The 115,755-nt window shown below is 40.1% G+C and overlaps 7 protein-coding genes across 10 annotated transcripts; 5 read left to right on the plus strand and 2 right to left on the minus strand.

The window, feature by feature from the left end:
• The first annotated feature begins 4,698 nt into the window (after nt 1–4,698).
• On the plus strand, nt 4,699–18,560 carry vaspa (vasodilator stimulated phosphoprotein a). Its single transcript, XM_062536440.1, has 13 exons — nt 4,699–4,976; nt 10,060–10,231; nt 10,875–11,055; nt 11,154–11,202; nt 11,381–11,678; nt 12,716–12,822; nt 12,958–13,006; nt 13,493–13,526; nt 15,463–15,502; nt 15,604–15,669; nt 17,508–17,577; nt 17,806–17,863; nt 18,085–18,560. Exons 1-13 carry the CDS (start codon nt 4,972–4,974, stop codon nt 18,132–18,134), a joined length of 1,179 nt encoding a protein of 392 aa, XP_062392424.1. The 5' UTR covers nt 4,699–4,971; the 3' UTR covers nt 18,135–18,560.
• A 1,678-nt stretch (nt 18,561–20,238) lies between these two features.
• Nucleotides 20,239–25,279, plus strand: LOC134080163 (NHL repeat-containing protein 3-like). Its single transcript, XM_062536441.1, has 7 exons — nt 20,239–20,413; nt 21,418–21,570; nt 21,667–21,817; nt 21,906–22,106; nt 22,187–22,278; nt 22,576–22,688; nt 24,179–25,279. Exons 1-7 carry the CDS (start codon nt 20,309–20,311, stop codon nt 24,444–24,446), a joined length of 1,083 nt encoding a protein of 360 aa, XP_062392425.1. The 5' UTR covers nt 20,239–20,308; the 3' UTR covers nt 24,447–25,279.
• Nucleotides 25,280–29,952: 4,673 nt separating this feature from the next.
• Nucleotides 29,953–42,108, plus strand: mpzl1l (myelin protein zero-like 1 like). The gene is made up of 6 exons (XM_062536442.1): nt 29,953–30,161; nt 32,083–32,252; nt 32,822–33,035; nt 33,256–33,385; nt 39,441–39,546; nt 39,924–42,108. The coding sequence occupies exons 1-6, from the start codon at nt 30,089–30,091 to the stop codon at nt 40,023–40,025; spliced, it is 795 nt and encodes a 264-aa protein (XP_062392426.1). The 5' UTR covers nt 29,953–30,088; the 3' UTR covers nt 40,026–42,108.
• A 1,625-nt stretch (nt 42,109–43,733) lies between these two features.
• Nucleotides 43,734–49,859, plus strand: lrrc32 (leucine rich repeat containing 32). The gene is made up of 3 exons (XM_062536443.1): nt 43,734–43,940; nt 44,635–44,725; nt 47,376–49,859. Exons 2-3 carry the CDS (start codon nt 44,639–44,641, stop codon nt 49,257–49,259), a joined length of 1,971 nt encoding a protein of 656 aa, XP_062392427.1. The 5' UTR covers nt 43,734–43,940; nt 44,635–44,638; the 3' UTR covers nt 49,260–49,859.
• A 17,399-nt stretch (nt 49,860–67,258) lies between these two features.
• Nucleotides 67,259–82,250, minus strand: emsy (EMSY transcriptional repressor, BRCA2 interacting). Of its 3 annotated transcripts, none has more exons than XM_062536446.1 (21): nt 82,113–82,250; nt 81,313–81,361; nt 79,304–79,412; nt 79,071–79,170; nt 78,886–78,960; nt 78,615–78,790; nt 78,090–78,245; nt 75,085–75,344; nt 74,207–74,441; nt 73,500–73,718; nt 73,268–73,417; nt 72,907–73,080; nt 72,651–72,787; nt 72,389–72,565; nt 71,914–72,118; nt 71,256–71,420; nt 70,484–70,639; nt 70,057–70,226; nt 69,478–69,963; nt 68,028–68,411; nt 67,259–67,611 (listed from the first exon to the last, which is right to left on the minus strand). In XM_062536446.1, the coding sequence occupies exons 3-21, from the start codon at nt 79,407–79,409 to the stop codon at nt 67,414–67,416; spliced, it is 3,729 nt and encodes a 1,242-aa protein (XP_062392430.1). In that variant the 5' UTR covers nt 79,410–79,412; nt 81,313–81,361; nt 82,113–82,250; the 3' UTR covers nt 67,259–67,413. The 3 variants fall into 3 exon arrangements, with proteins under 3 accessions (XP_062392430.1, XP_062392431.1, XP_062392428.1); XM_062536447.1 differs by having other exon boundaries at nt 73,533–73,718; nt 81,117–81,361; XM_062536444.1 differs by having other exon boundaries at nt 81,117–81,361.
• A 1,454-nt stretch (nt 82,251–83,704) lies between these two features.
• psmg1 (proteasome (prosome, macropain) assembly chaperone 1) lies at nt 83,705–91,716 on the plus strand. The gene is made up of 7 exons (XM_062535582.1): nt 83,705–83,939; nt 85,405–85,514; nt 85,612–85,769; nt 87,095–87,157; nt 90,240–90,438; nt 90,929–91,056; nt 91,282–91,716. Exons 1-7 carry the CDS (start codon nt 83,815–83,817, stop codon nt 91,357–91,359), a joined length of 861 nt encoding a protein of 286 aa, XP_062391566.1. The 5' UTR covers nt 83,705–83,814; the 3' UTR covers nt 91,360–91,716.
• A 5,176-nt stretch (nt 91,717–96,892) lies between these two features.
• Nucleotides 96,893–102,736, minus strand: ets2 (v-ets avian erythroblastosis virus E26 oncogene homolog 2). Of its 2 annotated transcripts, none has more exons than XM_062536449.1 (10): nt 102,511–102,736; nt 102,041–102,107; nt 101,319–101,436; nt 100,925–101,044; nt 100,588–100,788; nt 100,421–100,501; nt 100,066–100,278; nt 99,621–99,887; nt 99,295–99,413; nt 96,893–99,177 (listed from the first exon to the last, which is right to left on the minus strand). In XM_062536449.1, exons 2-10 carry the CDS (start codon nt 102,086–102,088, stop codon nt 98,962–98,964), a joined length of 1,383 nt encoding a protein of 460 aa, XP_062392433.1. In that variant the 5' UTR covers nt 102,089–102,107; nt 102,511–102,736; the 3' UTR covers nt 96,893–98,961. The 2 variants fall into 2 exon arrangements, with proteins under 2 accessions (XP_062392433.1, XP_062392432.1); XM_062536448.1 differs by having other exon boundaries at nt 100,066–100,281; nt 102,511–102,734.
• Nucleotides 102,737–115,755: the final 13,019 nt, after the last annotated feature.

A 115,755-nucleotide genomic window follows, 5' to 3' on the forward strand; every position in this document is an offset into this window, starting at 1 on the left:
GGACTCCATTCCTTTTCACTCTGAGCAACTTTAACAAATGACCAAGAGCCTCTTTTCCTCTTCCTCGTTCATAAGAATTTTAACATGTTCCCCACATGACTGAGTTATCAGATTTATGAACATCTTCCTCAAACCTTTTGGAGAGCTACTTAGAAACAGGTGGGGAGCTGTTGGAGACCCCTGCTCTTGAGGCACATGCACGTGTGGTGATAGCAAAAAGGAGAAGAAGGAGAAGAAGGAATATCATTTGCACTGATGTCTTGGGAGTGTCTGTCTGCACTTCCTAGGAATCTCCTGCATTTCAGCCTTATGAACACATTCATTTCTGTCAATCTGGTTTCGTATTCAACAAATTGATATATCATTTTTTTGTGAATGAGTTAAATCCTGTAATTGTTTTCATGTTTCAAATTAGCCTTACACAGCTAAGGCTTAGTGCTTTAGCCTACACAGTTTCTAAAATTGTTGTGGGCTATATAAAAATCACAATGAACAATGAATAGAAACCTAGACTCAATAATTGCTGTGAGAATTATGAAACTATACGACTCACATGATTTCAGTGTTGAAATGACCAAATGATTTTGTTCATTGGTAGATATATAGAGTGACATCTGAGATAAAAGGTATCTCAGACATGTAAGACAGAAATAAATAGTTCAACAGAGGTAGAAACAGTGGTTGTGTATATATTTTAGTGGCTATAAGTCAAATATTTTAATATTATAATATTTGAATATTTGAATTGTATTTTCGGTGGCAAACAAATAGTAGCAATTGTGATGTTCTGATGCTTCACCCATACCACCATTAGATGGAGCCATTGGTTTCACCTTTCTTTCAAGACAGCTTCCATGTCTAATCCATCCTGTACGCCTGGTCCAATATTGCCACCTTTTGTATATTGCATACTTCCCAACTCTGATCAGCTGCTTTGAGCTGGGTCTGCTTAATCCCTTATTTTGTCTGTTTTTGAGCAATGTTGCCAGGCAATGTTCCTCATCATTGTGGTTCTGGCATGATGTTCCTATTGATATTGGGCAACAATGTCTTTTCTGGCGAGAACTTTAATCATCATTGGCAAATCATCTTGATCATCCAATCAGAATAAAAGGAACTGGTAATGTGGTTGCCCAGCAACATTGCTCAGAAAGTTGCCTCGTGTACAGTATATCACCATGTCCTTGTCCCTTGTCTTGGCTCATATTGTTATTGCATAACGTTGCATACCTTGCAGCCCTTCATAACACATACATATAGCATAAGCATATACCCTGATGGTAGATGTGGCCGCATCTAATGAAGACTGCAAAGATGACAAAATATGTGAGATGAGACACATCATGCTATTTGGAGCCCTTTGGAGAGCAGCCCAACATGTTGCATATTGGGGACAATATGGACACTGCCCTGGCTCGTTGAACAGGTGCAATGACACCTGCTGAGAAACCACAATTTTTGTATTTAAAAAAACAATCAATCAAACAAACAAACAAACAAACAAAAAAACTCCTCTCAGGAGCCAGGCCTTTGGGGGCAGCCCTAGAACCAGAAGTGACCTGGGAAGAGGCCATTGCTATTGCAAGGCAAACCACCTCTGGAAATCAGATGGCATTGTGATGTCCAGACATCAATATCCCTGTCCAGCCCTCCACCTTGATCCAAAGTGGAGGGATTAATGGGACAGGAAGGAACTCCACCTCTGGACGCTGCCCTCTGTATCCTGGTTCTGTGAAAGGGGGTCTGACAGCCCAGACGTTACTCCTGATAACTGGTCCAGGCCCTCACCACCACTGATGCCTTGACCCAGTCCAAGGGAGGTCATCTTGAAAAAAAGCTGTTGAGAAGAACCTTCGTTGAATGAAAAAGGAGTTTCAGAGGAAACTGATAACTTGTAAACTTTTAAAACTGTGCAAAGGTTGGAGAAATATAATTTTCCCCTGGCAGGATTTGAACTCAGATCGCCCACATTGCAATCTTATCCATTATACTACCACCATGGTGCTATCATGCGCAGATCTCTGAGGAGGCTATGCCATAGAGTCTATTGGTCATCTGAATGTGATGGCAAGGAGCAAACAAATCAGGTTATAATGGTGGGGCAAAGCTTTTTGCCACATATGGAAACGAAAGTCGTTGGTATCGAAGAGCTGCATCATCCATTTTCATGATTTTTGTGATTAGCAAAGTGTGTACTACGTAGATGTGTACCACTGAAAAATTGATTAACCTGCCACGCCTGTGCAGGGTATGAAATGAACAGCAATAGAGGAGACTTTTGCAGGACTGTTACCTAAACTCCTGGAAGACAGGACTGATTAGAACAACGCAGATGGTGTTGAGGTGCAAGCCTTGGCGTCCGAGTTGCACCAGCGCTACTGGTAGTCATAATAACTGTCCTGGTAGACTAGTGCGTCTTTTTTATTACCAGCAATGCCAGGTCACTGCTTACAGATAATCGATTTGATGCTTGTGTCAACTCTGACATCACATTTTCAAAACAGTTGACACCCATGTCTGAACAAAAGCTCTTGCAGAAGTCTGTTACAAAACAATGAAAACTTGCAAGGAAAAAAAGATAAAAATTGTCTTCAAACAATACGTCCTATCACCAAATCACTGTGTGATTTCAATCAATCATTGCGCACAGGACAACAAAATGCAAATAGTTCTCAAAATGAGCATGTTTGCTGTTCCATTTCTTTTTCATTTTTCTGATATCAGAAAAAACTGCGAAAAGATTTACTGAATAAAAAAAACTGTATTCATTCTCCCAATATAACTGTCATTGACATGTAAGACCTTCTGTAAGCACCAGATGTCTCAGACAAGACACATTTATAGACAAAGACAAAGCTATCACCTTACTGACCAATCAGACTGCAGCCTGTCTACCAGCCTGATGACTATATGTCTACAAAGAGAGTGCACATGTCATTGAACTATAACTTGCATTTTTCATCAAAATAGATTTAGCCTATACAGTAAACACCTTCTGTAACTGTTTTCTTTGCTATATAGGCGATACTTTCTCTAAATGTGCCTTAGATCCATCGTACATAGCAACACAGAGATGTATTGTGTTGTGCAAAGAATATACTGCCCCCTACAGGTTACTTTATTTGAATCTGGGGCACTGAATACACTCAGTCACGCTCCATGTGAAACACAAGTCCCCTTGCTGCAGGCTATAGAAAAGGCACATCTATTGTACCATGGATTTTTCACAAAAGTTAACATTTAGGGGGAGAACAATAACTCCATAAATCTTCCTGATGTAAAGTGCTATGTGCTGAGTAATGAATCGTTTATTACTCAGCACTATAGGCCTACATATTATATTTGTGAATTTGAATATGACAATGCAGTCAGGACAGAACACAGGAATAAATGGGTTATATAAATTGGCAAAGGATTACACACAGAAAGTGCACACGTGCCGAATGGTAATAAATAACACAGTTCATCTCCATCACGAATTCAGTCATGAAAAGGTACGTCAGAAACATAACCACTTGTGCAAACACAGCCACACAAAATGACACCGCAAAGGCTACTTATATCACCCCCTATTCTCAGCCACAACAGTAGCTCGTATTAGGCTATTCAGAGTTTGTTTCTCCCCACTCTCCCACTCCACACACACATACAGATCTGAGTAGGCCCCAGAAAAGAAACAAAGAACACGGAGTGCGTATTAATGCATAATCATAACACAAATAGCTGCTGGCTCCACCACTGCTGCTGGACATGCATGGGGTTCATTGAAGAACAGACAGACTTGTGATTGCATTACAAGGGCACATGTTCCATGTTTAAAGATCACCGGCACGGTACGGCATGGCACGGCACGGCACGACACGACAACCATTGGTTCCAAACTTAGCAGTTTGCTGTCCCTCACTCCTGTTCACCCAAACATCACCCATGTATCCCATTCCTCATTAACAAATACAGCACAGGTGTGCTGCTGCATCTACCTTAGCACCCCAGGGGCCTTACAGGGGCCACGCCCACGTCCATCACCAACAGCAAACATGTCACCTGTGTTTAATGTCTATTCAGTAGTTGCCTCTAAATTGTAGAGTTGACTTCAAAATCCTTTTAATTGGCAAATTACTTCACAGAAAAGTGCCGGAACACCTGTTTACATATAGGCCTCCTCCCTTGATCCTCAAAAGCATTTTATAAATATAGCTACCCCTTGCCACTAGAACAACCTGCCACGGCTAACTCGAAGAGGATGGAATCTACAGAGGTTATTATGGTATGCTCTTTGCTCTTAGTCGCCTCTCTGTTTAAATGTTCATTCTAGGCTAATTTAATTCATTTCTTTGCTGTTTAAAACTACTTCATAGGCTGTTAAGTTGGACCATTTTTTCCATGGGAGAATGTTAGGCCTACTAGCCCTTAGCTCACATTTTCCTCTCATTTATGATATTGTTCTTATTTATTTGGGCATATTTAGCCTACTTATTTTATTATATTTCAGGATTCTAACCTTAATGATTTTTTATGTTCAGCATACATTTAGGTTAGTTGTTATTCAATCTCTATTCTGCCAGTTTCCCATTATGCTAAACACACGTGCATTTCTGATGTTTTTTTTTTTTTTTTTTTACTGTTTACTGCCTTCAAAGCGTCTTCATGCTGCAGAACACGGATGGAAGTTGAAGGTGGCTGCTAGTTGCTCTCTCGTGATTTGGTTAAGTCATTTCTATCGCCCTCTCAAGGCTGCAGAAAGTCTTCCTCACCACCAACCCAGGAAATGGGTTAACGATCGCCGTTGTGAACTTAAACACGGCGAAGAGAAGGCTACTTGTGTTTGGTGTGTTTGCTGTGTTAGCCTACTGTAACTTCTAATCCCCAAAGATATTTTGGTAGCCTAACCGTTTTTTTCAGTAGCATAGAATACTCGATCATCAATAATTGGCTACGTGCTCAGAAAGTCAGACTCGCCTCTTCGCCATAATGGGGTAAGTATCTAAAAGACGAGATTATTCTGATTCGAATGATACAAAAATACACATGGTTATAGTTTTTATTTCCGTCAATATGACACTTTTGATTTAGGGACGACGACAGGTTAGTGGCTTTCTCTCCCATTGAGATGAAAGCCAATCTTGATCTCTCTCTCAAAAAAAAAGAAAGAAAACTTTTGACAGGTCTATGACAGTTCATCTTCCGTTCACACAGACGATCATTTAATTCATCAGAATTCATCAGTAACATTTCATTATGAATGAATGAGAAATAAAAGTGGCACAAATTACAATTTAGGTTACAAATTGCAGTGTAAACCAAACGCCATCATCTCAAATATTTTCTCTTGGATTCTAAGTCAGTCTATATAGGTTATAAACCTATTATTGCACTGAGCTTAAATGCACTGCATCTGTTTTATCAGATTTTGAAATATATAAATTTACTGTCAAAGACTTGATGTAGGCCACTTTCTTCCAACCTATGGTGATTGCTTTGCCATACTATTTCAATAGAACTGAGATCAGCTAACTGTGTAAAGAAGTCTTGGTATATCATGCATTATAGCTAAACTTCATTTGGTTGTCTAGAAAAGCCTTGATGCTATACCTCCCCTCATAGGTATGTGTTCTAGGTTCGACAAGAATTCATGTTCCAAAAGCTAATAAGTTGTGATAATGTCAGAGTGCTTTGTTGTCAAGTTCCTTTTTAATTCCGCAAAAGGGAACTACTTACCATAGGCTCTTATTTAAACCTCACTGACTTCCACATATTAGAAGCACTTTCGATCCATATATCGTTTACAGTATACTTTACTTTCAAAGTACTGTCAAGTGCAGAGTATTGGAGTAAAGATTAATTGCATATGAGCATATGAGCAAGCATATAAATGAGAATTTGTGCAAGACATGAGCAATGAACATGAGAGATGGTTTTCTGTGCATGAGAGGTGAGAATGACAGACAGATCAGGGGTAATATTAGTGACGACTTTGGACATTAGTGGTTGGTGTGGGATGTGTGTACATGTACATGTACATGTACAGTAGGTGCACAATGAGGATGGGAACACGGCGACTTGCTATGCCACAGCAAACTGTTGCATGACCCTGAACATTATGAAGTGTGCAGCAATGGACCACAATTTCCTGTTTGCCCTGACATCTGCTCTACTGTGTTACAAAATCTTCTAAACCAACCATTCACCTGCATACATATCAGATTGCAAATTCACACCAAGTGCTGAGACTGTTGCGCGTCTCACAGGAACAACAAGCTGAAAGACAGTAGGTTTAGTCAACAGACTTGCCCGTCCTTATTTGGTAGCTGTGAGAAACATTGACTGAAACTGGTGGTCAGACTGTCAGTACTGTCACAGGAAGTATCACAGCAGATTCAGGGTTCACATTGCTGGGCTAAGAGGAAGCCACTTACACGCACATCCTGTCGTCAGCTCAGACAGTTAGATGAACTGTCTGCGTATTTTCACACAAGCCACTGCTATGCATTGAGCTTGAATATAGGTATTCTATTTCAGGAAGAGGCATTTCAGTTTGTGCTTCTCTGTTGCACTATATTATTGGTCAGGGTCATAAATTCAAAATTCTGTAACCCTGTAGGCATTTTTGTTAGTAGTTTGTAGTTGTTATACATCATATTTTGAAAGTTCAATATCTTCTGGATATGAATCCACTGTATAACATTGAAATAAGGGTCTTGGTTTTTAATCATTGTTGTGTTGGTCTTAGGCGAGACACTACAGGTGAACATTTTTAACTTATATATTTTATATTATCAATAAATTAATACATTTCATCTACATCTAGAGAGTTTGATGTAGGTAAGTGCTACTGAAGTGTTTCAGAATGAAACTAATTATAAGGAAACTGACTTTTACAATGGTGACATTTACTCATGACACCCCCTCTCCTCCTAAAAACCCTCTCTTAGCTCGATTGTAGCTTTGTCTACGTCAGTTTTGCCCCAGTTTTGCCTCAGTTGACCACACGTGCAGCTCACATAGCCCATTTTGATCTATTATTGCCTTTGCCTGCAGTCCTTGATGCTCTGACAAGCATACTGTACACCTTTGCACGCCCCCACACCTTGCTATACTCAACTCAGCACTTGGCGAACATGCTCAAACTCCACATAGGATCTTCACTCGATTGCGAAAGGCTACACACAACAGTTCATCCATCCTCCCCCTCATTTCACAAGAATTCTACCCACAATAGTGCCTTCTCATATTGTGCTCATGCAGTAATTATAACCGAGACACTAAATATGGAAACACACCATCCACCCAGTTCTTGCATAAGAAATCCCTCCTGTGGGATCTCTTGCAACATCACCTGAATCCTTTCCAGAAACCTAAAGTGTTTGTTGACCCCATGGCCCAAACCTAAGCGTCCCTCAGGAGCAGCCGTGGCTACACACTTTATGCCTGATGAGAACTGTTTGTCTGCTTCAGGGGCACACATAGTGGGCCATGCACTGCCAAAGTAGACTTTCACACTGACTTGTATAGGTTATCACTTCAGCATACAAGGCATCAGGTGTACCACCAACACTTCATGGGTGTGTTGCAGCATCCTGGAAGAGCGTCTCTATTGGACGTACAGTATCTGCTCTGCTTTCAGCTTCAAGCATGTTGCTGGTGCCCAGTGTGTGTGCGTCACGTCTGGTCTCAGTCTCTAATGTCAAGTGTGCTAAATGTGGACAACAGGGGCCTCCACTCACTCTGACCGCTCTATGTAGCCTAGTCTGCCTGACGCCAGCACCTACATAGCATGCTGCTGCAGTTATATGTTCCACGTCTAAGACAGCCTAGACACTAAGTCTAGTATAATCCTGCGTCTGTACCTGCACATGTAGCGCATGACAACAAGAATTGCATCATCAACGTGCCGTGTGTGTGTGTGTGGGGTGGGAGGGGAGGCATGTATGTCTTCGACGGGCACAAATGTGAATGTGAGGAGCACCTCCTTAAGAGCTCACCAGGACCCTGCCTGCTCTGTGGCGATGTTGACTCTCATCAAGTACGCCCACCTAAAAATATGTTAGTATGCAACTTGTGCTGGGTTGAGCTGATGCTCATGACTCTGATGACAGGTTAGTACAAGACAAGACATGGTTGTCCATGGTCACCGATGAGACACTGTAGGCTATACGTGTTGCCACTGGTTGAGGGAACTCATCTGAAAGAGAGCATACTTTAGCAGTTACGAATATATTGGTTCAGTTCATCATGATTGGAAAACTGCTCATGCTGTCCTTTACAGGGCTGAGGATATATTCATAAATGTTACACTTTCATCATTTAAACATGTTTGAAGAACCTGTAAATGTACAGTATTGTTTTACTCAACTTGAGATTTTAACTTTACCACCCACGGCTTGTTTCTTGCTTGACCTAGACTTCATAGTGGTTTTGGGCAGCCATTTTCTTCTTATTTCTCTCCAGGTCCAATATCCAATGACAAAATACAGCACTTATCATATGTAGCCTACTGTAAATCTGATTCACAATAAGTATACTCTGCACATTCTTGTTCTTTGAGACTCTTTTAGATTTGAGGGACTTTAGGTGCTGGTTTTATGGGGGCCTACAACGGTGTGTAGCTTTCTTAGTTCAGAAACGTGTTCTCTTTGTTGGGCTGGACGGAAAGCTTATTTACTCATTTACTTGTTATGACCGTTGCTATAATTAGTTGAAGTTGAAGCTGCGCACAGGCAGTAACCTCTTGGTCATTTGACCGCTGCACAAGCTGCATAGAACATCTCCACTAGACATAACAGCCCTGCAACGCAAAATCGTTACCCTTTGCACCCCATTCGATGAACCAAACTATGTGAATATAAATACAGTAGACCTGTGCTCAGTCAAAACCCCAAACAATTGAGGTGTTTTTAAAATCAACTGGCTACCATTGATGACCTCTACCATTTTAGCAACACAAGCATTGGTAAGGGTTCCAGATATGCGAGACAAGGGGCCCTATTTTCGCGGTTTAAAACACATGGTCACTGGTGAAAAGCTCATTTAAATTTAGTGAGATCCAGTCCACAGTGGGAGTGTTTTCATTATCAAACATCGGGTAGATGACGCATCAAGGCGTTCCTATGTTTCTTAATCATCATGGGTGTGTTTTGGGCATAACATCCTTTAAACTGAGAGTGGCATCTGCCAATGAGCTGTCACACTTCAAACAGCGCATTGGTATTTTGATGGTCACCGGCACATTTGAAGGAATCTACATGCACGTGAGACTGCATGGAACAGATATTCCACTAAACTGTGCTTTACTAAGACCTTGCAGAGTATAGCCTACAAGGCCATATAATATAATATATTATATACGTATATGACCATATTGTACATGCTTCTGCACTCGTCTATTATTTTAACTAACTTCACCATACAGGAATCAACCACAAAACAGTCATACACAGCTACTTTCTCTATTGACTGACCCCCTCCTTAGGTCATTCATTTCCACACCCATTGCCACGTTGTTCAATAAAAGGGACACGAAAACTCAAGTGTACAACAGGAATACGTGTTGCATCGTGATAATTATACGCTTCCCGCCCGCGGTTTCACTTCATGAAAATAGGGCCCAAGAAAGCACTACTAGCTAGTGAGGTTTTGTCTTGCCTTCATACACTTTTACACTGAAATTCACTCCATAAAAAACAGACACGGTTTCCTGGTCTGCTAAATCTAGATGTAGTTGGAAACTGATGAAGAAGTTCATTATGGTAAAACTGAAAGCAGTGGTTTAGCATTCAGTCAGTCAGTTAAATAGGTGATGTAGAATGTAGGCTATGCTGTCTACTCATGCATGACCCCGTGAAGGCAGAGGATTTGCCAGGTATAGAAACTTCTATCAGTGGAATTTGTTCTGATAAGTCAGCGCTGGTTTCACTGGTTATCCATTTCAGCATTATCAAGTATTATCATGTGTTATTATTTTATGTGTAAATATTCTGGTAAAGATATAGATAAACATGGTCATTCATGTATGTTTCTAAATCACATTTGCCCTTTTTCAATGTCTGTGTCTCATGACAGGGAGTCCAGTATTTGCCAGGCTCGAGCTACTGTTATGATGTATGATGATGCCAACAAACGATGGGTACCTGCAGGATCAGGTGCTCAAAGTGTTAGCCGGCTACAAATATACCACAATACCAGCAACAGCTCCTTCAGAGTCGTGGCTCGCAAATTACAAGCTGACCAACAGGTATGATAACAGTATGCTGTTATTGTGTACTGTATGTGTGATTGTAAAATGTAATCAATTTGTTTGGCGAGGACAAAATATATTGTGGTAGAAAGCCTTTCCAATCTACCTTAAGACCAGTATACACCAATAAGCAGTACTGATAAGCCAACTGATAATTGATAAGCCAACTGGTACTGTATGTGCATTATATATTCTACATCCATGTGAGGAAATGTTATTACCAGTATCAACTTTAGCCCTTCCCACCATGCTGAGACAGCCTGTGTAAAGTAAGTGCTATCACAATCTTTATTCAATCAGCAGACTAAGCCACTACTCTCTTTCCCTCTTACCACCATTAAAGCACATTCTAGATGATCAATACCACGTTAATGTCAAATTAATCAATACCTGAGTTTAACTTGATTTTGCACATTCAAGTCGTCGTAAAAGTCATCAAAGTCACCAGTCAACACCAAATAATATCGGCTCATTTACAAACATGTCAAAGGATAGAATGCAAATTTCAGTAAGACTGTACAGTACATTCATGATGATAAGGAAATATGCATAGTAGGCTATGTGAAATACTGTTGGCACTATATGATGCTATTGTATTGGATGTGCTATTTGTGTCGTTACATATTTTGCCTACTTTTAGGTGACCATGAATTGCCCAGTTATAAAAGGCCAGAAGTACAACCAGGCAACACCCAATTTCCACCAGTGGAGAGATGGTCGCCAAGTGTGGGGTCTCAACTTCAGCACTAAAGAAGATGCTGCCACTTTTGCTGAGAGCATGATGCAAGCCCTTGAGGGGATGAGTGGCGCGTCAAACACAAGTAGGAAATATTCCCGACAAGTACATTTACAGTATGTTATTTTCCTGTTTTTTTGTTTGTTTGTTTTTTGTAAAGTTGTTTATTGTTTATTCTTTCAGTGCCAACGCCGAATGAACCCTCATTTGAGGAGCAGGAGGAGCAGAAGAGGTGATCAGTACAAGCATATACTGTAGCACATAAACATATAAATATACAATCTTTTCCTTCTAGAGGACATGCTGACTAGTTTCTTCAAATTAAAAAAGGCAGCTGTGCACACTTGTTGGTCTCTTCTTTCATGAAGAGAATTGTAATAAGAATGGAATGTTTGCCTCTGTATGACTAGACAGGAGAGGCAAAGGCAAGAACAGCTGGAGCGAGAGAGACAGGCTGCTGCTGCACCAGCAGCACCTCCAGCCCCTCCACCTGCTCCTGCAGCACCTCCAGCACCTCCACCACCACCCGGACCTCCACCTCCACCATCAGGAGGAGCACCACCTACCCCGCCTGGCCCTCCACCACCTCCTGGAGGAGGCCCGCCTCCTCCTCCACCACCTCCACCTCCACCTCCCTCTGGTGGAGGTGGTGGTGGTGGTGGGCTTGCAGACGCCCTTGCTGGAGCTAAACTACGTAAAGCAGCTAGGGTGAGAAATAACTGGTATAGACCACATGCTCTTGTTTTCCTTGTAAAAACTGGTGCGTTCATTAGAGGTTCATGATCCGTTCAATTAAGAAGTAAGACACAAGTTAGAGTAAGGGTAGTACTGTACTTTCCTGACTATTAGCCGCAGCTTATACATTGATTTTGCAAAATATCTTCAGCTATGAGGTTAATACAGGGGGGAAGTTATTATGGTGTTAATATGTTTTTTTTTTCTTTTAACTTGCTCAAAACACTGTCCTGCGGCTTGTACACAATGCGGCTTAGATGCGGGAAATTACTGTAGGAGATATCCCCATGTAAATATCCTTATTCTCTATAGCAATAGTTCTTAAATTGATGTAGATTGAACAAACAACATTTTTCATTTTTAGGTCATGTGAAACTAAGTGTTTACCTTGATTGTGACACCACCCATTGGTCAAAGATTAGTCTAGACCTCTACATGGTGGCAATAGGATATCTTGTGTCAACACTGCACCTTTTATGGGAATGTATATTGAGTCTGAAACACAAAACGTGGGTTAACAAAGAACGTTGATAACCCCTGTTCTAGTATCAATGACCTCTGATTGTGTGTTTAGGGTTTGTCAAGCTAGTTTACTGGGTATATTAATTTTTCTTCGTTATACACTCCTCTGAAGCATTACCAATTAATATTTACAGGGGTTCTGGACTCAAACAGTTTGGGTGTTGCTCATTTGTGTCAAATGAAATACATCTTAATCTGGCTTCAGATCCTATATCAAGTCTCCAATGGCAATGTTCATTTTGTCAGTCGGAACAGCCCTACTTACCAACTTGGCCCATTTGCATATAGCCAACCGTAATCATATTTCATGTAATATAAAGTAATGTAATTTCAGTTTAATTGAAGTGAGGATGTAGACTATTGGCAGCTGAGAGCATTTATTTATTTATCTATTTTTTAAGTCTTAATCTAGTAGTGTACTGGCATGTTTTTGAAACATCATGCTGACAAATTGCAGTGCTAAACCTGATAATCATTTCATAATGTAGGCAGAGAGTGGAGACAAACCAGCGGAGAGCAAAAGTAGTGGAAGCTCAGGGGGCGGAGGCGGCGGCGGAGGCCTGATGGGAGAGATGAGTGCCATGCTTGCAAGACGGTTGGTTCCTTACAAATTCTTCTCACATTATTTACTTGTCTCTAAACAAACTGTTAGATGGGATGAATTGCTCTAACAAATCTCTCGTTTTTTCTTTCCTGTGTCACTGTTGTTCATTCACCTGTGTTTTTTAAGGAGAAAAGTGTCTGATGCTCCTGCTCCCCAAAAAGCGGATCCTCCAAGTGTAAGTTCCTGGGAGCTTTAATATGACCTTATCCCAATGGCCTTGTTTTCATCCTTAAAGCTGTGCTCAAATGAGAGAATTACAGATAGAAACTAAAAAAGCACTCAGAGAGTGCAGACCTCCGCCTGTATTTTTCAACCTAGGTTGTAATACATGAACCTAAATTATTCAGATCGCCACCACGTGGCCATACCATGACATTACACCGCTAAGCGAAAAACATACACGCCTCCGTAATCCCAACAGTGGTACGGATCACTCCCACTCCCTTCTTCCTTGGGTCATTTCTGACCTTCACTTTTTGAATTATCTTGCTAATAAACAGACAGACAGACAAACAGACAGATAGACAGACAGACAGACAAACGCCAGTCCCCGATGAAAACATAACCTCCTTGGCGGAGGTAAAAAAAGAATATATATATAAAAGTATACATATTCTCAAATAATAGAAATTAATATTGTTTTTTTGGCATTTGTACTCAGGAGTCATCAGCTTCAAAAGTGCCTGTCCAAACTGGTGAGTTCAGTGAGCATGGCTGTTTTCTAATTTATCTCTATATGTATCAATCTATTTGGTTGCCTTTCTGTGTAATAATATGTGACCAAAATGAAAAACAACAAGAATAATTTTGAACCAGTTCTTCTTGTCCAGTGTTGAAGGAGAATTCCAGTGATTTGCCACATAGATCTCTGTTTCTCAAGGTCACCAAGTACTGTCGGTACAAAAAACCCTGAAGAGAATCGGTTCTAGCTAGCTCAAGTTGCTGCAGCTACAGTGCTAACACTCCGGGAGCATGTTCATGAGTCCCCATGTTCATGCTCCCAGTGTTTAAGGTTTCTTTACTTGAAACATATGCACATTATTATTGCTGAACCATTTAGGTACCAATGTGTACCGAATGTACCAAATACCGGTAGTCTTTAATAGTAATCAGTAGGAATGTTTTTGCTTGTCTCTAATTCAAGTTCGCACACAAACATATTATGTGGCAGACCATATGTCGGGTTTTTTTTTTTTCCAAAATACTATACCTATTGCACATAACAATATTGTGAGGGAATTTTATGTTAGCAGTACCAAGATGTTTACTGCACTGAATATGAACCAAACAATGTCCTCCCTGTTCGCCTCCCATCTCGCGGTGAGGGGGGGGCACTGATCTATATAAAGAATATTCTTTATAGATCAGTGGGGGGGGGGGGGGGGGGCCTCACAGAGATCTCACCAAATGCGGCCAGCGCAGCCAGTCTGGTGCGATCCAACGGGGGAACTTCAGGACCCCGGCCAGCGACATTGCCCAACTTGCTACCTCTGCTTAATAATAATCATACTGTGTTCTGCCTCTTAAATTGTGTATTCTCATAGCTCAGGTCCAGTCTGGTGGTGGTCCCCTTATATGGTGCCGTAATTATCTGTTGTCTGGCATCTTGCCTGGCCCGCTAGGTCAGTCACGTTCTCACGCCAAGCTTTTCGGGTGCACGTGGCTGTCACACTGACTGTTCTCTTCCGGCGTGATCCCACGATGCACTTCGCGACCACAAGCAGCAACACCAGTGCAAAGCTGTGATGTTCATGAGAAGCTCGTCAGGCAAATTTAGGATTGTTGCCCGAAACTTGGTGGGCATGTAGCCCCACAAGGATGTTTTGATCCGTTGCCCATCTGCCTCACCAGGCCCAATGAAAGGAGGGTAGGCCAGACCTCTAGGAAGACCAATTTGTCCGTATGTTGATCTCAAGGGGAACCCATCCCATATCCACTCATTTGAACCAGAAGGCTCTCGGATGACAAAATTATTTTTGTATGTTGGTCTCCAGGGCCCATGTTAACACATCCTTTATCCACTCATTTGAGGTACAGCGCCACCTAGTGAAAAATGAAAAGGCAAAAATGAGGCATTGTAATCACAGATATCTTTGTCTGATGAAATTTGAAGTGTAGGATAATAATGACACCCTCTGAATGCATGCCAAGTTGTTCATTAGGGTCCATATCAGCTACACACACTCACACATTCGCACACACAAACACAAACACACACACATACACACACACACACACACACACACACACACACACACACACATACATGCACACAGACGCAAGTATGCACATACACACACATACTGTAAAGACACACATGCACACACACACACAGTACACATGCACACACACACAGGTACGTGAACCACCGCACACGCATGCACGCACGCACGCACGCACGCACACACATACACACACACACACACAGGCATCCACACACACACACACACACGCAGAAGCACACATATACACAAACAACCACACTATGCACAAACTACTGTAATTTACATACATACAGTTAGGGGATGGAGTACCAGATGGAGTACTGCTCTGGGGACGTACATCCTCCAGCTTTATTTATTCTTTAATTTCCACTTGTATTGTCTAATCTTTCTTCGTAATATATTTTAGATGTCAAAAAACCTTGGGAGAAGTCTTCTACTCTGCCAAGGTAAACATTTATTCTGTTCTAGCAAGGTGCTGTCTTGTAATCAGGTGGTCTGTGACTCTTCTGTGATCTAATTTACACTCCTTAATACTAATTTCAAACAGAGCTTCAGCTGTCCCTCGATCTCAGGAGAGCAGCCCCACCTCAGCCACCCCTTCTTCATTGTCAAGGTATTCTTTTCTGGCTTTCTGGGGACATAGAGCAGAGTCTGCTGTTCTCAACAACTAAGCTACAAAGTGTCTGTGCCTTGCCGTGTACTCCTGATTTTAGCATGCACATAGGCATATGTTTGCTACTGAATTATTAAACTTAAATCTATACATTTGTTTATGTTATATATCATGAGGGGACAGGGTATTGAGGTTTATGAACTATATATTACATATCAGGGGTCATTTATAGAATACAATTCTCTCAAATTCAAATGAGAGAAATCCATGTCCCTAGAAATATCGGAAAAACAGAGACAGGAATCCTGTCTTTGCTATGAAGGTAGTGATAATGTCTCTAGTGTATTTTGCTTGGAGTAAAGTATATGGTATTTTGTATGTGTTTGATTAGCATTTTCACAGGTTGCATTTTGTAAAAATAAATCCCTATGAGCGAATTACTGTAATGGGGTTTCGGGAATCATAAAAACTGCTCTCAAGTCCTGTATTTGCTTGCGACCGCCCCTATGGGACCTATGGGGGAACTACAACCAGTTTTGATACAATGATGGGAGTGAACAGGCTCTCCATGGAAGGGCTCTGGTTATACATAGCCTAGGCTATACCTCTTGTCTCGTTGACTCTGGTTGCAATCTAACTAAGTTGCTGCAGCTGAGCAGTTAGATCTACTTCCATGCAATGTGGAATGTGCTAAAGCAAATTTCCTCATGGGAACATTCAAATATATTCTATTCTATTCTATTAAATAAAGACAGAAAAATACTCATCACAATAACTTATGATAGAACATAAACAGAGTGGTAAGACATAGGGGTGAGAACATTCCCCTTGGATATGGGACACCAGCCTGTAGATGACAGCCGGGATGATTGAAACACTTTTTAATTCAATGTAATTTACAAAGAGATTGTACCACACTGAAAGCTAATATTTTGCCACTAGCAATAACCGATTCTGTCCTCTGTCAAATACGGTTGCATTTTCAGCTCTGAACAAAACAATTCAGGAATTACTTAAGCCAAAGTGGTACGTGTGAATGTTTCATAGTGGTTCTTAACTAGTCTGGCTTTGAGAACCACAATTTCGCAACGCATATATTTTTATTTTGGAACTCAAAATGGCGACCCATATATTTTTATTTTGGGACTCAAAGTCGCGACCCATATATGTTTATTTTGGGACTGAAAGTCGTGACTGACCCATATACTGTATTTTTTTTAGCATTCAAGCCAACCAATATTGTGAGCCTCAGCCTACATAGTAAGACACGCAAAGTGCCTGTAGACTTACTTGTTTAGAACATGTGGATGTTTGGCATACATTTGTGAAGTCTTCCACTTAGTTTTGATGGTTTCATGCTCTCATGTGCCAGCAGTTCACTGCTAAAAGGGATAGGCCTATCTCAGTACAAATTTTCTACAACACCTCAGTGTGTTTGATTTGCCTTTTTAAAGGAGTCATTAAAGATGATTTGCTCTTGGGGTCCCCCTAGGAGAAGCGCAGTAATAAATGAACTAAATGTGCATCTTTGCAACAAACTATAAACAGAACTCTGATACAAAACACTGACAGCAGTCTAAAAAGAGGGCTCAGAATTCCTGTAAATATCAGCTTGTTTTCTTTTCGATTTGAGGGAGTATTCTTACCCGAGCAGCAACTTCCTATGGCTATTTATCAAGCTATATAACCTGTTCAGTGTGCGGAGGGCTTCAAGCTTTTGTTTATTCATTTATTGACTTACAAATACTGTATTTAAGGTAGCTTTTACAATTTTCTTTGACCATTCATTGACTGCAAATTCTGTATGCTTTTTAATGCCTGACAACAAAACAAAAAAGGAACAAGCCATCAAACAACAGCAGTGAAGTAAGCTCATGTACTGAGGCTCAGATGGTGAAATTTAAAGAGGTAAGTAGGAATATTATGCATGAATTAATGGATAGTTTTAGCAATTGTCTATCAGAATAATATATTAAAGTATATTGGGGCAACCCAGGATGAACATTTCAACAAATTGTGACCAAGTGTCTAACCCTGTGACTCTCTGGCACAACAATGCCATTTTGGTTTCTGAGTTTCTTTGTTTGAGCAATAGATGAAATGATGTTCACTCCACTCTGATTTATGTGTATTTAGGACATCCTTGAGGAAATGCGCAAAGAACTGCAGAAAATAAAGGATGAAATCATTCAAGGTAATAATTTATATTTTCTGCATTAACGACTAATTGAATATGCCTCATAACATCACCAAAAATGATACTATGAATTCCTGAACATGAAGACCACGTCTCAGCTCTGATTCTTTCAACTTAATTCTAATATTTTGGTTCCCGGCCCATACAGTACATAATAGATGCACCAAGTTGTTGATCAGTAGTATCTGTAGTCACAATATCTTCATGTCCTATTTCAGCTGTCATTCAGGAGCTGCAGAAGAATGCTGCTACACAAGATGAACAGTGAAATGACTGTCTGTTTCGGGAAAAGCAGTAATAGTTCATTTTTAATTCCAGAATAACTACTTTTTGAATTTCCAAAAGTAAACTAAAGGTTCTGGATAGGGTGGTGTAATATTTATCCTTGCTTACTTCATGGGATGGCAAATGATAAACAATCCTGCTTTCTTTGATAAACGTGGTGATAAAATGCTTTTCATGCTCATGCTCACTTTCATGCCTTTTAAAACTCAGGGTTTTGATACAAAAATATTTTTCATTATCAGCATTTTTGTTGTCTCGTATATAGATACATTATTTAGAACCACCTCTGTCACAACAGAAGTAATAGTTTTGACTATATGGTTTTGTAATAAAAGGCACAATTAAATGTAGGTACAGTCCTTGATTCTGGTGCAAAGTTCAACAAAATAAATTATACCCCTCCCCTCATAACCCTGTGATGTGTTAATTGATATAATAATAATAATGGAGGCTATACATTGCACACCATGAACAGGCTTCAGCATTGAGAGAACCAGGGAAGTGGTGATACAATTTGCTAATATATCAGTACTGGGGGCAGTCAAGCACACATCAGTTGAATGATCAGACATCTTTACCATCTAGAGGAACATGACAGAGATTAACTTTCTCTGTCATGTTCTCTGTCATGTAACTTTTTTCGGTCATCTTTATTTTGTAGAAGTTTCACAAAAATAGTGTCGCTTCCTCACACAGAGCTGATAGATAGGTTTACATGGACACTTTTATTACGATTAGAATCAGAAAAATGTCTCACACCTTGATCGGAAACTGCTGATCCGATTAGAATTTAAATCGTAATGAAAGGGCCATATGTGCGGTCAATCGGATTGCCGGCTGCATCTTCTAAAAGAAAAGTTGGCTAAAGCAACAACGGCTCTTCCGGTCAAAGATTCTGGAGTGCTTGTAAGCATCGAAATAGAACATAGGTTTCCCTATAGCCTACAGATAACACAATTTTTTCAATCAGAATTGTTATATCAGACACACACACACACACACACACACAAACTGTCCATGTAAACCCACCTAGAGTGCCCATTGTATTAGCAAGCTAATCATGTTCATGTTCATGTGTGAACAAAAAAGTGGATTTATGTTTTAAATTAGAAATATGCACATCTAGGCCTATTTAATTGACACAGCCAATATTAGCTGGACACATGGCCCATTTTTACCTAAGCACAGTTTTTGCTCAGAAGGGGGCATCACGAGAACACCTCTTGAGCTTTTTTTTTTTTTTTTTTGCAGTAATTTTGCTTTGTATTTGCAGTTAGTATAGAATTGCAGAATTGCACTCTTTGCTGTGATTTGTCCCATGACCTAGGCTGACCAATTGTTTTGGTATGTTGGGCCAACATGTTCAAAACTGATGACATTTGATGTGTAGGATTATTACAGTATGACACCCTCTGAATGCATGCAATGTTTCATAGAATTCCGTTCATGGGGGGCCATAGAATAGATTAATATATTTAGTTACTGTAGCCTACATCAGTCGGCCTGTAAATGCAGTCAATGGTTTTCTGTGAATATTTCGAGAACCACTGTAGTCGAGGCATTGTAATCGCAGGTATCTTTGGCTGCGGAATTTGCATGCATGCAAAGTTGTTCATGGGGGGCCATATCAGCTGCATGTTCACACATTCGCACACACACACACACACACACACACACACACACACACACACACACAGTACACACACACACTAAGTATGCACACACATAAAGACACAAACACACACACACACACACACACACACACACACACACACACACACACACACACACACACACACACACACACACACACAAACAGTAGGCTACACACACAAGTACGCACACCACCGCACACACATGCACGCACGCATGCACACAGAGACAAACACACAGGCATGCACACACACTCTGAGATTTTGATCCAATACAGTGGGTATGGGTTAGTAACATCATAGAGTCTAAAAGATAGGGGCAACATACTGTAAAATATACAGTAACATTCCATTGGATTATACCTCAGCCCGGAAGATGGCGGTAGTAAACTAAGTTTGCAAGCTGCCAGTGAACTGTACAGAAGAAGAAGAAGAAGTGCTAACAGAGAATATTTCGGAATTTCCAGTAGCCAGACACCTTGCAGACTCAGAGCAGAGTTTTGGAATGAAATTGATCTACACGTTTAACAGTCACTGGAGTCTATTAATTATGAAGAGCGCTGTGATTTTTCTGCTGGTGGTGATTTTATATGGCGCAATGAATTCTCAGGTAAGTCACTTTAGCAATAAATATGCTGCGGTAGGTTAGCTAGTTAGCACTCTGCAGTAACATCACTCTGAATTTTAAGGTAAAAATATTTAGGTATGGCAGGTTTTGGTCATCGGTTTAGCCAGCCCACCTTGTTTTGAGATTCCGTAAAATTGTGCCATAACTATGACACTATGACAGTCATGCAAGAACATGACAAATGCACATCTTGTAACGTTATCTCTACGACGGAGTAAATTACCTGCAGGTTATATTTCAAACATGCTTGTTGACATTCTGTTCTCTATCAGGCTAAATCAGATGGTCAAATTACATTCTGACTTGGGGAAGTCGGCCTTTTGTTATAGTTTCCCTACTACTTCCTGGAGTAATCTCTACTTTCCTATTACCAACTCAGATCTGTCATCACAAACCTTCATAATGACTTCTGTATTATATGGCCAAATAGTCATAGCCTACATTATTACAGGCTATAATAAACAAGGGTGTGTTCATTCTTCATTCATGCCCATACATTTTCTATACTGAGTGCGCGTGAGCTGAGACCACAGATACGCATCTCTGTTCACATGATGTTGACTGAACTTTTTGATTAGGATACATGCTTTTAAAAAATAGAGTAAGTTTAAACTACTATTATAATGACATGTGAGTCAGTGATATGGGTTCCCAAGAAATTCTGCATGCAGATATTATCCATGAGTGCTGAAAGATGTAGGCCTATGTTGCCTCAAATTTACAAATAAGATAATCTTTGAACATCCTTAATAGGATTCTATTATTTATTATATGTCTCCCGATTAGGTGAAAACATGGTGTATGAGACTCACTTTAGCTAGCAGCTCTGATTGTGATGTTACTCCAAAAATGTTATTTCTTTATATTATTTTGATATTATTGGTGAGCTGCTTGCTTACTTAACACTCAAAAGCACCCAGGCTGGATTTGAAATACCATGATGAGACTATACAACTAAATGTGATTAAATCTTGTTTTTTTCCCAGTTGCGTACGGTTGCATTAGGAACAGATTGTCAATTATCGGGAAGGCCTCTGTTTAAACTGGATATGTCCTGGCCGAAGTACACTGAGGATTTTTCTGGTGACACTTTTGGTGTGGCTGTTAACCATGTAGTTGGTTTGGTATATGTTGCACAGGTAAGATGACAAAAAATAGCATGTTGTGCATTTTATTTTTTATGAACTATGAATGTTCACAGTAACCTGTTAAAAATCATATTTTTTGATAACCAGAGAGGAGAGAATGTACCAAAAGTACTCGTCTTTAACGTAGACGGAGACTTCCTACACGCTTGGAATACCACGACTTTAGAGATGCCCCATGGAATTTTCCTTGCTAATGCACATACTAACCCCTCAATCTGGATTACGGATGTTGGATCAGGTGGGTTGTGGGCTATGTAAAAATGAACGGCATATTTCTGATTATATGCTTTGTGAATAATACTTATTTGCTGTCATTTGCTCATCAGGACCATATGGCCACACAGTCAAGCAGTACAGTCCTTCAGGGAAGCTCTTGCAGGTTTTGGGCACACCTGGGAAAGCAGGGTCAGGTGTGAATCCACTTCAGTTCGACCAGCCAGCAGAAATCTTTGTCCATGCCTCTGGTGAAATATATATTGTGGATGGTGACGGAGGCATGAACAACCGTCTGATTAAACTATCAAAAGGTAGGCATGACCACTTTCACATAATTCTCCATAATTACGAAAATGGTGTGCATCTATAATTGAATATATCAACCCTGTAGATCTACAGGTGGTCTGGGTACATGGAGAGAAGGGCCAGGAGCTTGCACAGTTTTACATTCCCCATAGTGTAGCCGTGGATAGCTATCAGAGGGTATGTCTGAAACAGGATTCTGTATGCATTAGCAGTATCATGACCAATTGCAAATGGCTGTGTTTCCCAGATTCGTTAAGAAGCTCTTAAGTGCGAAGAACTTCTTAGGAGCGTTCTTAGAACGTTCTTAGAGCGCTCCTAAGAAGTTCTTAGCACTTAAGAGCTTCTTAATGAATCTGGGAAACGCGGCCAATGTCTATTTCAACCAGCTTTTTCTCTTATCTCCTACAAGTGAATTTATGTATTTGCAGTATGTATACACCACTGTACACATATACTTGCGTTTTGTCTCCTCAGGTCTGGGTGGCTGATAGGGGAAACAAGAGAATCCAAGTGTTCAATTCAGTAACAGGAGACTGGCTTGGTACATGGGGAAGCTGCTTTAGTGAAGATGGACCTTACTCAGTTAGGTAAGACATCGATATATTGAAAAATCATAATAAGATATATTCAGTGGGTTTCCTAAACCGTTTGAGACGTGAAAAGTTGTTGTTGTGAAAGATAGTTTCTTCCGCCCATCTGCTTACAGTATTCTGAGATTATTATTCATGCTTCCTATGGTTTTCAGGACTGCAGCTGTCTTTGCATGGAAATCAGACAGTATTGTAGCTGTACAAAATGCATACCTGTAAAAATCACAGTATTTGTTACAGTGGTGGTACATCACACTGGCCCTCATTTGTGAAATGTGCATACGACATAAAACAGCCATAAGCTCATTTCCACATGAAGCATGGCTTTTGGACATATAATGCACCTTCATGTTCTGGGGTCGAAGTATATACTGTAGGGGCGTGATATTTAAATTGCGCTTGTTTCCAGCCACTACCATTTGTCAACACACGTTTATTCTTGCATGAATCACACGTGATCCCTGTCATAAGATGATTTCTGTGCTACGCTGGTTTCTACACTCGGTTGATAAATGAGGGCCAGTTTCTGGTCTGGCTTTTCCACTTCTATTTCTCAGTTCCTCAAATCAGTTGTTTTTCTAGTCTTCACTCTTCTCTTAATTTCCTCATTTCTAAATATGAACCACTAGTGCCATGTTGCGTTTCCATGGGAGCGTATCCACATAGCTTATGAAAGATGGCTCTTCAGTATGTGCGTAAGTTTTACGCTTGCAACTGCAACCGGGTAGCTTGCTTAGATTAAGTGGTTAAGAAACTCTCCTTTATGGTTTCTTGCATGCAGCATTACCGATTGTATTACTGCAGGGTGTCCGCGGGGTCTTAAAAAGTCTAAAAAAGTCTAAAATGACACATTTTCAATTTTAGGCCTAAAAAAGTCTAAAATATAGAGATATTTTGCACTGTAAGTCTAAAATTGAGTTTGAGTAATTTAAGACCTAAGTTTCAATGCAAAATATCAACAAAGGATTAGTGTTTTTTTCTTTTTCTGTTATGGTGGCAGTTATGGTCCGTGTAGTTCTACATGACATGTTGCTGTTAGTGGAACGCAATAATAAAACTACAGATGTGAAACGGAAATGTACTGCCGTCACAGGATGCAGGATGATGACAGGATGTCAAATGACCGCAATCTGGCTTGTTATTTCTTTTTTTTAATACTTCGTGAAGGTCTTAAATTTAACCCATGATGGTCTAAAAAAGGTCTAAAAAAGTCTAAAATTGCACTTGTTAAAACCTGCAGACACCCTGATTACTCACCAACACTAGCAAATAATTCATAAAGCAAAACAGAATTCATAATGAAGATCAGATGTTTATGAAAATAGTGGCTAGGCGCATACTTATTTCACACATTCAGGTTTCCTTGGTATGGCTATTTCTGTATTCTGAACAGTGTTCGTACACACGCATGGGATGTTTGGCTCAAGATCAGTGCATCATTCCCTCTACTCCATTTCTTAACGTATTTAATCTGTATTGTTTTGCAGGCAAACTTCAGATCAGAAGTATTTCGTTGTGGTTCATCTGAGCAGTAATCAGATCACTCTTCTGGAAGCTCCTCCAATAGGAGTGATCGGTCAGTGTCATGTCGTCAGTGTTATCCAGTTGGCAGACGATGTGAAGCCCCACCTGGTTGATGTCAACCTCAAAACAGGAGAAATCTATGTGGCAGAAATTGGTGCTCGGCAGGTTCAAAGGTTTGTGCCTTACGCTCTAGATGGGAACAGAGAAACTGGAACTCATTTCAAGGCATGACAAGCTGGTAAAAGGCAAAATATTCTCTTGCCCATACAACAAATGCTTAAAATTGCAAAATTATCATAATGTTTGTGTAAATATATTATTTTTAATGTTTTTCCCCTGCAAATGTATAGATTATGTGGAATAAGTTTGTTGTACAGTCAATGCACCTCATGCCACATAATGCCAACATGGATTATTGCCATATTGTTAACGTGTCATGGTATGTATTGTATCATGTGGTACTCTGCATCTCCATAATGTAATATTATCTAACACAAGATAACACACCTTCATATACATACATACATTGACATGACATTGACATTGCCAGGCTGCAGGAAGCACACACACTGTATATTCCTATTTTACATTCTATTTACCAAATGTGAAGTTCGTCTCGTAGTTGACACTTTTTTCTGCCCCTCTCATGATGCCCAACTGAATGGTATGCCCTGTTATTGTCTGCTGTTTAGTGCCAGATGCATTTCTGAAAGGACCAATACACATTTATCTATATATCTAATCACAAGCACAATTGAAAGGAACCAATTGTGGAGAACATTAGAAGGAATACTAATTTTAGTTATCAGGAAAATAATGCAATACTGTACATGCCCAAAATGTCACCACACAGAGAAATTATGCAGAGCAGTTATTCTACTTCATTAAAAGCAATTTTTGGTACTAAAATTAACAAATTCAACAGGCATAGACTATAGGGGTGTGGATGACATGAAAAAGTGAATGTAAGATTTTAAAAAGGCAAACTAAATGTTTGCTTTTGACTTTTGACTAGTGCAGTGCTTGTTAAACCATGCTATTCCTAAGAAAACCTGTAGCCCAATTACATGCCAGTAGGCCTGCTTTAAAAATAGGATGATAAGGAAAAACATCATTCAGCTAAGTATTCAATAAGGAATACTGAATATTATAGTATAATACAATATAATAAATGTGCAACAAGCATATTTTGTGGAATTCTTCATCCAAAATTTGCAACGATATGACTCAAAAACAATCTCTGGTAGCCTATAAGTGACCTCACGCCTCGCTGTGTCATGTGTGGTATTCTGAAACGCAACTCCACTTTGCACGTCCTTAAATTGGGGACCATTATCGCTCATTTTAATGAGGGACCTTGCAGTCGGAATTGTCGTTTGATTATTCAAAGTCCAAAGACCGTCCTGTTGTAGCCTGAGCTATTCAAAGTCAGTTTATTGCACAACATTTTTACATCATTTTGAATAGCCACTGCATACCCATGTTTGTTGTTGCAAAATCCACAGAATCGTTTTATGCAAGCAAACTGCATAGGGAGTCTTTATTGTTGAGGTCAGACATGATAATCATCCAAACATCTTGGCCTGTGCTGTGCCCTGATTCAGTGCTGCCAAAACTCTGCTCACCTTCTGTCTCTGTCATACGCTGTGCTGTGTGAGAGGGTAGAGCGGAGAAAGTCAATGTGTGACTCTTTTACCAATATACTATATGTATTAATATAACTACGGCGAACTTGGTTCTGCACTTACTTGTGCCCGTAGCAAGACACATTTGAAATCAATCGGACGAGAGATATGTGAATAACAGACAAATAGACAGACGGACGTTCTTGTCATTTTAATAGGCTAAACTGGTGCTTTGAATATTGACCCCATTGTCTCTGAAAGTTTATCCTATTCATGCATTTATCCACAATCTGGATTACAACTGCTTCTAAAAGGTGGAAAACTTTCACAGCAAAAAAGATGTGTGCTAGGCTGGGTGAATCCTGCCTGAATCCTGCGAATTTGGATTGTGCCCGGCAGCTGAGGCTGGAAACCTGCACATTTTTCTCCTCTGTTCCCTGCCAGAACCTTAGGCTCCAATCACAAACTAGCTTATCCTAAAAGATGCACCGGGTCGCTGGTATGATTGGTTGAAGGATTATCCAAGCGTACAGAGCCATGATTTGAACGATGCCAACAGAGCTCGACAGTCCCGCCCTCCGAGAGAGCACGCCTTTCGTGCAGTAGAAATAAAGCGCACACTCTCCATACTGTTCAATCTTAGAAGATTGAGCTTAGTATGGTGATCGCCAGACTTGATGTGTGCTGCACTGTGCCATACAACGCTCCTTTGGGAGTCAAAATGCACTTTCATTCATGTGTTATCTGTTATTCTGATTATCTGGTATTGTGCCATGTTTTAAGGCGCTGATAGTGAAAAATATCTGAAACAGTCTAAACATCTGAGCCCAATTGCAAGCATCATAATAATAAAGGATCCGAATGGAAATGGGATATTTCAGTCTTTTACTTTTTATAAATTTACAAAAGACTCCAAACACAAATACTTTTGTGGACTATTAGAGTATCATACTGTATGTAGATTGATGAACAAAACTTGACCATCTATGACTGGTATTGGTGTTTGACAGTTTTAGACTGGTGTGCACTGGTTAGTATTCTGTTTTTTTTTTCTATTGGTGAGGGAGGTTTTGCACAGTAAACAAACTTGTAATATGTTTTTGGGCATTTATTGTGCATTTGTGTCTATGTATAATGTAACATATTATATTATTTATATAATAGTGTTGCCAGTTCACCCCTGCTTGTTGGTTGTTTAGCATGTAAATACATTTGGCTTTGGTATCGCTGCGTGACAGTTTTAGACTGGTGTGCACTGGTCAGTATGCTCTTTTGTTTTTATGTATATTTTTTCAAACATTGCCATCTCTTTTGAGTGAGTAGTAAATGTATCTGTAATGTAAATTATTGTTTATTTTAATTATGTATTGTTAATTTACTATGTCATGGTTGATCACATGACAGCCATTATGCCAATGATGGTGTGGGGGAGATATGCAGGTGTGTCTGCATCTGTTTCATGTCTGAAGAAGGGCTTGCACTCAAAATATTACATGTGGTGGTAATTGACCATTAAAAGAGATTGGGAGCAGCATCTATTGTATGGAATTTATTTTAACTTATTATTTTACATCAAAAACCAAGCAAAGACGTTTCTGACTCATTGTGATGCATTCTGTAAAATGAGATGTTGAGAGCAGGCACGTTGTTGATTTGCATTTCAAGCAAAAACCTATCTTTTAAAACTGCCCTCACCAGTATCCATTGTTTCTGATTGATACTCCAGAGATAGTAGGTATTAACAATCTCTCCTCCACTGCTTAGATTTTTTAGAGTGAAATCTAAGAAGGTGAGACTGGATAGGATTTAAGCCAGAAGCCCACAGAAGGTACATTTTGAATTTTCAATTGGGTTAATTAACTATTTATAATTCATTCACAAACCTTGCAAAGTAGTACCTCACATTGTAAATCCCTGTCATTTATTATAAACCCAGGCATTCTGAAAATGAGACAATCAAAATGAAATATGTGTTCAGATAGATAACATATTGTTCTGATGTGGTTTGTTATGATAGATAGATCAAAAGTAACCTCACTGATGATAGTTTATTTAGAGAACACGCCACACCTTTTCAGTCATTTAATTACTAATGTAAATGGCAGGAGTTAGTCAATACTACAGTGACTTTGTATGGGAAAAGCAGTGCAAGATTTGTGTGTGTGTTGGTAATGGGATGTGCGTATGTGTGTGTGTGTGTGTGGGGGGGGGGGGGGGGGTGATGGGGTGTGCGCGTGTGTGTGTGTGTACCTGCATGCCTGCGTATGTCTGTTTTTATATGTGTTTGTGCTTCTGCGTGTGCGTGTGTGGATGTCTTTATGTGTGTGCACGTGTGCATTCCTGCGAGTGTGTTTATGTGCGTGTGTGCACTTGTAGGTGTATAAGTGTGTGTGCACGTGTGTGCACGTGTGTGTAGCTGATATGCCCCCCCCCCCCATAAACATAATTCCAAGAAACTTGGCATGCCTTCAGAAGGTGTCAAAATGATACACTTCAAAATGATACACTGCATGTTTTGAATCTGTCAGCCAAAGATACCTGCGATTACAACGCCTTGTTTTTGCCTTTTCATTTTTAACTAGGTGGCGCTGTATCTCAAATGGGTTGATATGGCCCCTTGAGACTTACATGCAAAAAAGTTGATCATCCTTGGCCCTACAGTTCTCGAGAAAACTGTACGGCTTACTCTCCTGTTTGAGGGCTTGGCGTGGCGAATGGGCGACAGATCAAAACTAAAAACAATTATTCCATTGCCCCTTCTCAACCTCTCTCCTCGATGCTCGGTCCTCCAGGGTCGTTCCCACTGATCTATAACTAACACTGGATAGACTATCCCATTTGCCGCCCCATCATTCTTTATCTAGATCAGTGGGAACGAGCGCCGAGGAAGGAAGGGAGGATATATAAAAAGACAAATGAGAGGCGCCCATGTCTTCAAGTTCCTTGTGGGCCTACATGCCCACCAATTTTCGTGCAGTCAGGTCTTTCAGTGTCCCTAGAGTCGTTGACACAAATTTACTGAAGGGGGGGGGGGGAATCCAGAAGAGAAAACACTCTAACTCCCACATTCAAACATTCAAAGGGATGTTAATATTTCTCCATTTCCGATTTTCGGATTGTGCATTGGTCAACCAATAGCCTCCCGTATCATTACAACAACATTCTCACATAAAAACAGCTTATTTGGGACAACTTTATACAGCCCTAGAGGCTTAAATTACCTATAGTTTTGTTCTAGTTTGCCATTGTGTAAACAGTGTATGTTGGGGTCAGATGACATCTGTGATGTGCACATGTGTGGTTACTTTGGTTGGAAGGAGTTAGGAAGTTATGGTAGGCCAAGTTGGTGACAGGCAGAAACATGTCTGACCCAGTCCTGTGGTGGCATTAAGAGATTAAAACATCTCTTCACTCTCTCTTTTGAATGGAAGCGCTTCCAACACGCTTAATGTCCCATGAAAAATAGGCGTTGGTCCTATTACTAGCATGCACATGTTTTCAGCATAGCCCGACGCACCTGAGACGTGCGTGTAACGCAGGCAGTGTAAAATCTCTGCCCTGTTAACTAGGAGCCGAAATGAAAATGGACATGCACCCTTGACAGACTCGCTCCATAGACTTTTTGAGGACATCAAGTAGGCTATATTGATATTCCAGTAGCATTACACTCATTTCTTGCACTCTTGCTAAATGAGTCAGCTGATGTTTCATACCTCTTCTCTGCAGCCCACGTGTGGAGAATTGTCTAGCAAGCCTAACCCATATGTTTGTATTTGTAGCCTACATTGTGTACATTTAAGGTGTAGAACTAAAAAAAAACCCTCTGTATTACCATATATTCTCATTGAGTATTTGCAATCAAATTCAGTAGGCCTGTAGGCCTATGTGGTTTTGTTATTGCAACAACAAATATGATCAATGAATATCGGCCCATATCGGCCAAATATCGGTCATTGGCCATGCTAAGCCTAGATATCGCATCTGTATCGGCCAAAATGCATGTCTCGGTCGACCTCTTTTGTTGTCCCATGCAGAGATTTAATTCAGATAGGCCTAGCCTTGGCCCTACGTCTTGCCTAACATGCTGGCGTCACATGTCCCGCCCATCAAGCCAGAGGAAATACGGGAAGAGCAGAAAGAAACCCAAGCAAGAGAGCATTAATAAAGCAACGTTAACATTTAAGACAGTTGCCTGTTTATGTCACTGGACGAAATCTGATTGCAGTCTATACTATATGGTTACAAAATATGGATCTTAGACTCATAACCAGAAGACACTGCAGTCTTTTACTATGCGGGGTCATAATATATCTAATCTACGGTAAGCACAAGACTTTTATAGCTAACGTTAGCAGGCTAAGGAACAGGCTAACTGGAGTAACATTGGGTTATCATTTTTTGCGCTATGTTTGTGACTTACTTTTGGATTTCGTGTCATGAATTTTGACCTTTTGTTGTACCTCTTCAATAATATGGGTTATTATTAAAAATCGACATTCACCAGCGTTAAAAACCTAAGTGCTGGTTTGTAACGTTAAAGTTGTACTAGACGACGTATCAAAGGGCTGCAGGAACTTAGCGACAGTAACGTTAACGTTATCTTGGGGGCCGTCAGCTAATCAGTTATGCACATGATGCTGTCACATGAACTTATTGTTAAAAAAGCAAATATGTTATTTTATAGATATGATTTTTTTGTTTAAGTCTTTGGCTACAAGTATAGTAATTTGAAACAATTCTCTCAACCTGAACTGGCTAGAAAGGGTGTGCTTGCTATTATGCTAACGTTAACGTAGCTAAACATAGCGTTCTAGCCAGTGATGGTAAAAATAATGTAGCCTACTGCGAGAGTGGACTACAAAAGATAATTAACCAATCTCTGTCGCACCCTGTGACTGGATTCAGCTCTGATTTTAGGTCTACCCATCATCTTTCGTAAACTACAGAGTGAATGTTAACATTAAGGCACAATATGTAGTTTCCCCGTATGTTTTTATAGGTAACGGTTATTCTAGGCGTTTTGCTCTGTCGCTTTTTGAGGCGTGTCTAATCCATCTTTAACGTTACAGGTTAGACTACTTTAATGTGAAGGGCCGATACAGACACCTGCCGTTTACATGAACCCTCCAGGCTCTAGCCTATATTACTGTATGACAAATATGTAAAGTCTGTATTTAACAAGTAATCAACGTTGAAGTGCATGCAAAATAATGTCCTGTATTATCCGGTGCATACATTAGCCTAATCTGTTATTTTCACAGGCAAAGAAAAACTAATATAATGAAGAAAGTAGTGCAAGCAAAGGGATTTAAAAAGGCCCCATAATTTACTTTCTATGTTTATTCATAACAACACAAATTGCAGATGCATGATTGTGATTATATACTGTTGTGTGTGGCATATTCAGCCATTCTGGAAGAAGTTCAGTGCCTGTGTTTTAGCTGATTAATTCAACCTTTGTCATGCTCGCAGCCCAGCCTACACAAGTACTTGCTGCGTGCTTCTGCTTGTTGGCTCTCTGTAGCAGCATTAGCCATTTTTCTCTTTCTCCTCTCCTACATCTTTCTTTGAATCTTTTCATTATCATATTTTCCTGCTTCTCTGCTTCAGATGCCACCGCAGCACTGGTTGAAGCCTGGAGATACTGGATAGCTAATAATTGTGTAGTTGATCGCACTGTTCAGACTTTTTAGTTTCCCACACATTTGTTTTCTATGTTTGTAACTGTAAATGTAGCAGATGTTTTCTCCTCAGAGTCTTGCAAAATGTTTTTCAAAATCCATTGGAACTGAAGGAGCAAATGATTAACATAGAAGTAGAAGTGCTGTATATCATGTCACAGAATTTTATGACTTCCCTCATAGATATAGGCCTAGGGAATGGTTGGGAAGAAAACACATTTGATTCAATTTAGTCACATTTTATAATTGTCCCCAACCTGTGGTGTACAGGAAGCAATTATAGGGTGTGAAGAAGTCATGGGAATTTCATTCAAGCCCATTTAACCTAAATGTTATGGAAAGTTTTTGAAATGTTGTCAGTGAAAATGTGTGGGAACCCTGTGTGAGCGACCATGTGCCATTGTTGTGGGAGCAGTTCTAAGCACACCGACACTTGAGATAACTAAACACAGCCTGTTTGTGTGGAACCCTCACTTCTTGATGCACTGGTTGTAATTGATAGTGACAACAACAAACATGTTTGGTTTTTAATGTTTATTGCTTTCCCTAATTTATCCATAGGTACACTTTTGGTCACGGCTATTGATGTGTATGCCCCTGAAGACGCGTTCTTTGAAAATGGGACCACAGGAACACTTAAATGTTCTTTCAAATCAAAAGAAGTTGTCAGCAGTGGAGCTTCAGTTACTTGGTTGTTTGCACCGGAAGGAGCTTCAGACAAGCCAACTTCAGTAAGATTTAACACTCATTTTTCAAAAAGGCTTATGTGAATTTTATGCATTTTTTGTGCTCTTTGAGGAAGGTACTGTCCTGGACAATGGTACTATGATGGCACACATGTTACACGATCTTGTAATGTGGCCAGTCTTACAACCATGACACGGCATTTATGATTCTCTGATCGCTAAATCTGACATGGTCAATCTTAACAGATAGTTGTGGAAGACAAAAAAAAATTGTGTAGTCTGCACTGGCCATAATTCATGGGACAATCTAAACGGCTAAACTGCCTGTTACAATGGGAAACGTCTGGACTTAAAAACAATGTAGCCTAAGCAACCCGCATACAGTACTCAAACACGTCTGAACATTTCTTACCTCAGCTTGCCACATAGAGAACGTGGTGTATGGAAAGCAGGCTCCCGTTTTTTTTTTTCATAGGCTATGCTTAAATTTGGTGATGAACTGATTGTAACTGGAGTGCAGTTTTGCTTAGAGTATTGGGTTGGTATTTCAAGATGAGTTGAGAAGAGCTGTCAACAATGCTTTATAACTGACTGGTCCTTTCTTCTCTTTGCAGTTCTTCTATTATTCTGGTGGCAAGTCATACCCAGGATCTCTTGCACAGTTTGAAAAACGAGTAATTTGGTCAGGAGACCTAAACAAAAAAGATGCATCAATTCAAGTTGCCCAGATGCAGTTCAGTGACAATGGCACATACTGGTGTGATGTGAAAAACCCACCAGATATAACCGGAATAGCATCACAAATAAGAGTTAGGGTTGTTATGAAAGGTGAGTCCAATATAGTTCTTCCAGCTTTTATTTTACCAGAATATTGGGGATATCCCACAAACCCAGCAATAAATACTAGTAACACCTATCTGTAAATCAGTATAGAGTATAGACAATAAACTGCCTGAATACTTAGTTCCAGTATTGTTGGAATAGAGATTAGTTTTAGATGTTGTGGCTTTCTGATCAGAATTTTAAGTCATTATTCTTTATTTTTCAGAGTCCCTACCTCAAACCAGCCCAGCTATTATTGCTGTTGGAGTGATAGCAGCTGTTATATGTCTGATTATCATTGCAGTTGTCACGTATTTCATCATTAGGAGACAGGAGCCAAGTCATGGCTATGATGGGTAAGCTATTTCAAGAGCTATTGCATGTTTGGGCCTAGGTAATGACTGCTTTGTTTTGTCTTATGCTGAAGGGCAGGTATAGAGCAAGTTTACCCTAGACATCCTTTCAGCCTACCATTTATGTCCCTGGTGTATTTTGCTGTGGTTGCCCTATACACAAATTGATTTAGGATAATGTTGGGCTTTATTCCTAACAGCCTCAGAAATAGATGAGTAAATTCAAGTTAGATCGACCCTTCCGAGAACTCTCATCAAAATCTATTTTTTCTAGATTTGCATATGCATACAGTAATGAGCATACAGTATTGAGTGCAAACTCCTCACAGATTGGGTTTGGTGCTTCCAGACTCAATATTTTTTAGTATTGAGCCATAAGACACAGCATGTACTGTAAGCATGGCCAGACTTTTCTATTTTCATGTTGGAGCCTTTATCATGTGACTACAAAACCAGACAGACTTGCTTGGATGCAAATGTGGAGGTCTGCTGCATTATATTTCCTTCAATTGCAGTCTGTTAGTACTAGCAGGTCCTGGACCTAGTGATATGGAAGGTTTTTTAATTTTTTATCCTAAGGCAGAAATCGTGACTTAATATACATTGATAGTTGAAAATGATATGCTACTTGGCCATTACAAAAGACCAAGCTATTATTGGATTGTCATTCCAGCCAGATCAGTGTCTAGTGTCAAATCAGACAGAATCCAGGAAAATAGTTGTTGCTCCATCTCAGATTTTCTACATAATGTTTAGTTCTAAAGACGAAGACCTGTAAAATATATTTTTTTAATTTCAGTTGCTTCATATTTTCTACACCGTGGGTTTTTAACATTAAAAGAGCCACGTGGGTGGCCCTAGTGGGGCACTGATTAATTCAAGAGTGGCATCTAGATAAACAGAAACAGGTTCAAGTTGTTAAATTAGCACACATTCATCAGGAAATCCATGCACCAAACACTATACTCACAAATTGAAGGACAAATACCATGTTGTCATTTCAATTTCTTTGTATTTGGATAAAATGCAAATACAATGAAGTTAATTATCCAAGTTGTCTATCACTGGGTTATGGTGTACGAAAACAAATTCCCTCATGGGGACATTAAAATCTATTCTATTCTCAGTCATATGTCAGAGCTGGCAAAGACCTTAATAAAGCAATCCAAAATCAAATACAAATCAGCAAACACTTCTCAACTAAATACTTAAAATATTTGTTATGAAACAGGAATGAAATAAACACCAATGAGAAAACTAACCATAATCTGATTCTGAACTATTGCCTGTTGTCTTTAAAAACCGGCTTGATGCCAGCTGTCTACCTATGAGGTAGAGTCTATGGAAGCATAACATTACATTTACAATGCTACAGATCCTAAGGAAATAGGGGTGAGAATATTCCCCTTGGATATGGGACACCAGCATGTAGGTGACAGCCGGGATGATTGAAACACTTTTTAATTACACAAAATTTATGAACAGATCGTGCCACACTGAAAGCTAATTTTTTTTAGCAAAAACCTACATCTGTCCTCTGTCAAGCACAGTTGCCTTTTCAGCTCTTTGTCCTATTTTGTCCTCAATTTAAGTGAATCCATGTTCTAACCTACTTAAGCTTCCCACAATGTCAATATTACATTAGGACAGTATTTACAAAAGGATAGTTAACGCTTACTGACCTAGAAAATGTCGACTGAGTAGGTAGAATAGGCAGGTAGAAAAATTTGCCTACATGACGTGATTCCACAGACACAATACTGGGTTGTGTGTGTGGTTGGATAAATAGGCCTGGCAGATGCTATAGGTAAATAGATATATTTGCGTGTTGGCATAAGCAGTAGCCTGTAGGCTTACTGTAAACGGTAAGCCATGTAGCCTGTAACTGCAAGCATGTTCGCTCGGCTACTTACATTTCTGAAGTCTGACATTTCAAACTAGTGCACTGCAAGCGCATCAAGAAAGGTCCTGCCTTCGACTGTTAATGGCGAATCGTAGACTAGGATTTTGGTGTGGCATCTGGGGTGGCCAATCGAATCTCAAGGGTGGCCCGTGCCACCCGGAGCCACCCCTCAGGCTCCGCCCCTGGCCATGTGTGGACAATATTTTGAACAGTCTTATGCTTAGCCTACCAATACTTAGGCTAGAAGACAAATGTATTCTCAGTATGACTGGACCATTACAGGTTTGTAGTGCATGCCCATTCATTTTATATAAGGTCATATATTTGATTCATACAGTTTGTTTTGTTTAGAATTAAAGAAAATATTACATGATATAAGGCTCCAAAATGTAATGGATTTGTCTTTGGCCCATGCTACACATGTTCAAGAAATGTAATATAAAATGGATCCGTATTTTTGTGTAATTAATGAAGAAGAAAGAATATCATCCTGTCCTTATGGGCTAGCCTACCTCGTTCTTCTGTCACATAGAATTGTTTTTGTATGGGTCATCATAGTGACACTATAGTCAGTTGCCCTATGTTGGTACAATGTTAGAAAATATATGCAATCATTACCGCCTCAGAGACTTGCTGCTATTCATATGCCATGTTTTGCCTGAGGTTAACAAGAGATGAAGTTAAATTGAAAGTCCCTTTCTAGCCTTCTAATCTTTGCTGTTCTTAATTTGTCTATTACCCTACTCCCTCACTGCACTTGCATGGAAACTAAATGTTTGAGCCTTTCTTTGTGTAAAAGAAATAGGCTAACAGTTTTAATGCATTAATTTTTTTCTCTGTGTGCGTAAACTGAAATGACTAAAAACCTTTGATGTTGATATTTGTAATGAATATTGAACGATTGAAAGGTTTACGTAGCCTCTGCCCTTTACTGCAAGGACTGGGTTGGACTTCTAAATTATCCTGATCCTCTTGACCCTCCCCCAGAATGTTCTACAGCGATATTCCCATCATACTGGTTTTCTTAGAAAATAGGGATAAAGATAGGAGTAGATGTTTCCAATTATCTCAAAAGTCAGCCCTGCCTCTTGGGTTTGAGGAGAACAAGAGAGTAATCCTGAATACTGTCGTAGAGCCCGAACGATATATGATTTGAAAGGCCGATATCAATATTTGAGTATATCAAAAGCTGATAACCGATATGTCGGCATCATTTTTAACCAGCACAATGTAAACATGTTCTCCCATAGCAAAGTTTTGATCAAGTTGGGACATTATTTGTTTAAATAGGCCTAACTCTCTGGTTTCCTAATGAAAGGCTCTTTTTTTTATTTTTATTAAATGAGTGGTGTAAGGGCTTTTTCATCACCATTGCACAATCTACATTGTGGGCTTTGCAAGCAAAACATTACTTTTACTTTATTTTTAGCCTTTGTAAACCATGCACTGAAAATGCTTAGTGTAACAGTTTACACTCACTTACAGCACTGACAGAAAGGCATAAAAGGCCCAATGATAGATCCCTGTGGGACCCCATATGGCATGGTGGTTTTCTCTGACACATGCTGTAGGTGTTGATAGAAACAAAGTAATCCCTGTCTCCTAGCTAGGAATTGAACCATTGAAGAACACTTCCTGGGAGTCCAACGCAGATTGCTAATTTGTCAGTATTTTATGATCAACTGTGTCTAAAGCTCTAGATCTAGCAGTACCAGGGCAGTTTTACCAGAGTCTGTATTTAGGTGAATGTCGTTTAAGACCTTAACTAGAGCAGTTTCAGTTTTGTGATGTTGGCGAAAACCTGACTGGAGGTTGTCATATTTAAGTGGTTATTGATTTGGTTAAAAACTACGTTCTCATGTAGTGTATTGTTAAGTATAGATTAAACTATAGATAGTTTAAGAGAGGTTTGATAACTGCAGTTGTCAAGTTATAATATCAATGTGCTTTTGATTATAATTATCAATGTGCTTTGTCTTCTGGCAGCTTTGCAATCTTATGTCATTGAGGCTACTAGCTGGCTGCATGGGAACACCTAGCCTGTTTGCCTTCCATAACAAATCCCCTATTTGTTGGCCATTTTAAACATGGAGAACGTCACCCTTCTTTGGCATGACGTGAATACATATGTTGGCAGTGATTATACAAGAGAAAGCAATGCAGCCATGGCAAGCATATAAAGGATAAGATATTGCAAGGTGAAGCAGACCTGGAGCGATTTATATTCACATAGGCTAAGAGAAGCAAACCGCACTGTAAAGTTCTTAAGCAAACCATGCCGAGACTTCCTCCCGAGGTGGTCTTTGTTCAGTTCAGTTCAATTCAGATAACTGTTCACTCCGAAGTCATCCCCACTGGTCGCTGATTGGTGCTGCTAAACAATCTTGAGCGAACGGTAACACAGGATTCCCAGAATGTTATCTCAGTGAAAGCCGGACTGAGAGCCAAGTGGTGCCTAGCTAAGGGCACATAGGTCAGAGAACATTCATTTTGGTTTATTGCGAAGTGGCACAGCATTTGGAAATCCCTCTGGTGTAGGCAGAGAAAGAAAATGCTGGTGTAGAAAGGGAAGGAAGTAAACTTCGGGAAGGAGAAAGAGGGCAGCAAAGTACAATACTACCCAACGCAACGTAATGTAATGTTAACACAACTCATTTGGTTTTACTTTTTTCAAGTAGAGTAAAATGGCTAAGACTTCTGTGCATACAAGAGGTTTATTTCTCTTGTCAAATTTTCTTTAAAGATTTAGTAAATACGGTCTAGTTAATATATTTTTAGCCATGTGTGTGCTGCTATCACATCATTCATTGAATGAACACGTAGCTTTTAAGATCCCATATCGTGAAAATTTCACTTTTCCTCGCTACTTTAAGCCAAAGACGAGGCTCAAAATATAATTACACTTCTGTGATGCTGTGGAGGGAGTCCCTACACTACAGAGAATAGCGATTTACTTCTCTGCCCTCAAGGATATTGCTTGTAAATGTGTATACAAGTCTTACTCAAAACTACTCCGATTAACATTTTCGTCCCCAAAGAAAGTCAACCCTTGTTATCATCCAAAAATAGACCCGAGGCTCTTCTTTGACTCTCATGCATTGGGGGAAAGGGTGGGGTACAAAGCAACACAAGGGTCTGGAGGATTATATCACTGTTATGAGGTCGCGTTGTTTATTAGATCATAAGCTACAGTATATGGTCATTGAACTCATTTTCATATTTTCTGACCTAGGCTGCACAGTACAAACAAACTGATATAGTTTCACTGATTTGGGGGTGGTTGGCACTTCAGTTACCCAAAAGTAGTACCGAATCGCTAAAACAGTGAGTTTTTCATAATACAGTTTAGCCTCTTTTAAAACAAACAAGGGGGAAAAAAACGCGAGCAGCAGTGGCTGTAGGCTTCAGAAACCTTAAGCATGTCTTTCACCTAACACCCGCTTCACTCACACCTCACCACTCAACCTGCTAACAACTCATCCCTTTAATGCTCATTTTGCCTTCCCTCCTTTTGTTTACATTTGAAAATAATAATAGCACAGCTATTTTTCTCAGATTTACTTTTTCATTCATACAGGAAAGTTGTTTAAAAGTCCCAATTAGAGTACCAGAGAATTGCAGTACACAAACATTAACCAAGTCTGCAAGTGTGTAGATTGTACTTAACATAATTCGTTTTTTATTCTGCTCCTTTTTTGCTTGACAGACTTTCTTTCAGGGAACATATCTCATGATTTTTGTCTAGTTTAACACTGTACTGTGCAGAAGTTTGGTGCATTTGCCTTGATGTAGTATACTTTAGTGAAATTGATATTGGTATATTTGGTTTACTTAACTATGCATGGGAATTGATTGGTAAAAGGTTTTCATGTAATTTTGAAAACATCCATGTTTTCCAACTTTCTTTCAAATGTGCCTAAAGCTTTTTGCGCAGTACAGTATGTCCAGTTGAGTACTTCACATTTCTGAATCGCCCATTTCTCATGCCATCTGTATTTATCTCCATCTCTGCGTGTGCTTGTGGTTGTATGCTTGTGTGTGTGTGTGTGAATCTGCTATGGTCTGTGTGCAATTGCTTCCTGAACCTCTCAAACGAAATCCATCCCAATGCTGGCAATACAAACGTGATACTTGGCAAATCAATGCTCAAACTAGCTGCAACTCCAATGACACCATTAGCTCCCAAACCCTGCGTCAAGGAAAGAAGGCAGAGTCCAGTATGGAGAGTTCAAGGTGTAGCAGCCCAGCGGCTCCTGTCCAGGTAGGAGTATTCCAACGCTGCTACCAATTGGTTCTTCTGCTGGCCTGGCATTCTGTCCCTATGCTCTGCTTTGCTCCTGTCAAACACAAAGGATTAGCTGCCTTTTTAGGAGAGGGTGTGGTGGTGGTGGTGGTGGTGGTGGTGGTGGTGGTGGTGGTGGTGGTGGTGGTGATGGGGGGGGAGTAATATAAAAGGCGGGTTAATATTTTCCACATGGTTTTCTCATTGCAACACGGGATTTTTTTCTCTTATTTGTACAGTGTGTTGGGTGCAATGGGTGCAAATGGTCTGTCCTCTTTCACCACAACATTAAGGATTTCCATGTCTATAGGATCAGCTATGGTTGCCTTTTTCTCAAGCATACCTCTGATTTACAGGGACCGGTGATTTATGCTCAACTTGACCACTCTGGCAACAAGAACGCATCTGCCTTCCACAAGGTGGAGCCAGTGGTCTATGCTGACATCCGTAAAAACTAGATCATCAACGAGAGACCAGACGGGACTGGGCTTTAGGAGTCATTGTTCGCTGCTTCTAAATGGATTACTGCTTTGATGATTTTGTGTTAAAATGTGATGCATTGTGGTTTATAAGTTTGCATGTCAAGTTATATGTAGAGACCGTAGCAGTCTAGATAATAACACTAGCTCTTACAATGTAAGTCATTTGGCTGGAACATTGATATGATTGGCCATATATTTTGGATGCTGGTAGTGTTGCTCTTGCCCACGAATAAGCATCTCACTAAGTCACCACGAAGGTATCTCTATAGTTCTGTAAACTCCGTTTCAGTGCATCTAACAATGTCTTGTAAATACCGCTACTAATGTTAAATAATGACAGTAGATAGAAATGAGAAATTTGACCACAGAGCAATGTGAACAGAATTTTATTGTACAGAAGTGTTGTGCTTGTCTGTAATTTATTAAGTAACAAGCACAAAGAGTACTTTAACATCTGAATATGATACAGTGTGGAGATGGGAGTGTCATAATTCCTAAGAAATGTTGAACAGGCAGTTCTTGTTTTAAACTTAACGTTCATACAAATTTAGCAAATTATACATTTGCTTTTCTCTGCTTTTGATGCCACCTTTGTAATTATGTTTTTTAAAGATGTGTGTATTTCTTTTATATATATTGCATTGTGATTAGTTTTAGCTTTGGTATCAAACTTTAATTTCAGAGCCATCACTGTTAAACCTTTGGCGTAATTTTACCAATGCGTATGTTGTATGCAAATACACATATTTGTGTGACACCAAGGCATGTAACCACCCAAAGAATGTTAGATTTGCTACTGAATTTTTTTAAATAACCACCACAAATATTAACTTGAACCACAATTAGTTTGTTACTTACAGTACAGCCTGGTTTCAGTTTATTTCCAACTCGATCCTCTCTTAATGTCTTAATTTGTCTTCCATTCTTCCATGTTTTGACATCTTGTATGTCAATTTCTGTTACACTACGTGCAGGTTTCTTGTGCATGGATTAAGCCTAGTCCTAGTCTTAGACCAAAAGAAAATTGCAGTTGAAAGGACTAGGCTTAATCTACATACTGGTTGAAAGTGTCAACAGTGAAAGCCATTAATTTCCCATTTTTTTGTACGGTCTACTTAATTAATCAACTTACACTATGTAATCTAGTGATTCATTCCAGTCTAGTAGTAAGGAGAAGGTTTGTGAGTTTTTGGTGTTGTATCAGTCGTAGAACCAGTTGTTAGACCCATAGTTTGAGCACAGACATGAATATCAGTGTGAGCAAATTCTGTGCGTTGCCTTATTGTTAGACGGTTTATAATTGCTGTCAAGGTATTGTTGACAGTTGCTGTACACACCTGAAGGCCTTCATAACACATGCATGCAGATTTTCTCTTGTATGTGACCATTTAGTTACTATGGTTATGGTAGTGCCAGATATCTTTAAAAATGGCCTAGCCGCAGTCTTGCAGTACCATATCTGAAGTGTCTGAAGTGTATTTTACATTTGCCTTTTGCTGTATTTGGTACACTCCATCATGACAGTTTATGCAGCTTTATACACAGGTTTACCTAACTTACTTTGTAGACATTCCTAAACCAGTGACCAAATGCTGGATTGTTTATTTTTGCAGTGAAGTGGATGAGTGAGTGAGGTGGGTGAGTGGGGTGAGTGAACAAGCGAGAGACGCAAACCTAATGCCTTCTTTTCTAAGCTTAAAATGCCTTTGTTATCTGAATGCATTGCTACCAAGCATTCCATTTAATTTCTTTGAGAATGAAATGTAACCTTTCTTCAGGTATGCATCGTTTTTCAATTTTCTTGCCATAACTGCACTATTTCCTGTGTATTGGTTCCAACAAGCACTACTAAACATGTTCTATTTGTCCCTGTGTCTCAGAACTGGAATGACATTAAAAAAATAAATAATAGTGCCTTCATTTCACCTACTAACTTAAATGGCTGAAACTCACTGAAGTTGAGGAGTCAGATTTACTTGTTTCATTGTACTTTTGTTTATGAAAACATGTACCAGATGCTCCAATTTTATATAAAATAAATGTCAAAAGTTACCTACAATTGATTGTTTTTATATTGCTTGTGATTTATTTTGTGAAATGTTACAGTGTCAAGATGGTGGTCTCACTGACTCGGCTAGTATGCATAATCTCATGAAGTATGGAAAAGCGAAAAAAAAAAAAAAATAGTTTTGGGAGGATGATGGTGCATACTGCAGTCAACCACCAGTTGCCTTGAATAATTGATCCATACCCTAGTTCAACACTCATTCATAACATCTGTAAAGTAATCCCTGTGAAGATGCCCTCACCACAATGAAAGCTGTGATGTGATGGCCATGAAATTGCAATTTGTTGTCAGGCTATAGTTGCAGTGTGTGCCTATTATGTGGCTTTTGTGGAATATGGTGAATGGGTATAAGACCATGTTTTATGGGGATTGTTTTTGTTATACAACTATCTTGTAATGGACACATTTTATGTGTCTCAGCGTGTTTACTCGGGGTAGTATTCATGCTTGCCCACACCGTTTTAACGGAAGTGAATTGTTATTCAATAGGCATGTCAAGAACTGTGTACATTATTTGTATCTTAACAGTAAAGTTATTTGCATGCTCTATGTGATTGGAGAGACGGGTGCGCACATCCAAAAAAGTTTAAACAGGTGCCAGACAAAAAACGTGTCAGAGTAAAGGTGATGGTCTGCACACTGTAATGGCTCCAAAATAGTTCTTTATTAGTTAAAAAGGCAACGTTTTGATCCATTACAGTGTGCAGACCATCACCTTCAATGCTCTATATGTGATAACAATAGAAAAACATGAATATGACAATGGAGCAAAAATCCTTCCTCATTTGATACAGATCAAGAACATGGTAGATCCTTATATGGGCAGGACCACACTGTCGGTCAGTTTCTTGGTTAAAATGCAAAGAAATTAAAAACAAAAACATCAATATAATATCCAGAAATCTCTGTGTCAGTAGAAGTTTGTAGGCTATAGGTTAAACGATATGTAATACTAGAGTTTCCATGTACCAGGTACGTGGGCTGTAATCCAGCAACAGATTTTCTGGTCCTCTGCAGAAAATCCTGTTTTGATATTGCAGGCCACAGTAGAATACAGGACCCCATTTCATAGGTTGGTGTTTTTTTGAGACCTACCCCACTGATTTTCTTGCTTGTATAAAAGCATTTGACCTGAGGAGGCGAAGGTTTCTTGGTCTTAGTCCTTTTAACTCTGTTTTAAGGGGTAAGGTGAAGGGCTTTGTATAACAACAAAAACTTGGAATCGTCATTTGGTGTCTGGCAACAACATTTGGTTCAACCCAAAAGGATGTTGTCTGAGTCAAACAGACTGAAGCTAGTTTCTAAAGACTGGGGACTGGGACCCTAGGCCTACTTCAAATCCGGGAGATTTTTTTTATTTGGTCTTTTATCGCCACCTGCTGGCAACAATGTTGCCCTGCAAGCATAAAGTAATGGGTATAAGAAGAGACCTTGAGGATAAACTGGCACGGGACAGCCTCACTATGATTGAGCAATGTATCCCATCAGTGGACTAACGGGTTATTTCATATTTCTTACTTTTAGATAACAGCACACGTTGCAATTTGAGAAACTAACGGAAAAAAGCTACGGCCCCGTTTCTGTTCGCGTGTTTGAGATGGGGAGGGAGAGAGTGAAAGACAGTCAAATCCCAAATAAGGCATGGACTAAAACGGAAAGGAGAAAAACAATGATTCAGGATATTCCCACAGGATGTGTTGGCTGAAACTGGAAATGAAAGGTGTTGTAGAGCTCGCTGCATGGGTAGTGAGGAGGATGTGAGAGAACAACGGATATGTTCAGCGTTGTCATCCACAGATACTAGGCTACAAGTCACAATCAAGGTAAAGTTCTCGGTTACAAATTGTTGCAACTGTAGCTTGTTTTATGCTGTGCACATCGCGTCAGATGAAAAGTTTAGTGTCTGCGGAGAGAGGAATTTAATTATTGTTATGGAAAGGCACATATGCTTGCTGGTGGACATAGCCTACAGTGTAGTGGAAATTCGTCTTTACATATAATGTAGGCTATAGGCTACAAGATCTATGTAGGGAAATGTAACAATTTTACATGGCATGGTGAGGCTATATGTAGGCTAAATACCTGGCTAAATGTAGATGGTGGGGTCAATCAACGTTATTGTTCTCGACTCTACACATCACTTTTTCAAGATTGTAGCCTACCAATAGGCTTTGAGGGTAATCTGTAGGTGTTTCCTCTTAAGTCAAAGAAGAAGTTGTGGTGGAAATTATTAAATTACTGTGTGAACTAGGCCCAACACAATAGGAAACGGGTGTTCTATTAATAGAGTGTGGTTGTTTCTATTTGAAGTGCATCACATGTAGCCTAAAAGGTAGTGAGAGCTTACAAATTATGCCTCAGCAAATAGCCTGAATAGCAAAGTCATAGGTCAGGCCATGACATTTAGGGACTACTTCCCTGATGAATAGGCTATGTTATTTGCTTGTTCAGTCAGGTTTGTCTACCACTCTTTGACAAAAGCATTATGTACTCCCTCATAATCTTTACTCTTTACAGCACCATGGGGGCTAGTTTCTGGCTTATTTTGATTGTTGTCAATGACGTGGCTGCCTTCAAGCCTCCACAGCAATCTTCACCATGTGAAGTGGTAAGTGATGTCTGAATGATAGCTTTGGATTTGCAGTGTTTGTGCTTAATACCATCCACATTATCACTTTTATATTTTGGGTTGTGGTAAGATTCTTGCATGTTTTGGGGAAAATGACAACAACTAGGCTATAGTTCTTTGACTTTGAGTGTTAAAGCATGGGCTCGGAACTCTCTAGCTCCGTATTTGGAAGAAAACTTTTGAGTCACTGCACCCAAATGGAGTTAATCAAATACAAATGCCTTGGACTGTGCCCCATGCTGGAATGCCCTATAATGGCCAGTGAGGAATTTATGATTTGTAGCGTCTGAGCGCATAGGTAATGTAGACTGTACAAGAAATTTAGATTGTACAGTATGTCGGTGCCTGTATGCAAGTGGATAGATAGACCACTTTATTCATCCCCAAAGAGAAATTATGGTGTTCTAGCAGCAAATAATGATATTAATATCACACTATACGCACAAGGACAAAGCAAATACAGTTTAAGATAACTCTGTGCAATGTGAACTGTGCATTGTCTCAGAATATGATTCTCCTCTCCCGGTACATAGGAGCGTTATTGTAAATTGTTAGCAGTGGGCAGGAATGGTTCTTATTACAGCGAAGTTGAAGCAGCCTCCAGCTGAGAACACTCTGGTGACGGACAAGTACTTAATGCAGAGGAGAATGTCCTGTCCTTAATGCTAAGCATTCATGTGTGCATTTTGCAAAACAGATTTGTGTGCACCCAACAGGAAACCATATTGTGATACCATTCATAGTAGTGTATACTATCATTCATAGTAGTGTAAAGAATTACTCACTACTTCAGTGATACTTAAATGCTTAGTTTATGCCTTGCAATTCTTCTTGACACAATAACCTACAGTATTTGGTGTCCATTAAAAAATCATGCACTGAGGAAGTAGTCATTTATTTTAAAAACAAAATGACATTATGTACTAGTTTGAGATGTAAATTTCTAGTGGAAATGGCAGCACATGTACATTCTTGGAAGTGAAGCGTGTAGTTAAAGCCAATTAATATTGTTGTTGAGCAATCCCTGTTAACTAAATACGTGAGATGAGATTACAAAGTTAAAAAGTGGCAACATCGATGTGGGTTCTAGACAGTGTTTGTCAAGTAAAGTTTGTCAATAAATAAACTGTGGCCCTTACTGCATATTGTTCAAAGCCATTTAATTAATTGACACATAATTGTAGCTTGTCAAAATGTTTTAAAAAGGCTCGGCTACAGTATATCCTTTCTAAATACCTTTAATGTTTAATCAGGCATGCAATTTAAAAAAAAAAAAGTATTTTGCTTAGGGAAAAGAGGCACCTTCACACAACATTTCAGTACAGACAAGTTTGGGTCAGGGGTAGAGATAAAGATACTGGTACCTGTATGTGTAGATATCTATGGTATTTCCCATAGAAAGAACCTGATGTGTGAAAGATGCAAGAGCAGCAGTGATCAGTAGCCTACGTGAATGGGGAATGCATGAGATGTATAGCAAGCTTTATTATATTGATGCATTTGAACAGCAGAGGGGTATGCTAAAGCGAACTCTATATATTAGTGGGCTATAGCGAGGTATGTTGCACCGAAAGCCATGGTTTGCAATGGCTCAAAATCGCTCTGTTTTGACCAAGCTAGATCACAACGGTAATTTATGCTGCAAACTTAACCTGCTCTGGAGCATTGATAAGAACTGAAAACATATAAAAGCTCCAGACCAATCAGTTCTTTAAGAAAATAGACTAACTTGGAAGCTTTTGTCAAATATTTGATCTTTGATCCTGTGAATAAATTCAGCACTGCTGGAGGTGAGAGAATGGCACTATGATGTACATTCCATAAGAATACATCAAAGAAACAGATTTATTGAAATAGACCACACTGTCAGATTGATCAGCAAGATGCTACCCATGCCTGAATTAATGTTGAAGTAATTTTTATTGATGATGGCCATATGGTTCCAACACGGCCCCTCGAAACTGAAAATGCAAACGAGTCTAAAATAGAAAGTCTGGTTTGACCAATAAAGCTGATAGCCACTATTGTAATGACCACATTGCTAGTTCAGGGTTTGTCCAACCAGCTTACACAAAGAAGCCCTAGTTATGTCTGCTTTGTAGTATATCCATCTGAGAGGTTACTGGCTTAACAAAGTAACTGAAGTACCAGAGTAAACTGTGACATGGTGCAACTTTCTGAACAATTACAATGTTGAGGTACAGTACATTTTACCCAGGATATGTTATGGTCATTTATGCAACATCTTTAAACTGCTCTAAGCAGTTTTATGTTTGGGTTAACTCAACATTACCTAAAGGCTATATGCATCGCCCCTCCGCACACGATCTTGAAAGACATTGGTGCACAGATTGTGTTGAACAAGGGTGATAAAAGGTCATCAAAGAACGCGTATCCCCATGATAAACTCCCATATGAGGCCAACTAATAACTTTGACCACTACTGCATGGGCTCAGAGACTATTATTGAGGCCTGTTAACATTATTCCAACGAATAGGACAGCTTGCCAGGGTGAAACAGGATGGGTTTTTTTTTGTTCCTGCTGCCAACACAGGGTCCATTTTTTAGTTAGTCTCTGCCTCTTATTTTGTCATGATCTCCCATTGGCATCTTGTTTTGTTTTCCCAGGTGCAGATGGATGTTTTTTGCAATGACAAGAATTTAAGAAGCATTCCTGACAAACTGCCCCCTGGCATTCAAAAACTTGATCTTTCCCGGAATCTGCTCCAGAATCTCACACAGGAAGTCTTGGCTGTCTACACCAGCGTTCACCATCTTAACCTTCATTCCAACAAGATTCATTTCATTCAACCAGGCATCTTCAACGGCCTTACCAATCTTCAAGTACTGGATCTTTCACGGAATAACCTGGATGCTTTTGCGGCGCTAAAAAAAGATGTGGGACGCCTGACCTCTGTGGAGACCCTTGATTTATCCGATAATGGGTTGTACACAGGCATGAGTGACTATTTTCTGCGAGATGCCCCAGCACTGATGAACTTATCTCTAGATGGCAACAGCCTCACAAAAATAGACAAGAGCACTTTTGCTGGATCTTCAGCGCTCAGAAAAATTCATCTGCACAATAATGTAATCCTGGAGATTAAGGAGGGTGCATTTGAATCCTTGAATGACCTCACTGAACTGGACTTGTCTATGAACTCCATTACGTGCATCACTGACTTTAATCTCTCCCAACTTAAACTGCTGAATCTCAGCAAAAACAGTCTGGAGCTCTTTCAAGCCATTGACATAGACACAGAATACGAACTCCTTTACTTAGACTTAAGGGAAAATAAAATACCTTACTTTCCGGTTCTTCCCAAGATGAACAGACTTATGTACCTTGATTTGTCTAGAAACCGTCTTAGAGGTGTTAATACTTCGGACACTACTGAAGAGGGCTCATTGAAAGATCAGGATGGATTAAGTCAACAGGATTTATCTCAGCTCATTTACTTAGATATGAGCTTCAATCAAATAAGGTCTTTGCCATCAGTTTTTTTCGATCGCATGATGTTACTCAAGACACTCAATATTAGCAATAATTGTTTAGAGACCTTCAGTGTTAGCCATGAAACCCCTTTAAATTCATTGAAAACCCTTGACCTCAGTTTTAACGCGATGCAAAACCTCTCTTTCGAGCACAACACACTTCTCTCATTAGAGGTGTTGTACCTACAAGGCAATTATCTGAACTTGTTGGACTCGAGTATATTCCACAGACTGCCTCGCATAAGAGAACTGCACCTTCAGCAGAACTACCTAAGCATCTGCGGATCGCGGCCTCAGGTTAGCCAAAAGCCACATCACCACAAATGTGTCTCATTCTCTTCCATACCGACACTTCGGTATTTGTCTCTCTCTGGAAACAGCCTTGAGTATGTGCCCCAGAAAGCATTCTATGGCAGTCCCTTACAGGTACTGGATCTGGCAAGGAATCCAGGCATATTTATTCACGAATATGCATTCAGTAGTTTAGAAACATCACTGACTCACCTGACTTTGAAGGAAAATAATCTTCAAAGCCTTAATACTGACCTATCTGTTTTAATCAACCTCAGGTTTGTTGATTTGTCCACCAATATGCTGACATCCTTTCCTTTGTCAAACAAAGACTCATCGATTGAAATCCTGAATCTACGAAACAACGGTCTGATTACCCTAGATTATGACACAGTAGTTGCTTTGGAAGGCACACTGAAAACTCTTTACGTCAGTTCAAATCCCCTCAGCTGTTGCATTAATCCAAGGTTCCTCAACATGGTTCAGGCGTCCAATGTGAAGATTCCTGATCTCGCCAGTGTCACATGTTTGTACACTCGGGGCTCAAAGAATGTGGAGATGAATATTGCTAATGTGTTGCCCGAACACTGCAAGACACTGGACAGTAAAAGCTTGAACATCCTCATTGTTGTGGTCACCTCTGTGGGGTTGATCGTGATATTAGTTGTAGCTTTTAAACTTTGCCACATGAAGAGGAGGAGACACAACAGTAGCTTTAAGGCATGAACTATCGCAATACTTCTAGAATGTATTCAAGAGTAAGGGTGGTTCATTGGAAAACAACTCCACGAAAAACAACCACAAATATCTTAGATATCACAGATATTTTCAACCACTGTGCATAGACCAACATGTCTGGACTGTAAATACAACATGAAGTAGAAATCATTTATTTGTCATTACATGTGACACTTTCAACATTCAAATGAAGGTTATGGGAATGTGCACTTTTTGTATAACAACACTACATCTTTTAATGTTTGAGTATTATATAGCACTTTAATGATTTTGTGAACATGTGTTGAAGTTTTTCTGGATTTGTGAAATTAATGAGAATACCAGAAAAACAGGAAGTAGAATACTTTGTGCTCATGTTTAAATTTTAATTTTTAATATCAGTGAATTACTACAATTCTATGTACAGTACCATATGAAGGCATTCGTTTTTGTTATTTCTGTTTTGAAACTCTACCACACCATAAAATACCAAACTGTGATATAATATATTTTGTTTTATTTACTTTCAAAGAACGAACTACACGGATAGCTTAGAAGTTTAGCTGAGGGATTATTTCCAGTGGAATAAAGTTTGTTGGAACACCTGCACTTGTTTTTACAGCTTGCTGGCACGGCAGCTTCTTTTCCTGTTATTGACTAAGCACCACTAAATGCTTTCTTATGGTCTGAATAGAACAATATGTGCTTTTGGGTGGTGCGTGGCAGTCATTAGAGCAAAAATAATGCATTTCTATCAGTTACTGAAAAAGCTCATGGAAATTTAATCCTCATAAATTAGATGGTCATTAGATATTTTCAATGACACTTGCACATGACATGTTTTGCACTTAACTGTACATTAGCCAAATCTTAACAGTTAGAATCAAAACAAGTAGCCATACACTACTGTTAGCCCATACAAAGTCACATTTTGTTCTGAGTATTGCTAACAACATGTGAACAGTACAATCTAAGAAGGTACTTTTTTTTTTACCTGGATTCACAAGTGCATTAAGAATACAGCCCACTTCTCAATTTGATGTTTCCACTGAAGTCATATTATGTCATAACAGGACTCCGGTTAAAGGAACTCCTGTTAAAGGAAGACTGCTATTAAAGGAACTACATGATCCTATAGGGGGAGGAACAATCTTGCTTTGTCCTGGTTCGTTCATTTTACGCTGACTCACTGTCTCGTCTATTTCATCCTCTTCTGCTTTTCTTGCCTCACATGATCGAACTCCAACTGAAACCACTAAAGGTCACCTCATGATGACAGTGAAGACCACAAGTCAACATTAAAACTGAACTTTCTTTTAATCAAACAATGAGGAACAATCCAACCTTGAAGGGAAGCAACTTCATTTTGAGGGGATGGGGCTCATGAAGAAATAACTATTTTAAACAAAAACACTTGTGCCACAATTATTGGCACCACTGTATTTAAAGCCACTCTTTGCCAATATAACAGACTTGGAGAGACCACATCCTCCATATTTCTTATGTCTTGGCAGAGAAAAAAATAATAATTACCAGGTATTTCATGGAGTACAGGATATCATGCACCCTAATGAGGCTCTTAGCCAGGGTGAATCCAGACAAACCTGTTAGCAAATTTGTATTTGCCCTGCAGGTCCGTCTGGAAAGGAGCCCATTGACACCCATTTCTGATCTTGCCATTTTACTGCCTCCACAGGCGTAACCAAAAGTGAAATGAAACTTCAATTTGTCCATTCAAGTCTTACCAAATCGTCTCAGAAGTGCAGTAAACATCTGTTTTTGTGAACAAAGGTTTTAAATGCGGTTATTTACTCAATTCCACAGGAAATACACAGCCCTGGGTTTTAGGTGATTCGGAAACTATGTCAATTGGTTTCTTAACCTGTAAGGCAAATTCAAATGTGCTAACAGGTTTGTCTGGGTTCACCCAGGGTAGTTATCAGGGTCTTTACAGTAAAAACAAGCCCACAACATCACAGACCTTCCACGATACATGTCTGTTGGTGTTTGTTTCATCTTATGTACACCAAACCCACTATGTTTGTTGCCAAAATGCGGAATTATACATTCCATCTGACCGTAGAACACAATCTTTAGTAATCCCTGTCTTTTACATGTATAATTAAATGACAAGACGTGCTCTTCTCACAAACGTCTATTAACATGGAAGTCACGTCTGATGTTTTTTGTTTTTTTTGGAGACCCCAAGATACAGCTTTTTTCTCCAACTCTCCAAAGTGGTCCCGCAATGTTCTGCCTTTCTTGCATTCTGCTCACTATGCAGGCAAAATAAACATGGGACTTTGTCCAATCAAGTATGTCAGTTCCAGTTAATTGGAATGTATTAATTATTGTAATGTAGTATATGTAGTAATTTGGACATTTTCAGGACAGTAACTTTTAGCCATTCATTGACTAACAGAGGTGAACTTCCTCTCCCAAATCTATTTAAATTGTGTGTTCTCTTGTCTTTCCCACTGAGGATTGACTTGGTCATTTGACTTCTGTATCAAATTATTTACAGTATATACCTTGGTGAAACAGGAAATCAGTATTTGCTAGGGGTGCCAACAATTGTGTATGTGTATTTGTTAAACATATTTACTTATTTATGATACATTGTTTTTCTCAGAATATTGTTTCCCTTCAAAGTTGTTTTTTCCCAAAAGTATATTATTACCAAAAGTATATTATTATTATTATTATTATTATATTTATTATGATTATTATGATTATGATGATTATTATTATTATTGTTATTATTGATTGGTGAAGTTAGTAAAGTGTATTGTTAACACTTTGCTTCACTGCGATGCAAAAGTGAAAACCTTAACCGGGGCTGGACACTTTCATTTGATCTTCACCACTGCTGTCTGTCCAGTTTTAGGGGTGCTCCAGTCACATGATTATATGCTTGAATGATTGCCCTGCTGGAAGATGCAGAAACAACCCATTCTTTGTTTCTTGTCAGAGGCTGCCAAATTCTGATTTGAAATGTCCTGTATTTCATGGACACCATGATACCATGCAGCCTAATGAGGTTCCATGAGCCTTGGGAAGAAACACAGCCTCACTGGGCATAAAAAAAAATGTAGTGAAAGGGGAAAGTGGAAGAAGAAATGGCGTAGAGGGAAGAGAGGGAAGTGCATGATAAGTGTGTCTTGGGTGCATTAGGTTGTGAGAAGTGTTAGGAGAGGAAGTTCCCGCAGAAGAGTTGGGTACTCAGGAGGTTCTTCAAGATAGAGAGGTATGCCTCTGCTCTGGTGGCACTTCGCTGGTTGTTCCACTGTCAGGGGACTACAGATGAAAATAGTCCGGTTAGCCATGTCTGCAGTGGCAGCAATGGCAGCAGTGCTAGACAATGTTCTTTAGAGGAGTAAGGTGGCTAAGGGGTAACATCAGCCTTTAAGAGAACATTAAAGTAGATGGGAGAAGACCCAGCCATAACTTGGTAAGCAGGCATTAGTGACTGGAATTGAATGCGGGCGATTAAGGGTTGTCAGTAGAGCTCATTGAACAGCCAGATGTAACGCCACATTCTGGACCATTTGTAGCAGTTTCAGCACACAAGTCGGGAGGCCCATAAGTGGGTCGTTACAGTTGTGAAGGTACAGCATCATTTTCCTGATATTGAATAGTGCGAAGCAGCATAGCAGAGGAGCCATGGTAAGATAAGGTTAGCTGGTCATCAATCATGACACCTCCGTTTCTTACAGCCTTAGTTAGAATAAGGGAGGAAGCCATTTTGATTCTGTTGTGCTGTATGGTTTGCCTTGCAAGACCAGAAGTTCGGTCTGGGAGAGGTTTAGTTGAAGGTGGTGTTCCATTGTCAGAAAGACAATCCAAAATCTGCATTCTGACCGAATCCGAAGACTGTAGTATCATCAGCAGCTGTGCAGTTGTTAAGTCCTACGTCATGTCACAACTTTTCCGTCAAAAAACGTTTACTAGCACAGCCAGACGGTTTTCACCAGATAGCCTATTAGAAACTTAGATACTGCATTGGGCTCCAAAATAGCACAGCCATCTTGGTGAGGGCAACAATTGAGTAATAAATCACTGGAGGCCAATGGAGAAACTGGTGTCTGATTGGAAATCATGATTACTGCAATGTTGCCCATAGACAGTAAGGCCAATATGGCGGCTGCGTTGACGACGTGAATATATGTCTATGGGCGGCGCGGTGTTCCAGTTCCATTGCTGCAGAACGGCAACATTCATTTACTGTCTTTTACTGTCTATGCATTCGACTGGCAAGTGGTCCCAATATTGCCGCCGCGCTGAGGCTTCAGGTTTATGACGTAGATGCACTATCCAGTTATTCTTTATAGATCGGTGCACAAAACTAGCACAAAAGTTAGAGTGGCTGCGTCTCGTTGTTGCATGGCAACTCATATGGAGGGAATTATTTCTTGACGGAAGAATGATTGTCTATGAATTCATTGTTATTACTTTTTCGTTGCTGTGCCTTTGTTCCATGAAATCTTGCTAGATCGACGTAGTAACTGTTTTAGAAAAGCATCGAGAAAAGCATAGAAAAGCTCCGCTTCGCGTCGTGCCTAACAACGCCCCTTAGCTGTTCGATTATACAGTAGGCCTATAACCCACGGCCGTGGGTTATACCAAAGTCCTTTTAAGGCAAGTCACGTCACTCGGCAGCCATATTGGCCATGGAGTCGGGCAGCGACTTTGACCGGAACAAGACCAGGCCATATCTAAATGAATGGGGAGAGAGCTGGATGTCCATGTTCCGAGGTGTAAGGGACATAAAAATCACATGTTTGAAATCACGATGAAAATCAGACTAAAATCGCTGAAAAGGTTTGGTGGTTTTGTATCAAATTAACGCTTAAAAAGCCTTTTTTTTAATGGTAATCTTGGACTGCGCATGCTCAATTCTTCACGACGCAGTTTTAAAAAAGCATGACCGCCAAGGATCGGCTACTGTAAATGATTGGAGCAACGGCACTGGAAGAGGCGGGACATGTGCAAATTGGGGTAAACACCCGCCATCTTTGCGTTACGAAGTTACCCCATGCATTTCAATGGGCGATTTTTCCAGTGCAGTGTCTCCTCATGTAAGTGTCTCTGGTTATACTGTATAATCGAACAGCTAAGGGGCGTTGTTAGGCACGACGCGAAGCGGAGTGCCTAAAACCCCCTTAGCTGTTCGATTATACAGTATAACTCACAGACTTATAAATTGCTTTTCTAAAACGGTTACTACGTTGATCTAGCAAGATTTCATGAAACGAAGACGCAGCCACTAACTTTTGTGCTAGTTTTGTGGTAGCGCATTACTATAGAACGAAATGCGGTCAAGGTGTGAGTTTATCGTGATATTTACAACGGCATCGAACGCGATTCAGCCACATCACATTCAGCCACATCACAATCAAGGACCGGAACTATCCGTTTTAGAATGCTTAATTAGAACCCACTTCACTCCGTTTTAGTGAGGGTAAAACAAAATCGCTTAGCTTTAACAGAGTAATTACTGTAGCTGTGCAACCAGATACTGTATGATAAGAGGTAATGTCCAGGCGTCTGTGAAAAATAGGATTTTATTAGAATAGAAGAATGACACTTTTCTTAAAGGCTGGTGAGTTGGTGAGACACTTTGGCATTTAGAATTGATTAGCTCATAAATCAAAACTGGTGGTTATATTGTATTGTGTGAGGAAAGGAGTCTTCATCTCCTATTCTCGGTCCAGTCATTTTTTCTAAGGTTATCAGCCATGAAGTTGCTGTTACTTACCGCTATTTCAGTTATCCAAACCAGTTTGTAGCATCTATGTATTTAAGATGAAATTGCAAATATGTTGTGCTAGCTCTCTCTTCTATCATGGATGCTCCCCTGTCAACTTTTAACATATATATTGCACTGAATTGCTTTGCCTGCTACCCCCAAGGCTTACATTCCCATGTGGTACCAATTAGAGGGCTGCTTTCTCCAGCAACCTGATTTATTTTTCTTACAGCACATGACCCTTCTCTCTCAAGAGCACCTCTCAGACACAGGCAATAGATATCTCTCTCCAGCTACCACTGAATCAAACATACTTTCATATCACTGTCTATCATCCCAACTGTAGTGATATTCTCTGATGATTCCAGGATGGCATGGCATGATATCACAGCCTTTTCCTGTTGTCAGTGGGGTCAAACAGGGCTGCATGCTTGCTCCAACTGTAATCAGCCATCTTGACTGATGCTTTTAGAGGCAACCACACAGGGATCGACATCAGATATTGTACAGATGGCCAACTATTCAATCTCAGGAGAATTCAAGCCAAATACAAAGTCAAGATAGGTCTCATCGGGGATCTCCTGCTTGCCAATGACTGTTCCCTCAACACCATCACCATCAATGCTTTCTCAGATGCTTGCACCAATTTGGGCTCTCAATCAATACAAGAAAACAAAGTTAATACCAACCCCAGGAAAGCTGACATGAAACACAACATCAGCATACACGGGCAAAAGCTGAATGCTGTGGACAAGTTTACTTAATGGCCAGCACTCTCTGTAGAAACACCACCATTGACAATGAAGTGAGTGCCAGGACTGTGAGAGCCACCACTGCCTTTGGTAAGCCATAACCAAATGTATGGAGCAGTGCCGTTATCACCCTTCAAACAAAACTGAAAGTATACAGGGCCATCATTATCCCCACACTCTGTTCCTGTGAATCCGGGACAGAATATGCCATACTAAAGAGCTGAATCACTTCTACAGTATGTCTGAGAAAGCTCCTAAACATCAAGTGGCAAGACAGGATCCTGGACACAGATGTTCTTGCCAGAACAGGTCTCCCAAGCATTTACAGCTATTTCAGGCACAGCTTCACTTGGCAGGCCATGTAAGTCCACATGCCAGACCATCGTTTTCCCAAGCAACTCCTTTTCGGAGAGTTTCTCCAGGGGAAACGCTGTCAGGGAGGGCAAGAGACGTTTCAAAGAAGTTTTAAAATCCTCCCTTAACAACATTAACATCAACCCTGGCACCTGGGGGACCACTGCACAGAAACGTATGTGGCGATCGGCACTTCAAACAGGAGCAGCAGCCTATGAAGCAGCCAGGTCAGGTCAGAGGCTGCAGTGCAGAGAAGTGAAGAAAAGCCAAGAGAGAGCACCCAAACAATCCTTTCCCTGATATTCATGCCACCCCCTGCCCTCACTATCCCAGGACCGATCCGAGCTCAAATTGGGCTAATCAGTCAGCTTTGCACCCACCGTTAGCCCAACATCCAAACCCCTCTTCATTACCTGTGATGGACAAACAAGAGAGAGTGAATATGTTCTCGGATGATTCTGCTACTGAGTAGCGATAAGGTGATTGTTGTTAGGGAAAAGAACGCTTTTAAGCTTTTGCTATATATTGAACACTAACAATTAGCAGTTGTAATCGATACTGAAATATTGAACTGACTGAAATACCACAGCTGAGCAGGTCCCATCTTGATTAAGAATGACAAGTAAGGCAATAAACTAGATCAACCCATTTCAGCAGTTACAAGCATTCTTTTGAGAACATATTTAAACTTTTCATAGAAAACAGAAAATTCATGGCTGAGTCGCCTTCGAATTTGTAAAATTTCCACCATGCGAACACACACAAAAAAACATGATGTTCATTTTGTGTGTTACTAGGAAACTGTTCTATGATATGTTGCTGAGGAACAACAGTGAGCTCATGGTAACTTGGACAAACAAAAGTTTAAAAAACAAGTTTTAAAGTCGACATCTTGTACAGCACACTAAAGTCTGATTTATTTTAATTTCAAGTATCTGCGTTGGTTTTGACCTCGACCGATACGAATTCAGCTCTCAAAATTCAATTTCAAGTTACTGTGATAGACATCCAGGTAATTGAAGGATGAACGAAGAGCAATCGAGCACAGATCATGAATAAAAATGGTGGTCTAGCAGGTCACGCCACTCTCTGGGTCAAGGTAAGGCAAGCGATTCTTCCTCGATTCATGGCAGATACTGTGCTCCAAAACGTAGGTGCTGATTGACTGATGGAGTCCTGTGTATCTGCGCCACTGAAATGTATCTATCGATCTGTGCTCGATTGTTCTTCCTTCATCCTTCAACTACCCAGATGTCTGTCACAGTGACTTGAAATTGAGTTTTGAGAACTAAATTTGAATTGTGAGAATTGAATGTGAAGAAAGAGTTGAATTTTTTGGACTTCAGTTCCAAATGAAAAAATTCCATTTCAAATTATACTCAGATTTAGTTTTTCAATGCAATGATTCAAGTTTAGCTATTTGAATTCAAATATAAATGACTCAAATTCAGTTTCTGGTGGCACAAATGTCGGTCCATACCATTCCATTGGATGTTAAAATTTTAAATGTCATTACAAAATAGTATATAACAGTAAACTGGGTTCATTTTGGTTTAACAGTACTTTGAGGTTGATTTCCGGCATGAGTGAAACCGGATATTTTTGTAGCTTGTTAACTGAAAACAGACTCAGTCACTTTCTTTTCATGCGCTATTGAGTCACTTAGTAGTCATGTCTGAGTCAGATATCCTCTCTGTCTGCAAGATGCCGTCACTTTGGGTGGGACTGCAGCGTCACCCACATTAATCACGTACAGTGCTATTAATCTAAGTGAATTCCTTATCTTTTACATCTAAATTGTTCATCAAAATTCCTACATTGAAGTTCAGAACAAATGGTGGCTTGATCCAAACAGGATTGTGTAAATATTATATTTTTGGGATCATGCAAAATAGGCTACTGAATGTTTAGAAAGATCTATAAAGTAAAAATACTTTGAAGCCTTGCATGATTTTACCCTTTTAGATGGCCCAGAGACAATTTCTTGAATTATACTCCAAAATAACACTGTTTTTCTTTTCAGTCTACGAGTATGACTAGCAGAGATTAGAATCCGAGGAAGAAGGAGGCAGGCACTGCCAAGACTTCCCAAATAGACACAAAGTCTACTCTTTGATGAGAACCAGGCCAGCTACACGTATTTATGTTTTACAGATGAGGAATTCTGTTTCATCATACTAGAATGTATGCATATACTTAGTAATACATTCTTTTCCGTTCTCAATTATCTCTTACTTACACATCCACACATCTACCACACAGTTCTATACTTTAAATGTCCTCTAAAGCTGCTTAAGAGAACATGTTGTAGATCTCCTTCAAGACCGCCCACATAGAAAAAACATGAAAGAAAAACAGCACAGTACATTACAATGTGAATTATTTCAGTTCATAAATTCAATGTGCTTCATAGAAGCAAATGAAAGCAAACATCTACTTCATCTAATAACAGTAACCTACAAGTACAATAAGACCGTTTGAGACCATTTGTCGTCATGTTCTGTAATTTGTATACAGTACATGCCACTCCATAATGTGAATATCATTTATGTTTGAAGTAATTGCTGATTTCTGTTCTATGTATTGATTCGCTTCCTGCCTTTATCTTCTTGATTCAGTTTTCCTCCCCATCTTCTCTCTTTCTACTCTGATATCAATTCAATTCTAGTGTCTGATTTCTACAGTGGCATTAAAGTATCTTAAAGGGATATTCCGCCATTTGTGGAAATACGCTCATTTTCCACCTTCCCTCGAGCAAAACAATCGATATTTACCTTGTTCCCGATCATCCAGCCATTCTGTGAGTCTGGCGATACAACTTTTAGCTTCAGCCTAGCATAGATCATTGAATCGGATTAGACCATTAGCTTCTCGCCTGCTAGCTTCATGTTTAAAAGTGACTAATATTTCTGGTAATTTTCCCATTTAAAACGTGTGTCCTCTCAAGTTAGAAAGTGCAATAAGACCAACTGAAAATGAACCCTGCCGTTTTTCTAGGCTGATTTGACATGGAACTACATTCTCATCTGGCGTAATAATCAAGGCAACTTGCAGCTACTGGCACTACTACTGCTTGATGTCTATGGGGACTATTTTCAGATGCTGCGTATGATATCACTGCGCCTATGGTACGTTTGCAAGTTGCCTTGATTATTACGCCAGATGAGAGTGTAGTTCCATGTCAAATCAGCCTAGAAAAACGCCAGGTTTCATTTTCAGTTGGTCTTATTGCACTTTCTAACTTGAGAGGAGACACGTTTTAAATGGGAAAATTATCAGAAATCTTAGTCACTTTTAAACATGAAGCTAGCAGGCGAGAAGCTAATGGTCTAATCCGATTCAGTGATCTATGCTAGGCTGAAGCTAAAAGTTGTATCGCCAGACTCACAGAATGGCTGGATGAACGGGAACAAGGTAAATATCGATTGTTTTGCTCGAGGGGAGGTGGAAAATGAGCGTATTTCCAAAAATGGCGGAATATCCCTTTAAGGCATTTTACAGAGTCCCTGTAGATCCAGCACAGGGCAAGATTAACTAGAATACAGTTTGAGAGAAGCCTGGCTCAGAGGGAGGGGGGCCTGGTTGGCCTGGAGGTGTAGGGGGGAAGGGAGAGAGGAAATAAAGAGGCAAGCAAATCAGGACGCTAACAGGAAATTCATTCAGACAATGTATTGGCATAGTTCACGTGTATACAGGCATTCATTCAGTGTTGCTGATGAATGTAGAAATATAAGTAATTATGATAAATATAAGTAATCGTGGGGGATATTACCTGGGAATTATGCTAGAGATGTACTAGTCATGAGCACAGGATACTCAAGACTAAATTAACCTCAAAATAACGTTGCCGCAACAGGACATTCCTCTGAAATAAATACAAAAAATATTATTATAGTATATATTAAAAAATAAAACGAATTCTTACTAATACTACTACAATAATTTTAACAAATGCTGTATTTTACATTCTAAATATATTATGATTTGATTGTTCGATTGCTGCCTCTGACACAATGTTTTTGAATACTTACAGAATTGTTTATAGCTATTTAGGGCATGAACTTCCACTGTCGTTTTTCCTAAGAGGTCTAATTATATTTACCAGACCATGTCTGCGCAAATTGTGCCCAGCATCCTTTGTAGCACAGACATTATGGCCAGACAAAACATCATTACTGTCTGAAACTTCCTCTGTGAGGCCTCTGAGGTACTGATTCATGGTGTTATGCAAGGCCTCTGGGGCTGTCACTAATAGAAGCAGAAAATAGACTATATGACTATATTATTTTGCAGCACCACGAGCAGTAAACCATAGGTTAAAAGTCACTTCCGTTTCTTACATGAAAAAGTGTCAATATTTCTTGTGAGTTTAATAATGAGTCAGACCAGTTCTCCTAATAATGAATTCTTGGAATTCTGTGACAGAAGAGAAAAAACCCATCTGAAAAATACACCACCACGAGCAGCTTGTTATTTGATACGCCTCAACATCTCACCAGTGGAGTAGTCACGCCCCTACATTTTAGTCTGATTGTCTGGACACATTTCCTGTTTTAGAGATGTGCGACATGTAGTTGATGTGTATAGCATATGACGTGTTTTGCTGCTTGTTTATCTCACGGATACCGGTTCTATACGTAAACTCAAATATAATATGAATGTAAGAGACTGAATCAGATGTCTATATTAATGTCTAAAATAGTGATTGGTTCAGGACTCCAGTGACAATGTATGAAAAGAAGATAATGTCAGAGTTACAGTATATTGATTATTAATAATGCCTTATGTTACACAGTAGTTTGTGTCAGTTTTGATTGGTCCTCTGGGTTTTCAGCAGTAGTATGTATAGATGCCATACAATAGTTATGAAACAAGCTATGAAAGCTTTCCGGAATGCAACTGAATGTTTTTATGGAAGTTCCCATCAACAACAGTTGTGCAGCGATCGCCTGGGTTAGTGATCACTGCAATTACCAGCAGCAGCTTAAGGGAATCTAGTCTGGCAAGACCAAACATAAAAAAGAACAATAATAACAATACAAATAATATGAAATATTATTATTTTAAATATATTTTGTTGTGATATCGAATTATATCATCTGCAAGATAAACTTTCCTTACACTAGAGCACATGACAAACAACAAAGGAAATCAATGGTAAATCTTACAATAAACTACGAAAATTCAAATAAATTTGTATTGCAGGACATTCCACAATACTGCTGTTGACTACACGCTGCAATATATCTCGATACAGCGTTCTCTTGCTCTCATCCCCTGATGTTTATATCCCAAGGGGCTTAACTGGTCTCACACAAGCTGCTTGCTCAACATGAGAACACGGAGGTTACAGGAGTCTCACAGTCTTGGTTATTTATGGGTACTCTCCTCCCTCAAAGGCAGTGGTTTGTGGAGCTTGTGATCTGAAGGCTGCTGTTGAGGAGATGCCGAGGGGCCCTTTTAGCCAAACTGCTCTCTGATGAATGAATGGTCATAGACTGGAGCATTTTGATAACACTGTCTTATCTTACCACATACCAAAGGGATGAGCATAGCATTTAAAGTTGACAGCATGCTTAGACTGTAAAGCATGCATAAGACTTCCTGTTTCTAACCAGACGCAGATGACTGAATAGTTGACCAGTTCTTATTTCTCATTGCACTCTGTTAAACTGTAAAACAAGATAACTGTTGATCTTACGTTTTTCATTGAAAGATTTTACCTACTTTTAAGTACCTTAGTAAAACATGTGTCACATAACAGATTTATTTAGTTGGAACGGGACTGTTGTTAAAGCCGACTTTCATTGGCCTGTAAAAACCCCCTTGTAAAATGCTCATCTGTACTGTTACACATGAGAAACATGTTAATTGGCATAGGAAAGTTCATGCAAAGCCTTGAGCTTTGAAGATGCTAAGGGCATCATTTGAAGTAGAGCCACATGTAATGTGCTTAGATCACCTTGTTCGAGACAAAGCCATTCAAGTTAACTGTTAACTGTCTTCACTTTCTTTCTATGTGTTGAATGGACAATTGGATAAAGTTTTTAAGTCAAACTACATTCAGTTTGTGATTTATAAATGTTTTCTTAAACACGGTCTTGGGTCAAATTCCATTAGAAAGAAGAATTCTTTCTGGAGTAGTGAAAGAGAACAGCTGGGGTTTTGTAGTGTGTTGTTTAGTAGACATGAAGAGTGAGGCAACTTGAAACACTGTGTCTTGGAACATTACTCATAGAATTGAAGGGGAAAGTTAGGGTGTTAGTCAACATGCTGCTAAAGAGAACCATATGTTCCTGCCTTGATTCAGTGAAGGCTAATAGTCAGATGTCCAACCCAGGAGGGCATACTCACACACGGCATATCACTTCCACTATGTAAATAAAGCCTGTATAACCAGTGTGGGGATTGGGCAGAACGCTCCACTCCCAAAAGAAGTCTCTGTGCTTCTTCAGCCTCCCTTCTTTTCAGAGGCATCAGTATACAGGATAAATGATTCCTCCTTGAACCCCGCTCTGAGAACACAAATGGGACTTTCAGAGCTGAAAGAATGAAGAGATATCAAGTGCCACAAAAGACTGCAGTAAAGTACAGACGGAGAGGAGTGTTAATCCTAGGATCACGTTAACAGCATGCCGTTTTGCACTTGAGGCCAACTTTTTTTTTTTTTTTTTTTTGAAAGAGTATCACACCCGAGGAGGTTGCTTTATATTGATTTTGTTCACTCATTGTTTTTATGTTTAGTTTCACTCCGACCTCTCCAGGGTCAAATGAAAGATAACTCTGTTGTATTGAGCTTAGAGAAACATTGCCACAAAGGAATGCTACATATTTGATACAGAGATGGGCTTTGGTTAGGTTAACATTAAGCATAGCTTTCATTACACATAAACATGTACACAAAATAAAGCACATTTAAAAGTATATCTGTGGTTTTGCCTCAGCTATTTGTTCATGCTTTTTCTACATTACTTTTAATTCAAAAGTATTGAATTAAAATGAATATTCATTTTCTGAATTAGTCAGTAACATCTTGGTTCATTCTACCCCTCAAAGGGGCTCATTTATAATTAAAACTGATTCAACACTGTATGGACAAAGGACACTTGATTTATAAAACAGGACTTAAGCACATACACAACAATGCCTCAACAATGCAAAGTGCTTGTCACTTCATCTTTAACTTCTGTTTTCAACATTGCACTGAATGAAAAGATGACATTCAGTTTTGTGTGCATTTTGAGATTCATTGACATAAACATTCCCCATTCATCAAATAGGTGGTGATTGGCAGTAGCTGAGCTACTTGTAGCAGAGCTACTAGCTTAACTACATTTCTCAGTAGCTTGGTGGTAACGTAGCTATTTTCTGAAGCAGATGGCTTTTCAATAGCTTAGGTGTTTTTTGGACCATTAGTGTAGTAGCTTTAACAGAATTTACATATTCCAGAGCATTTGTGGAGCTCACAGCGGAGTTTACTTCTAGCCGCCCATACATGCCAATTCTATTCAGTGAGTCTGACAAATGTGACGCATTTGTCCAACAAAAGCTAAGAGGAGATGGGCGTTGGTTCTTTATTGCACTACACTGACTAGGAAATTAGGCTACTTCGAGGAAGACAACATTGTTGCAATGAACAGAAGCAACACATCATTTTCCAGAACATAAGCAACAGAATTGTGCTTTCTACTTGTCTAGTTTCTACTGCATGATTTTATTGTACAATGTCTATAAAATAGACTGTCAAAATTGTTTGCATAATTTTTATCTTGCACATGGTAAAGATAAACTGACTGGGTAATTGTGCTTTTAAATACAGCACCAACAGTTCAACTGAGCGAAACTGGGATACACGAGAAAACATAAAGCTTTAAAAAAGTCGCTTATGATGTAAAAAACTTTTGTGAAATTTATGTAACTTAGACACACCCGGGGAAGCTTTTGTGATGTTGAGCTTCATTTAACATAGAGTAAGTGGTAGCTTAGCTCATTTGCCCATTACTTCATGTGGTTAGTGTTGCTCTTACTTGTTTTAAATGGGATATTGTTAGCCTGGCATAGCCAAACTCAAACTATTTGGACTTGATTTATGGGGAGTGTTTTAATCGATACAGGCTACACGGAATTGGATAGACCTAACCATTCAGAGCAACAACATATCTAAATCCCATGGGGAGAACAGCAAAAACATTCTTCTTCTTGACAAATGCTTTAATCGCTGCTTGCTATTCATCATTTTGTCTTTTTTCGCTTTTTTTGAGCCGCCAATATCTACTATGACCGCAGCATCTCATGTGACAGAACATCTCGCTTCTCTGGTGCCAGCCTTTTTGTTGCTAATAAAATCAACACAGAAGTGCACAGGCTGAGGTGGATGACTATAACTGATGCTCATCTGTCATTTGTTTGGCCCAAATCTCTCTGGTTTGGGCAAGGAAACTTATCAAAGGACCGACTCCAGACCGAATTTCGCAATCTCAAAAGTTTGAGAGTGGGGTAAATTTGGGCTGACTTCCAGGCTAGGCACTGTGAGCCGTATATCATACTGAAATGTGACTAGTGGGAAGAGTATGACCAAGCTTAAATCAGGTACAATTTCTTTGCAAACTCTCTGAAAACACCTAGTGCAGCAGCCCCTCACCATTAACAAACCATTTAGATGCCCTTCTGATGACCACTGTCCAACTGGGACATAAAACCTCCAGATACCAATCTCCAAATACTGCCAGGATATGATGTAGCTACTTGTGTACAACTATATATCTTGTGTACAACTATATATCCATTGACTAATGTCTCTGCCTTTTGTCCTCACTGCTTGAATTTAAAGTCAACTCATGGTATGTTCCAAACATCAAGAGCATTTGGGGATTTTTGCTGTCTACACAGAAATATCAAACCACTGTATTCGCCTTTAAATACGAAACCACGGCGTTAATTACCACATCAAAGGAAAATATGATCTTACTATCTGTACTATGACGCAAGGCTTACCTAAGTAGAGTAATTTGACTCTTTCTTGTCCTGTGTTTATTGGGCACACCAGCGTCAAATCACCTATCCCTTAACACCCTCAAATAATTGTCAAAATGAAACCAATGCATGTTGGCGTGCAGACTTGTTGCATGTGAACTTTTTTTTTTTTTAAACTAGGTCACAATCTAGAACAATAACATATAGCCCTGTATACAGAATGTTATGAATGAAATGAGCTGTTTTGAGGCCAGTTTGTAGTAGGCCTATGATTGACTTTAGCCTACTAATTGTATTACAGTAATTTCCCGCATATAAGCCGCATTGTGTATAAGCCGCAGGACAGTGTTTTTTGCAGGTTAAAAGAAACAAAACCATATTAACACCATATTAACTGCCCCCCTGTATTTAACCTCATAGCTGAAGACATTTTGCAAAATCAATGTATAAGCTGCGGCTTATAGTCGGGAAATTACGGTATTCCCCCGTCACTCCTCCACTCCAGAGGGAACGAGGAGGGAGACGTGCTACAGATAATCCCCCAACTGCCCCTCCTCCTTTCCCTTCTCAACTAAACTTCTGTGTGAGACCTTCTCAGGCGCAAGCACGGGGTGCTTGTAAAGTAGGCCTATAGCCTATATAGGGCACCCACTCCCCACATGGTGACATATTGAAATGAGCGATACGCTTTCGCGATTCGCCCATGCCAAAAAGCGCAACTGTTTTTAAAAGCAACGTCGAGAGGCAGCTACTCTACTCTACTTTTGTGTTGTGTTGTAGTAGGGCAGCAATATAGGACAAAATTGGGTCAAGATAAATGTTTGTGCTGGATTTTACAACGCCATTGATTTAGCCAATCGTAGTCAAGGCTGGAACTATCCGTTTTAGAAATGTGTATGAACCACCTCTCCATCTGACATTTTCAAGGACATCAGTGTAAAAAAAAAATGAGAGGATTTCTCTGTTGCTAAATAGGGGTGGGTTAAATTATTCAATTATTCAAATTCAAACAAAAAGTCCTCTACGCACTAAAATCTGCATTTGAATAACATCCAAAGGTGAAAGAAGAACCTTTAAAAGGTCATCAATAGTTCAAGCACAGGTGCTCTAGACAGACAACATAGACAGAGACAAACAAATGTACAGTTAAGTACTGCAATTGAAAGTGAAACTAGAGCACTTAAAACGTCACCTTCAAAAATATATATATACAATTCTCATAAATATGATCGCAGGTTCGAAGGTACTGAGGTGTTACAACTGAACAGCAGTATTCTCTATGCCTGCATAAAGATCAATAGTGGAAAGTCCCACTGTATGGGTAGAATGGGGAGAAACAGGTTCATAATATGTGAGTATAAAGGGCAGGTTCTCCAATTACACATCTTTGCCTAGTACAAAACCCCCTGCAAACTCAATGTAGTTTACCCCCTTAGAAACCACTCACACAAAACAAATGTAGTCACTGGGATTCACCGAAAAGTCTACCCAACCCCGCCTTCTCAGTCTTATCTGTTTACAATTGTGATGACGTTTATCCTGGTACTTTCCATATACTCAGCTGTGAAATTAGTTTTGACAGTTTTTTATGAAATGTCAAACACATTCAAGTTTCTAAACACTTTTAATTAATCTATCTTTGAACAGACATAATGCAATCTGATGAGAAACATATTTTACATCTCTTAACTTTAGCTCTAGCTAAACGGAGGACATATTCAGCCATTTCTCCCATGATCCCTGTAGGCAAACACTGTACCCACAGATTTTTTTTCTGTCCATTAAGTATGCACTTTGTTCGGAGTTTCTGCTCAAATCATGTTGAAAAAATAGCAAGAATTTGTAAAAGTTGTTCAAATGGGAAAAGTTTACTAAAAAAAAGAAATGATTGTAAAATGTACAGAAATGCAAGTAAATTGGACGCTGCAGGGTTAAGTGAAAGTAATGTCATCTAGCCTACTTAAACATCACGTAAAGTCACATTTATTACACTGATGCATTATGGCCACTTGTATCTACTCCATCTCTAGTTAAATACACAGGTACAACTGATAATACAGCAACCCAAACATTTGACCTCTGAAGCGCTTTATAAACAATAAAAACACAATATTTTTTTGATGATCTTCACAAATTACTTTCAATTTGGTAATATTGTTTTTAAAAATAAATTGACTTCATTCAAGGAATTTCCTTGCATACCTTTCCTTTTCAGCTCCGCTGTCAAGTTTCTTGTTTCTCTATAAAAATCACTTTTGTGATGCCATGTGACTGGTGTGACTGACGACAGGAAAAGGAATTACGCCACTACGAGGCCATATGTGGTTCTTGTGGCTTATTGGGACTGGTCGGCACAGCCTTCCATTGGACTCGAAGCTGCTGCCTCGTCATTGCTGCTGTCCACTTCTTGCTCCATAATGCTTTCGTCGTCCAGCCGCTGGCTGGTATAGTCTGTGATCTCAAGAAAACCACTCTGCTCCACCACTACGTTTGACTGGCTAGAGTCTGGCATTATTGAGTACTGTGGGATGACCTGTGGGATGACACAAACAAACTGTAACTAGATGATAAAAACAACAACAACAACATTCCGATATTAATGTTTTTGTTTTTTCACTTGTATCTTCTGCACTTGCAATGAAATTGAAAGGAAATTGCCAACATTTGGGGAAATTAGCTTATCCACCCCATCTCCCCCAGAATTAGATAAGAGGATGCATGCGTTTCGCTTCTCTTTTCTGTGTGTGCAACAAGCAAGTCTGACGCTGTCCGGGTTACACCAGTTAGGCCTTCAGTCTTGGAGTATTCACAAAGACAAGGGTATACACCATCTCATTGAACTATTGGCAAATACGCTAATTTCTCAAAATATTGGCATGTTCCTTTAAACATATGCTTGATTAACCTGTGATCTCAGGCACTGCAATCATTTTTTTGACGGCGAGGTACCTGAATGACATCCATATCTTTGTTCTTCTGGGAGGCGAGTCCTGGCATGTGGCTGTATTTGCCGAGCTGCGGTTTTGAATGGTGCAACACAGACGCGGAGCTGCTGATGAGGGATGTGGCAGCTGTGTCCTTCTTGAAGGAATCACAGTCGCTGGAGGAGTCAACCACCATAGGCTCAGCACTAGGGTCAATCTCAGCCTCCATCATGGATATTTTTAGAATATCTGATACGGAGGGCTTGGCACTCGGATGGCCGAGGCCTGAGCTGGACTCTGGCACCAGTTTGCCTGTCGCTTCTGCGGTGCTGGTTCTTGGTGGTGACACGTGACTACCAAAGGTGATTTTTGTCACCGTTGCCCCCTGGGTGATGATGGGCTGCTGAACCTGTTCAAGCAGATGAAAAGTTGCCCAGAGGTTGCTCAGAGGTTGCTCAAAAACATAGTTCTTAAGAGAGCTGTAGTAGGCATTAGTGATGCGCGGGCCAACCCATAGCCTGCGGGTCGGGCCGAATGCGGGTATGATGTGTAGATAATATTGCGGGTGGGTCGGGTCAAAATCGCTAGATGGCAATAATACGAGTTAAAAATATCCATGTGCAGAATTGTGTGTAAGATTTCCACCTTCTATCCTCTCCCTGTCTCAAATGCACACCTAGAGTTGACTGGCTACAAAAATACCCCATTGGAGGGGACAAAGCCTACTGTATCCACAAGATGCATTCTGGTGTGTCCATTGTTCAGATGATAGCCTAAAAGACGCTTCTATTTCATAAAACACCTGACGTAAGAGAACGGATAACAGCTAGATCTTAACCTGGTAACTGCCCTGCTCAGCTTACTCTTGGATTAAAAAATAAATAAATAAATAAAAAACAGTTTAGTTTATAATTAGTCTTTCACATGACATTGCCCAGCCAAAATCTTCTCATCCCATCTTCTTATTAATTTGCAATAATGTTTTGTGTGTGTTTTTTCAAACTTGTTCAGATTACCACCAAAACTTTTTTTGATGGTCAGCAAGAAGTCTGGACATAACACTGGCAAAGGCTTTGCTCAAGGTCACTATTAGGGGTATTACATGGGACAGATAGGCATGTGTTTATGTTTGCATGCACGTATGCCAGAGAGAGAGAGAGAGAGAGAGAGAGAGAGAGAGAGAGAGAGAGAGAGAGAGAGAGAGAGAGAGAGAGAGAGAGAGAGAGAGAGAGAGAGAGAGAGAGAGAGAGAGAGAGAGAAAGAAAGAAAGAGAGAGATGCAACCACGTCCCCTATTGTTAAGATTATACATTTTTGGGTCTGGTCATGTTTCGGTTCTATGTTTTACGCATATTTTGTCAGGTTGGGGTGGGAGGCCGATTGGATCTCCGAAACGGGTCAGTCCGGGTGAGGTTCACGAACAGCCCCAACCCGCGCATCACTAGTAGGCATTATCCCTGAGAACTGTACACCCACCTGTCCTGAGGATGTCTTGTCAGATCCTACAGGATGGTGTGCCTGCAAGGGTGGTGGATGGGACAGTGGAGAGTGGAGGTTAGGCCTATTGTGAGAAGTCGGGGCCTGTTGTAGCTTAGGCAGCTGGGGAGTATGGGGAGGCTTCATTGAGAGGACAACCACTGGATGGGTCCCAGAGCCCGAGGGCTTTTCCTTGGATGGAACTGTCTCTTGCGGCTGTGGCCCTTTTTTAAGGGCAACGGTGGACGAGGAACAAGGCTGGCTGACCGTGGCTTTGCTCGGCTGGGTTTGCACTGGGTGAGGCGTGTGTCGGCCCTGTTCTGACTGGGTCGCCAAAGTGCTTCTCTGTTGAAGGGGCGGGACAGCAGGCTGAGAGGACCTATAGAAAAGCCCCGTTTGTGGATCAAGGGTGTCCCCTTCGAGGTCTCCTTCCTCCATCACCTGCTCCTCTGCCTGTTTGTTCAACAGAGATGGACTTCCTCCACTCTACAATCAAAAACAATGGCGACTGCATGTTATATCATCCAGAAACACCAGAGACACAAACACAGCTGGAAAATTAAGATGGCTCTGTGGTACCTGCGGAACGAATGCTGATGTAGACGACGTTGGACTGGACTTCCCAGCCACCGCTGTTTGTGTATTAAACAGGGACGAAGCATCCTGCTGCTGCTGCTGCTGCTGCTGCTGGGAAGGTGAGGTCACCTCACCAACCGGAGCTCCAGCGGAGGCGCTGGGCGTGAACTTACCTGCACAGAACAAGATCGTAACTTTGCATCACTACCAGATCATGTAAACACACACTCATCTGAAGGTCAATTCCACAAACAAATGAGGAGAGGTGCTTTTCAACCAAGTCATGGATGACTAAATTAAAATGAACTGAAACTGTGAATCATTCTAGGAAGATAAATATCTAATATTACAAGAGCTATAATTATCAACAGGAAGCCATAAACCACGACTGACTGGAGCGCTTCAACGACTATACGGTCTCTGCTCATACCGGCTGGAATGTACTCCGTCAGGACCTCAGCTTCCCCCTGTGTCTGTGCAGGAGACTCTGGGGACGGTCTCTTCTCCTGGGTCATTTGAATGGGAACGGCCATCTGGCTAAGATCAATGGTATGCTGTCGTAGTTTGGGGTCGGCCTTCTCCCTCACTGAAGAAAAAAAGATCAGTGGAACGACGACGAGTTGTTAAGGGGAATGACGGGGGAAATCCCTGCAATACTTCCTCATACAAAAGGGCATCCTCTGCTGCAGCATTGCGCTTGACAGATAAGCACAATGCAAGTGGCACAGAGCATATCAACACTGAGGGTGCTTTCACACTAGGTCCTCTGGACCGGACCCGGGTTCGTTTGGTCCGATGGTTCGGTTCTTTTTTGATAGTGTGAACGCAACCGTACCGAACTCGGGACCAGACCCGGGTCCGCCTGAAAAGGTGGTCTGGGGTCCGTTCGCTAGAACAGGTTGCTTAGCAAACGTTCTGAAGAATCTAAAGAATCTTTACCTTTGTCTTCTTCATTGCACTGCCTTCTGTTGTGTTGCCAAGTGATATTTGTAAACAGAATTCTCCAAGTTCGTGTCTAGAAGCATGGTGCTTATGACGCAAACGGACCCGGGTGCGCAGACAAACATGTAATGTGAACACAGACCAACTAACGGTAGAAGTAACCGCACTTGGGTCCGGTCCAGTTAAACAGACCTAGTGTGAAAGCAACCTAACATAATGGAAAAGGAGAATCAGACCAATAGCACAAGTAGGGAATGCACCTGATGTCTGCTGGAGTTCAAGCAAAGCCTTAATGGTGGAGGTGGCAGACTGAGACTCTCCCAAGACATCCTGGTAGATAATGGTAGGACCGGTCTCAACCTCTTGCTCAGTCCACTCCTGCCCTCTGGAGGCGATTACGCGAACGACAGGTTGAGCATCTAAAGCTAAGTCAGAAAGCAGGAAAGAGACCACTTTATATTTGATAACTAAATTATCAAAGACAAAATAAAATGTTATCATAGGATGTGTTTCAGAAAACTGATGAGTTACCCCATCACCTAAATGTAATGCCAAAATATCTATGGTCTGTTACTCTTTTTCCATCCCATTCATAACACGCACTATGATGTACTGGATCATACACATTACAGCCAGCTGTATCAAACAGATGCAGACGCAAATAAATAATTAAACCCACTGAAGTGTCAGAGTGGCTCTGTTTGACAGCTGACTCATCTCTAACTTTGTGTTTTTAACCTATGCACATGAGTGTTTTTGCATCAGTTTTATATCAGTGTAATGTGGTTCACTAAAATATAGTTCATTACTGTACATGTTCTTCAGCCTGTGACACAAAAGTGAAGTGTAACATCATCTTTCTTCCCCATTGTTCTCCCATAGCACTATTCCAGACTGACGTTTGCACTGCATGTATACCTTGAGCACTGTGCATAGACTCTGAGGGGGGCGAACTGCTCTCTGGGAAGGTCGGAGAGTCGTCCTTGGGCAACCCTTCCTGGCCAGATGCAGCTCCTGCATCTAAGGGTCTGGCCACCTGCTGGAGGGTCTCACTCACCAACTGCCGAGTATGCTCGCTCACAACAGCTGTCTGAAAAGTCATGGGCTTGGGTTTGATTAAAACCTGAAACCAGAGAAAATGTAAAAAAAATGTTAACGTAAGGCAGAAAAAATATACTAATTCTTCATGATAAAAAATGGAGGGCCCCATTTTAGCAATAACAATAATCTGTAGTTATGAATGAGTTGAGAGGAAAAAAAACTGGAACTTTTTTTTGTGGAAAATGTATGTTGATTATAAACATTCAATTGCTTAGTTAATTTATTGGTCAATGTTCTTGGTTATGCCAAACTTTCAAAGACACACATAAATACACACAAGAAAAACATTTACCTGAGTTTTTCCTTGTTGTCCATATACTATCTTGGTGGGGATGATTTTGGTGGTAGTAGTAGGCTGCATTCCTGAGCCTATGCCTTTCGGCTGGGTGACTATCATCTTGGTAATGGGACGAGAAGCAGTGATGATGGCTGGCTTTGCTCCAGGAAGAGCTTGTAGCGTTTTCTCACCCTGTAGATTAGGTTCTACAATTAATCACAAAGTCTTCAAAATGACAGTATTTAAGACAAACCGACATCACAAAATGAAAACGTACTCCTGCATTTAACAGTGTAGTTACAACATTCTTTCCAGGTAATCCTTGAATTGTGGTTCCTTTCCCAGTTGTCTTCTGCACCACAATAACATTCGGCTTGGAGGTCATGGGGATGGTGGTTATTTTTGTTGTTGTCCCTGAAATGCGGAAAAGAAATCAAATAAATATACATATTAAAAAACATGGTTCAGGAGAACATATACTACACAACAAATTCAGTGAACAACCAAATGTCATGTGGAAAAAAATGCCATACCAGACACTATGTTACTGCTGATAATCTTGCCTCCAAGCGTCGCAAGAGATTTGGGAACCACTGTGATGATGCTACCGCTAGTAGTTTTCACGTAGGTGGCTCCTCCAGGAGAAGTTGACATTCTGCCCCCTATTGTGGGGCTGCCTGTTGGGCGTGAGTACGTGGCCTGGGTACCTGCAATTCAATTTTAGTTATTTGTTTATTTGTTTTCAAATCACAAACAAATACAAGGAAATTGCTATTGTTAACAGGGTGATCATATCCAGTACAAGCATCAAAAAGACCTTAAAGCCATCCTACAATACACATGCCGCAGAAACAATGCAGCATCGCAATAGAAAGGAAAACAAAAAATGTTCACCTGTCGGCGTGGACACCAGTTTTGTTGTCATAATCGCTCCGTTACTACTGACTACCATGATGGGTGAAGCATTGCTGCTGGGAAGTGTGGCAGATGATGGCTTGGGGAGGATCTTACTAGGCTGCATTTGCTGGGTGATGATCTTCACTCCTGAATAAAAACACAAATCACATTTTCTCTTCATGCACATACGTGCAAAAATCGGAAAGGTGTCTTCCGGAGAGATGCTCACCAGACTCTTGCTTTATCTGGATGGTAGGCTTACTAATGGGGGATGTAGAAGTGGTTTGAACAGCTCCTAACGACGATGGAACAGGGCTGCTCTGCTGAATCTGTTTGGACGCTTGCTGGTTTTTGGGGAACTGGGCAAGGATCTGTGCTGGAGTCCCAACAAAGGTCTTTGGAGAGGGAAGTCTCGCCGTGGCAACTTTCACTGCTGCTGGAGATGCGCCTGTCGAATAACGATGAAGAATTAAACAGATATCCCATCCCCTTAGAAATATAAGGTTTTATTTTATATTTTTGCGTTATTTACATATTCTTATTCTGTGACAAGTTCATAAGGTGAGGTGAGGAATTCTAAAACTTTGAAGCGGAGTCACTGAACTACCCAGAATGCAGTTAGAAGCCTATAATTCTAAGGCGACAATATGCTTACACCACACCACCACTGCTTAAAATAATTAAACAGGGCAATTCCATGGAAAATTGACATTCGGTCACATCCATGACGCCAATGAAATGCCTTGGTATTTGTATGATGCATTTTTCTCATGTACTGTACATTCTTCAGCCAAAAATAGCAAATGCTGAAATTACATGTCATCACTCGCTTCATCCCATACAATCACATTTTAGTGACGTTATGGACGTGACAAAAAAAACCAAACAAACAATTTTTCGTGGTATTGCCCAACAGTATTACCAAAGTACCCTTACCTTGAGCTACAGTAGACATGACCACTGATGGAGAGGAAGCCACTACTGTCGTCACAGCAACCGTATTTGGGCCAGAGCCTGCGTTGGAACAGGTTGGGATGACAACGGTTTGCTTCTGACTGGAGGAACTCAGAACAGATGTGGACACCAGCTTGGACATGGCGGCATAGTTGTGGGATTTGGAGAGGATGTTGGGGACAAAGCTGGAGCTTTGAGAGGTTGTTACAATAATCACCTGAGAAAACAATTACATGATCAGATACTGTACATTACAAGGACTCTGATGAAGTCGAAACTTTAGTCAATGTTTTGCACCTTTTAAATAAATACAAAAGAAGACATCTGCGTTGCACCGGCATTCCTCCTCTTTAAGATACATTTCACTTTGTGCTGTTAGGGGGAATTCTCCCATGTGCGTAAGTAAAAAAAAAAGCGTAACTGTGCATATTTCACCCTGCGCAAATTCTCCCCTCTGCTTAAATCTGCCATTTACATGCAATGGAGGGAGTTATGCTTTTTGGGAGGAGCAACCCTAGAATCTGGGCGTTCCTTTTGTATACAACTCTTCTGCCACTGGTGGAAAGTCCCCGTTCCACGTTTTTAAAATCAACCGAAATTAAGGAGGTGGTGGATCAGTCTGGTTCTTTTTTAGATAAATCACGCCTCTTTCATAAAGCCGCCTTGATTTCAAACTTGGGTGCTGTGGGTGTGACTGAAGCTGGAACGGGAGAATACGCGCAACACAGAAGTGCGTAACGGAAACGCTTAAAAAAAAAAAAAAAAAAGCTTACGCACGATTTACGTGTGAAGGGGAGAATCCCCCCCCTATGTCAACGAAAGTACCCGTAGGAGGAGGAAGACAAGGAGAAGAGACTGACCTTTTGGGTGGTGGTGTTGGTGGTAGGTGTGGTCGGTTTGGTGAAGGTTATCTTCACTGGTGAAATGTGAGGAGGGAGAGAGTTGGCAATGCTCTGCATGATATTGCTCATCTTGGGGCTGCCACTCATAGGCACCGTGATTGTTTTGGAGATTGGGGGCATGACCTTCGGCACCTCCTTCAGCATCACTGGAGTGGAGCTCGAGGAGTTGGTGCGTCGACGTTTGCGAGGTTTCTCATCCTCGTCTGCACAGCTCACACCTGGGCCACACATACAGAGAGAGAGAGAGCTATGGAACATATGCAACGGCTGTCTACACCAGGCCTGTTGGTTCACACTGCGATCAGACAGTGAGGGGTTTACAGAAACACAATAACACTGGTAGAGCACAGTATGGTTTTTCCATTTTAAAACGTTAGGAAATACTGCAGTTCACGTAGTCATTACGTAGACTATTTTAAAACTGGTACTCATCTCAGGTACTGCACTCTCATGCACTCACATGAACATTTAGCCACAATTCTACAACAGACCAGAACCAACAAGTATCGGTAACATTTAAAAAAAAATAACGTTTTGCACTTTACATTTCCTAACTGGTTCTAATCCCATTTACTTCAAATATCTTACTGACTAAATTGGCTGACTGTTGTAAATATCAGATATGCTGCGACAATTAATGGTTTAACCCTTTTTAAGCAAAACACCTTGTGTAATACCTCCCTATCTCAAGCATTGTACATGTCACAACCCTGTTTAAAATCACACATGATGATGTACGAATCAGCTTGGAAAAAAAGGTTAACTCAAAGTTAAGACCAGACAAAACAATGTTTGGAGACCCCTGTGGGGTATACTACGAATCTCGATTAGTGTGTTAGCGAGGTATGTTGCGCTCAAAGCCAGGGTATGCTGTCATACGAAAGTGGATTTGTTTTAGCGTCGCTGTATCACCATGGTATCTTATGCTCGCAACCAAACCTGGTCGGGAGCAGGTTATGTGCTTAGTTATAGCTCAAATCGTGAAAAATCACCGCCCTCTGACTCATCCTACTGACTAGTGACCAATCAATTATCTTGAAAAACGAAGTCATCTCACATGTGAGAACTCTGTCATCGCATCGACTGAGCAGCTCCGCCTCTTCAAACATTTTGAAACTCGAAGGCGCTTTAACTATGTTGCGCATGCAGATATATCACTTTTATGGACATGTATAGCATACAATATCCGATGACCATCGATTTTTTGATGTTATAGGTTAGACACAAAAAAAGACCACCCTAGATTTTGCAACCGCTCATAAATGCGGAAGTAATCGTTTTTAAACCGAGGCGGTCTTGTGCATCTCCACGTTTCCCGATTGGTCAAAGTCACCCCAACCACGAGAACGCGCACAGATCTGAGCTGAAAGCCTAGTTTGATAAATTCATCCGTGAGTGAGTTTCGTAGTGCCACTCAACTCTGATTGCGACTTTCGTTTTTAGTAGAGATGCACCGATTGCAATTTTTTGGCCGATTCCGATTTCCGATTTTTCATCGAGTTTGACCGGCCGATACCGATTTTAGCCGATTCCGATTTAATTTCTTCTAACCACTTTACAGCACAAACAAAGAGTTATTTTCTAGCCTATATTTTCTTTAATACAACATGTTAGAAATGTAATCAACTTATCAATGGCTGGTAGAAAAATGTGAATAGACGGATTCTTCTTCAAGTCTTCTTCAGCTGCAGTAATCCCAGTGTGGGACATTCATTTCACACATGTAGAAATGCACTAGGAACACTTTCTTTCTTCTCACATCCATATGCAATATCCAACTGTAAATATCTTCAGAATAGCCTACTGATAACTGAAGTTAGTGCTACCTAGGCTGAGATGTTGGAAAATGACAACAAAAAAAACTAATTTTGAGAAGCCTTGAAATTAACACAGCAAATGACATACATTCTCAGTCCACACTCTTCTTTGAACTTTCGCGATTGCTTGCGGATACTCTATGGCGGATACTAAGGAAGTGTCCATATTTGGATGGCATAACGTCATGCAGGAGATCGAAACACAGCTTTCCAACGACACCACGCATGATATGTTTTGTATCACGGTCGCGGTAGGCTAGTTTATGACACGTTAGAATGCTAACTTTTGGCGAATTTAGAAGAAATATACAGGCGTGATCAGACAAAAGGTAATGAAATAAACCTCTAAATGTGTAAAGCGGACTTAGTTGTTGTAGTAGTGTGAAAGAATACATGATAAGTTGGCAAACCGAAGCAAAACTATGTTTATTCCTGCCGTGTCTTGCCTTAAGTTGAGTAAAGGCTATGTCGCTGCTTATTGATAGCGCTTGTGGTTCAGCTGTGGGCACGCAATTAGCGGCAAGGACGGGCTTTGATGAGCGCTGTAACCTGAAGTGACAGCTGCTTAGTAGGCCTATAGTAAATTCCACGCAATATGGCAAAGCACAGCGTTCGCTGCATAAAAAAAACTCAGTATTAGCGCTTTATCCAGCCCTGACTGTTGGCCTAGCTTCATCAAACTTTGCAAACTCAGCTGTGTGAGTGTGATGTTGTTACAAGTACGTGCGAGTGCATTTGACCGGCATAAAATCGGCATGTCTCAGACTGACCGGCCGGTCGCCGGTCGTGGCCGATCACGTGAAAATCGGCCGATTCCAATCGGCGGCCGGTCGATCGGTGCATCTCTAGTTTTTAGCAATCCAGGTTATCCTAAGAAAGCTTGGTTATGTTCAGCGAGATTCGTAGTATACCCCACAGGTGTCATAAACGTAGCAAAACGTTGGATATTCATTTTTGGAAAAGACTATATAAGGGAGTAAAATTCACTACTTCACCAAACAAATATCTGCATTTGTAGTGGAATTCTCCTCTATTTCACATTTCAATTGACACAAACACTGGGGGATTTGTCTACATTCATTTGATCGATGTGATGATATCCAATCGTAGTCACAGAATCACAACATGATGGGTCACTTCACTCACTCTTGACATAAACTGTGCTTCCACTGGGGAGTACGACCACATTGGAGGCTGGGCTGGCAGGCCGTGGAGATTTGACTGTAGGGGCGCCACTGCCACTGGGTGCAGTGACATTGGTGGCTGTAGCGGTGGTGCTTGTGTAGGAGTAGCAAACTACCACTGCAAACAGAAAATCATTATTGGCATAGACTTCCTCAAATGTACTGTATATTTAAAAGGTACACTACGCAGGGTTAGGCATTTTTGGAGACTGTAGACCTCCCTCTAGAGTCTAGAGTCGATATATTTATATTTTTACTCTGCTATTGTAAATAGCAAACTTCTCATGACTTACGGTATTTCCCCTGTACACAATGATCTATGCTATATAATAGTGTATAGTTAAGCTAGGTTAACAATTTGCCTATTACAAGTTTGTTTACCATCAAATTGGCTTCATACAGGTGAAAATCTTACAAAGTGTACCTTTAACCAGACCTAGTGAAGTGATCTATTTCCTGAACATCATGCAATATCTAATTTACCTACCTTCTTTATTACCAGTCTCTGCAGGTGGGAGTAGAGATGCATTTTGATGGGCGGCTGCACTGGCTACAGCATTGGCAGTTACTGTGAAGGCTGTCTGAGGAACCAACCTTGGCATTAAAGGGACAAGTCTACGCCCTTCGACAGACCATTCTGAAGAACTGTTTGGTCCAGACATACTACACAAGGGAAGAAAAATAAAATAAAAATGCAACTTCACAACAGCAGGCAGCAATATTTAAACCACTACACACGATTAGAACAACAAACTTACTGATATGCGATTGTAGAGAGGCGCTCATCGTTGACGGCCCTGCGGACCTCTGCACGATGCCGCTCAGTGGAGATGCTAAATAAGACACAGCCTCAGCGTTATTTTCACTGACTACGACGACAAAAAACACAGACCATACTAACACAGATCGTTAGGCACATCAAGAATAAATAAAAATGTGATACCTGAGGACTTTCGTAAGTTCCCCGAGCAGATCTTTCTTATCCTTTGTGAGATCCCCTTGTGCTCGGAGAGCACTTATTACCCCAGCATACGCCTCCAACTCTGTAGATTTGTTTGTTATATAATTATATACATTTTGCCTCTACAGTCATCACATTATCAACTAAGAGAAATGTGTAATAATGTGTTTACAGAACAGCTTTAGGAAGCAGACAGACATCACAAAGTAACTCACCAAGCTTGCGAAGTATTCTCTTACACTCATCTCTACCAAGATCAAGGAGGGTGGGCCACACTACAGGCATAGTCCCAACCAACTCTGGCTTCTCCTGCTGAATCATGTACTTATCAGAGAAACAAAAAAGAGCATCTTAATAACAACGATAATAACAAAACATTATCATATCTGAAAAAAAAAACCCTTTTGTTTTAGTTTTGTGGACGACCAGACTTGTAGTGTGGCAGAGATGTTTCCCAGATCTGTTATAAAAAGGTACTTGGCGGTGCACAATCAGGCTGTTCTAAAGCAGTGTTAACATATCTGTCTATTCATAGACTAGTGATCAGAATTCTCTAAAATACCAATTCTGTTAAACTCTCACCAGCTTGAGCTGCCCACTCTTTTCTAGGGATCATTTTCTAATGCCCAGGACATTTATCAGCGATGATCTAACTGGTACGACAGCCAGGCATTGCATCTTACATCAACCTGTTCCTCTTTTTTTGCCACACCTCTCACTGCTTTCTTTTTTCTTACACCAGTTGTAGAAAAGGGAGACAGCAGCCACCTCATCTGGTCTGACTGCCTCCAACCAGTGTCTCTAAAGTAATAAACTTGCAGCAAAAATGCCAAGCTATTTGACTGCTGACTGCTGGACACATCAGATCAGTTCTGATCACTAGAAACTAGCTCATCCCCACTCTTCTCTGGTGGACATTCTCCTTTTCTCTTTCACTCTCTCAGTGGGATACACCTGATTGGATTGAACTGGATTGGATTAGAATGGTAAAGACCTGGAAACCTTTCAGGTGGCAATACTAAATGTTTTGGGGAGCTCTGATGGATAGGCTTGCAGCTCCGTGACAGCTTAAGGAAATGGCAAAATAATTTCCCTACAACAACAAAAGGATATTTGAGCGTCCCTCTCATGCCTTTTTTTGTGGTCATTTAAAATAAACCACACTTGTCAGGCTCATCAAAACATTGCCCCATAAAATGCAGTGAGGAATGCAAAATCTGCAACTTTAATCTCTTATTACTCCTCACCACGATGAGTGCTCTGCCTCACTGATCTTCACTTTTCCAATAATAATAATAATAATAATAATAAAAATAATAACAATAATGCACACATAATAATAATAACAACATTTAGAACTTCTGAGTAGTAAACTGTTAAATAAAATGCTGAATTTGTAAGCCCTGTATTTTCATTTACGTAAAGCAACGTTTGTTCTAAGCATTTTACCTTCTACCAGGTACTGTATGTGAATGACCACAGAATTGTAGTCACAATTGATGTCACAGGTTAGTCCATCATTGTTGATATTTTACAGCAACATAGTGATCGAGGTGAGTAATATGTCCATAACTTAAACTTAATTATTTCTATGATATGAGAATGTAACCTAACCCAAATGTCAAAAGTGTCAATACGCCATCTGTTCAATACAGCTTTTTATCGCGTGAAGTCAGCTATTGCAATGTCTTACCATTAACACTTCTGAATGTTAAATAAATAAATAAATAAGATAAGATAGGCACAGCAGCCTAAGCAACCTACAAACAGAACTGAACTGAACAGCAAAATCTATCTAAAAAGGGGAAAAAAAACCTATAGCCTAGGTTAAGCCTTATGTAGTAGAATTTTTGTTGTTGTTGTTGTTGTTGTTGCCTGTGTGACTTTGTTTTTGTTGTTGTTGATGCAATTATTATTTTCATTTTCAAAAATCTCACTACTCTTATTTGAATCGCCTGATTATTTTGTTGGATGTTTTCAACTGAACAGTGTTTTACTTGAATCAGCCAAAAGTGGTACTTAACCCACTTCTGATTAGAGATGATTTCTAGGTTCCATTTGTGCATCCTTGTCTTGTCTGAAAAATATTTGGTGAGAAAGCCAGGGATTGCAGGGGCGGGGCGTTGAAGGGGAAAAACTCCCTTATTTCCACAGCCCAATGTTAAGTATCTCCTTCACTTTGGAAACTGAATGTTGTTGACCGGTATGTTACAGGCCTACTTACTTCTGAAGAATCCAGCACATGCAGACGCAAGGCGCTTAGAGAAGGCTACCTGTACAAAAACAAAACAAAAGAAAAGATGTGCATTCTGCCTGACATTCGCTTAAGCACAACGCTACGTTGTTCCACAGATGAAATAAAAAGGCGCACTAACAATATTGGCATTGAACTTAACAAGGGATCGATTGCATGGAGCAGTGATGCATCAACCTAACCCTTTGTGCATTTCGTGTATTTGTAAGACATAACCTCGAATGAAGATGGTTCAGCTAACGTTAGAAAATATCAATAGCAGTTGGCTGTATAGCTAACGTTTACTGTAGCTTTAGGCTTACGTTACACACCAATCTTTCAACATATTGTAAAAAGTTCATTATTTTCTGTATTATTGTAAATATAAACTTCTATTTTATCCCTATAACTGACGTAGCGCTATGTGTTATGATGGATCCTCTCCCCAAAAATAGCTAACGTTAACGAATGGTCAACTTAACCGTTACGTATCAGTAACCTGGTAAAAATACGCTAGCACTTCAACAGAAGTTAAATACCAACTAATACAATCAAAACATATTATTTCTTTATTTAACCTGCATCAACACAGTTTACGGCTGCAAATGGAGGATAGGGTGCCGTAATAACATAGCTAGCTAGCTAACTTCACTCCCCTGAAATGGTAAGGAGTAGTGCTAACGCTAACGTTACTGTCTAGGCACCATTTGGTGTGTTGTTATTGTTGGATATTAATAGCAAGGAATCCGCCCGATGCAGTAGATAATCCTGAAAGGCAAGCAATGCATTACCTTTTTGATGATGCACTGGTGGTTAAGAGTCATAGCAGTGAGAACATCGTTAATATGTCCACAAAAATTGGCTCAGAAACACATAATTAGCCCTTCTTCTTTGAGGTTTTTTTTGGTGGTATCCACTTAGTGCAGCGCACTACCGCCACCTACAGCAAGACCTCGTTATCTCTTATCCATTCTACGGAACCCTGGAGGTGTCAATGCAAGATATTTCTTTTTGTGCACGCGTTTTACTAGGTTGTGCGCATCCTTCACTAAATTGAGTGTACAATCTGTAAAATAAGACCATAATCTAGTCAATTTGTTTTTGTAAAATCCGACAGTGTATAGTATCAAATGACCTGCTCCCCTCCCTCATGTCCCCCTGAGTCAAAAGACTATTATTTGTCTGGAAAAATCCTCCGATTATGGAAAAACAACTGTCTGGCCGGGTTTCCCAAAATTGTTAAGAAGCTCTTAAGTGCTAAGAACTTCTTAGGAGCGTTGTAAGAATGTTCTAAGAACGCTCCTAAGAAGTTCTTAGGACTTAAGAGCTTCTTAACGATTTTGGGAAACCCGGCCATTGTTATGTTGTTTTGAATAGCCACATGTGTTGTACAATCCGTGGAATCATTATATGCAAGCAAACCACATACAGTAAATCTTTATTGTTGAGGTCAGACATGATATTCATCCAAACATCGTGCATCTTGACCTGTGCTGTAGCCAGATTCAGTGCAACATCCAAAAAGTATTGGAACACATGCTAAAGGTGATCTTAATGCCTTAAATTAAAAAATGAGGAAATATCCAACATCAATTTTCTTCTTCATTCTCATTGAGCTCAATGCAAATCAAATCAGCTAGGCTAACTGAAATGAAATCATGCCAATCTCGCATTTAAAAAAATAAATAAATAAAATCTGCCTGCCTCTACAGTATATGTGAATTTTAACACAACACATAAAGGGGTTCCAATACTTATGACCCCTGTATTTTAAGGGAAACATTTATTTATTACGATACATTAGCCCATTCAGTCACAAATAAAATTGATGTACTTAAAGCTTGGATATTTCCTCAATTTCCAAAAAATATATTCGTTATTCCTCTTTATAGTCAATTTTAGCATGTGTTCCAATAAGCCTACTTATGGAGGTAACTGTATTTGTGTGTCCATCTCAAGTCAAACCTGGTTTTGTGTGTTATCTAGGTCGTCTGTTTCCAATCTATTATCCTGGCTAATGATGGTAGGTTTCATTTATTGACAGTTCCTGTATCATAAGGAAAACTACCAGAGCCTGTTTTGAGAGAAACTATCAGAGCCTGCCCAAGGCATTGTCCTTCGAAAGGTGGGTGGAGGGGGGCATCAGTAACACCTATAGCCATTCCACCCTTGTAATGTAAGGTATGTTTTTGTTTAACAATAACTGTATCACCAAGAACAGATAGGCTACAGGGGTATAGGGCTAAGGTAATTTGCTCTTCAGATTGTAGTCTTGCCCGAGCCTGGCAAGCCAAATACCGGTAGTCTAGTCTTGCCCAGCTCTGGCCTTGCCTCTCCTATTTTACACTCCAGAACAGTAGGTGGCAATGTGCAACTTGGTAGTAAGAGGCTCACTAACTACCGAAGCACTTTCAGAGAGACTCATGATTCGAGATTTTTTATATATTTGACGTAGTAGGCACATACAACTGTTTTTAGCTAGTATTTCCAAGAATGGCTACATTTTTCGGCGAAGTATTGTCTGTACACTCAAGAGCAGTAGAAGAGGATGACCGGGAGGATGAGGAAGACGAAAACGAGGAAGATGCAGAAATCCGGAGAGAATTAGAGGAGAAGAGGTAACGCTGAAACAGCCTTAGCCTTTCTCCCTTTCCGCAGGATAAATTCTAAAAACTAGGCAACTCGGCCACTGTGGGATTAAAGAAATAAGAGATTACCGTTACTAACTCCAATCCACAAGTTATAGCTAGTTTGCCTCAACGATTTTCATGACTCGTACCAAACCGAAAGTAACTCCAGCGCACATTTCGAATGTCACAAGAGTTGCGTTCCAGTAGCATTTCATTGTTTTGTAAGAAGGCTAAATCCAGGCTAAATCCAGACGTCAAAGATATTAAGTGACATAAATGATTAGACCCATTGTTTGGCTGTAATGTTTCAACAAAATTGCCCTCCTACCTGCACTCCTTTGGCAAAATCAAATCTTTCCGTCCATAACGGGACTGAGTTGGCGAGCCATAGACCTCACCTGTTTCACCTCATCTCACCTCATTCTTGTCGAATTTGAGTCTGGTAATACACCATTTGGATTTGGTTATGGAGTGCAGGACGTGTTTCAATCGATTCTGGGTTGCCTGCACACTACAGAAACACCATATTGCCAAAAGTATTGGGTCACCTGCCTTAACTCACATGAGCTTTAAGTGACATTCCATTCTTAATCTAGGCTTTAATATGACATCGGTCCACCCTTTGCAGCTTCAACTCTTCTGGGAAGACTTTCCACAAGGTTTAGGAGTGTGCTTATAGGAGTTTTTGGCCATTCTTTCAGAAGCGCGTTTGTGAGGTTACACACTGATATTTGACAAGGAGACAGGCCCTCAGTCTCTGCTCAAATAATTCATCCCAAAGGTGTTCTATTGGGTTCAGGTCAGTTTACTAGTCAGGAAAGTTCATCCACACCAAACTCTGTCGGCCATGTCTTTATGGACCTTGTTTTGCACATTGATGCACAGTCATGTTGGAAGAGGAAGGGGCCACCTCCCGAGCTGGGCTTGGCACCTAGTTCCAGTGAAAGGAACTCTGAATGCTTCAGCAATAACCAAGAGATTTTTGACAATTCCATGCTCCCAACTTTGTGGGAACATGACTGTGCACCGTTGCACAAAGCAAGGTCTGCAAAGACATGGATGAGTTTGGTGTGGAAGAACTTGACTGGCCTGCACAGTCCAGAGTCAAGGCAGGTGACCCAATATTTTTGGTAATATGCTATAGTGTGCGTTCTGCATTTAGTCACAATCGTGGTTACCACCCCAAATTACTGAATTAAAACCCAACAACATATTCCATTCTTTTGAATGTAACCTAATGGAGGTGCACCTGCTTGAGTACGGAAAACAAATGATCTCAATGATTAAAAACCAAGCTAAATTGCGCAAAACCATTTCATTTTGGTGCTTGCTTGCTTTATGGATGGATCCTGGGCTGCTCATCACACTTGTAATGTCCTTCATCAGCTTGCTTGTAAATTCTTAGTGTTTTTTTTTTTTTCTTAATGAGTGTATGACTGCAATTTTCTTGCAGAAAGGTCCATCTGAAATGGTGTCCAGAGGTATCTCAAGCATTTGAGGCTTCCAGTGATAAGACACTTCAATGCTCCAATCTTATCATAACTGTGGGAACCAATGCAACTGGTAAGCGTCATGAACATGATTTTGACAGTTAAAGCATTTTTTTCAATTGTCTGTGACTATCCTTTGTCAATCTCACATTATTGTTGTTTCTATGTAGGCTTTGTATCAGCATTCATTTTAAACTCCGCAAGCTGGAACAGAATTGGCTGGCTCTCTCTATGGAATGAGAGAAACAGAAACAGAAACGATCTCATGGACAGCCCTCCTGTTCCAGGAGAGCCAAGCTGTGTGATATACCAGCAGAAGGAAGGTTCGGTGAGTAGAATGTGGTTATTTGCTTTGTGGATTGTAGTTTTGTGTGAACGAGGGATGTCTCTTCCAAATAGTGCTCGAACTTTTAGAACATAAATTCGAGCTGTACAGTATCTTATTTGCAGCCTTTTAAAAATTATGCCTGACATCACAATATAATCATAGATAATCATAGTTGTGGAGAACTCCTACAGGAAAACAGATTTATTCTAATCTGGAAATTCTGGTAGTCATTGCTCCCTTTCCAACGATACTACTTGTTAGACTGTGCAATGACCTACACGCAGACCCATGGTTAAACAAGATCTTGCGTTGACATCATTGAGAAGTTGAAGTCGCAAGTCATATAGTGAAATGTTTGTTTTGGTTTTGTTCATGGTGTAACACCTTGTAGTGTGGTTGCTGAATTCCCACCAACTGAACAATACTCCATTTCCAAGAGTAGGGGAGAAATACAGCAGCCTCCTAGTACCACCGTAATGTAAAAGGCTCTCTTGATGCTGTGATTGGGGTTGTCCTTTGTTCAAGCTACAGTATAAACATGGAGGCTTCTTATAGAGGGGGACCCTGTCCCTATGTACTGTAGATGTAAAGGGCTCACTGTAGGCTAATGAAGCCACAATAATTAACATACATTTACAGGTAGTGATATATAGGCTTAAAAATAATTCTGAAGGCTATATTCAATTTCTACTATTGCCCTTACCTTTGAAGTAACAGAGTTCTTTGTTGCTTGAGTGGATAAACGGCTGAAGCCTTGAGACATTTACATGAGTGTTACAAAGTATTGTGGTCACATTGTTGTATTTGACTCAACTCAAACTCTATCTGAATATAGCCTAGTTGGTGTTATTGCATTTGTTGGATGTGGGACTGCCTGTTTTGTAAAGTAATTTGGGTTTGAAATGGCTTAGCATAATGACAAGTCATGATATCTCTACAGCTACTGTATCTCCTTCCCCACACAGTCATTACTCCTGTTTCAATTACTCATTATCGTGTACGTGTAGACATGAAAGGGTACACCTCATGCTGCACAATGCAGGTAGAGCTTATGTTGAAATCACATGAAGGGGCACCGATGTCTTCACAACATAAATGTGTATGTGTTAAATATATGTGCTTTATATGCTCTTGCTATTTTGATTGTTATGTGTGTCATGAGACATTCTAAGAGTCCTAGAATAAGGGGTCCTGGAGTGTCTGACTAGCTCCTAATGATGATCGTTGTCATTGACTGCCTTATTGTTATACTGTACATACTGTAGGCATGTATTGATATTTTATATTACTTCAAAGTGCAAATTACATGTCTCAATTTTCTGCAGGTACTAATCTGTCAGTGTGCGTGCTACGTTGCTGAAGATCAGCTGTTTCAGTGGACTGAAAAGGTGAATTTGTGTTTCAGTGATATATTTGTGATGACCAGTGTACTTACAGTGCCCTTCACATTTATTGACACCCCTATTGGAGATCAGTAAAAAAAAAAAAGTATACAAAATTATCTGTTGGAATTTTCGTTTACACTTTACTTGAAGGTATCATAAGAGTGACATGACACTGTCATGAACTGTCATGACTGACAGCGTTAGGGTTAGGGTTCACGTGCCATGACCGTGTCATGTGTTCATGACACGGTCATGTCACTCTTATGTGGGGGATAACATAATTCCAGCTATAAGCATTCCATAATGAATACTGAATATTGTATATAATAAATGTGCAGTGAGCAGAATTTAAGCATGGCTGCATGTGACATTTTTTAGAGATCACAATTAGTCCGTGAGCCAGAGGGGTTGGTCGTTACCGAAAAGGTGGCAAAGGCTACCATACCTTTTCTGAAAGCCTGGAATCTCAGCTTTTCAATGATGTATGATGGCCATCTGACAAGAGTAGCTGTTTTGAGTTATGACGCATAATGTAAACTAAGGTTGAAGAAATAATGCGTATAAATCAAGCAGAACACTGAAATATCTTATTTTGTTATATTTGGTATCATTTTAAAGGGGAGACTCTGAGCTTTCATTTAAATCCTTTTGTGAACATTTTGGATAAGTACAGCCAACCTTGGAGCTCTTCAAACCTTTAATCACACACATTTTCCTGCCATTTCCCTGCCATCTGTTGTCTTTTAATCCTGTGGCACCTGGGAGCATCAGAGAAACAAAATCCAAACACTGAAATACTGGCATGACCCTAAGGATTCAGGAAATGTATCATTTACCCATATTATCTGATTTGGAGGGGATGATTTTCCGTCTTATATCAGACATGGCGTTTTTTCAAAGACATAAACAGTAGTGTACTATTACCCTTAAGGTTAATTTGTTGATATGTTGAGTTGAAAGTCTGAGGTAAATATATTTGAAATAATAATTATTGATACAGATCATTTTGAAAAAGTTGTTATACAGTGCAACACACTGACATGAGGAGTGACACAGTCCCTCTTGAATGAGCAGGACAGAAACTCAAGTACTGCTTGTGGACCAATGGAGACATTGAACCAGTCTATGGAGAGCTGCAAGTCACCATCTTGGTCCAGTCTAGACCACCCATGCTCAACTGGGGAAGGAACTTCAGGGTTGTTCTCGAGGCATCTTCTCCAGATAGCACCTTGATAGTTAGCTCTGAGACCGTGCTTCCTGAGAGAATCCGAGCATGGAGTTAACTGCCAGGATTCTACGCCTTTCTTTGCACAAAAAAAGTGCATACTTCATTTCATTGATGTTGGTGATTCTGGACTTGGAGCTGTACATTTGACATGTGAACTCCTTTAAGGCTGCATACAACGCAGGTGTCATTGCCTAGTCTGCCCCAACCTTCTGAAAGGTCTCACAGAAGTTTTCGGGCTGACACTTTACCATGGCCTGCAAATGCACTTACAGTATCGCAGCCTGTGTATACGTGTATTTTCTTGCCTGAGAACAAGGCATTCATTTTTTAATATAAATTCCAAGAAAGTGGAGACCTGATATAAATGATATGTGGTGGATATGTATTAAGGACCTTTTTAACTATCTAAAAATGCTGAGAATGCTGAATAACAACTTTTTCAAAATGATCTGTATCAATAATTATTATTTAAAATATATTTACCTCAGACTTTCAACTCAACATATCAACAAATTAGCCTAGGGTAATAGTACACTACTGTTTATGTCTTTGAAAAAACGCCATCTCTGATACAAGACTGTAAATCACCCCCTCCAAATCAGATAATATGGGTAAATGATACATTTCCTGAATCCTTGGGGTCATGCCAGTATTTCAGTGTTTGGATTTTGTTTCTCTGATGCTCCCAGGTGCCACAGGATTAAAAGACAAAAAATGGCAGGGAAATGGTAGGGAAATGTGTGTGATTAAAGGTTTGAAGAGCTCCAGGGTTGGCTGTACTTATCCAAAATGTTCACGAAAGGATTTAAATGAAAGCTCAGAGTCTCCCCTTTAAAATGATACCAAACATAACAAAATAAAATATTCCAGTGTTCTGCTTGATTTATACACATTATTTCTTTAACCTTAGTTTACATTATGTGTCATAACTCAAAACAGCTACTCTTGTCAGATGGCCATCATACATCATTGAAAAGCTGAGATTCCAAGCTTTCAGAAAAGGTATGGTAGCCTTTGCCACCTTTTCGGTAACGGTTTCCATAATTTGAGGCCCTGGCTCACGGTCTAAATGACATAAGCCAGCAGTTATTTTGAGTCAAGTCTATGTGTATTGCCTTTTGAATAACTTGATTATAGAAAAGACAAAGCATTTTGTGGAACGATGCATCATCGTATGACATTTGCAACGATGTCTCTGGTAGTCTACAAGTGACATCACTCGCTCAACTTTTTACCCGCGGATTCAGTTGTTGCTATGTGAGTGATAGGGGGAGTGGCTATAGTAGAGCGGCGAAAGCCAATGTGTGCTTTTTATACCGATATATTTAACAATATCTTTTGCATTTCTTATTCACACAACTTCAAACCTGCCATGTTTGAAATCAAACAAACGAACGGTTCGACAGATATGCGGTTAAGACACAGACACAGACACAGACACAGACACAGACACAGACACAGACACAGACACAGACACAGACACAGGCACAGGCACAGGCACAGGCACAGGCACAGGCACAGGCACAGGCACAGACACAGACACAGACACAGACACACACACACACACACACACACACACATTTCTGGATAGATTAAGACTTGTAGTGGAGCTCAACGCTGCAAGCAGATTGAGTTGTAAATTGTCGGGCGGGTATAGTTAGCTCTTCACATGAAGCTTTTTTAAAGGAAAGTTGTGAATGCATATCTTTGAGGAACCATGTTTTTAGGGTTTAATCCATGGCTGGAGTGGGGTTTTAGAATGTTTTTGTACTTTTACATAATGACACTGACCTTCTGAATGCAGATGTGACATTAAAGTGCATACATTTGACTTTGGTCTTGTATTATTTCTCTCAGGTGTTTGCATCTCTTCAGAGGAGAGGGCTCACTGTGACGGTACTGTCAGATGCACCCATCGCAGAATACAAAACCTCAGACTACCACCATGAGAGTGACATTCCGTTTCTTCGTGCTCTGAAGACCAGTGCATATAAAGAAAAAGTCAATTGTCCTTTTCTGGAACAACCCAATATCGTCACTGGACTACCTGCAGCAGGTAACTGCACAAATACCTAGTAGAGATTAGTAGAAATATGTTGTTTTATACACTGGTGGTTGGACAGTAGTACAATGCATGTATTGGACCATGGAAACCGTATGCAGCGCCTATAGAAAATCATCATACCCCTTTGAAATAGTTACTTTATTTGTGATACAGCCTGAAATATTTTTTGGGTTTTCTATAGAGAATGTATTTAGACACAATGGTATTTCAGCTCAGTTTCAGGAAATGAGAAAAGGTCATGACTTTAAAGTCGTTATTTGAAGGTAAAAGAACTATGTTGTGTTGCTTCAAGGCGTTTAGGTAACATACTGTAGTAAGTGAATAGATGTAGAAGGTATTCCTCCTAAGGAGAAGATGATCCATTTTCTGCCACGTTTAGGTATAGAAACATGTTCAGTAAACTTGCATCTTTATCCCACTCCCACTTAGATATATTGTATGTAAGTTATATTATTTTACTTATATTGGCTTGTATTCGCAGTGATTTCCCATTGTCAAATTCATGGGATCCCAGCTGTAGTGTACCAGAGCTACAGTGATGTGATAAGTGCCGACTCTGTTACAATGGAAACCTATAAGCTTGCTCTGACTTGGACTAAGAGTATAAAGGTAAGACCAATTGCATCATTTGGTGTAGTGCCATGGATCTCTACCAACTGTGTGGTTGTAATGCTGTGTTTTGTGTGGTAAAAGCATTGTAATATTTTGGCACCATATACTGTAGTTTGCTTCTATTACCTTGGTTGTTATTGCCATTTATTGTTAAAAATGTCAGGACGTCATTAATGTTGAATTTCTATTTTCTTTCTTTCATTGTGTCTCTACTTCGTATAGTTGGAGCCTCCAACCACAGACATCCTTCAGAAGTTCACAAGGAGTTGTGATGATGTCCATGGTAACATGTATACATAAACATTGTGTTATTGTCGACTGTATGCTGTTTTGCAGAGTTTGACTATCATAAATATTTTTCTAATGCTGATAAGACTGTGTGAGAGTAAACTATTATTAATCCTGTTAAACCTGTAACGCTTTGTACTACCACTAGAGGCTGTAGTAGGATGAAATATCTTGCACCACATGGTTATTGTAGGGGCTTGCCTCACCTCACTTGGCATTTGACATATCCCAAAACAAATAAACTTGACATGTTTTTGAAAAGTCCATCCCATACTCTGTTTACATCGAACAGTGTGTTGAACCTGTTGAACCTGATTAATGTATCAGCGCAAAGCATGAATAACAATAAATTGGACGTTTTTATAATGAGTCATTATTTTGTAATAACATAATATCACAACAATTCGTACACACTCACGCACATACATAGGAAAACAAATGAGATTGAAATGAGATCTAACCGGTTTCTCCTAAGGAACATTTGTAAAAACAAGGCAATATGATGGCTTTATAAGAAAAGCAGAGTATTTTAAATATATTAAATTGAACTTGGACTTTGGCTGAGGACCATTTTGCAGCTTAGAAATAGCCCACGTCTTGTCTTAGCCCAAATTCAACTTAAGGCCTCAAAACACTCCCAGTTTATTCTTGTTTAGCCCTATTTCTCCTTATGGTTCCTTTGGACAAACAGGTGAGCACTCAATAAGAGCTGATTTATTTATCATGAAACAAGAAAATACATTTTCCTTTGGACCAAAAAAATGAAGAAAAACCCCTCTGCGTTCGTTCTTACTTCAAGCTTGGGTCTTCGACCAGAGCCCTGGGAGCTTGAGGGTTCTCCCAGATAAAAATACATGGGGTTAGTTTGTAATGCAAACATGGCACCCGTCTACACATATTCCGCCCCTTTCACTGTGTTAAAAGAAAAAGGTTTTCTTCAGCGTGTTGGTTTAGGGAGTGAGACGGACACAAGGATTTGTGTTAAGAAAGACGGTTTACTGGTTGTAAGACAGAGAGTACAGCAATCACAATGGGCTGCTGGGGAAGGCGTTCCTCCAGCACACAGTCACAGAGTAGGTTTTATCCTACTCTGTTATCAGTTGCTGGCCAATGGGGCCAGTCCATACATCAATGTTGCCACCTGGGCTGGTATGCAGAGTGGTACAGAGTTAAGCCGTTAACTAAATCATTTTATTTTATTCTAATCATTTAGTCATCTAAATCATTTTATCATTTTATTCTAACAACTGCCAAACTTGAATCCATCGTGCCAAACGCGTGTTGTGATCTTGCAGCTGGAGCGAGGTTGGTGTCGCGAAGCCTTGCAATTTTGCCTAAAATAGAATCAGCATCAGAATCAGAAAAAGACTTTGGTTCTGCACATTATCTTAGCTGTTCCTCTTCTTGTTTTCCTTCTGTCTGATGTTGTTGTCACTTGGTATTGTGACATCTATCACCACCACAGCCTTCTTTCGTCTGTCTTGCACTAACAGAGGGTGTGCATCTGGCCAGCACGCTTCACTGAAAGCAGTTTGAATGTGCGCATGCATTGTAATCGAGGGTGTGCATTGCAAGCCAGTCAATCAGCTGCAGTTCCTGAATTTGCTTGAACGTATCACTGAGGTGTCTTGTTTGATAACTTGAAGGCCGCATTTGTTGAGATAGTGGAATGATCATTATTGTTAAAAAAAATGTCCAATACACAACCTGTTATATGATGTCTGGAGTAAAGATAATTGTATGAAATACACAGCCAGGCCAAATAATATTTTGTTGGACCGCCTTTAGCTTTGATTACAGTATGCATTCGCTGTGCCATTTCACAAGCTTCTGCAATGTCACAATATCTATTTCCGTCCAGCACTGCATTCATTTTTCGCAAAGATCTTGTATTGATGGGAGATTAGGACAGCATGAAGCCTTCTTCATATCCATAGTGTTTTTCAGCTCTATAATGTTCTAATGACACAGGCCTAATTCCCTATTCCTAATTCTTCATCCTAACTCTTCAACTATCAATTCATTGATATTAACTCTAATTTAACACTGCCTATCCCCCAGAAAACAAGCTGCACAGAACAGGGCATGACATGTCAAAACAATTAAAACAAAATGCACAATGCATTTCTGGCAAAGAAACCTAATTTACATACAGTATGATCTGGTGGTACAAACGACATACGGAATGGGTAAAGAAGGAGGCAGGCCGTAGGAAAGGATATTTGGGTCAAAAAGGCACTCTCCTTATAATGTGTAAATTCAAGTGAACGGTCTGTGCCTTGACAGTTAAGGGAAATTCCCTTTGTGTTGCAACCGTTCCAAAGGTTGCCGACACGCTCAAACGGTCTTCTTTAACTGTTGCATTGTTATGTCCAAAAGCATCTTTTCAGTATTTAAAAGAAGCTTTTTGCTACAGATGCAAGATTTTCACAACAGCTTGCCAGTATAGGCTACTCTAGTTTTTTATCTCGCAGAGATATCTAATCAGTCTTTAGAGCTCAGTTTCATATGTCTGGCTCATTATCAAAGCTATAACAATAACTTTGGGTGTGTGCCGTAGCCATGACAAATTTAGTTTCAAGTCAAATATTTACCCAGACTATGTCAGAGACCTTTGAAACATGCTGTCTATATATGATGCTCGATTCTACTGGCAACATCTTCTACGCTGCATTGTCTCATGACTCATGTCGCAATGAACAGAATGTCCTCTTCAATAATGCTTCCTGAATTTCAACATCTTACTACGTACCTCGGACATTTTGACAGACGGGAAAATTCCTGGGTATTTGCCAGGTAACGCCAACGCAATACACAAGTATTATTGTATATATTGCGTAATATATCGGAATGTGTGTAGTATGTGATGCAGGAAACCAGGCACATTTTTACTTGGAATGTAACACAGAGTGAAACATATGGGGATGTAACAGTTCAATGTAAATGACTTGTTAAAGGTCTTAGTTGCTTTCCCCCTTTTTATTTTCTGTTGAAGAGAGCTCAAGCTGTGCTTATAAAAATAAACAAAGCAATCTGCTTGGTCTGATAATTGTAGTTATCCTCAACTGAATTTCCAGGTGCATACATGGCCAGGGTTGCTCAAAGCTTTTGCATATACCATTAGTGTAAGGTCAGGCTGTGACCTCTGATGGTAATAAAAGCATGTTGTAGTGATCCTCTGAAGCATTTTTAATGAGCCCAGGGGCTGGTTACCATAGAAGCCAGATGTCATAGCAAAGCCAACTTCCTGAATTTTTGGTCAACGATCTAGGACATCTAAACACCGGGGCATATGAAACTTTGAGGGCATATAGACTTTTACAGAAAAAAATAATTTGGTCTCCCCAAGGGCTTCATTAACATTATGACCACTGACAGGTGAAGTGAACATTAACCCATTACAATCTCATTACAATACCTGTCTGTGGATCGGATATACAGTATTAAGCGTTCTGCGTACAGGTGCCAACATCACAGCTTGTTGTTTGTAGCTGTTTAGCCGTAGACCAGTGGTGACACCTGTCCACCATCAAAATGCCTACAATAGGCACATGAGCATCAGAACGGCACAGACCAATGGGAGAAGGCTGCCTAATTTGATGAGTCAGGGTTTCTTTTCCATCTGTGGATGCCCAGGACAGTGTAGGCTATGTGTGTCATTTACTGTACCTGGGGAAGGCATGGCACCAGAGTGCACTATGGAAAGAAGGCAAGCTGCAGGCAGTGTAATCCTGTCATATATGGTGACACGTACCACCACGTAAACATTGTTGCAGACCAAGTAGAATAGAATAGAATAGAATATATACTTTTTTGATCCCGTGAGGGAAATTCAGTTCTCTACATTTAACCCAATTTAACCACACAGCACACAGTGAACACACAGTGAGGTGAATCACACAACCCAGAGCAGTGAGCTGCCTGCTCAACCAGCGGCGCTCGGGGAGCAGTGAGGGGTTAGGTGCCTTGCTCAAGGGCACTTCAGCCATGGTGGACTGGTCGGGGATCGAACCGGCAACCCTCCGGTTACAAGCCCGGTGCGCTAACCAGTACACCACAGCTGCCTCCCTTTCACTCCCTTTCATTGAGACAGTAGCTACTGTATAATGACTCTGACCTCTTCAGCAGGATGATGTGCCTTGCCATGCTGTCAAAAATGATTCAGAAATTGTTTGAGGAACAAACACATCCAAATTCCCAGATCTTGCAATTAAACGTCCGTTGGATGTGTTAGAAGACAATAAAGTCCAGTCCATGGAGACCTCATCTCACAACTGACAGGACTGCTGGTGTAAATGGTTCATAGTTGCAGCATGTACAGTATATGCATGCACACATATAAGAGCTGATAAATCTTTAATTTAAACATATCCCTTTAATATTCTGGATATTCCCTGTTATATAATGGTGTTTATATCACTAGAACAGATGGCATCTCTTTCACCATTTTGTTCCTTCAACATGCACATTATGAATACAGCTACCAGACCCAGATGGCCAGTGAAGAGAAATGAACTAGCTAATTTTTACACATTATAATTTGTCAGATTACACATCATCTTTTTTTCCTTTGGAAACACTGTGGTAATATCACAGAGGAGAAGGAGGTGCAAAAACTGACAGCGAGTGACTCAAAGTCCCTTGTGGTGGCCAGGGTGCTCAAGTAATTTAACACTAGAATGTTTAATGCATTATCAAAGTTAATTCATTCATTCAACCTTTATTTCATGCTTGGAAATACAGTTGTATTACACTTTCCCATGTAGGAGAGATACTTAAAGAAAGGCCAGTATAGGCCACTAATAAATCATTATAGGTGAAATCATAAAATATCAATAAAACACACAATAAAATAGTAAAGCATGTAGTAGGTTTGAATATTCTTTAATATTTTCTCCCCTTGAATTGGCTTATCTTGCTATTACCTACAACATCGTGTGTGCAAGGACAGGTTGTTTGAAAAAGGCTTGTGTTTGAGGACTGTCCAGGGAAGGCATAAGTGGAAGAGAAATGAAAAATAAATAAGTGCATCTGTGACTATAAAGCTGTCTCTGGATTGGAATCTGGCAATATGGGCTTTGTAATGGTGGAATACTCCATGGCTTTCACTCCACGGTAGACCTTGCTTGGATTGTTGTTGCCAACGAGTTCAATGCCGAGGCGAGCACAGACACGTGTATGCTTTTGTCACATGCACACGTTTCAGGCTTGATGTAACCTTGGTGTTGCAAAGATGGTCGTGCCTGTGAGTGGATTCCCTCTTAAGAGGAGCCTTCACCCGTCAACATAATACCTGTGTACCAGAGTATATGCACTCCTGGCTATGACGGAGACTGGGCACTGGCACTCTGAATGGTTAATTAGATGCGACACCGCACCTCAAACCCATGATTAAATACAGAACAGAAATACAACCCTTTTGAACCATGCGCCTGGCATCCGATCATTTATTCTGCTGTCAAACACGCAAAAGTTGACCTGGACACACCCTAAATGCAGTTAGACCACATGCTTCAGACCGTGCGTTTTAGATTGTCAAAATAGGTCCCTCAGAATCTCCCCTTTTACATCTCCACCAGGGATTTCAGAGCACTCTCAGACTCGTTTTAAATGTTTCACACTCTTCTTAAAATTAATGAAATGTTTTTTTCTCTCTCTCATCAATAAACAGTACACACAATAAACCACAACGGTAAGTAAAACCAGCTTTTTTGAGTGTTTTGTACATTTATTACAAATAAAAATCTATGGTGCATCCTATTTCTAGCATTCTCCGTAAGATGCTTCTTGACTTGGCTCCAATTAAATTCATTGGATATAATTATGAAAGGCATACATTTGTCAATAATTTGCGTCAGAAAATATTTTACGTAATCACAGTTGGAGCTGTAAAGTATGGCTTCTGTTCGCATATGGATACAGATATATTTACTGACTTGCATTATACACAACATCACAGTTGATAAGAGTGAACCAATCTTACTACACTAAGATACAGCAGTAAAACAAATAGTTATGTAATATAGGGATTCTGCCACAGGCTCACATTCAGTAAGACAAAATAAATAAAAGATCTGCAGAACTATCTTCCTCTTGTTTCCACATCAATTTGTGGTACTTCTACAAAAAAATATTTTAAATATTCCAATGGTTTAATACTCACACAAAAATAATAAAACAGTTCATATAAAAATAGCGCTTTATAAAAACACAGCAGGAAACAGTTCTCGTTTTTTTCCAATACAACGGTCTCAATTTTAAATGGACAAACATTACATAGACAAAGTCCACATATGTTCTGAGGACAGATGGTTCAGAGTTAATTAAAAATCTAAAAATCCAAACTGGTGGCATTTAGTAATACATTCATAGCATTTTATATGGCGTCAAATGACTATTCTGCAACCATATAAATAAATTGTGCATCCAAGTGTAAGACATTACATGCAAATATGTAGTACTAGAAACAGATTTCAAATGATTGCCAGAGCAATCTCACATAGTGCTCACTATCAGATTTAAGGATTTCTGTAGTCAGGAAAATGTGATGTTTACAAACATCCCATTAAAAGCAAAGCAGCAAATGTACACAAGGTTTGTGGCTTAAGATCCAAAATACAAATATAAAGAAATAAAACAAAATATTTCAAAAACTTAGCTTAGAGCAGTATAATAAACAGTCTGAGGCACATCTCATTTATATTTTCATTTCGAATTTTTAAGGAAATATCCTCAAACCTGTCACCAGCTGAACACCATTTGCTGATCATGATAGACAGCTTTGGTTTTAAAAACAGCTAAATGCAATCATAAAACAGACATTATACATTCATATCACACTTTGGCCTGAGCGATAAAAAATTGTGGCATTCATGCCTCAGTGAATTGGCTACATTCCCCAAAGATAAACTACAGCAAAAGTACATGAATTACAAGGCATCTGTTTTAAAGTACTGACAATAAGGCCATTCCATTTGCAATCATTTATTTTAATAAGACGCAGAGGACCATGCATTGACCTGGCTAAAGGTGACAGTGCCACACTTCTAACTGAGACGGGCCAGTAGAATCTTGGGTTGATGATACACCCACAGTGAGCTTCTAAATCGTTTTAAGAACCAAATACGTAATTACATTGTCACACTGAATGAAACAATATAACATAGGCCTACCGTTTTTCCAACGGAGATGCTGTTATACCAAGATATCAAGATATTCCTCATATCGCTCTGATATGGAACACAATTGCCACCAGTTCACACTAAGCAGTAGCTAATTTAATTAGCAATTTTACAGTGCTACCACAACCAGTGCATAAGTATTTCGGATATAATTCTATTATCACCTCAACTTCACTTCTGTTCTGTTAATTAAGGAAATGGCAGGATGCTCCACATAATCAGAGCTTGCACAGCAATGCATTTCCACGCTTGAGGTCCACTCTTATCAAATAAAGAAACTCTTGGTCAGCTACTGACAGCATCGTGCCCCCACTGACCTAAGAACAACGAACCTCGCCAACTACGAAATGGAGGTGCTCAAGAAGCCAATTTCTCCACATGGAGGGTCAAAACTTCATCACCTCGCTCAACACTGAGAAACACTCCAGCTTGCTCAGTCATCAGCGTCAGGTTGAACCCCCAACATGATATGCAAGTCCTCAGCTGAGTAGCCCAGTAGGTTTTGGAGATCACAGACAAAGCGGTACACATAGCGTTTTCCAGGCGTTTTGTGAATAATATTCTTGTCATAATAGTAGCGCAGGCCTCGGCTTAGTTTTTCGTAGTTCATCTTAGGTTTGTTTTTCCTTCGTCCCCAGCGCCGAGCCACCTGTACAAGCAACCAACACATGTTTTTTAAAATACTGCAGCTGATGACAGTTACACCTTTATCACAGATTAAAAAGTGCATACTATATGGTCTAGCAGCAAAGACAGGTGAGCTTACCTCATCAGGGTCAATGAGCTTAAACTCCCATCCATCACCCGTCCAGCTAATGATGGTTTGGCATGCTTTATCTGTCAACAGCTCTAGCAGGAACTGCCATAGCTGGATTGGACCACTGCCTGTTAATAATAATGAAAAGAATACACCATGTTTTGTGAATACACTTTTTCCTAATTCATCTCAGCTGACTGTCAGTGTGCATGCTCAATACTGGGGTTAAATGTGATGTATAATCTCTGTTTGGATATTACTGGCCTCAATAAAGACAAGGTACTATTTTGTTTTAATTCTGTAGAGGGATCACACGTAGGATAGATTCAACACACCTGTGAATCCAGCCAACACAGCTGCGGGTATTACAGGTTTACCCTGCTCAATGGGCTCATTCCTTTCCAAAACGTAGTCTTTAAAAGAAAGCCCCTGCTTTCCCACACCAAATGGAGCTACAGAGTACTCGTCATCAAAGCTGTCTTGTGAGGGAACACGCTGCATGTCTGCCAGAGATGACTGACTGCCCCATGAGCGTAACATGGACTCGGCACCACCTTCAAAGCTGTCGACACTCTCCACTGAGCTTTGATCATGTGATGAAACTGAAAGCAAAAAAAAGTCACATTTACTTGCAGTACAAACAAAGATTAAGTGTTTTAATATTACACACACTTAACAGTCTGAACAATTATTAACTCTTCCATTTATTCAGATTCCTGAGTCAAGCGTCAACAATCACAATCACAAAAACAGAATAACAAAAAACACCAATAAACTCACCGTGTTCTGAGATGCCAGGTCTGATGGCGCCCACTGTGTACTTCTGCCTGCTTTTGATATAACCAATATTCACAGTGCTCAGCCGGGGTTTGGGAAACATGGAGTACTCCTGGTCCTTTGTTAGTGTTGTTTCATCTGAAGTCTCAAACAGCCCCCTCAGTAAGCTGTTATCAGGTACCTGAAGTGAACACAGGCCATCCTCCAATCCAAAGCCTTCTGGAAAGAACAAACATGGTCAGCATCTTCTTGCCACCACACATCAACACACTTCAATGCATGCAATAATGGCTATAATTCAATAGTATTCACAATCCATGGGTAACTTTTTCCAATTGTGTTTTTAAAACAGACTTACCAACATTGCCTTTGCTCATCCAGTTAGGAACTGCTTGTGCTGCCTGAGCAAAGACAGTCTGCTCAACCCTTTCATGACAATCTAATTTAAGAAAGACATCATCTGTTAATGGTGTGTACATACAGCATACATTACAAGCAGTAATATCTGTATTATAAACTATTTACCTTTCATCATCTGATCCAAGTGTTCCCAGAGAATTTCACCGACAAAGTCAGGGGCTAGCTCTAGGAAGTTGTCTTTTCCAAGGTTGCAAAGGTCTTGGCCATCCATGTCAAACTTGAAGAAGTTAACATTTGTGAGGCTAAACTCAGTAGATGCCCAGTGCAACCACTTCATGACATGCTGCTTGCTCCACTTGCGCGGGTCTAACAGATGCACAGGGAAGAGAAATATTCTTACAATTTTGGTGACTTTTAGGGGTATGAGTACATAGAGTTGTCATTGAACACCTATGGAGGCAGAAATAATGCAAATCATAATGTCCTGAGAAATGTGACTTACTGTTTGAGATCCCACAGATGCGTTGCACCTTGGCAAACCCATTAAAACTGTCCTTCAGTGCCTGACTCATGACGGCTTTGCTACATGGAGTAAGCAGTGGTACAGTACATGGCTCCATGTCTGGTAGGCACAAAAAAAAAAAAAAAAGATATTTAGCAAAATTCAAAAAAGAAAACAGGTTCCCAAACAATGTTAACACCCATACACAAGAAAAATATATTTAAAATACATTTGATAAATATTCCAAATTGGCCCAAATATATATATATATATATATATATATATATATATATACATATTATATTTCAACTTCTTTTTTTCTGTTAAAGATATATTTCTATATTAATGTATCATGTATTACAGGGGAGTGATGGGTCTATGTGTGTCTGCTTACCATGTGTAATACAGTCAAAGCCAGAGGGAACCTCTTGGACTGACTGGTCGTCATCTCCTGGCCGGAGATATCCAGAAAACAATGACATATGGTCGTACATGTCAATGGCGGTCTGACGCTGAAAACAAGTGCAAACATAGATGTAAACAACACAGGCCCTCGAGTCAAGTACACCATATTTCCAAATGATCCATGGAACCTAAACATCATTGAAATGCATTCCAGAGAGCAAACTCAACATTCTGAGTCACGTTGAAAATACATCTGCTATAAACACAAAGAGAGGGCCTTGAGGGCACTCCCTTGAATGCATTTGCCATCGCAGCTCAAAATCATCAGCCTCTTATCAGGGTTTCGGCTTGTCATAACTGGTCGGGAGAATGTGTGTCCATATATGGCTTTCCTCTTCCGATGGTTTCAAAACTCTCCCTGAGGACTGGCAGTCACCCAGCAACACTGCGTGGGTGGGTGCCACAAAGAGAAAAACCAAGCACTCTGCAAATCCGTTTAAACTACCAAGGTCTCTTCCAATTAGATTAAATATGAAGATCATGTCAAATTTGCTCTGACTAGAATCTGTGATAGGTTATTACCGCAACCTCCACGCTGCAGCGATAGCCCGTAGACTAGCCTACAAATAATACATCTTTTGAATAAACTAATCACACCTTAAGAAAATTGATTTGGGCACGGTTGGCAACATTTTCATTGGCAGTTCTTACTTTTAATGAAGAGCGAAAACCAGCTGACAGTGGCATCACTTGTTCCATGATGTAGTCAAACTGAAATCTAGGGTATAAGGGAGACAAAGATGTTATTTTTTTGGCCAAACATGTTCACTTAAATTGGCTTAGTTATTAAAAACAAAATCATGTTACATGGCGATCAAGAACACCCTGCCAGTATAACCTACTCGAAACTGAAATTGATGACAGAAATGACTCATCGTCGAGTTGATGGTGGTCCCTTATCTGAAGTGCTTGCTATAACATAGTTTATGGAATATTTGATCGCTTTGCCGAAATGTTGTATTTAGCTATCGTAATGTAGCCTCAATATCACCTTTCTCAAAAGCGAAATAGGCTATAGCCTACCGCTTCTAAGCGCAATGGCAAACTGGCAAGGTTTCACTTATCAGCCCGACAAAAAATGTATAGTCTTGCCCATGTGTTAAATAAAATCACCAACCTACCTGTTGTTGAATTAGGCTATATGTCTCAGTCGTCACGACAAATATGCTAACTAAAATAAGTAGGGCTGTATGTCCCGCGTTGTTGTATGTAAGTAGTCTATATAGCCTACTTAAAGGCGTGTATTTCGTAGGCGTAGAAAATCAGAGAAAATTAATCCTCAGGTTATGGTCCACGTAAGAGACTGCGTTATCAATGAGGAAGCATTTGTCGTCTTGCTCTTTTCAGAGCGCGCACGGACTCGTAGCCTACGTGGGAGGAGCGATGTGTGGCCATCATAAATGGTGCGTCCTTCGTTTGGACGGTTCTCCACAAGGAAGTTAAACTCAAATGTCTGACGTTATCTTATTATTCGGGGCGGTCTGTTGAGTTTATTGTGCCTTCTCAAGTCCACATACAAAGTTAAACGAAATATCTCAGCATGTTATGTAGGCTAGTTAACGTTCACTAAGCTGCCTCTCCTCTTCATTTAACAGAATTCGATAAAGGGGAATTTCCCCATTCGCGCGTAAATTGCGTGTAGCTTTTTTTTATGCGCTTCACGCACTTCTGCGTGCATACGCGAATATATTCTCCCATTCCTGCTTCTGTCACACCCACACCGCGAAAGTTCAAAATCAAGTCATTTATCTTTATGCGTGTACCCCACTTAAGGGATAACGGGAAAATAAGTACTGACAGGGCGAGCCGGATCCCGACGCGACAGGTCCCTTTCCACAGGTAGACCTAATCAAGCACCATGAATGCAGACTGCATGGAGCTTGATTGGCCCACCTGTGGAACGGAAGAACGCACATGGGAAAATAAGTGTGCCATTTTCCCCTACTGAATTATCCACTTGAAGGCAGAGGACAAAGCTTTGTAACGCAAAACGTCTGCATTTCCAATTTCTTAGACCCTGTTAGAGTTTAACAGGTGCGAAAATTCAAAATCCCCATGTTATTTGAAAAAAATCTCAAGATACCGGATCTCCTTATTTGGGCAAAGATGGTGGTTTTTTTGGCCAACTGCAGAGTTCTATCGAACTACCCAGTGTCTAAACAGCATTTGTCGATTTCTCACTCCATACTGACGGTGGTGGCTCCTCAGGACTACACCAGACAAGAGACTGACATGATTTTAAGTAATGCAAGAAAGGTTTGTGGTTGTTGAAGGTTGAATGCTAGGCTAGTGGTTTGTCCTTCAATATATGGCCATAGGCTACTGTAGTTCTTCACAGCAACTGAAGAAGCTCTGGACATTTGAAAGGTTTGTTTCCATTAATCGTCTGGGACAATACCTTCAACAAAATTCAAAAATCTTAACCATCAATATAGACATTTTACGCATCTTTGCATAATCTTCTAGCCTGAAAAAAAAAATTTTGTTATTTGTTTTTGGAAAATGGCTTCATATTTTGTATCAAAACACTTATTTGTAGGTTAAAAATATTGTCAAATATTTTTGGTAAAACCAATAGGAAAACGTTTGGTGATGCGATATCATTAATGAACAAAACAATGTATGTAGCCTCTGACTGGTGCTAGTAGTTTTCACACACTCAGAATATTGAGATTCAGGAAGCTGATGCAAGATGTGTGATGTGTAGGTTGCTCACACATACAATAATCACCACCCCCTTTACACCAACCTCAAGTTTCTTCAGAATTTTAACCATACGTTTCTTGAGAACTTTAACCATCAGTTTCTTGAATCAGCAGATGGAAACCAATATGTGGTTCCCTGCAGCACTGCTCAAAAAGTTGCCTCATGTATCATCTACAGTACTGTATATACAGTATATGCCCATTGGTGTCAATACAACCCATTTAGTACTTACACAACGCCCATCTAGCTAAAAAAACAACTGAAAGGGTCATGATCCTATACCTGATCAACAACTTTACACAGTGCAATATCATTCTGGCTATGCATTGAGTGAACCACTCTTTCACAATTTGAAAGAGAATGAATCCTGGCATTGTCATCTTGGAATATGCCCGTGCCATCAGGGAAGAAAAAAATTATTTGGTGGAATAACCCTGGTCATTCAGAGTATTCAGATAGTCAGCTATCCTAGACCTGACCAAGTACAGCAATCCCAGATCATAGCACTGTCTCTACAGGGAGGCTCTTACCTATTTGCTCAGTAAATCCAGGTGGTGACCTTTTTTTGACAGTTAGTGTATTATATTATTCAGTATTAAAGTGTAAGTCCGGCAAGAATTGAAAAAAAAAAAGTTTTTCTGAATGAAAATACATCAACGAAGCCGTGGAAGAAGTATTTTTCGTTGATCATCCAGTACAGAGCTAGCACGGGCAAGAGCTACGGCCCAAAATCGCAAACAGTGGGTTAGCATTACAGCCATACGCTTTCAGAGTCACATTTTTAAACCAATAACATTGCTCATTTTTCAATTTTCGCCGGACTTACACTTTAATTATTGAATGCTGGAATGATGTTTCTCCTATCATCTATTTTTAAAACAGGCATAACTACGGGAAATTAATTGGACTATAGGTTTTCTACAGGAAAAGCATGTTTTAAAGAGAACTGCAATAATTAGTTAATTGCCGGACATGGTAGCCTATGCTGTCAATTCTCTGGGCATCTGAGGAAATATGCAAAATTTGTGCAAATTAAGGTTTTTCATGTGACGTAATAGGTTTTAGAACACATTGTTTTCTGCCACCTGGTAGACGTTGAACCTATTGAATGCAGTTTCAAGTTTCAAGTTTTAGTGTCACACATGCTTTGCAATACAGTGAAATTCTTATGCCACAGGTGCAGTAGAACAAGAAGGGGTAAATAAATAGCAGGGGGCAGTAGGGGGACCATTACTGTAATAAAGGGAATAGGAGAGACTGTACAGTACCGCACATAGCCAAACTATCCATACATGCACACATTATATAGCCGTAAATATGTATACACACACACACACACACACACACACACATATAAACACAACCACTACACCTGCATGCAAGGCATAAATAAAACCTCAGACTCATCAGCATGGGACATGTACATTTCGGATTCTGACAGCTTCTGGAAAAAATCTCTGATTCATGTGGTGTGGGTGGTAACGGTCCCGTAGCGCTTGCCAGAGGGAGGCAGAGAGAAGAGGGAGAGAGCTGGATGGCTGGCATGATGATGGACTCAGCACACTCAGCGTGTGGAGTACTGTAGATCAGTCGAAGCTAAGGGAGGTCAGCCCCAATGATCCTGGATGCAATCCTGACAGTCCTTGACAAAAATGTGAGATTGCGAGCAGATGCTCTCAATAGTCCAGCGATACAGGTTTTTGTTCCCACCCCAAAGCTCTTTAGCTTCCTCAAAAAAAAAACAGTCTCTGCTTCTTGAGGATACAAGTTCAGTGTAGGGACCATGAGAGGGAGTCGGTGATCTGTATGCCCAGGAACCGAAAACTGCTGACCATTTCCGCAGGTGAATCATTCATGCAGAGAGGGACATGATTTCCACCTTTCTTCCTGAAGTCGATTACTGTCTCCTTAGTGTTGCTGATGGTCAGAGAGACGTTGTTGTTGTGGCATCATACAGGTCAGGTCTCTCACCTCCTTTCTGGCTAATGAGGCCAATCACGGTAGAATCATCTGCAAACTTGGTGATGCTGTCATTTTCATGCCTTGCCACACAGTGATGAGTGAACTGTATAGCAGAGGACTGAGGCAACAGTCTTGTGGGATGCTTGTATTAAGGATCAGCGTGGATGATTTCCTGTTGCCTGTTTTAACTAACTGGGGCCTGTTGGTCAGGAAGTTCAGCACCCAGCTGCATATGGGCAGTTCAGACCCAAGTGTCTGAGATTTAACACCAGTTTTGATAGTGCAACAGTGTTAAAGGCAGAGTAGGTGTTATTTTTGTCCAAGTGAGGGCAGTACTGTATGTGAGGCAATGGAGATGGCATCATTCATGGACCTGTTGTGCTTGTATGTAAACTGGTGTTGATCCAGGAAAGCAGGGAGGTGAATGTTGACATAAGCTGCAAACAGCCTCTCCAGGCACTTCATCACCACGGATGTTAGAGTGATGGGCTGGTAGTTGTTCTTGGGCACTGTTGCTATTGTTGTTGTTGTTGTTTGGTTTTTTTTACACAAAGGCACTGTGTACCAAGACAAGGACAAGGACAAGGTAAAGATGTCTGTATAGACTTGTGACAGTTGCCTCTTTGTAGGCTACATCTCTGTACATCATGTTAGGCATCAATAGGTGATGATGAAATGTTATCCCATTGTTCAATATTTGATAGCCTGTCAAGTTATTTTGCTAAAATTGATTTGGGGTGTTGATCTGTATGGGAGAACAGGCAAAGTTGTAGCCTAACTCTTTCTATTTTCGCTCAAAACTCGGTTTACACCAAGACAATAGACCAGAAAGGAGTCATACATGTCTTCTCTCTAAAAGTTGACACAGAATTAAACAATAAGTTATAGTTTGTTAAGAATTTAACTGCACATGGTCATGTCTTGGTAGGCCTACAGCCTTGACGCAGTAGACTTTTAAAGGTTTGGCTTTATATAGCCAGTGTCTGTCAGCATCATATAATAGCGAATCCTATAACATATTATAACACAAAACACTGTTGGCACAATCGAAGATGATCTACATTGACATATAATCAACAAGAACAGTACGAATATGAGATTGTTAAAGCTCATTTATTGTATTAAACCATTATCCACATAATACATTTAAAGGTCTAATATCCCCCCCTTGGATATTTCCCCTTTTATTGCTTTAATAAATAGAATCGGTATCAATTTAATATGGCCTTGTTTGACTGACACCAAACACTGCACATCACCAAAAGCGCACCAGCCTTAATTTGAAGCATGGTGGTGATAGCATCATGCTGTGAGGATTCTTCTCGACAGCAGGTCCTGGAAAGCTTGTAATGGTAAAAGTAAAATGAACTCAACAAAATACATGGAAAACCCGGAGGACAATCTGATTCAGTCTGCAAGAGAACTACATCTTAGGATTTACTCTCCCACAAGACAATGAGCCGAAACCTACAGCTAAAAAAAAAAAAACCTACAGAGAGTAGCCGAGTCATATAGCTCAGACCTCAATCCTGTAGAAAATCTGTGGCTGGACTTAAAAAGGGCTGTTCACACCCAATTCCCTTCCAACCTGGCAGAGCAATTGAGTAAAATTGCAGTATTTGACGTGAATTAATTAACATGACTTTGTAGAAATCTTTGTTTTACAAAATCCCATTTATAAAAGCAAAAGAAGAAATATCTATGGGGGAATAACACTTTTATATAGACACTGTCATAATAAATCTGTGAGTTGAGTGATACATGACATTACTGATCCAGTGTTTAAATGTAGGAGGAGACTTATCCTTCCATTGAATTAAAACAATGCAAATCTGCAAATTGTGTTTTGCCAACAGAGTGATCAATAAATGTGTTCACACCACTGAGCATTTGTTCAGAGAATGAGGTTTGAGGCAATAATGAAAAACTGTAAAATACGATTGTTTATGGAATAGGAGATCAGTTAAATTGGACTGTCTGCACTAACAACCAGATCACAGTTGAGGTAATTTGTGACAAAGCTCCCTCTTGTGTTCTCTTCCATTACAGCCTTGGTTCTCTCTGGTATTTTTTCCGTTTCCAGGATGTTCATATCAGAGGTGTTACATACCCTGACACAGGATTTTTACACAAAGGCTACAGCCCTTTCCTTAAATCTTGGACGTCATTATAGATACATACACATACACCTATGGAACCTTTCCAGTCACAGCAATGCAGAAAATGACACTAAAAACAACAAGAAGCTAGATTTCTTGACTGTGTACTCTCAAAATAACAGTGAAATACTGCACTGTTTTAGACCAGTCACTACCATTGTCATTTTCAGTAATCAAATAGCGATGTGTGATGATGTGCCTGCCTGGCCACACCTGATTTTTTTTCACCCAAATGCCAGAAGATGTGAAAGCTGAATTTGTTATAGACAATGTGTGCAACTGGCAGGAAAATGATAATTGTGTTGGCCACAAACCAGCAAATACTGTTGTTCACACCTGGCTCCACGATGCGCTGGGCATAGGTAGGTGTAAGAAATCACTTCTTTGCCACTTCAAGCAGAGTTGGAAAACTCCAGCTTCAGAGAGTAAAAGTCTGATCATGTATTGGTTCTACCTGTGCACAGGTGATCTCCTCAATTAGCTGCTAGACTGTAGCTGAAGAGTTGTGCCAATTAGAATCGGCTGGTTTAAATAAATGGTTGGCACAGATATGTGGTAGGACTTTTACTTTCTGAAGCTGTATTTTTCCACCTCTGACTTCAAGGCACTTCAAAATACCACACTCATGACCCAGATGACCACAGACATCACGTGTCACGAACCCTCAACAGAAATGGGAAGCAACGGCCCCAGCTGTGGCAGTGGCTGGGGCACCGGCACCGCACACCAGCGACCCGGGTAAGATTCCCGTCCCGTGGTCCTTTCTGGATCCCACCCCGATTCTCTTTCCCACTTGGTTCCTCTCACTTCTCCACTGTATCATAAAGGCATAAAAAGCCCCAACATTGACGGTGAGAGGAAGAGGGAGAGTTTGGACAAAGTAGACAAGGACCAAATGTATCTGATGAGACTAAAGAAAGGGTTGAGCCATGCAACCTAATGGAAGGATGGATTTACCAGGGGGCGCTGTGGTGCAACTGGCGATGCTGCCCATACTATATTCAGGTCTGTGTGCCTGGGACTCAGGTTCGACTCCAACCCAGGTCATTTCCCGATTCCACCCAGTCTCACTCAAAGCCGGTCACTCTCCTTACTGTCCAATTAGATTAAAGGTATAAAAAGCCAAAAAATATATTTATTTTTCCATTTGCCATTCAAGAGGATTCTTCTGTTGTCTTTAGAGAGCCTGAGATATGGCCAAAGTGCTATGATGAGCATTTATTTTATTGAGTATATTGTTTAATTGGTTCAAATAGAATCAGATCAATGAGTGTGCCATACAGTGGCAAAATACGGGGAGGGGAGTTCATTTGGCAAAACATCTGAAGTGTTCTGCAATTTGTGTGTGTGGTTCTGTGAATTTCGTGTTTTTTGATCAAATAAGCCCTGTTTTCTAAACTTTGCTTTGCTTCGCAATCATACTCTGTAAAGCCTATAACATCCCAAAAAAAAGGCTATGTTAGCAGGTCATTATATTTTAGGATTATGTTGAAACTCCAAGACCTGTGTGTGTGTCTTAAGTGGAATATGATGATGGGGACACTTGAAATAACAGGAGCCTTTCTGCCTAATGTTGGGGGTCTCTGTATGTGTGCGTCTGTCATATTATATTATTTTTCTTTCTCCTCACTTGCTGGCAGACTCCAGGAATGTCTGGCTGCTGAGGGGATTGGGCCAGCACTCGTCCGGGAGCATTCTGAAATGAGAAAAAGGAAAAAAAAAAAAAAAAACAGGGAAAGTTAGAGACTAGACCACAGAAATGTAAACATGTCTGGAGCTAAAATAACCTCAGCCTTCATTGAAAACACCCCTCATCACAAGCAGTACACTGTGTGCTGCACCCAGCCCAGAACTGTCATTAAAAGCCAGTTTGCTCTACACATGGCATTGTTTTGCAAAATATAAATATTCAGAACGCCACAGAAAATGGACAGTGATCAGTCATTTTCAGTTTCCAAATGAACACTGCATTCATTCTAACGTGTAGATGAAGCACAAGCTAAATTGTATTGCCTTTGATAGGTGAAATATTTTCAAGTTTTTTTGTGCTTTGTGGTGGCCCAGTCATTTCAATTTCAGTGACATGCTTTACTGTTATGATAGACTTAAGTTGTAGATCTCCAAAAGCAAGATCTTGCAATTTGACTGATATGAACAGTTAGGCTACAAATTATGCACCTGATTAATTATACCAGATCTGCTTCCAGTGTTAGCCTTAAGATAAAACAAACAGAAGTCGAACGCCTAAAGCCACACAAATAATATGGCCAATTGTGTTATGCTCAAATTGTCAGAGGAGAGTCCTTATAGCATACATTTATCTTTGCCATGGAATCATATATTTTTAGTCTATAAGAATGACAGACGTTGATGCCATTCAAGCGTGCTTATATCACGCACAAACCCATTTTCCCGACCTCCCTCTCTCTCTCTCTCTCTCTCTCTCTCTCTCTCTCTCTCTCTCTCTCTCTTTCTGTCTGTCTGTGGAGCGCTCATAGTAGTAGCACGTTGCGATAGGTCATTATGCTGAATGTGGTCTGCTCAGTTGGCAGACCTAACGTAACCTATTGCCTGCGATATTTTTATTCATATCCCTTAACACCGACAAAGTAACCTAACTATGAAGATATCGTCCCTTTCACCGACACGTAAGTAGCTACATAATATCATTACAGCTTAAGCAGGAAAGTTCTGAAATTCAGTGCGGTTCGCGATACTTTTTATCATTCGCGTGGCTTTCAACGTCTTCATATGTTTATTGAACCAGGTTTATTTGACACTTCTAGCCAAGGTGAAGTACTGAGATGCACCTGGAGATGAGTAGTCTGCCTCCATTGTCACGCAGTTTGGATGTTCTGTTGCTAACGTTGAGAAGCGAATGAATGGCGAGTTAACTTTAAAGGTGTGATTAAAAAGCCTACACAACATGACAGCTGTTAGATAGGCTAGTTATTACTGGTTTTCAAATGCAGACATCTAAAGATTAGACAGTTGAACTTAGGCTGCTTACAAAATATGTAGTTTACCCGCTTATATATGTTGACACCATCAGCTTACATTAGCAGTCCAGTCTGGTCTGATACAAAGTTAGCTGAAATTGTAACACAGAAACCTGACTTCAACTTTGTACTTGTTAGCAGCCAGGCTACCTCCTTATTTGTTAGGTCTACTGTATGTCTTTGTTGTCATGTCTTAAAAAATCAAAACTAAAAGCCTAAAATGAATAGCCTTCTGCAGCCTAAAAAATGAACAGAGACTTGTGAGCTCAGCTGACTGTGACAACATCAATAGACAAGATAGCCTTGAAAAATGCATTCATTTCATGACAAAGTAGTCATACACAAAATTCCAAAAGCATAAACATTTTGATGATGGAACTTACTGTAATGACTTAATGAAAAATGTGTCGATGTGGTCCATGGAATCAATATGTTTCATTTTGTAGGCAATGTTCCTCTTGTAGCCTATTATGAAAAGAAATACATTTCTATAGGCCCAAGATAGTTTTATGGCATCCAATGGAATGTAGGCTATACTGCCTATAATCATTCTGTGGTAAACTGATACTGGCCATGTAAAGCTTCTTTCTTGATCCTGAAAAATAATTGTTTATGTTTGTCCAAATTCATGTGCAGATTCAGCAGATTAGGAAATGCATTACATGACAAAATTATTCAAAAAACAAAGCCCTGCCTTCTTAAAAGTCATGTAAAGCAATACTGCTGCCTTGAAATGACTTCACTGCAGATTCAAATCATTGATTTAGTTAATCCACAGCAATCTTTGCATCCAATACTTTGAAACTGGCTTAGAATTCCATGATCATGGTCTTATGCAAAGCATGCAATTACTTTTTTTTATATAAAGAAAATTGCTAATAATTAAGGCACCAATATTTAGCAACAGGTGTTTTAAACCTAAACATTTCCAGTTTTTGAATTCACATGAACTGGCAAATGTAGGGATAGCCTACATCCTGTGGAATAAGGGTGCAGTGTGCTGTTGATATGACGTAGCGTAGCCTGCTTATCTATGATACTGACATTATTTATGAATGGGCTATATGAAAACAATGTCACAGTTATGTGTAAACTAATGGTGACACCATACTGATAATAGTGAGATAGCACCATGCAGTGCTAATATTTATTTTTCAAACTGTTGGGAAAGACTGTCCAATATAAGGTGACCAGATGTCCGAGACCAAAACTGGGGACATAATCCCAAAAATGTGGAAAAAACAGGGACATTTTCAGTTTGACTGTCAACCTGATCAAAATACACACATGTTTTATCGTCAAAAAACAGGGACATAGGTCATTTTCTGTATTTTCCCGGGGACAGGCAACCAAAAACGGGGACTGGTCACCCTATTCCAATAGCCTAGAACAGGGGTCTCCAACAGGTAGCTCGCGAGCCCCACCTGTTTCAAAGTAGCTCTCCAAAAGGTTTTAGGAAGATGTTCATAAATCTGATAACCCAGCCACTTGGGAAACATGTTAAAAATTCCTATGAAATCAAATTCAGTCTACAAAGAGAGCAGGTACTGTAAATTAGTTGAAAGGATCCTTTAAAAAGCATAACCGTATTCAGCGGTTTTGGGTGGCGATCATAGGCTATGTGAAAACATGGCATGCTACTACTAACATAAAAGCTATCGGCCATGTCCATTTTGTCAAAGGAGCTCTCGGAGGAAAAAAGGTTGAAGACCCCTGGCCTAGAACCTCACAGATGTGTTCCATCATCATTCTGACTTAGCTCATCTAAGAAACGCCAGTTAAATGCTCCTCACATAGGCTATTGCATTGGCAGGGAGTCAGCATCCATGTCATCTCCTTTGTAATTTGTAAATGTGCCACTTTCCAGACTCATTAAATTGAGTTTAAGATCTAAAACATATGCTGCACCCTCCTGATCTCTCTTGTGTGGCCCTATTACAGGTAAACTGTTGTAGTTATGCTTCTAGAAACATCATTATACTGTATGATAATAAGGCATCCTGTTGCCCTTTTTTTAACAGTGGTGCCAGCAGTTATCAGTGTTGCCTTAACATGATTTTGACTTCTGTACAATATATGATCAATAGTGCCAAGTTCCGTAGCATAATGATAATTTGATCATTTGATCAATGAAAGGCTAGCTCACACATCTTCTGAAGCTGAGACCTACTGTAAATGCAAGGTGTGTATATTTCTATATGAACACATGAACAGGACATGTTTTGCAGCCTCTGCTGCTATATGTTTGTGCTGTGCCTTGGTTATGGAAACCTAGCTAGATATGAAGTGCCACTTGGTCAAAGTGCTTTTTATTTGATCCATTTGTTTTCCTCCAAACAGAAATATTTTCGTTCACCTTGAAGAAGCTGTTACCATTCAGAGTTTGACGTTTTCAAGGCAGTATAAAAGGGGTTATAAAGTGTCATGACCAAACTTCAGAGGCACATATATTTTCAGTTCAGCAGTGATAGTAGACCCCTTGCTCTTTAAAAGAATGACCATGCGGTTCAGTATTGAGCTTTGTGGCCCTCCACATTGTATTGAATTGCACAGCAGCATTTGAAAAGATGGCATCTGTGCTGACTATAAAAGCTCTATTAGATAAATAAGAGACAAAAAGTGCTTTTCCCCTTACACCAACACAATGCACTTGCTGCCCAAGTAGCACTGTGTGGTTCACTTTTTCAAAAGCAGAACCACAACTGAGCAGGCCTCAGAATAATCAGTATGGTTTGTGATTCAAGATGGGAGATGCATGGCTGTCTTCATTTTCAATAAACTGGGTTTGAGATTAGAGCAGAATTAGGGTCTGGGTTAAGTTTATGTAGCAAAGTTATAAGTCCTTAGACCGAGGAACCACAGGTTTAAGCCTACAGGACTGCTAAAAATAATCCACTGTGGGAATTGGCCCCATATTTAAAATGGTCTGCTAGAGGGGTTCCTAGTGCTGTTTAGGTGAAAATGTTCGAAAACTGTCGATAATGTTGGTAACTCTTTGAATTGAAATTGAGATAATGCTAGCTCGGATAGTATTAGACCCTGTTATAAGTTTAAAACATTCAGTCAGCAGCATAGGATGCTAGATACTTTCATCATTAACGGTGGGAAACCATTAGTTAATTACCTGGAAAGGGTAGACCAACATTTGGTGGTGAAGTATACCGAAATGTGGCACACTGGCATTTAGAGATGGTCAACCTTACAGAGATAATATCAAGGCCGTAGTAGAAAACAGGCTTGGCCTTGGTTGGAGGATTCTGTGACATTCAGGAATTTAGAAGCCATAAAAGCCATAAAGAGTCATATGAAAATGCTTTTGTAAAACAATAAATCCTATTGTAAAACAATAGAATTCAATCGAATGTCAAATTCAAAAGATGATTCAGGAGGGCAATAAACTGCCGCACACAAGAATGCATTATTTTCAGACAGACACTAAAATGTAGTCATCCCATAAGTCGGTCTGAATATCAATGCATTTAGTTCTTTCTTTGGAAATTATGTCTTAATATAAATTATTTCATTTTATTATTTTTGGAAATGAAATGATTTGGTATGAAAAATGGAAATAGTTATCCACTCTCAGCCAAGTCACAGTCAAAATCTAAATCATTGGAAGAGATAAAATCACTCAAGACATTGCGAGTCATTTCCAGACTTTCCAATTCTGCCATACTTTACTGAGTTAGTGTCAAGATCACATGACACAGAGGGCACTTAACCGTGAATCACAGAAATCGTCTGTAGGAGAATGACATTGCTGTCATTGGCTGGATGGGGATGAGGGATAGGGAGCATACAGTCCTGAAGGGTGGTGTTCAAGTTGCACTGTCTGTAAAGTGGACATGGCAGTGCATCTGTCTGAGTACAGCCTCAGTGTAAATCTGGAGCCTGTTGTGTCATGTAAGAGGCCTTTTGAAAATGGTCAGTTGTAGAGAGTGGAGAGGCTATGCAGACGCAAACTATGGCTCAGCTATTGAGGTATTTTTCTCTCGAAAGGTAGTCGTTCATTCCTGGTTCTTCTGTCTTGTACATTTGTTGAGTTTTGGTGAGTTGCAGTGCAACAGTCACTGTAAACACACCCTAACACATTAGAATGCTAACAGCTACCGTATAAAACCCAAGGAATGGCGCTGTAGATGGCCATAAAAACCTGGACTGGCTGAATGAGTGGGAAGGAATGAAGTGGTAAACCCCATTCTTGGCCAGCTGAAACAGAGCAGAGGTCTGGTTGTCTAATTGAAACCGTGTGTGCCTGTGCGTATATGTCTACACTTCTATGTATATGTCCTTGCTTCATGCCTCCCCCTCTTCTCGTTCTCTCTCTCTCTCTCGCTCTCTCTCTCTCTCTCTGCATGCTCATAGACGCACACATGCATGTAGGATGACATGTCCACATGTTTTCTCTGTCGCTAGCTTACGCCATTTCTCAGTGCCTTGATCACTCTAGGCCAGAAATCTTATTTTTGTTCTGTAAGCTGCAGTTTCTTTGCCCTGAGACTGCAAATTAAACCATCCCATAAATCTTCCATTATAGGTA

This window comes from Sardina pilchardus, chromosome 5 (genome assembly GCF_963854185.1).
Source record: "Sardina pilchardus chromosome 5, fSarPil1.1, whole genome shotgun sequence".
Taxonomy (NCBI): domain Eukaryota; kingdom Metazoa; phylum Chordata; class Actinopteri; order Clupeiformes; family Clupeidae; genus Sardina; species Sardina pilchardus.

What these genes read in the sequence shown, in the direction of transcription:
- vaspa (XM_062536440.1), top strand. An exon ending in AAAAGTGCCTGTCCAAACTG is followed by an intron (nt 13,527 to 15,462) that starts GTGAGTTCAGTG and finishes AATATATTTTAG; the next exon opens with ATGTCAAAAAACCTTGGGAG. An exon ending in AAGTCTTCTACTCTGCCAAG is followed by an intron (nt 15,503 to 15,603) that starts GTAAACATTTAT and finishes AATTTCAAACAG; the next exon opens with AGCTTCAGCTGTCCCTCGAT.
- ets2 (XM_062536448.1), bottom strand. Translation starts at nt 102,088, where the DNA reads ATGGAACAAGTGATGCCACTGTCAGCTGGTTTTCGCTCTTCATTAAAA. An exon ending in CATCTGTGGGATCTCAAACA is followed by an intron (nt 100,789 to 100,924) that starts GTAAGTCACATT and finishes TGCATCTGTTAG; the next exon opens with ACCCGCGCAAGTGGAGCAAG. An exon ending in ACCTGGCATCTCAGAACACG is followed by an intron (nt 99,888 to 100,065) that starts GTGAGTTTATTG and finishes TTTTGCTTTCAG; the next exon opens with TTTCATCACATGATCAAAGC.
- psmg1 (XM_062535582.1), top strand. Translation starts at nt 83,815, where the DNA reads ATGGCTACATTTTTCGGCGAAGTATTGTCTGTACACTCAAGAGCAGTA. An exon ending in AGAGAATTAGAGGAGAAGAG is followed by an intron (nt 83,940 to 85,404) that starts GTAACGCTGAAA and finishes ATTTTCTTGCAG; the next exon opens with AAAGGTCCATCTGAAATGGT. An exon ending in ACCAGCAGAAGGAAGGTTCG is followed by an intron (nt 85,770 to 87,094) that starts GTGAGTAGAATG and finishes AATTTTCTGCAG; the next exon opens with GTACTAATCTGTCAGTGTGC.
- emsy (XM_062536446.1), bottom strand. Translation starts at nt 79,409, where the DNA reads ATGATTCAGCAGGAGAAGCCAGAGTTGGTTGGGACTATGCCTGTAGTG. An exon ending in CATGTCTACTGTAGCTCAAG is followed by an intron (nt 73,719 to 74,206) that starts GTAAGGGTACTT and finishes GTTATTCGACAG; the next exon opens with GCGCATCTCCAGCAGCAGTG. An exon ending in CTACACTGTTAAATGCAGGA is followed by an intron (nt 72,566 to 72,650) that starts GTACGTTTTCAT and finishes CCTAATCTACAG; the next exon opens with GGTGAGAAAACGCTACAAGC.
- LOC134080163 (XM_062536441.1), top strand. Translation starts at nt 20,309, where the DNA reads ATGAAATTGATCTACACGTTTAACAGTCACTGGAGTCTATTAATTATG. An exon ending in ATGGCGCAATGAATTCTCAG is followed by an intron (nt 20,414 to 21,417) that starts GTAAGTCACTTT and finishes TTTTTTTCCCAG; the next exon opens with TTGCGTACGGTTGCATTAGG. An exon ending in CCGTGGATAGCTATCAGAGG is followed by an intron (nt 22,279 to 22,575) that starts GTATGTCTGAAA and finishes TTGTCTCCTCAG; the next exon opens with GTCTGGGTGGCTGATAGGGG.
- mpzl1l (XM_062536442.1), top strand. Translation starts at nt 30,089, where the DNA reads ATGGATCTTAGACTCATAACCAGAAGACACTGCAGTCTTTTACTATGC. An exon ending in CATAATATATCTAATCTACG is followed by an intron (nt 30,162 to 32,082) that starts GTAAGCACAAGA and finishes ATTTATCCATAG; the next exon opens with GTACACTTTTGGTCACGGCT. An exon ending in CTTCAGACAAGCCAACTTCA is followed by an intron (nt 32,253 to 32,821) that starts GTAAGATTTAAC and finishes TTCTCTTTGCAG; the next exon opens with TTCTTCTATTATTCTGGTGG.
- lrrc32 (XM_062536443.1), top strand. Translation starts at nt 44,639, where the DNA reads ATGGGGGCTAGTTTCTGGCTTATTTTGATTGTTGTCAATGACGTGGCT. An exon ending in AATCTTCACCATGTGAAGTG is followed by an intron (nt 44,726 to 47,375) that starts GTAAGTGATGTC and finishes TTGTTTTCCCAG; the next exon opens with GTGCAGATGGATGTTTTTTG.